This window comes from Nuphar pumila, chromosome 13 (genome assembly GCF_984573655.1).
Source record: "Nuphar pumila chromosome 13, dmNupPumi1.hap1.1, whole genome shotgun sequence".
Classification (NCBI taxonomy): Eukaryota; Viridiplantae; Streptophyta; class Magnoliopsida; order Nymphaeales; family Nymphaeaceae; genus Nuphar; species Nuphar pumila.
Window position 1 is genome coordinate 7,385,544 of NC_143261.1, and position 126,012 is coordinate 7,511,555.

The following is a 126,012-nucleotide window of genomic DNA, read 5'->3' on the forward strand; positions in this document are numbered from 1 at the left end:
CCTTCTTTAGAACCATCAATCTTTTCTCCAAGGTGAGGTCTATTCCTTGTGTACCCATTTGGATTCTGTGGGTATTCTTTCGTGGGTAGTCAATTTTTTTTTTTTGCTTTTTTCATATATTTCGCCCGTTTTCTTCATGGTAGTGCTAGTGAAAGTTTGTAGGGAGAGTTTTTGGCGTTTCAGTTTTGTGGGTATCCCTTTGTCGGTGATTGGGTTGTGGAGTTTCCTCTCTTCTTTTGTTTTCCTTTTTTTCTGTTTTATATTTGTTCATCTTTTTTTTTTAATGGTGGACTGGGTGAAAATTCACAATAGTTAACTTGGTTTTATAGTTTGGGGCATTTCCGGTCTTCGTTGTCGATGGGGATCCCTCTCCCATGAAGGCAAAGGCTAGGATCGAACGGTTCTTTCGGATGAGCGGTCTCGATTCGTCTGATTTACCGGAGGCTGATGGTATTTCTGTTGCCCGGAATGGGAAATTCACCAAATGCGTCCGAGAATGTGTGGTTAGTTTTACTTCCTTTTCACATATGATTGTTAGTGCTGTAGCTGTTGTTTTTGTTTTGGTTATCAAATAACTGTCTTTTTGGCCTTTTAGGAATTCCATCTTTGGTGATTGTCGATATTTTGAACTTGTGTTGCTTGTTGCTTTGTGCTTCTGTATGGGTTATTCTAGTTTCAGCTTGACATTTACACTTTGTTATGATGACCAAATGAGCTTTCTCCGAGAGTCATAGTCCCCATGCATGTTTCCTTGTTTACTGAACTCCCCATGTTTTGTGCTATAATGGAAGCTACGTGGTTGGCAAATGAACCATTGGTTCCATTTCTTGTTCTGGCACACTGTTGGGTGGACATAAGTGCACCAATCAGTTAAAAATTGGCAGCTATTTGTGTGTTGATGCACATGGCATTGGCAAAATGCAAGATGAACAAGAATGCTTATTTGTTGAAGCTTATTGTAATATGTTGTTGACTTACCTTTAAGAGAAAACAGTCATTTTCTATTTTCATTCATCAAAGAAAGACTAAGGCTATGTTTGGGAGTGTTGAATTGGAGGTTGTGTTGTGGTTTCTGCCATGCTTTCATACTCTCTTCCTGTTTGGGAGCAGTGGCATTGCTGAAACAATGTGTTGGGACTGGTGTTGGCAGGCCCAACACCACATTTCAACACCTTCCACGAGAGGATGTTTTTGGCAACTCCATCTCTCAACATCACACGTTGGCAAAACGATATTTTGGCAACATGCTGAAACTGTGTTTCCATCCCATTGCATGGCTCCCAAACATATCCTAAGTTGCAATTGAAACTTAACTTGCAATTTTGTATACTCAACACCATCTTTTTCAATTTGGTGGATCAGCTTGCATGATTTTCTATGTCAACTCATAGCATGTTGGTGTTATGCACTTTTTCATGTTCCTGTGCAATGTTCTGTTCTTAAGCCATATATTTGCATTCTTTTCTTTGTGAGTAAACTATGTCGATCTCCAGATAGCAGGAAACATAAATACGTGGTTTTAGCAGAAGTAAATGAGATGATTATACGAACTATCACACATAGCAAAACAGAATGTGGAACATGAAGCACAATGGATTGTGTTCAGGAAGCAAACTTCCAGGGCAGAATGTTTCCACCTGGAGAAGCTAGTTGTTTATAGTTATGAATGACACTTTCAGTAACTCCAGATGAAACCATTTCCAAGTTCCAAGCCAAGCTGCCTATTATAACATGATGTTATTTGGTATGATATCAGCAAGCCAAAGGTTTGGCATTGATGAAAAAAAAGATGATAAGGTACGTTTGGAGAATTCATCAGTTTGCTTAGATTGAAGAAACAAGACTCTGCTCACCTGTTTTGTTTGGTTGTGGATTTTTTTGGGTCATGGCATTTCTGTTGCTTCATCTACTTGAGCTGCATCTTGTTGTGTTGTTATTATGATATGATAGTTATGGTCAAGGGTAATATGCTGATTTGAAAGTCAGCATAGTTTTAACATTCTTAGATTTGCATGTGGTTTCAGTTTAATATAATTGTGGCATTTGCAACCACAGGAGCTGCTTGAACTATTGGGAATGCCTGTTCTACAAGCAAGATCTGAGGCAGAAGCTCTTTGTGCACAGTTGAATGGTGATGGACATGTTCATGCTTGCATAACTGCTGACAGTGATGCATTTCTGTTTGGAGCTAAGTGTGTAATAAAGGATCTTAAGCCTAACTGCAAAGTGAGTTTGAAATTATCTCTTTTAAAGTTTTTTTTTTTTACCATAATTTTTTTGTCCTTTTTAGCATTCCTAAGAAAAGGGATTTGTATTCAATGCTAATCTATTCTTGGCTATTTCTCGCGATAATATCGGTTTGGTGATAAATCTCAGGACTTAAAAAATAACAAAAATAAGTAAGAAAAATTCATGGTTAGACAAAAAAGTACATAAATAATAAAAGAAATAAGTAAAATATGTAAAAGAAAGAAGAAAAACATATTAAAAATGTAAAAAATAAATAAAAAGTAAAACTAATTGATAATATTGTGATAATATTGCGATAATATTGTGATAATATCATGATATATATAAATTTCCAATATTTTGAAAATATCACGATATTTTACCTTTAATATTGTTTTTCCATCATATTGCAATACTATCGCAATATTTTCAAAATATCGCTGATATCCATGACTATGGTTGAAACAGAACTTTTATGATTAACTTTTTTTTTCTTAATTACAGGGTAAAATTACCAGAATCTCAATTTTTTATAGTTTTGTAATCATATCTTCATCATCTTATGCAAAACATGAAGCAATTAATCATGGAATAAAATGCTGACTTTTGTATGGCTTTTAGTATTCTTTGAATTTACTAGTCTGACATCCTCATTCTTTGCAGTTCGTGCACACACACACGATCATCTTCTCATCAAGCCTTATCCCAGTTGCATAGGTCGGCTAAAAGTTTACAAAAAGTCATGGCAGAGAAATTGCTACTTTTTTGCTTTTCTTATTGTGTTTTTCCACTATGCTTTGTTAAAATAGGTGCTAGGATCATTCTTGTTTTTATTATGTTGCTATTATTAAGCTATAGCCCATGAAAGATGTTTATCTCTTATTTTTCTGGTGCAGGGATCATTTATTGAGTGTTACCATATGTCAGATATTGAAGCTAGACTTGGATTGAAGAGAAAACAATTGATTGCTATTGCCCTTTTGGTTGGAAATGACTATGATCTAAGTGGAGTGCAAGGAATTGGTTTCAGCAATGCTGTCCGCTTTGTTAAGTTATTTCACGAAGATGATATCCTGAAACGGTACGTAATGTTATAGACCATTGCAGTTCTTATTCATGTTGGTTACACTAGTGCCTTTGTCCTGATGAAAGTAGTAGCTATTTGTCTTTTGATATGTGTCATTTTGGTACTCAGATTGCATGAAGTGGGGAAGAAAGACCCCAGATTACTCTTTCATGGTTTGAAAAATGTGGGGGGTAATGATGCTGCAGATACAGACCCCTCGACAAAGCGTAGGCTTAGCCACTGTTCATATTGTGGTCATCCTGGTACAAAAGGAGCTCATTCAAAGCTTGCCTGTGAATATTGCAATGTTAATGGTGATGAAGGTTGCACCCGGAAGCCTATGGGCTTCAAATGTGCATGCACTAGCTGCTGTGAGGTAATTTATTTTGCTTGCCTATTAGACACATCCTCATCTAGTTTCTAGGTTCTTTAATGCGCCTGTTTTATGGTGGTGTTGCTACTTTTAGACCAGAACTACATTACTTTTATGGCTTTTGTGCTGTCACAAATATCACTGGTTCTCTGGTAAATTTTATAAAGTGTGAAATTCAAGATAAAACCACAACAGATTCATTTTTAGTATTTTATTAGTTTATGTCAAGTTTGTAGCCAAAAGTGCCAGGTGAAATCAAGGGATTGACCCTCCAGGCACCCATGCATCACATAGAAATTAACCAATGTGCATTGTCTCCATGCCTAGCATCAGTAGGGGCCCTTAAAAACTGTTTATTTTTTATTTATAAGTTTTTAAAACATTTATAGACCTAAGTAACTTCTTACAAATGTTTCAATAATGTTTCTAAAAACCTAAGCATCTATTTTATTTATAATTTTAGCAACATATTAATTCTAATATACTAAGTTGTTATAAATGTTTTTAATTTTTTAAGTTTACCATCCATATTTTTAGGTTAGCCACTTGGAACATAGGGTCTTTAACCGGTAAGTTGGTAGAGTTAGTAGATGTTATATGTAGGAGGAAGATTGATATTTTATGTCTACAAGAGACCAAATGGGTAGGTGAGAAAGCAAAAGTGATAGAACCTTGGGTATATAAGATTTGGTATACAGGAAGGAATAAATAGGAATAGGAATAGGAATGGAGTAGGGATTGTTGAGTCGTGAGTTTATATATAATGTAGTTGAGGTCTGTAGGAAGGGTGATAGGATTTTATTTATTAAATTAGTATTAGGTACGAATATTATTAATATTATTAGTGTTTATGCACCTCAAGTAGGTTTAGATGATTCCATTAAGCGTCAATTTTGGGAAAATTTAGATGGAGTAGTACAAGGGATATCTTATGGAGAAGGCTTTTCATCGACGGTGACCTTAATGGGCATGTAGGCATTAGTAGGGATGAATTTGAGAGTATCCATGAAGGTTATGGTATAGGAGAAAGAAACGAAAGTGGAGAAAGGCTTTTAGATTTTGGTTTGTCCTATGATATGATCTTAGCAAACACTTGGTTTAGGAAGAAAGAGTCTCATCTAATAACATTTAAAAGTGGGGTTAATACGAATCAGATAGATTTTTTCCTACTTAGAAAGAGAGGTAGGGGTTGTTGCATCGATTGTAAGGTTATATCGGGAGAAAGTGTAGCTACACAACATAGAGTCTTAATTTTAGAGCTTAGAATTAGACAATGTCACAAAAAGGATAGACATAGGATAGATCCTAGAATTAAGTGGTGGGCACTGAAAGGAGCTAAACAAGGAATGTTTGTAGAGCAGGTAGTTAAGAAAGTTGATTGGTGTCTCGAGGAGGATTCAGAATCAATGTGGAATAAGATAGCGGGTGGCATGAGAAAGGTGGCTAAGGAGGTATTAGGTGAGTCTAAAGGCGGTGCACTGCTAGGTAAGGATACATCGTGGTGGAACGAAGATGTCAAATTAGCTATTAAGGTTAAAAGAGAGTGTTATAGAAATCTAAGTAAGAGTCGTGATAATGAGAATTTGGAGAAGTATATGATAGCAAAGAAGGAAGCAAAAAAAGTAGTTCGGAACGCGAGGGATAAGGTATATAAGGAGGTTTATGACAAGTTGGATACCAAAGAGGGCGAGAAGGATATATGTATAGGCTTGCAAAGATGAGATATAGGAAATCGAGGGATCTAGGTATGGTTAGATGTATGAAAGATGAAACGCAAAGGGTTTTAGTCAAAGATGAGGAGATGAAAGAGAGATGAAAAGATTATTTTGATAAGCTATTTAATGAAAGTCATGCTTAGGATCTTGGAGACTTGTCTATTCTTTTTCATGAGATGAATCATGACTTTATGCGCAAGATTCAAAAGAAAGAAATTGCAGAGGCTTTGAAGAAAATGAAATCAAGAAGGGCAGTTGGCCCGGATGGTATACCTATCAAGGCTTGGAAATGCTTGGGAGAGAAAGGTTTAGAACGGTTGACAAATCTGTTTAACAAGATTTGGCGGACAAATAAGATGCCTAATGAGTGGAGGAAGAGTACTTTGGTGCCTCTATACAAGAATAAGGGTGATATACAAGATTGCACAAACTATCGTGGTATAAAACTCATGAGTCATACTATAAAACTTTGGGAGAGGGTGATTGAGTCTAGGTTGAGGAAGGTTGTCATGATATCGGAGAATCAATTTGGTTTTATTCTTGGAAGATCAACTATGGAAGCTATACATCTTCTTAGACAACTTATTGAGAGAAATAGAGAGAGGAACAAAGATTTGCATATGGTTATTGATTTGGAGAAGTCATACGATAGAGTACCTAGGGACATTCTCTGGTGGACAATGATGAAGAAAGGTGTTTCTCTCAAGTATATTAGTATAATTAAAGATATGTATGAAGGAGTAGTAACCAATGTCCGCACTTGTGGAGACAACCAATTTTCCTATAAGAGTTGGGTTACATCAAGGATCTGCTTTAAGCCCTTTCCTATTTGCTATAGTGATGGATGAGCTTACGAGATCAATTTAAGAAAATGTGTCGTGGTGTATGTTGTTTGATGATGATATTGTTTTGATTGATGAGTCTAGAGCTGGGGTTAATGCTAAGTTAAAATTATGGAGACAGACATTGGAAGCAATAGGTTTTAAGTTGAGTAAGAGTAAGACAGAATATATGGAATGTTGGTTTAGTAAGCAACGAAGTAGTGATGGGAGTGTAGTGAAGCTTGGTGAGCAAGAAATACCGATGGATGATTGTTTCAAATATTTGGGATCTATCATTCAAAAGTATGGAGAAATTGATGGAGATGTAAATCATAGGATAAAGGTTGGGTGGATGAAATGGAAGAGTGCAACTGGAGTGTTATGCGATCGTAGAATGCCATTGCGGTTGAAGGGAAAGTTTTATAGGACGACTATTAGGCCCGCTTTACTATATGGTACGGAATGTTGGGCTGCCAAGAGACATCATATTCAAAAAATGACTGTAGCTGAGATGCGTATGCTGAGATGGATGTGTGGAAATACTATAAAAGATAAGATTCGGAACGAGGAGATACATAAGAAGGTAGGCGTTGCACCCATTGAAAATAAGATGAGAGAGAATCGTTTACGGTGGTTTGGACATATTCGGCGAAGGCCTGATGATGCTCCAGTTAGAAGGATGGAGAAATGAGAAAATATATTAGTTAAAAGAGGTCGGGGTAGGCCTAGGAAGACATGGATGGAGGTGATAGGAAAGGATATGAATGCTTTGAACCTCACCGAGGACATGGCATTGGATAGAAATTATTGGAGGAGAAGGATTCATGTGGAAGACCCATAATGATTTTCTTTTTTGGTTCATATCGCTGACCCCAATTGTTTTGGGATGAAGGTGTAGTTGTTGTTGTTGTTGACCATCCATATTTTTCAAGAAAAATCATTTTAAAGTATTCCAAGATTTTCTCATAGAGTAAATCCTGAGAACAACATTTGTGACAATGCTTTGGATGAAGGATTGTCTTTATTATTTACCCATGAAAATTTATTACTTTTGGGGGGTGCATCCTATATTGCATATATTTTCTTGTACGGATCTATGCATCATAATTGCTGTGAAATTTTGAATAGACCAAAGTAGATGTCTTTTGAATCATCTCAATTTAAAACAATTAATCAGCAAGAAATGTATGTCATTCTTTAGAACAAGGGTATCAACAAGAAATATGTTATTGTTAATTGCCATGAATTTAGGTTGGGTATTGGAAGATGGAAAAGTGTCCATGTATAGGCTGCAGTATAAACACAAATATAGATCAGGCATCATACATGCACATATTCCTAGCCAACATTATTGGACCAATATTGGGGTCACAAGCTGTAATGGAATGAAAAATACACATTAAGGTGCCTCATATGGGCTTACATTCATACAAAGAGAGCACAAGCAAAGACGACTTATGGGTCAATACAAATCACAAGCACAATAGCCTCTTATGGGCTTGAAACACAACACAAAAATATAAGATTTTATATATTCAAATGTGTTTGAGAACAAGCATACATAATAGAGGGAGAGACACCCTTTATATAGACAAAGGAGACCACTTATAGCTATTAGGATGCTCCCACCGGCTATAAATATTGCTCTTAAGTCCTAATATATATAATTTAACACTTCCCCTTGAACTTACAGTATAATCACCGAAAGTTTGTCAAGTAAGAAACGAAACCGGGGAAAAGGAAGTTCCTTGGTGAAGAAGACTGCTAACTAAAACTTAGATTCTACGTAGGGCAAGATGATAGTTCTCTTGAGATACTCTTCACGAACGTAATGACAATCCATCTTAATATGCTTGGTCCGTTCATGGAATGTATGGATGTCAGCCATGTAGATGGTGCTTTTATTATCACAACATAGTCTTGATGGTGATTGCATATACACCCTCATGTCTTCTAATAATCTCCCCAACCATACGATTTTAGAAGTTGTGGTGGCCATAACATGATACTTAGTTTCAGTCAACGACAGAGATACTTTTTGTTGCTTCCTGCATTTTCAGGACACCAACGAGTCACCTATAAACACACAAAAACCAATGGTTGAGCATCTATCATTGGGATCTCTCATCAATCAAAATCAATATAAGTAATTAATTCAAGTGGAGAGGAATAGGATAACAATAACAGTCTTGAAAAGGAGGTTTGCAAATATCTAATAATGTGTATAAAAACGCTCATGTGCACAATCATAGGAAAATGTTGAAACTGGCTTGTTGTGTGCACGACATGAGAGATGTCAGGTCGGGTGATAGTCAAATATATAAGAACTCCAATTATTGTTGATAAGGAGTAGGGTTGTCTAAAGGGACGCCATCATCGATTTTTATTTTAGCATAACAACGCTCGTATGCACAGTCATAGGGAAATATTGAAACTGGCTTGCTGTGTGCACGACATGAGAGATGTCAGGTCGAGTGATAGTCAAATATGTAAGAGCTCCAATTATCCTTGATAAGGAGTAAGGTTGTCTAAAGGGGCGCCATTATCAATTTTTATCTTAGCATTGATAACTTCAGGCGTATCAACCCTCTTCTCATCTGTAATGTCAGATATGTCAATAATCTCAGAAGCAAACTTGGATTGAGTTAGCAAATAACTACTCACAAAGTAATCTACCTCAATCCCCAAAAAATATTGAAAAAAGCCTAAATCGATCATTTTAAAAATTTGTTTTAATTTTTTTAATATAACTCCCTATTTATCTCGTCTAGTGATATCATGTCATCAACACAGAGAAGAAGAATAACCATATTTGCAATAAATTTCTTAATAAACATAGCAGTGTCAGTATAACATGATTTAAAACCAAGTTTAAGCATAACCGAATTGAATCTATCATACTGGGCTTTAGGAGTTTATTTTAAGCCATACGAAGCTTTACAAAGATGAAGAACCTTTCCTACGAGAATTTCATATCCTGGTGGGGGATCCATATATACTTCTTCTTTTAGTTCACCATTCAAAAAGACTTTTTTAACATCCATTTGATAAATATATCAATTCTTACTAGCAGCTATAATAATGAGAGTCCTAACTGAAGTCATCCTAGCCACAATTACGAAAGTCTCATCATAGTTTATACCGTATTCTTGTGAATAGCCTTTGTCGACTAACCTAGCCTTGTACTGTTATAGAGAGCCATCACTCTTAGTTTTAATCTTGTAAACCAACCTAGAACCTATGAACTTTTTTCCTTGTGCTAGATCTCTTATTTGCCAAGTGTTAGATTTTTTATAAGGCTTCAAACTCATGGTTCATGGCTTCTATCCATTCGGGATGACTTTTGGCTTGTTTGTAGCAAGTGGGTTCAAAATGAGAAAAGATTTTAGCTACACATGCACGGTACTTAGTAGAAAATGAGTCATAGGAGACGAATCTATCTGGGGGTCTAGATTCCCTAGTAGATCTCCTAATACTTTATTGCTCAAGGTAAGAGTATTAATCTAAGGTATTAGGTTGACTATCGTTGCCTCTTCTTCTATATTAAATTTTAGGAGGTTCACTTCTATCTATATCATGATCTACTATCACCAGGGGTATGCATAATAAGTTCTTCTTCATCAATATTCAAAGAATATTTCTTAGGAAATAATTCAAATAAAAAGGAATAATTGTTACCTTTCTTAGACACATCATGATCTAAAAAACTTTCTCTAAAAAGGTAACATTTTTAGAAATATATAATTTATTATTTTTTAGATCATAACACTTAAAACCTTTTTGGGTTTTACCATATCCAAGAAACACACTGAGAATAGCTCGAGGAGATAATTTATCAGTTTTGTTAGTGAGAACAAAACATTTACATCCAAAAGTTCTTAATATAGTGTAATCAGGAGAGATTTTGCAAAGTTTTTCAATAGGTGTAATGTTTTGAAGTTTGACAAAAGAGATTCTATTTATAAGATAAATAGTGGTAAGGCAACTTCAGCCCAAAACTCTTTTGGAACATTTTTTGAGATTAGTAAGGTACGGATAGTTTCAACAATACGCCTATGTTTTCTTTCTGCGAAATCATTTTGTTGAGTATGAGCACAAGATCTTTGGTGAACAATTCTATTTAGTTCTAAATGTTTTTTAAACTTTAAGTTGTGAAAAGATTTAAAGTTATCAAAACTTCACTTTTGTGCTTAAGAAAGTAAATCTATGTATAACGAGAATAATCATCAACAAAATCACATAATAAGCAAAACCACCCTTAGATATAAGGGGTGCCGGACCCCATACATCCGAGTGAATTAACACAAGTGGTTTAGAGGCAAAAAAGGTCCTTTCTTGAAAGGGAATGACCTTTTTTTTTTCAAGAATACAATCATAACAATCAAAATTTTTAGAGGTACATTGGATAATTTAGATATGCTAGGATGACCTAGCCTTTGATGCCACAAAACAATATCTAAATCTTGTACATTATAAAAAAAGGGTTTTTGGAAGAATCAATGGATCCGTGTAGTAGAGGTTTCCTTCTCTATAGCCTTCCCCAATATGCATCCCGGATTGAAGATCCTATACCAAACTTTGATTCGATGAGAATGAGATTTTGCAACCATGATCGACAATTTGAGAGACAAAAAGAAGATTTAAATTTAGTTTTTGAACGAATTTAATTTTTGGTATGAAAAATTTTGAAGATTTTTTGAAATTTTCAATAGCTTTTATATCAAGAGAAGAGCCATCTACGGTAAAAACATTGAGTTTTTCATATATTCGGAAAGCAAGACATTATTAGGTGTCATATTAAACTATGCACCAAAGTCCAGGAATTTTACCAGGAGGAGATGATAATGAAACTGCGACACCTGTGATAGAAGAGGAAGATCCCTTGAGAAGTGGTTGTAGAGCCTCTACCAGTTGAGACAGACATAGTTTCAATAGATTTGGAATCTCCATTATCTCCACTCTTGTCTTCATGTGATGATTTTACGCCCTTCGCTCTTTGCTCATCTCTTCCTTTGAACTTAGGGCAATAAGCAGGGTTACCGGAAGCGCCTAGCTAAAAGGGGAAGCACGCTTCCCCGAAGCGTGCTTCGGAAGCGCGGAACGTCGCGCTTCCGAAGCGTGGGGGGAAGCGTCCCCCTTTTTTGGGAAGCGCGTCCCCCTTTTTTGGGAAGCACGCTTCCCTTTAATGGGGGACGCGTTTCCCTTTAATGGGGGACGCGCTTCCCTTTAATGGGAAGCGCGCTTCCCCCTCGCTTCCCCCACGCTTCCCCCTCGCTTCCCCCACGCTTCCCCTGTTTTTTTCAATTTTTTTGTATTTTGTATTTTTTATTTTTTTCGCTTCCCCCTCGCTTCCGAGACGCTTCCTATGTCGCTTCCGAGACGCTTCCTAGGTCGCTTCCGAGACACTTCCCGAATCGCTCCTAAGTGGTCCCACGCTTCCCCGCTTCCTAAAATTTTGAAAGTACCTCGCTTCCCGCTCCCGCTTCCTCAACTGACAACCATGGCAATAAGGCTTTATGTGCTCCGATTCTCCATTATCTCCACTCTTGTCTTCATGTGATGATTCTACGCCCTTCGCTCTTTGCTCATCTCTTCCTTTGAACTTAGGGCAATAAGGCTTTATGTGCTCCGATTCTCCACAATTTTGACATGTACATTTTTTTCCTCCCCTCATCGCTATGTTGCCTTCAAAAGTTTGATTTAGTGAAATGAGGAGGCATGTAGGTATTAGTGTTGGCTCCAGGTGGAGTCTTGAGACGACCAACACATTATCCTTGACTTCCTTGGGCTTGGACATGGTTTTCAACCTCGTCTCTTTCATGCAAACTTCAGCCAAGACTTCATGTAGAGGTGGTGACTCATCTTTGTTACGGTGAGTAATTGTGACCCTTGCATAAATTAGAAGAATTGCTCTTCTAAGATTTGTTTCTTCCTTAGACGAGCATCATTAGACGTATCCCAAATAGGCTCAAACTGTCCCAAATTCTTTTCAAAGATACACAGTATTCTCTCACACTCTTTTCACCTTGTTTACAATTATGGATCTTGTTGCGAATTTTTCATTTATAAGCACTATCCTTTTGAGTGTAGGTTTGTTTGATAAATCTCCAAGCCTCATCTGCTCTCTCAAATTCAAGAATGTTCTCATATAGTTCTTTACACATGCTTTCCATAAATAGAGATTTTTTTTTTGGCATTCCCTACATCTCATTTCTTATATTCATTTTTTTAATTTGAGAGAGCCTTTTCTCTCTCTTTTCCTTTAAGAGATTCCTCTTTAGTCTCACCATTTTCTTCCACAATATTTTTAGTAAAAATAGGTAGAGGTTTCGGTGTGGAACCATCAATTAAGTGCCATAGTTCTTTTCTCACTAGGACTCTTTTTACCACGGTGCTGCACATGATGTAGTGTTGGTCCCATCAAATTTGATGGGAACAACGGTTACAACTTCTTTGTCAGCCATGGAGGTAGAGAGAGAGAGAAGAAGAAGAAGAAGAAGAAGAAAAGATGAAGAAACTTGATGGCATGCTTCCTGAAGCAACGAACCTACTCTTCCGATCTTTACGGTCCACCACACAATCTTCAAGGACACAATACAATGATAGAGCACCAAGGCTCTAATATCATGTAATGAAATGAAAAATACACAATAAGGTGCCTCTTATGGGCTTACAATCATACAAAGAGAGCACAAGCAAAGACCACTTATGAATCAATACAAATCACAAGAGCCTCTTATGGGCTTGAAACACAGCATAAAAATATAAGATTTTATATCATCAAATTTGATGGGAACAACGGTTACAACTTCTTTGTCGGCCATGGACATAAAGAGAAAGAGAGAGAAAAGAGAGAATACAAGGAGACAAGAAGAAAAGATGAAATGCTTCTCGAAGCAACGAACCAACGCTCTTTCGATCATCACGGTCCACCACAGAATCTTCAAGATCACAATACAATGATAGAGTACCAAGGCTCTTATTACCATGTAATGAAATGGAAAATACACAATAAGGTGCCTCTTATGGGCTTACAATCATACAAAGAGTGCACAAGCAAAGACCACTTATGGGTCAATACAAATCACAAGCACATTAGCCTCTTATGGGCTTGGAACACAACATAAAAATATAAGATTTTATATATTCAAATGTGCTTGAGAACAAGTATACGTAATAAAGGAAGAGGCACCATTTATATAGACGAAGGAGACCACTTATAGCTTTTGAGAGCTCCCAACAGCTATAATGGTCAATGACCATTAAGTCCTTACAAGGAAAATAAAAGACAAAAATAAAGAAAATAAAAATAAGAACATACAAAGGACTAAAGTGCTTCTAGTGAACACAACCTATTACATGGACTAAAAGACCAAAATACCCCTAATGAGTATAGCCTATTACAATAACAGAATATATATATATATATATATATATATACAATTTAACACAAGCATGTCTACACTACCCGGCTAGCCTACTTGGGCTCTACATTAGGCGACATGTTATGTCTTTTAATTTCTACTTGCAATTAGGTCATTTTGTATTCACTTGAGGTTGAGATAGCATGAATGTAATATCAACATGTAATGAGGGTAGATAGGCGGGGCGTGACCTATATAAGGTTCAACCAGGTTTACTGGAAGCACCATAGAACCTGGAGAAATGTGTTTCCCTGAAGCGCATTTCGAAAGCGCGAAACGTGGCGCTTCTAAAACATGCTGAGAAGTGCCAAAAAAATTGGGAAGTGTGCTTCCCCATTAATGGGAAGCTCACTTTCTCCTCTTTTTTCCCTTCTTGTTTTTCTTTCTTTTTTTCTTTCCCTTCACTTCCACCTTGTTTTCGTTCGCTTCTCAGGTCGCTTCTGGTTTGCTTCTCTTCTCGCTTCCGAAATGATTCCTTGTTCGCTTCTAAGTCGTCCCGCGCTTCTCGCTTCTTAAAATTTTGGAAGTGCCTCGCTTTCCGCTTCTGCTTCCCGAATCGCTTCCTGCTCACGCTTCCCCAACTGGCAACTCTGGGTTCAACCCAAGCCATTTGGGTCATTCATTCTCATGTATCTTGATTTCTTAATGCAATTTGGAGAGCATTCTCTTGTGAATTCTCTTTGGGAGTGTGCCCTACCCTAAAAGGGTTAGGCTTAGATGGTTAGCATCCCTAACCTCTTAAGATTCTCACTTATCCATGCCCAACCTCTCAAACCACTCAACCGACCAACCCAACTAGCCCAACCTCTCCCTTCTTTCTCCCCAAATTAGCCAACCCCCCTATTATTTCTCCCTTGTTTCCCAAGCACCCAACCCACATCTTCCCCATTTCCCTTGTGCTACCTATACCTCCATTACATTCTTGAGGGAATGTAACAAGGCTGTTACACACAAAGTAGTAATTCACTTAATACAAACAGATGTTAATGGTTTTATTGATAAAAAGTGAGATGCATGGGTTGATATTCTTCAAAACAAGAGATGTCATTGGTTGATTCATATACTGTCATATGCCTTGAGTCATTTGGATGTGAAGATCTACTGGACCACCAATCTGTTAGGTTTCTTAAAAAGTCATTGTACAATCTAGGTCGCAGAATCCTTTTTTTTTGTCAATTATTTGATGACAACACAACCTTGTTGGCCTTATTCCTGCCCCCACTCTGGCTCCTGTTCTCATTCTTTTGCCAGTTATTCTTTAATAAGTGTGATCATCAGTTGTTAATGGCCGGTCAAAGGCCAGATGTTAACATTACTTTTTTTCAGAAGTTTTTTTAGCATTTATGATTTTTCTTTGCTATTCAGTTTGTTGATCTTGTTCTGTAGATGTTGAGAAATAAGGAAAATAAGAAGGAAGAAAATTGGCAAATCAGGGTTTGTAAGTTGATTGGAGCAGAAAAGAGTTTCCCAAACAAGGAGATTATGGAAACGTTTCTAAGCAACTGCCATGGTTATTTTTGTGGTAAGTTAAAGAGCAGTTTCACTGCTTTTATGTATTGGGTCCTGAATGAGGAAATGACCATGCATACTTGTTCATGTTTTAAAACTGTTTATTTGAGCTACTAATATTCTTGACTATATACTTTTTCAATTGGATGTCAAGTATGAGAGCCATGCTCACATGGACAGCTGATTAACTCAGGGCCATGATCCAGTTGACTTGCATTCAGTTGTCTTTAGTCTGTATGTGAGACGATCCGACTTATATTAGATTTGGAGCCATCAATCTGACCATTATTTCTGTGAAAATTCATGCTATCGCATTGTCATCTTAAATCCGTTTTTTGTAGATTAGGGACTGAATGATTTGGTACTGAACATGATTGTATGCAGAAAATGTTGGTCCAGCTATATCATGGAGAAAACCTCAAACTGAAGTTCTGATAGATTTCTTATCATATTATCAGAATTGGAAACCTTCGTATATTCGTGAAAAGATGCACCCATTGTTGACTACCATCTTTTTAAGAGACATGGCATCAGACCATTCAGATGATCTCCTTTTGTGTGACCAGTACAAGTTTGATTCTATTCAGCGGGTGAAAATCCGGAACGGTGTCCAATTCTACATGGTAAAGTGGAAAAGAGCTTGGCCCGATCCGAGGCATCAGATTGGTGTGGCACAAATAAGAACAGAGCCTGATAGTCAAGAGAAAGAATCACTGGAAACCGATGAAATTTGTGAGCTAGATAGTTCAGTCACCCCTCAGACTGATTTGGATCCAGTAACTGGAGAACTGGATGATCAAAAGAAAGACTCATTGAAAACTAACAAAGTTTCCGATCTGCTAGATGATGGTCCAGACATTCAGAAGGTTGTCGCAGGAGATGGATCATGCTACATAACAACTGATGAAAATATGGGACTTGTGAGGGCTGCATTCCCTGAGAAAGTTGATAACTTCCTGCGGGAGCAGGTAGCATCTCTCTCTCTCTCTCACACACACACAGTGATCATCCTGCCCTCTTTTTGGTTAGGTCATTGTTAGTACCCTTCAAAAAATCATAGTTTTAAGTCTTTTATGTTTGTTCTGAACCGTTGGATGTGTTTATCATTACCTTTGTTTCAAATTGATTTGAAGTAAAAATATGAATATTTTATCATGAAATTTGAGTATACAATAATGAACACATCCAACGGTTCATATCGAGCTTAAAACACCTAAAACCATAAAATTTAGAGGGTCCTAACAGTGACCTAATGAAAAAGGAGTCAGGTTAATCCCATTATATATGGGGTAGTGAAAACCTACTTAATAGAAAACCTCTCAAACCTACCCACTAAGAAACATTTATCATATTTTCGATGTTTTTTCGAAATTCTGACCTTACAGATGTGATCTATATGCTTGTTTTTATAGGAATCAGTTCTTGGAGCATTTGATTCCGATGCATGGATATGTTTTTATAAGGTTTCAAAAATCAACTGCTACAATTTCACAAATTTTTGAGTCTCCAATTATCATTTTTTTCATCCAAAAATGCATGATCCAAATGTCTATTTCTAGTAAATCCTGAACACATCCGTAAGGTCAGAATTTCGAAAAAACACCAAAAAATCCGATAAATATTTCTTAATGAGAAGGTTTTCATTCCCCTATATTACCCTGGTGGGTGAAACCTTCTAGCGAAAATATGTAACAATTTGTTTTTTCTGTTTTTTTACACATCTGACCCTTCAGATGTTATCTACATATTAAGTTTAGTAGAAGCTGACCTTTGGATCAGATCAGATTTTATGAGGGTTGAAAAATCAAAGGCCTAGGATACAATAAAGTTTCAAACCTCAAAAAACATTTTTTCGTCAAAAAACTATGATCTAAGGGTTGATTCCTATTATTTTGACCATGTTATTCATGAGGTCAGATTTGGTAAAAAACAACCTCCCCTTATGAGTTCTAACAAAGGAGTTCCTTACCCACAAGGTAGAGTATATATATGTATATTAGGGGTGCTGGGAGCTTTAAATTTTCAAGGGAGTTCCCTACTCCCACCTAATAGAAGCTTTAAATTTTTAAAATTTTTGATTTTTTTCATTTTGTATATGACCAGAGCCTATATATATATATATATATATATATATATATATATATATATATATATATATATATATGATCTACATGCATTTTTTAATTGAAAACAAGTTTCGGATCTTGTGATTATGGCATACATGTAGGTTTTTCAAGATCTTTAAATATCAACATCTCTCAATGTACCAAAATTTCATGACTTAAAATATCTTATTTTTATATCTAAAAAATTTGATCCAAAACATAATTTTGTATCAAATAAACTATGCTGAATACATCTATAAGGTCATATACAGTTTAATTACGAATCAAATGCTGTTTTCCTTGGGAAAACCATTGATTACCTCATGTCATGTTTCAAACTGGATTGACCTTTTTCCCAACCAAACCGACTAATCCCGTAGGTTGGCCGGTTCTGCAATTCGAATTGGGCACTTGAATCATTGAGTGGATAGGATGGTCGATTTCCAAGTGAGAGAATGTTACTTCAGTTTTCCCCTGAATCCAAGCCTGCCCTTCTGCAGGAAGCCAAGAGATCCAAATCCAGGTGCCGGAAATCCCCAGCCGATCCAGGCATGCAGCGCAGCATCACTGAGTTCTTCAGGTCAACGAAGAGGCCGAGCCAGGCAGTGCCGGAGCCAATCAAAGCCACACCGGCTACAGGCATCACCTCTCCTGCTCAGAATCCCGTTGAGCTCACTGCTTCGGTCGCTAAATTTTCCAAAGCCGTCCGGAGGAAACTTCTCTTCGATTAGCCTTTGTGATACTAATTTCCTCTTTTTCCCTTTTGCTATTTTGTTTATTATGTAAATTATAAAAAAGAGGAGGAATTACCACAACATTTACAATATGTATATACACAAATTTGCATACACTCTTTTTTATTTGACTGTCTTCACAGTTCACACTAAAAAACTAGCGATCATGCAAACTCTGACTATTCCCAAAACCGTTCAGAGTAAGGATGCCAAATCCTACGCTGCCGCGACGTCTCGTCCTCTGGTGGCCGAGTATTGACTGACCCAGGATGTCTTGCCGAGCGATTCAGATGGAATAGCTCCACAGCTGCATGTCAGCATGGTCGTCATCCTCGTCATCAAAATGGGACCCACACTCAACTACCGAGGGAGGCGAGAGGAGCATCCCCTCGGCCATGCTGTCCAGCAGGCTGGGCATGTCGAACAACTCCTCTTCGTCCATGAAGAGCATGCTCTCCCGTCCTGCTGACACCACAGGTGTCTGCTCCAGCTGGTCGGCCTTGGCGGCTGCTGCCTCACTCTTCTTCGGCCGGAACCTCTCGGCGGCCTCCATGGCCGTCCACCGGATGTCCTTGGCAGAAGTCGACGAAGGAGTTGGGAGAAGCCACGCTGAATCAGTGAAGTTCAGGCAGGCAGACTGTCCGCGCAGAGCCAGTGCCGCGACATCGTGTGCCCTCGCTGCCATCTCCGGGGTCGGGTATGTCCCGAGCCATATCCTTGACTTCTTGTTCGGCTCGCGGACCTCACACACCCACTTGTTGCCGTTCCGGCACCTGACACCACGGTAAATAGGGTGCCTGGTCTCCTGGAACTTCTTGCGTCCAGCTCTGCGTTTCGGAGGCAGGGTGCCAGGGTCGGAAACAGAGGACGTTTCTGGGCTGTCGTAATGGAGGTTGTCGCCGCCACAGCTGCTGCTGCTGCTGAGGAATGAGAATTCTGGTGCCGGGAAATTGTAGTAGTAGTTGGGAGTATTCATCATCACAGAGGACTGCGTGTGTACGTGGAGAGTGGTTTGTTTCAGTTGAAGGAAAGATTTTGGTGTGTGGCAATAAGGGAATGGTTGGGGTCTCTTTATAAATGGGTTGGGGGTGGGGTGTTTGGTTCCAGATCGCGGACACGGTTATATCCTGTAATGAGCCAGGCTGGATATGCCAACGGGTGAATCCGACCTGGTGATTCAGCTCCAGCTGTTTTCACACGTCAACTCAATCGCTGACGTGGAGAAGCAAGATCCCATGTTGGCCCCGCGTTGTTGGAAAAAAAAAAAAAAAACTGGCCTCACTGACTGCGACGTAGACGGTGACGTGTCTGCACGAAGTAGATCAGTGGTTCGGAGTTTTACTCATCCGCGGAAAGTCTCCTCGGCGAGTTTATTTCCTCCCAACTCCCTAAAGTCAAATGACAGAGAGAGTTCCGCAAAACTGTATCTTGGTCATTAAAGTCAAATGGTGAAAAGGTCATTGACCTGGTCTGATCGGTTTGGAAAATGGCTCGGTTGTGGTTCTCTCGGGGACAGAGGGAGACAATAGGTGTGAACCCAGAGTCGATAACTGTATCCTTTGACTTGGTTCGGCGGGCGGCAGAGATTGTTCGGTTGACTTGGCTCTTTGAGTGGGGACGTTCCAGTGGCTCAACGTAGTCAAACAGTTGGTGGTGCATTGAATGAGTGCTGGACCAACCCTTGTGAATTGAATGAGCTTTACTCTCTCTCTCTCTCTCTCTCTCTCTCTCTCTCTCTCTCCGTGTGCCTCTTCGACTAGAGGAACACTGCTTGGAAAGAGACGTACTCAAGTCTGACCGGTCCATTACGTTCATGGAGATGGACCCATTTGAATATGTGACCACTTGGGTCTCTTGATACAATCAATTGACTTTTTTTCTTTGACCATGACCAGGTTCCAGCCCTAATTTTTTTCACCCTATAGCGGAAAACTCCAGCAGAGTGGACCCGACCCGCCACAGTCCAGTCTCTCGGGGTTTACCAGTGTAGGGTGTAAGGATGTAAACAGTTCGGGTTCAGATGTTCAGATAGGATGTGGCCAATACTGTATCTGACTAATCAGATGTTGGCTAAACGGATTTGAACTCAGATTCAGATGATGAAAAGCTCATACCAAATTTGCCTTTTTCAAATGTAAATTGATTCGAATATCCAGTAACAAAAGAATCGAAACCATATCTGCATCCGCTTATAATCGGATATGGTTTTGGCTTACCACATCCTACTGAATGAAATTGGATTCAGTTGGATATAGGATAAAATGTGATCCATTGACATCCCTAATAGGGTGTGCCCTGTTTGACCATGCTCCGGCCCTACATCTTTTTCTAACTTACAAAGGATAGCAGACATCAACGTAAATTCAAAAAAGTTTCATTAAAAAAAAAACATACCATGGCATTTCGGAAATGTTTTGCATTTTAAAATTTGTCCAAATAAAATCACGATATTTTAGAAAAAATCGCGATATTTGATTTGAGCATGTAAAACCGGTCCGGTCGTGCCAAACGGTGGGCAAAGCGCGAGTAATTGCCGAGGAGTGGGAGCAAAAGGGAAGAAAAAGCGACCCCACTAGATGATGATGATGTGGATATTGTGGTGGGACCCATGTACCTTCCAGTAGTGTTGGGGGGTACGAAATGCGCACACGGTTAGACAGGTAAGCCGGTTTGGTTGGCCTCCTTAAGAATCCGCGTCTCACGTGCCGATCAGCCTCGCACGTGAGGGACACAAGGCACTCTTATTTACACTCAAAAGGCACGACGAAAAAACCCTTTTCACGATGCCTCATAAAGCAGACCTGACCTGGTATCTTTTATCCTTCCCACCAACCATGTGTTCAACGAGTCTGAGCTAACTTGTAAAATGGCTCGAGTCAATTTGGGCAGCTTCAATATGGTCATAGATGGGCTGAATTTCACCTAGTTTTGACCAAATGTTTTTAAATAGTGTCATCCTGCTGTATAAGCAACAGATTTTCTAAGTGCTACAAAACTCAACGGCAACAAAATTTCGTTATTAAAAAAAAAAAATTTGTAGTTTTACATCGAAACCAGCTTAATTAAAGTGTATTTGGTAGGGATGGCAGTGGGGCGGGGCGGGGGACAAGGTCTCCACCCCCGCCCTGCCTCAAGATTTTATCCTCCACCCCCGCCTCGCCTCCTTGGCGGGGATGGATTTTATCCTCCACCCCGCCTTCATCTCCGTTTCATGTCCTCCATCCCCGGTTCAAACGGGATGAGGCGGGGCGGGGCAGGGATATTGCGGGGAAAAGTGGTCGGGGAAGGGTTGGGGCGGGGATGAGGCGGGGATCGTGGCGGGGCGGGGAAAAGTGCACGTCTATCCCCGCCTCCACCCCCGGACAGGGATGGATTTTAACCTTCATCCCCGCCTCCATCCCCGTTTCTTACCCTTCATCCCCGGTCCAAACGGGGCGAGGCGGGGCGGGGCCCCGCTTTCCCCTGCTCCACTGCCATCCCTAGTATTTCGTAATGAATGGATCGTGCTGTTCGAGAGTACCATACTCTATAGTGTAACCAGTATTCTTTCAGTCTTCCATGGTGGGCTTAGCTTAGACCAGTGATACTAGATCTTGATTCCCACAAAAATGGTAAGAGTGGAGACAAAAGTAGGTTCGGTCATGTGTTAGTACAAGGTAGGGAGAGACAAGGGATTAATCTCAATAGTTGAGCTTTTTTTTTTTTGATATTTACTCCAAGAAACTACTCACAGGACCAGAGACCTAACCACACTGGTTCTGCCTGCCGTTATGATTGCTATCCTTAGGGATGCACACGGGCCGGGCTTGGCATGTACAAGTTGTGCCCAAAAAATACTTACAGGCTTGGCTCGAGCTCGTCCCGAGCTTGAATTGAGCTGAGCCTTAACTGAGCCGAGCTCGGGTCAGTGTTTTGCATTGCTGCTGCACAACGAACCAAGTTATTCCCAGCTCAGTAGGCAAAGAGAGAGAGAGAGAGAGAGAGAGAGAGAGAGAGAGTCTTCCTCTCTCTAAGCTCTCTCCCCTCAATTGGGAAAAACGAGAAAGAGAGAGGGGAAAGAAGAGCACTCTCTTTTTTCCTGCTTACATGCAGGGGCGTAGCTAGGATTCATGTGGGGGGGGGGGCAAACAGGGGTGTAGCAAAAAAAAATGTATTTGTGTGATAGTCGGGGGGTTCGGGGGCAGCGGCCCGAATTTTTTTTTTTAGATAAAATAAAAATGGCTACAATTATTAATAAAAATCTATTTCATATGGACAAATCAAACTATTTGCTGCAGTCAGGGCTGGGCTAGGACTGGGATGGGCTACAAAAATGGATAAAAATCTATTTCATATGGAATCAGGGCTGGGCTAGGACTGGGCTTTTAAAAAAAAAAAAAAAAAATTAAACTGTTTCGGGAGGTAGGACTGGGCTACAGCCCAGTCCTGCCCCCCCCTAGCTACGCCCCTGCTTACATGGAGAAAGTTGAGTATGGAGATGAACTCCCATAGGGAGCGGAGGGAGCCACTCTAGTCCTTTGACAACAAGAGTGAATGAGCGATCGTCTGGCATTGGGGCTCCTCCTTAATAGCCGTCGATAGAGGAACAAGGGTTGAGGAGGGGAGGGGGGCGACTGGCGAGGGCCGACCGAGGGGCGAGGAGCATCGAAGGGGTGAGGTACATTGGAGGGGCATCGACGTAATTTCTTGGTGAGAGAGAGAGAGAGGGATAGGGCTCGAGAAGGTGCGGGCAATATTTTTATAATTAATATATATTATATAAAATATAAATATGCACCAAGCCTTATTCAACCTACCGAGCCTTATCGAGCTTGACTCGTTTGCTCGGTCGAGCTTCAGAGCTTAGTTCAAGCTTGGCTTATATATTTACTGGATGAGCCAAGCCCAAGCCCAAGCCCAAGCCAAGTTTAACTGAGTCAATCTCAAGCTGAGTTGGTTCGTTGTGTATCCCTAGACAACATAAAAATCGGTGGGCTTAGTCCTTGCCTCAAAAAAGTCATTGTTAAAAGTATGAAACACCCTCAAGGATTCATATGCTTCTCAATCTCATTTTTAAAATACCGTAGTTAAAGAAACAACTGCTGAAGAAAAGACCTAAGAGTATTAATGAATACTTTCAGAGAGCAAAGTTGCTCTCACCAACTTGATATGGCATCTTGTATTTTACATCTATTGGGAATTCTTCCTCGAGAATATGCATAGTTTAAAATTTTTATTTCCACAAGAGAAGAACCTGTCACCATCAATGAACTTCCTAGTCTCCTTCTGATTGAAGAAGCACAATTTATGGATCCTGATCATGATTCTACACTTCACTCATATGTAAATTTTGCTCACCATCAACCTTTTGGTGGTCATTTCAGGCAGAATCAAAACAACAATAGAGGTGGATATCAAAGAGGCAAAGGAAGGAACAGAGGAAGAAATCAAGGACCGATAGAATGACCAAAATCCTGGCACTATAGTGTGTCAATACTATAAATACCAATAATGGTCACACAGCTAAACGCTGCTTCCAAATTACCAGGAACATACCAAAGAATACCAATAATGGTCGAGAGTCTCATCCTCAAGTATATCAAGTAGGGGTGGCAATCGGGTCGGGTTGGTGGGTCGTGTCGGCGGGTTAGCGGGTCAGCATACCTCAACATGAACCCGACCCGTTTATTAAACGGGTCGGCTGTGGCAAACACGAACCTGACCCATTTATTAAACGGGTAACCCGACACGACATGGTTAACCCATTTAATAAACGGGTCGGGTCGGATAAACTGGTTAGCGGGTTGGCGGGTTGGGTTCAGGGTTTTACATTGAAAAGTTTACGGATTAGGCGGGCGGAACCCGTTTAATAAATGGGTTAGGCAGGTCGACCCGTTTACGACACGAACCCGTTTAAGCCAAACCCGAACCCGGCTAAGAAGCGGGTTGGTGGGTCGTGTCAGAAATTGCCACCCCTAATATCAAGCAACAACTCATGGTATAGACAAAGGCGACTGGTACCCGAACTCTGGGGGCATCTCATCATGCACGTCATACATGATTTAAACTCTCTATCTCTTCATGCTTCATATGAAGGGAGTAACACAGTCAAAATAGGTGATGAAACATGTTGGCTCTTCTCAGTCAACTGTTTGTGATTCTAAGTTTAGTCTTAAAGATGTTAATCATGTCCCTCATATCACTAGGAATTTACTTTCAGTAAATAAGTTTACCTGTGATAATGATGTTATGTTTAAATTTCACACTGAATATTGTTGTGTTAAGGATCCTGTGTGAGGGAAATAGATTATCCGAGAGAAGAGCGGTGAAAGACTCTACCAAATATTTTTTTCTAAGACTAAAGAAGCCAATAAAAGCCGAGTTGCTGCCTTGGTATGTGAAAGAGTATTCATGAATCAGTGGCATCAGAGATTGGGGCATTCTACAATGTGTGTGGTAGAAAATGTGGTGCATCAGTTTGGCCTACCTTATTATTATGATCACATGAATTTTATATGTAGTGCGTGCGAACATGGGAAAAGCCATTCACTTCCTTTTACTACATCTTTACACAAAATTTTTGAACTAATAATTAGTTTGAACCGATATCAGTTCTGTGCATTTTGTTTATGCTTTTTTAAGATTCACTTGGATTTAAAAGATGGCTCACAAATCAGACATTGCTAATGTTTTTTGAACCTTTAAAGCAAAAGTAAAAAATTTATTTGGGAGAAAAATAAAGTCTTTACAAACTGAGGGTGGTGGAGAGTATAAAATTTTAGATCCCTTTCTACGTGAATGTGAGATCTCACATAGAGTCTCATGTCCTCACACACATATGAACAAAATGATGCTACTGAAAGAAAGCATCGATACATAGTTGATACAAGACTAAGCCTTATGAGTCAATTCGGTGTTCCTGTGAAATATTGGACATAATACCTTTAGCACTGCAGTATATCTGATAAACTATCTTCCACCATCATCTGGAATTGAAAATACATTCCCGTTTGTGAGATTACTTAAACAACCTCCTGATTATAAGTTTTTGAAGTTGTTCTGATGTGCTTGCTACCCATGTTCAAGACTATTTCGCTCCCATAAATTGGACTACAAATCAAACACACATTTTTCTAGGCTACAATAATAGTCAATAGGGATATCAATGTCTCAATTTCACTATGGGTAAAATCATTATTTCTCATGTGATTTTGATGAAAGATAGTTCCCTTTTAGTAGTCTAGTTAAGTCAGGCCCATCAATAACATCACAACCAAATCATTTCTCTCTACTAGCTAATATGTTAAACCTAGTTTGGAATCTGCTAATACGTGACTCACCAAGTCCAAATCCCATATCACATAGTCCAAATCCTGAACCTAGTCAATCCAATCCACTAAGTCCCAATCTTATACCACATTTAGAACCAAAAACCTCTCCAACTAATTTAACCATTCCTGAGCCAGTTATGCCTATAAAACCCTTACACACTCATAGTATGGTCACACATTCATAGGATGGAACCCATATTTCTAAAGTGTTCTTGTCCACGTCATACCCTCTACCTATTGTCTTGTTGACCCAGTTTGTTTAGGATCTTGAACCCAAGACTTTTCGACAAGCCAATCAACATGAATATTGTAGAGATGCTATGATCAAGGAATTTGATGCCTTGATGCATAATGAACCTTGGGTTTTGGGTGCAAATGGGTGTTTAAAATCAAACACAAGGCAAATGAAACCTTAAAATGTCATAAAGCCTGCTTAATTGTCAAAGGATATGATAAAAAAAAAGTGATTGATTATTTTGAGGTTTTTAGCCCTGTGGTCAAGCCCACAATAATTCATAATGTTCTTACTCTTGATATAAGTTGTCAGTGGCTAGTCAAGTAGTTAGACGTCCAAAATGCCTTCTTACATGAGAATATTCATGAAACCATTTTTATGGAGCAACCTTCTGATTTTAGGGATTCGCGGCATCCCAATTATGTGTGTAAACTTCAAAGAGCTATTTATGGTTAAAAACAAGCTCCTAAAGCCTGATACCAATGGTTAAGTAATGCTCTATTGAGTATGAGATTTGTCAACTCCCACGTAGATACATCTTTATTGATACTAAAGAAAGACAATATTAATGTTTTTCTTTTAGTTTATATGGATGATATATTGGTGACAAGAAATTCTCCTTCTTTTATTAACATCTTAGTCTCCTGTCAAAGATCTAGGACCTCTTTATTTCTTTTTAAGAATCGAGGCAATTCTCACTTCTCAAAGTCTTTTGCTCTCCCAAAGAAAGTATATTGTTGATCTACTAAGCCGTGTAGACATGGCTAGGACAAAACCCATTCACACTCCTTTGTCTGTAGATTCTGGATCTACCTTTCATGATCCAACATTATACAGGAGCATTGTTGGAGCACTACAAGACTTGACGTTATCACGGCCAGACTTAGCCTATGCAGTAAACAAAGTTTGTTAGTTCATGGCACTACCTATTGTAGATCACTAGGCAGCAGTTCAACGAATCCTGAGATATGTTAAACACAAGATCCAGTATGACCTTCTCATCCGTCCCTCTACTAATTTCTCCTTGTCTGCTTTGTCTGATGCAGACTGGGTCGGGTGTCCTGATATTCGAAAATTTGCTGGAGGACATGCAGTCTAACTTGGGACAAATTTGCTTTCCTGGAGCTCTAAGAAGCAACCAACGGTTGCCCGATCCAACACTGAAGTAGAATATCGTGTCATTGCTAATACCGTTGTCGAGCTCATTTGGGTCCCGCTCCTGCTTCTGCTTCAAGAACTGGTATATCTTTCAAAATTGTTCCGATTTTGTGGTGTGACAATGTCAGTGCTACCTACATGGCTGCTCATACCGCTTTTTATCAGTGAAGCAAGCGTGAAGAAATTGATGCTCATTTTGTTCGAGATCGGATTTACAAAAAGCAGCTGGTTGTCCGACATATTCCCTCTAGTAAGCATATTGTTGGGTATTCTTACCAAGCCATTACTAATTGAGCATTTCAATGTGATTCGATCCAAACTCAATGTTTATCCTGCCCCGTTGAGTTTGCAGGGAGATGTTAAAGTCATGGATCTCGATCTGGTTTCGGGTCCACAGCCCTCATCAAGTGTGAATGTGAATGTCGAGAAGATAATCTCAAATGTACCGGCTGAGAAGATGATCTCAAATGTAACATGGTCGTGTTGGGTTTCCGGCGAGGATATTCCGGCGAGGAGGCAATACCTACGGCGTCACTGTAGCAGTAACCCTGCAAAAAACAAAAAAAGAAAAAGCAGTAGACAGCGTACCTGATGCTGTCATTTACGGAGGTCGGAGGTCGCCGGAGTTAGTCGCCGGAATTTTCTGCTCAGCCGGACTGCAGCCCTTCACGAGCCCAAGCTTCCGTATGCAATCGGTGAGCAGACCTTCAATCTCCCTTTTTCACACACTCTCAGGGTCGCTCATGATACCCTGTATATATATATGCATAAGGTGGGAACGGTTACGCACCGTTCCCCTTTATCTCATGCTGATTTATCGGCATGATCACCCCTCAATGGGGATGTGTCCACATTGTGGATAACCACCACGTTAATCATGGTGGTTAATCCAACATTCTCCCACTTGATCCGACGATAAATCTTTAACCAGAAAAAACCTTATGGAAATAACTTGATGAATAGAATGGCCTTTATATTCTATTCTAAAGGTCCTTAGTTGAATCTCTAATCCTTATGAGATTAACAACAACCATAATGAGAATCAAAAGACTGAAAGTGATCACTTTATTTACATGCATATGTCAAAAAGAGTTTAACAATCCCATCCTCATTACATGTTCGGAATATAATCCCGGTGCTAGCCCTTTAGTAAGAGGATCAGCGATCATCTCTTTGGTACCAATATTGACAATATGCACTAAATGATTCTTTGTCCTTTCTTTAACAACAAAATACTTCAATTCCATATGCTTGCATGACGTAGTACTTTTGTTGTTGTTCGAAAAAGACACTGCAACTTCATTATCACAGTAGACCTTCAGTGGCTTCCCAATGGAATCGACCACCATTAACTGTGATATGAAGTTCTTTAACCATATAGCCTGCGAAGTAGTCTCGTACAATGCAATGAATTCTGCCTCCATGGTGTGGGCAGCAGTGGTCGTCTGCTTTCCACTCCTCCAAGAGATCGCTCCCCCAGCTAGTAAGAAGACATACCCAGTAGTAGACTTTCTACTATCAAGGCATCCTCCTAAATCCGCATCTGAGTAGCCAATGACCTCGAGGTGGTCAACCTTATGATACGTTAACATATAGTCTTTTGTCCCTTGCAAATACCGCAAGACTTTCTTGGCAGCCTTCCAATGAGGTAAACCTGGATTAGACTGAAATCTACCAAGTACCCCTACTGCAAAAGAAATATCTGGTCGAGAACATGTTTGCGCGTACTGCAAGCTGCCAACAACTGATGCATATGGATAAGCACTCATCTGTGCTTTGTCAATATCGTTCTGTGGACAATCCTTTAGGCTCAGCTTGTCACCTTTTGATATGGGTGTAGAAGTAGGAGAACAATTCTCCATCCCATATCTCTTTAACACCTTTTCTATATAGGATCTTTGGGAGAGGCCTAAAAACCCTTTTGCTCGGTCTCGACGAATCTCAATGCCAAGAACATAAGCAGCCTCACCCATATCTTTTATATCAAAATGTGATGCAAGAAACTGTTTTGTCTCTGAAAGTAACTTAATATCGTTAGTTGCAAGTAAGATGTCATCCACATACAACATCAATATAATGAACTTACTCCCACTTTTCTTAAGGTATATACATTGATCAATAATGTTTTCTGTAAACCCGAAAGTCACAATGACTTGGGAAAATTTAATATACCATTGTCGGGAGGCCTGTTTAAGTCCATATATTGATTTGTTAAGCTTACAAACCAAACGATCATTTTCAGAGAAACCAAGAGGTTGTTCCATGTATACCTCTTCATTCAGATCCCCGTTGAGGAACACTGTTTTCACATCCATCTGATGTAGCTCTAAGTCATAATGAGCTACGAGGGCCAGAATAATCCTCATTGACTCCTTAGTTGAGACAGGAGAAAATGTCTCATTATAGTCAATGCCCTCCATCTGGGTGAATCCTTTAGTAACCAATCTTGCTTTATGTCTCTCTATGTTACCTTTGGAGTCTTTCTTGGTCTTAAAGACCCATTTACACCCTACGGGCTTTACTCCTTTAGGTAACGTGACAAGATCCCACACTTGATTTTTAGCCATAGAGTCTAACTCTTCTTTCATGGCTTCAATCTAGTGCGAAGATTGTTTGCTCTCAACAGCTTCCATAAAATTCAACGGGTCATCATCCATATCTATGAAATCACTAGGCTCCTGAAGGTACACCACATAATCAGGATGTATGGCAGATCTCCTAATCCTTGTGGATCTCCAAACAGGTCGTTCCTCAGGCTCAGATGAAACCTGATCATCTTGCTCGTGTTCTTCCGCATTGTCCACAATAGGTTCACTTTGGATTTGTGCATTAACAATCGAATGATCAACCACACTATCATTAGGAATAACAATATGGTATCTTTCGATGTTTTCCTTAACAGGTGATAAAACTGGATCCTGTATTTCCTCAAAACCAATGCTTTGAAGTACACTTAATCCTACTGAACCATCTTCTAGGAATTTAGCCTTATCCGTTTCAATAATCTGTGGTGAGTGAGATGGGCAATAAAACATGTACCCTTTTGATCTTTCTGGATAACCAATGAAATATCCACTGGTTGTTCTTGGATCAAAGGCTTTAATGTGGGGGTTATATAGTTTAGCCTCTGCAGGACATCCCCATATGTGCATATAAGACAGTGATGGTTTCCTACCTGTCCACAACTCGTAAGGAGTTTTAGGCACAGATTTCGTAGGAACCTTATTCAAAATATGCACAGCTGTCCTTAAGGCTTCACCCCACAACTTTATGGGAAGTGTTGAATAATTCAACATAGCCCTGACCATTTCTTTAAGCGTATGATTTCTCCTTTCAGCTACATCATTCTGATAGGCACTACCAGGCATGGTATATTGAGGCACAATGCCTTCCTCTTTAAGAAATCGCGCTAATGGTCCTTCCCTTTGCCCCATCTCAGTAAACCTACCATAATATTCGCCACCTCTATCAGACCTGACTATTTTAATAACCTTATCGGTTTGTTTCTCCACTTCTTTCTTAAATTCTTTAAACATCTGAAAAACATCAGATTTTTCAAAAATCAAGTAGAGATACATATACCGAGAATAGTCATCAATAAAGGTGACGAAATATTTTTCGCCTGTGTAACATGGGGAAAACGGTCCACATACATCCGTATGGACTATTTCTAATATCTCACTACTGCGTTTGGCACCCTCTTTATATGTGTTTGTATGCTTAGCCTTTATGCAATCAACACCTGGGTCATTGTCAGTAAAATCTAGAGATTGCAAGATTCCTTCATTTACCAGTCTCTTTATTCTCTTTTCAGAGATATGACCCAACCTTCGATGCCAAAGCATGTAAGATTTATCATTCATCATGCTACGTTTATTTCCAACTAATGCGTATTCAGAAGTCAAAGACTCCTGAGTTTGGATCTTCACATTCAATCTATATAAACCATCATAAACAGATGCAGAACCAATTTCAATTGAATTTCTGAATATGAACAATTTGGAATTTTCAAACTTAAAACAATATCCAAATTTATCCAACTTTGAAATTGAAATTAAGTTTCTACTATACGATGGAATATAAAAGACATCATGAAGATCTAAAACTACGCCTGTATCCATAGTAATCCTGCAAGTTCCAACACCCTTCACATGTGAACGCATCTTGTTTCCCGAATAGATGCTTTTCTCATGCATTGTTGGTTCCCTTCTGCTCAGGAACAGCTGTAGACAGTTGGAAATATGAACAGTAGCACCAGAATCAATCCACCAGCTATTTTCAGGAATTTGTAATAAATTACATTCATGAGAAACAAATGACAAATTACCTCTCTTTTCCAACCACTTCTTGTACTTTATGCAATCTGCCTTTATGTGTCCCTTCTTCTTGCAAAAGAAGCACTTTATGGGAGCAGAGTTTGATTGCTTATCTTGGGATGACTTATCTCCAGTTGGCTTCTTCCTAGCATTTCTCTTAAATGCATTCTTCCTTGGTCCTACCTTGGACGTATGAGAAGCCATATGTGCACTTTGCACCTTCTCACCTTTCATCCTCTCTTCTTCTTCAACACACTTGGACATAAGTTCATTAAATGTCCATTCATCATTATGTGTGTTGTACGAGATTTTGAAAGGTCCGTATTCCAAGGGTAAAGACGTTAGAACTAAATGCACTAGGAAAGAATCAGAGATAGTGAGCTTCATGTCATTCAGCTGAGACGCTATGTTTCTCATCTCCAAAATGTGCTGGCGAATGTTTCCCCCTCCAGTATATTTCATAGATATCAATTTTGACATCAGGGTACTGGCTCTGGCCTTGTTTGAACTCACAAATTGTGCCTCAATGGCATTCATGAATTCCCTCACTGTTCTGCATTGTGGGATAGCACTCCGAATGTTATTAGCTACTTTAGATTGCAAAAGCAACAAGCTAAGTCTATTCGAGCGCTCCCACTTCTCAAAAGCAATCTTTTGATCAGCAGTACTCTGATCAGTGAGGGCAGCGGGTTCATCTATCCTTAGGGCCAGATCTAAATCCATATACCCTAATGCAAATAAAACAGTTTCTTTCCAATCACTAAAATTGGATCCATCTAGAAAAGGTATGGAGCTAGAGCCATCTAAAATCACAGAACTAGAAACTGCATGACAAAAGACATGTATTAGGAAACATTCATACGAGACTAAAACTTTAGTGGAAAAAGCAAAATAATAAAGGCCCTTGATATGCTTCTTTCCAGGCGAGTGAAGGGGGTCATCGGAGTCCTACTTTGGTAAGAGCTCCGACACGCGAAACCACTTCGCCTACCAACCATATTCGGTAAAACTAAGGTTCTTGTGAAGATAGACCATCAACACAAGGTACCTTTGGATACTCATGTGTGATGTATCTCGACACATTTACCTTATTCTACCCTACTTAAATTCCAAACACGATAAAACTACCTTTGGGTCGTCTATCGTTTCATGAATATAAGTACAATGTGCATATCGGCTTAGGAACTGTATGATATTATAAAATTCATTTATGACTCACGTGTATTCAGTCACTTTGGTGACATGAAAACACTGATTCATTTAACTATCCTTAATGCTAATATGCAAAATTATATCTTAAAATAGTCCGTAAACAGAATGGACTAGACATATGACCCTCGAAATGGTTCTTAAACTAAATGAACCAGTCATATGTATCACGAACTGGTCTTAAAGCACTCTGAACCGGTCTGAAACAGCCCCGAACCGGTCATCCAAAGGTCCGAACCGGTTTTGAACCTTATGAACCGGGTCAAATATGAACAAAAGTTCATTAAAACCCTATAACCGTATGCCAAAACCTCTATATTTTCTTATATTTAAGGAAACAGAGTCTTAGCATCTCGAAACCGGTGAGAAACTGGAAGGAACCGGCCAAAAACGGCTCTGAACCGGTCCCGGAAGGGGACTGAGTCAGTCCCTGATCCGGTTCAGGCCAAATAGTGCATGGACCCTTCTGGATCCGGATCAAACCCGACTGCTAACTGGATCCAGATCAGACCCGGGGTTATCCGGATCCGGGTCGGACCCGGTACAGTCCTTATCCGGCTCGGACCCGGTTACAACTGGATCCGGGTCGGACCCGATACTAACCGGATCCTGGTCAGACCCGGGATCCGGGTCAGACCCGGTACTAACCGGATCCGGGTCAGACCCGGTACTAACCGGATCCGGGTCAGACCCGGTACTAACCAGATCCGGGTCAGACCCGGTATTATTGGATCCAGGGCCAGACCCGGTACATACCGGATCCGGGTCTGACCCGGGGTTTTCCTTATCCGGGTCGGACCCGAGCAGGTCCCCACCCGAATCCCTGATCCGATCCGAATCACTTTATGGATCGATTTCAGGTGGGCGGGTCCGGTTCAAAAATGAACCCGACCCGAAAAACAAAAACGATAAGAGTCGAAATTAGGGTTTTCCAAAACCCTATTTCGCCCTTTTCATTTTGTTGCAGGGTTTTGCCGCCGCCTGCCGGCAGCCAACGCCGGCGCTGCCGGCGATCAATGCCGCCGTCCGCCGGCGACCAACGCCGCCATCTGATGGCGCCCTTCTCCGACGAAAGCATCCATCCGCCGGCCAAAAATGATGCTGCATAAAATTTCAGAAATCCGGCGACTTAAAAAATCGCCGGCGACAACTCCCGCAGCCTCCTGATGGCGGATGAAGATGAAGACGCCAGCGGGATCCTCGACGACAGGAAAACCCCCATGAACAGAGGTAAGATCTTTTTTTTTATTATTATTATACTGTCGCCCAACGGCGACAGGCGCCGGTGACCAGCAGCAGGGTCACCCCACGGTGACCTGCGTTTTTGGTCAAAACTGGAGCACACCCCACAGCGGAAGCGGGGTGTGGGCCCATAACCCAATGTTGGGTTTCCGGCGAGGAGGTAATACCTACGGCGTCACTGTAGCAGTAACCCTGCAAAAAACAAAAAAAGAAAAAGCAGTAGACAGTGTACCTGATGCTGCCATTTACGGAGGTCGGAGGTCGCCGGAGTTAGTCGCCGGAATTTTCTGCTCAGCCGGACTGCAGCCCTTCACGAGCCCAGGCTTCCGTATGCAATCGGTGAGCAGACCTTCGATCTCCCTTTTTCACACACTTTCAGGGTCGCTCATGATACCCTGTATATATATATATATGCATAAGGTGGGAACGGTTACGCACCGTTCTCCTTTATCTCATGCTGATTTATCGGCATGATCACCCCTCAATGGGGATGTATCCACATTGTGGATAACCACCACGTTAATCGTGGTGGTTAATCCAACAGGTCGTCCTTAACTGATACGATTACACCAAAGGTGTTGTTATCCCCTTATCAAACGGAGATAGCTGATCCTGATGACGTCAAACCTTAGTTATGAGTCCTTCTCAAAACAGTCATCAAGGTAGAATACGTTGTCAGTAAAGGGTTCTGATAAACGCAAGTTGTAATCCTCCTTATTTATAGTGACAACCTCTCACACAGAAGTTGTCGAGTGTTGAGAGAGACTTCACGGTGGACGTAGGTCTTTTCACTCTCTGTCTTTAGGTTTTGTGTTTGCTTATTCCTTTCAGCTCTTTTAGTGTGCGAAGCAGGTGCTATAGACAATAGCGCGTTTTTTCTTTTTTTATCAAAATGAAAGCGAGGCAATCATTCTCCATTATTTTAAGGGTTCTCCATATAACTTTTAGATATTGAAATAATTAACGTGTGTTGTGAGCGCGTGTATGTGTCTGTGGGTGTACCGTGTTGATAAGTGGTGGGGCTATTAATTGTTTAACGATACAATCTCTGTCATCAGACCGTACTGTCTCGTCTGTTTGACGTTTGTTGTGGCCCACTTATCTTCTGCATTATTATAAAACTATTTGTCCTCTTTAAAATATCCTACTTATAATATTTTATTATTATTATTGTTCCTGAGTTTTGAGTTGATTAAGTCAGTATGGTTAATGGACTCTGGGGTCCAGTGGGTCCATGTAGTTCTCAGATGTACCAGTTCGGCTAGAGCCTACCGATTTGCAGTGGCCCAATCAAACAGCATCCCCTGGTGTCAATTGCGTGTGTGAGTTGTCACAGAGGATTGATTCTCTCGTTGCACGCACAGACCACCGGCTCTTTTATTTATTTATTTTTTGTTTTTATTCGGGACACAAATGGTTTGGATTAGAAACGTCTAAATATATGACGAATCAGAATCTGACCCGAAACAGTTACAAATTGCAATACACAAACGCTAAGTATGACCAACTTGTGCTTGTTAACACGTACCTTTTTTTTTTTTTTTGGATAGACAAGCTGGGGTTAGTCAGACCCTCACCAGTCATACAATGGTACTATTGGGTTTTGAGCTTGCAACGTTCCAACACAAGGTGATATGCAGCAGTAACAGCTTCTACCAAACAAGCAGAGCCCCCGAATAGATAAAAAAAGCCGAGCTTGTACAAGAGCTCAAGCTCGTTTAACGTGGTTTGATAGTTAAGCCTCCATCCAAGTAGGTATGGAAGTGGACCGAGGTGAGAGCGGGGGGATAAGGTCTCCACCCCCGTCCAGTCTCAAAATCCTGCCCTTCATCCTTGTTTCATATCCTTCATCCCTGGTCCAAACAGAGTGAGGTGGGGCAGGGCTCCATTTCTCCTCGGTCCACTGCCATCTCTAAAGAAAGATCGGGTGTGGGACGGGGCGGAAAAAAAGCATAAGTCCATCCCCCCCACGGGTTTTAATTTTAACCTCCATCCCCCCTTTCATCGCCATTTCATGTCTTTCAACCCTGGTCCAAACGGGGCGAGGCGGGGCAGAGCCCTGTTTCCCCGTATCCACTGCCATCCCTACATTCAAGACATATCTCTCTCTTTCTCTCTCAACACACGGCCTTGAGAGAGGTTTTCCTTATAGTAATTATAACGATTACATGAGATAAGACATTTTTCATTGTTATGTTTACATTTAGGGTACGTTCTGCTGCTCCTTTCAAAAAAACATGATTTAGAATCACTTTTTAATTTCCTTGAGATTCAAAATCAGGGTCTCATGTGATTTTGAATCTCAAGCAAATTAAAAAGTGACTCTCATTTCGACTGCTTATACAAATCAGATTAACTTTTCCATTCAAATGAGAAAGTAAAGCAGAATGATCCAACCGAACGTTAGAGACAATTCTCTCTACTTTAGGAAGAAGAGTTCCAGCATTAGATGATTCCTGATTTCTTTCTACTGTCCTTGATTTAATAGAATTCTTTCTCTTATCACCATTTGATTCTATCTTGGACTGCTTGGACATAACTTCCGATCCATCTATTACTTTAACATTTATTTCTTTATTTTTTTATGATTTTATAAATTAAAACATAAAATTAACCAATTCAGCTAGCTAGATTCAAAGTGAGCTTGAAACCCCCATTCTCTAAATTGTTTTGAAAATTGATTAAGGGCTAAAATCAATTGCCTGAGAACATTGGTGAGTGCACTATCCAAGGTTTAATTTGTAGGGAGGGAGGCCCATTAAGTGACCCGCATCTATAGGTGGGTTCGTCATTGAAAAATAAGACACGTTAATCCTTAATTTTTAATCAATAAAGGCTATTTTTGACATTTTAATATATTAAATTATATTTTTATTAAAATATTATAAATAATTTTAAAATTTTATTTAACACATTTAAAATAATTTCTGTACATGTCAAAGTTATGTCAGTGTACCTGTTTCATGTCATCCATGACACGCAAAATAAGTGTAGTTAAGGGTGCGCAACAGCCCAGCCTGGCCTGGCTCGCTAATAGACCGGGCTGGCCCATTAAGAAAACTCCGGCTCATGGGCCTAAGTGGGCAGGGCCCGGGCAAATATATATATATATATATATATATTATTCGTAAATATCAGATTAGATTTGAATTTTAATGTGAATTAGGTTTAATATAAAACACTGATCTAATCTTGTTTGTTAATTCACACTGACACAAAAATCATTATTAGAAACACCAATCCAATAATTGAAATGAAGATGACCTCTCCTATGAAAACGGACGCATATCCTCTTCTAGAAGTAGCTAACGGGATATTATATTGGTAGACCAAAAAGAGAGAAATAAAAAAGCTAATTAGGAAAACTTTCTAATGCTTTGTTTGGGATCCACAACTGATGGCAAATATGGAAAGATGAGGTGAGATGGGAAATCCCCAAAATCCCACTGTTTGGTATTCGTATTTGGGAGATGGAAGTGTAAATGGTCTCCTACACTACAAAAAAGTCCACTTTTAGTGGGGGTGGCGAAGCGTCAGTAAGTGCGCCAGAGTTGCCCGTGTTGGTATAGCTTTTATTGGTGCAAAAATTTTTGCGCTAGTAAGATGATATTTTTTTAATTTAAAATATGAGAAAATATCTTTACTGATGCAAAATTTGTGTCAATGAAGATCTCTTTATTGGCTCTTCTCATATTTTTAATAAAAAAGCTCTCATCTTTACTGGCACAAATTTTTTTTGTTCTAGTAAAGATATTTTCCCATAATTTACTTTAAAATTATATATTTCATCTTTATTGGCGCAAAAAATTATTCGCGCCAGTAGAGATTTCTTTGTTGGCACTAATATGATGGCAGTAAAGATATTTTTCCATAATTTAATTTAAAAAAATATTACATCTTTACGGGCTCTAATATAGTGCCAGTAAAGATAATTTTCTCAAATTTTAATTAAAAAAAATCATCGTTACTAGCACCATATTAGTGCCAGTAAGGAGATTTTTCATAATTAAATTAAAAAAATTGTATCATCGTTACTGGCATGAAAAATTTTTGCACATAAAGATCACTTTTTTTTATCATTTTCTCATTATCAATTTGTTAAATTATTCATTTATTCATGAACCGGCTTATACAGTCAAATACTATATACATATTCATTCATTCTTTTATTTATGAACCTGCTTATACAGTCAATACTATATATATGTCCATTCATTCATTTATGAACCAGCTTATACATTGAATCACAAACCTGATTATACATTTAATATTAAATATTTATTCATTCACTCATTTATGAACCTGCTTATACATTCAGTAATATATACATGTTCATTCATGAATAATTGAGTTCATTCATTCATTAATGGACCTGCTTATACATTGATGTCATTCATTTATGAACCTGTTCATACATTCATTTATTTATTCTTTAGTTCATCTATGAACCTACTTATATATTCATTGAATATAAATACTACTATATTTGGTTCATTCATGAACCTTCGTACACACACTACTCTATCTCTTACTTTAACTCTTTATAACTTAAACATTTATGATTGAAACCTTGCGCAAAATACATGTGAAGCATTCATACATATACTAATATATCTCTTCCTTCAACCCTCTATAACTTCAACATTCACAATTGAAACTATGCGAGAAATGCAACATGCAAAGCATTCATACACACACTACTGTATCTTTTCTTTCAACCCTTTATAACTCCAACATTCACAATTGAAACCATGCAAAAAATACAATATACAAAGCATTCATATATACAATACTATATCTTTTCCTTCAACCTTCCATAAGTCTAACATTCACAATTGAAACCATGTAAAAAATATAATATACAAAATATTTATACACACTACTTGTACAAAGCATTCAAACATATACACAGTATCTCAATTCATAAATTACATGGAGGATAGACAATCTTAGTGTAATATCACGTATTTTCACACTTAGTTAAATTTGAGATTTTCGAAAATTTGGTTAAGTCTGGGAGAAAAATTGTTTGAAACTTGATTTTAGACCCATGTTTTTGAATTTGAGCTTGACTCAGGTCTCATTGACAAGGTCGAGACGAACCAATCGAAGTGTGAGAAAGAATTTTATTTTTTACTTTTAAATTCAAGCAAAATTTGAACAAAATTTAAGTTATTTTTGGGCAAAATTCGAAATCTGGTATTCGTGTAATATGTCGTTGGTTGCGTCTCAGAATTCTGAGCGCAACAATATTTTTATTTTATTTTATTCAGGCTCAAAAAATACATTTTTTAAAAAATTGAGCAGTTTGTTGGTTCAGATCTGGACTTGGATCAGACAAAATCTGATGGATTTGATCCAAATTAATATGGATTTGGATTCTATCCAAGACCCATATTAATCTAGTATTGATCCAGCCTATGACCCATTTGGATTTTTGAGATGACTTTAGATCTTGGATCCGGATCCAAATCCACGCCCAACGATTTTTTAACTTTAAATTCATTAGAAACTTTTAAATCGAAGTTAATTAATGTTAAGAAACCCAAGTTAATTTGATAATTTTTGGAAGCTTCTGAAAATTGATTTATTATTTAATATTAATTAATTAATTAATGTAACTCCAAAATTTTAATTTGACAATTGTTTAGGACTCTAAGTAGAGCTCTTAAACCCATAAAAATTACTTTAGAAGTGTTCTAGTTCGATAATATGATTTTTGAAAGCTTCTAGGTATTTATTTATTAATAAATAATAAATAAATAAATAATTTTAATTAATCCTGAGATTTATTTTTAGAGAGTTTAGGACTCTTTATGGATCCCTTGTTCATAACTTAGAAGCTTTAAGAAAGATCTTTTTAAAAAAAAAATACTCAAATTTGAAAAGTCAACACTTGGAGAGTTTTCAAATTTTCGAAACTCTAAGAGAGAAGAGAGTTCCAGCTGGGGCTGCACTCTCTTCTCCAGTCCATCTAGAGCTTTATAAATAGATACAAAAAAATAGAGAAGGAAAGAGAGAGAAAGAGAGAGGAAAAGGGAGGAGGAAGAAGAAGAAGAAGAAGAAGAAGAAGACTTCTTCGATTATCCGTTGTTTTCCACCATTGATCTTGTTTTTTTTTTCAATCTACGGTAAAGGTACGGATTCCTCTCTTATTTCGGATGAGAAAATGAGCATGGATTTGTATTCCATGCAATGTTTTAGTGAAAATCCATGGGAATAAAGTAAATCTAAATATTTACTCTAAGATCTATAGCTAAGATTTATGTATTTTTCTCATTTTCAAGATTTATTTTGAGGATATATATATATATATGTATAATTGATGAATCATCGATCTAGTGTGTTATTATTTTAAAATAGAAATCGGGTTTTGCATGTACGTTAAGAAACTCATGTGTTAAGACTGCTTGTTCAGCTTATTACTTTAGACCCACAAGAAACTCTGTTTCAAAAAGACAATATCGACATATGGTTGTTTCTTGATGGCGGAATTGTAATGCATGTAACAGTGAGTGGGTAGGTGTGTTCCCATGAGTGTCTAAATGTTTAAGTTGCATATACATGCTTATTTCAGTTTGAATACACATATGTTAAGTACAGACCAGCATCTACCTGCTAAACTAACTGAGGATATGCACATGCATACAAGTTTGAAAGAGAAAATAAATAAATAAATCTATATGTGCTAGTGCTAGACCAACTGGAAGCCCAGTCGAGTTGGGCTCGGCTGGGCAATACCCAATACCTGTGAATCTGGCAGCACTTGCCAAGTGCTGACAAATTCCATCTATAACAAAAAATATACATATAAAAAAAGTTCTTTTTTTTTCTTTAAAAGTAAAATGATGCAACCGACTGTCAGTCAGTTGGGCATTCTTTTAGCCAAAGGTCCTAGCCGACTGACAGTCGGTTGGGCACTACTTTGCTTCAATCCCAGTCGACTGTCAGTCGGTTGGGCATCATTGGCCTTAGCCCCAGCTGACTACATGTCGGTTGGACACTTGTTTTGGGCCTGGTGTGAGCCCACTTGGTTTGGGTATTCAAAGAAAAAAATATAATATACTTAGCATGTTATTTTTAAAAGCCATTACACATACAGACTTGATATGTGATTGAATTCTTGTAGTTCATGCAACATTACTTGGCCTATTGCAGCTTGCACAAAAAAATTTAGTTATGCATGTTAATCCCTAGATTCGTTATTTTCCAATTCGGGTTTGGCTGTATGCATGTAGAAAAATGAAGATTTGTGCATGCTTGCACGTTAGTGAATCATGCTTAATTAAGGTGTGAATGCACAATAGCTCTTATGTGCATGTGTACTCTTAAAATCGACGTGTTTTGCATATAAATACTCGTATGAATGTTCACATGCTTAGACTAGACATTCTATGCTAAGTTGAGTCCTAATGCAAGGTGGTTTTTCTTATGCATGAGCATACGTGAATTCGACATGTTGATATATGTAAATATCATGTGGGTGTTCCCATGTCTTACTTGAAAGAGATCATGACTTAAAGCATGCATTTAACATGAATACATGTATTAAATGAAATCATGCATTTGACATGAATATGTGAATCAAATGAAAGCATGCAATGAATATGAAGTTGTGAATCCATGCACATGTACATGCATATGCATATTATTGTTTTATGCACATCTTTAAATGGCATATATGAATGTGCATTGTGAAACATTCAAAAGTAATGCATTGTGGTATGTTATTCATGATTTTTGCATATGATGCATCAATGGTCGAAATGAGTCATCGCAGGCTTAGAGAGCCTTGAACATTTGTTTGCTCATCCTTTATTTATTTTAAATACATCATAAAAATCACATTAATGTTGTTGCATTGTATTACACTATTATATGCTTTTTCGCGAGCGGTGGTCCTGTGATGGTTCTCGTAGAAGAATATATGAGCTTGTGACTTAGTTTGCATGCTGAATTGCAAATTAAAGAATTGGTTAATAATAATTAAATAATGATAAAAGAACATTATAATATACGTTCTGAGATCTCTCATCGTTAGAATAAGAATCTTAGAGTTTCGGTTTTAGAGAACCACGAAGATACAAAAAATATTTGTGCATTATTGATTACCCCTGAACCCGATATTAAAGTTCTTTCTTCTGGTCACGATTTTAGAAAGAGTCTGCCACTTTACCTGGGGGTGGTGTGTAGACACAACTATTATTTTGGTATACCAAGAAAGTGACATTATTGGATGTGTAGGTCCTTAGTACCACGACATTAGATGTGGAGGTCTAATGTTTTAAAGATGATTCAGTCGAGGGCTAAGTTTGAAACCTAGTAATAAAATACAACTTGTGCTAAGTTACCCTGACAAACCTACTTGACCTCAGAAAATTTTAACTGTTTGATGTATCCACGAGCAACAATAATAAAAAGATGAACTTAAATTATGTGCATTCTAATAGGGGCATGCATATAATAAGAGAACTTGATACAAGATAATAAAGTATTCATGCATGTGCACAAATGTCATGCATTTTTCTGTTATGCATTAGATCATACATATTTACTTGCTTCTCTACTTGCCCTGTATGATTGAATGCATGATTTTATATCTTGTTGCATGCTGAATATTTTAAATACTTATTTGAATCATGTTCTTATTGCGATAGTATTCCTCTAAATTATTTCATGAATTCTTATTTGTATTTTTTATACTTATTTATTTCATTAGAGGGATTCATATACAAAATTCTTTGGATTTCTAATACTCTACTTTTGATATTTTTTGCAGCTGCAAGGAATCAGTGAAGTGACTCACTTCTGTGAGAGCTATGAGTGCTACAAGTTTGCTAGTCAGCTTCACAGATGGACAATGTGACTCTGCTTTTCTTTCTTTTCTTTGCATTAAATTGTTCACGCACTTTGATTTTTCTTATGCAATTGTCTCATAATCATTATTTCTTAATTAATAAAATTTAGTTTGTTATGGTTTTGATGATAAGTGTAGGATCATTTATGGTTGGTTGAGTTAGCCAATTGTGAGTGAAACTATAAAGGCTCCGGGTCTTTGAGAATATTTCTGTAATATTTTTAAAAAAAATCTGCATTTTTTCTTGGGTATGAGTTGGGATCGTTACAGGTTTTGTATCAGAGCCACCACAAGTCGCTTTAGCATTAAATTTTTAATTTTGGTAAGTGAGTCATATCCTGAAGTATCAGCAAGTCGTATCTCATACTCCAGAGCAGCCTCCTTCACAGGTAATGCTATTTAATATTTTTATTTAAGCATGTAAATTTTTGTGCTTGATTGCATTCATAGTTTAATTCCCTTTTTGGTGTGAATTAAAAATCTTAGTATGACTATATGAATGTATTTGTTTGAGATCAATCCTAAGAGGGTAGGATCGATCATGGTATAACTCTCTAAAAGTTTTTATATTTTAGATGTATACCCACATCTTTTTGGTATGATCTAATTTCATGGATAAAATTCTTTTAAGGGTAGGGATGTAATATCGTGTATTTTCACAATTAGTTAATTTTGAGATTTTTGAAAATTTAGTTGTCTGGGAGAAAAATCATTTAAAACTTAACTTTAGACCGATGTTTTTGAATCTGGGCTTGGCCCAGGTTTCATCAACAAGGTCGAGATGAACCAATCGAAGCGTGAGAAAGAGTTTTATTTTTGACCTTTAAATTCAAGCAAAATTCATAAAAAAATCAAGTTATTTTTAGGTAAAATTTAGAATATGATATTCGTATAATATGTTGTTAGATGCGTCTTAGAATTCTGAGTGCAACGATATTTTATTTTTCTTGATTCGGGCTATAATTGGCTCAAAAAATGTTTTTTTTTTAAATTGAGCAGTTTGTCAGTTCGGATTCAGACTTGGATCAGACTGGATCTGATAGATTTGATGGAAATTAATATAGATTTGGACTCTATCCAAGAACCATATTAATCTGGTATTAATCTAGCCCAAGACCTGTTTGGATTTTTTAGATGGATTTGGATCTGAATCCATATCCAAATCCATGCCTAACAACTTTTTCAACTTTAAATTCATTATAAACTTTTAAATTTAAGTTAATTAATGTTAAGAAACCTCTCAAGTTAATTTGGTAATTTTTGGAAGCTTTTATAAATTTATTTATTATTTAATATTAATTAATTAATTAATTAATGTAATTTTGAAAATTTAATTTAACAATTGTTTAGGACTCTAAGTAGAGCCCTTAAACCCATAAAAAATCACTTTAGAAGCGTTCTAGTTCAATAATATGATTTTTGGAAGCTTCTAGGTATTTATTTATTAATAAATAATTAAATAATTAACTATAATTAATCCTAAGATTTATTTTTAGAGAGTTTAGGACTCCTTATAGAGCCCTTGTTCATAACTTAGAAGCTTTAAGAAAGACTTTTTTTTTAAATACTCAAATTTGAAAAGTCAACACTTGGAGAGTTTTTAAAATTTTGAAACTCTAAGAGAGATGAGAGTTCCAGCTAGGGCTGCACTCTCTTATCCAGCCCATCTAGAGCTCTATAAATAGATAAAAAAAGAGACAGAGAAGGGAAAAGAGAGAGAGAGAGAGAGAGAGAGAGAAAGTGAGAGGAAAAGAGAGGAAAGGAAAGAAAGAAGCTTCTTCGATTATTCGTTGTTTTCCACCATTGATCTTATTCTTTTTTTTATCTACGATAAAGGTATAGGTTCTTCTCTTGTTTCGGATGAGAAAAAGAGCATGGATTTGTATTCCATGCAATATTTTAGTAAAAATTCATGGAAATAAAGTAAATCTGAATATTTACTCTAAGATCTATGGCTAAGATTTATATATTTTCATCTTTTCAAGAATTATTTTGGGGACACACACACACACACACACACACACACACACACACACACACACACACACATATATATATATACAACAACAACTACGCCTTCATCCCAAAACAATTGGGGTCAGCGATATGAACCAAAAAAGAAATTCATTTTGGGTCTTCCACATGAATCCTTTTCCTCCAATCATTTATATCCAACGCCATGTCCTCGGTGAGGTTCAAAGCATTCATATCCTTTCCTATCATCTCCATCCAAGTCTTCCTAGGCCTACCCCGACCTCTTTTAACTAATATATTTTCCCATTTCTCCAACCTTCTAACTGGAGCATCATTAGGCCTTCGCCGAATATGTCCAAACCACCGTAAACGATTCTCTCGCATCTTATTTTCAATGGGTGCAACACCTACCTTCTTACGTATCTCTTCGTTCCGAATCTTATCTTTTATTGTATTTCCACACATCCATCTAAGCATCCGCATCTCAGCTACACTCATTTTTTGAATATGATGTCTCTTGGCAGCCCAACATTCCGTACCATATAGTAAAGCGGGTCTAATAGTCGTCCTATAAAACTTTCCCTTCAACCGCAATGGCATTCTACGATCGCACAGCACTCCAGTAGCACTTTTCCATTTCATCCACCCAACCTTTATCCTATGATTTACATCTCCATCAATTTCTCCATACTTTTGAATGATGGATCCCAAATATTTGAAATAATCATTCACCGGTATATCTTGCTCACCAAGCTTCACTACACTCCCATCACTACTTCGTTGCTTACTAAACCGACATTCCATATATTCAGTCTTACTCTTACTCAACTTAAAACCTCTAGCTTCCAATGTCTGTCTCCATAATTCTAACTTAGCATTAACCCCAGCTCTAGACTCATCAATCAAAACAATATCATCAGCAAACAACATACACCACGGTACATTTTCTTGAATTGATCTCGTAAGCTCATCCATCACTATCGCAAATAGGAAAGGGCTTAAAGCAGATCCTTGATGTAACCCAACCGTTATCGGAAAATTGGTTGTCACCCCTCCACAAGTGCGGACATTGGTTACTACTCCTTCATACATATCTTTAATTATACTAATGTACTTGAGAGAAACACCTTTCTTCATCATTGTCCACCAGAGAACGTCCCTAGGTACTCTATCGTATGTCTTCTCTAAATTAATAAAAACCATATGCAAATCTTTGTTCCTCTCTCTATATCTTTCAATAAGTTGTCTAAGAAGATGTATAGCTTCCATAGTTGATCTTCCAGGCATAAAACCAAATTGATTCTCCGATATCATGACAACCTTCCTCAACCTAGACTCAATCACCCTCTCCCAAAGTTTCATAGTATGACTCATGAGTTTTATACCACGATAGTTTGTGCAATCTTGTATATCACCCTTATTCTTATTTAAAGGCACCAAAGTACTCTTCCTCCACTCATTAGGCATCTTATTTGTTTGCCAAATCAAGTTAAAAAGATTTGTCAACCATTCTAAACCTTTCTCTCCCAAGCATTTCCAAGCCTCGATAGGTATACCATCTGGGCCAACTGCCCTTCTTGATTTCATTTTCTTCAAAGCCTCTGCAATTTCTTTCTTTTGAATCTTGCGCATGAAGTCACGATTTATCTCATGAAAAGGAATGGAGAAGTCTCCAAGATCTTGAGCATGACTATCATTAAATAGCTTATCAAAATAATTTTTCCATCTCTCCTTAATCTCCTCATCTTTGACTAAAACCCTTTGCGTTTCATCTTTGATACATCTAACCATACCCAAATCCTTCGATTTCCTATCTCTCATCTTTGCAAGCCTATAAATATCCTTCTCGCCTTCTTTGCTATCCAACTTGTCATAAACCTCCTTATATACCTTAGCCCTCGCGTTTCGAACAACTTTTTTAGCTTCCTTCTTTGCTATCATATACTTCTCCAAATTCTCATTATCACGACTCTTACTTAGATTTCTATAACACTCTCTTTTAACCTTAATAGCTAATTTGACATCCTCGTTCCACCATGATGTATCCTTACCTAGTGGTGCACCGCCTTTAGACTCACCCAATACCTCCTTAGCTACTTTTCTCATACCACCCGCTATCTTATTCCACATTGATTCTGAATCCTCCTCGAGACACCAATCAACTTCCTTAACTACCTGCTCTACAAACATTCCTTGTTTAGCTCCTTTCAGTGCCCACCACTTAATTCTAGGATCTATCCTATGTCTATCCCTTTTGCGGCATTGTCTAATTCTAAGATCTAAAATTAAGACTCTATGTTGTGTAGCTACACTTTCTCCTGGTATAACCTTACAATCGATGCAACAACCCCTATCTCTCTTTCTAAGTAGGAAAAAATCTATCTGACTCGTATTAACCCCACTTTTAAATGTTACTAGGTGAGACTCCCTCTTTCTAAACCAAGGGTTTGCTAAGATCATATCATAGGACAAACAAAAATCTAAAATCCTTTCTCCACTTTCATTTCTTTCTCCTATACCATAGCCTCCATGGATATTCTCAAATCCATCCCTACTAATGCCTACATGTCCATTAAGGTCACCGCCGATGAAAAGCTTTTCTCCATAAGATGTCTCTTGTACTACTCCATCTAAATCTTCCCAAAATTGATGCTTAATGGAATCATCTAAACCTACTTGAGGTGCATAAACACTAATAATATTAATAATATCCGTACCTAATACTAATTTAATAAGTAAAATTCTATCACCCTTCCTACGGACCTCAACTACATTATCTATAAACTGACGACTCATAACAATCCCTACTCCATTCCTATTCCTATTTATTCCTGTATACCAAATCTTATATCCCCAAGGTTCTATCACTTTAGCTTTCTCACCTACCCATTTGGTCTCTTGAAGACATAAAATATCAATCTTTCTCCTACACATAACATCTACTAACTCTACCAACTTACCAGTTAAAGACCCTATGTTCCAAGTGGCTAACCTAATTTTATGGTCTTGGACTAACTTCTTTACCCCCACCCGTCCAACAAAGTTAAAGACACACACATATATATATATATATATATATATATATATATATATATATATATATATATATATATATATATAATTGATGAATCATCGATCTAGTGTGCTATGGTTTTAAAATAGAAATCGGGTTTTGCATGTATGTTAAGAAACTCGTGTGTTAAGATTGCATGTTGAGCTTATTACTTTAGACCCACAAGAACCTCTGTTTCAAAAAGAAAATATCGATATATGGTTGTTTCTTAATGGCGAAACTGTAATGCATGTAACGTTGAGTGGGTAGGTGTGTTCCCATGAGTGTCTAAATATTTAAGTTGCATATACATGCTTATTTCAGTTTGAATACACATATGGTAAGTATGGACCAGCATCTGCTTGCTAAACTAACTGAGGATATGCACATGCATACACGTTTGAAAGAGAAAATAAAAAAAAATCTATATGTGCTAGTGCTGGACCAACTGGCAGCCCAACCGAGTTGGGCTCGGCTGGGCAATACCTAATTAATACTTGTGAATCTGGCAGCACTTGCCAAGTGTTGGCAGATTTCATCTGTAACAATATATATATATATATATATATATATATAAAGAGGGGTGCTTTTTTTCTTTAAAAAAAATGACCCAACCGACTGTCAGTCGGCTGGGCATCATTGGCCTTAGTCCCAGCCGACTACATGTCAGTTGAACATTTGTTTTGGGCCCGGTATGGCCCCACTTGAGCAGGGTATTTAAAGAAAAAAATATAATATACTTAGCATGTTATTTTTAAATGCCATTACACGTACAAACTTGATATGTGATTGAATTCTTGTAGTTCATGCAATATTACTTTGGCCTATTGCAACTTGCACAAAAAATTCAATTATGCATGTTAATCCCCATATTCGTTGTTTTCCAATTTGGTTTTGGTTGTATGCATGTAGAGAAATGAAGATTTTCGCATGCCTGCACGTTAGTGAATCATGCTTAATTGAGGTGTGAATGCACAATAGCTCTTATGTGTACGTGTACGCTTGAAATCGACGTGTTTTGCATATAAATACTCGCATGAATGTTCACATGTTTGGACTAAACCTTCTATGCTAAGTTGAGTCTTAATGCAAGGTATTTTTTCTTATGCATGAGCATACATGAATTCAACATGTTGATATATGTAAATATCACATGAGTGTTTTCATGTTTTACTTGAAAGGGGTCATGACTTAAAGCATGCATTTGACATGAATACATGTATTAAATAAAATCATGCATTTGACATGAATATGCAAATCAAATGAAAGCATGCAATGAATATGAAGTTGTAAACCCATGTACATTCACATGCACATGCATATGCATATTATTGTTTTATGCACATCTTTAAATGGCACATATGAATGTGCATTGTGAAGCATTCAAAAGTAATGCATTGTGGTGTTATTCAAGATTTTTGCGTATGATGCATCGATAGTCAAAATGAGTCATCGTAGGCCTGGAGAGCCTCGAGCTTTTATTTGCCCATTCTTTATTTATTTTAAATGCATTACAAAAATCATATTAATGTTGTTACACTGTTCTATGCTTTTCTGCGGGCGGTGCTCCCGTGATGGTTCTCACAGGAAAATATGTGAGCTTGTGTCTTAGTTTGCATGCTGAATTATAAATTAAAGAATTGGCTAATAATAATTAAATAATAATAAAAAATAGTGTAATATACGTTCTGAGATCTCCCATCGTCAGAATGAGAATCTTAAAGTTTCGGTTTTAGAGGACCACGAGGATACAAAAACTCTGTGTGCATTATTGATTACCTCTGAACCCGATATTGAGGTTCTTTCTTCTGACCACAATTTTAGAGGGAGTTCGCCACTTTACCTGTGGGTGATGTATAAACACATTTATTATTTTGGTATACCAAAAAAATGACACTATTGAATATAAAGATCCTTAGTATTTCGACATTAGATGTGGAGGTCTAATGTTCCGAAGGTGATTTGGTCAATGGCTAAGTTCGAAACCCAATAATAAAATACAACTTGTGTGCTAAGTTACCGTGGGAACCCTACTTGTCCTCAAAAAATTTTATCCGTTTGGTGTATCCACGGGCAATAGTAATAAAAAGTGGAACTTAAATTGTGTGCATTCTAATAAGGGCATGCATATAATAAGAGAACTTGATCCAAGATAATAAAGTATTCATGCATGTGCATAAACATCATGCATTTTCCTGTTATGCATTAGATCATGCATATTTACTTGCTTCTCTACTTTTCTTGTATGATTGAATGCATGATTTTATATCCTATTGCATGCTGAATATTTTAAATGCTTATCTGAATCATGTTTTTATTGCAATAGTAATCCTCTAAATTATTGCATGAATTTTTATCTATATTCTTTATGTTGATTTGTTTTATTTAAAGAATTCGTACACAAAATTCTTCATATTTTTGACACCCTACTTTTGATATTTTTTGCAGCCGTAGGGGATCAGTGAAGCGACTCGCTTCTGGAGAGCTATGAGTGGTACACATTTGCTAGATAGCTTCAAAGATAGACAATGTGACTCTATTTTTTTTCTTTGCATTAAATTATTCATACACTCTGATTTTTCTTATGCAATTGTCTTATGATCATTATTTATTAATTAATAAAATTTTGTTTGCTATAGTTTGGATGATAAGTGTAAGTTCCCTTATGGTTAGTTGAGTTATCCAATTATGAGTGAAACTGTAAAGGCCCCTGGTCTCTAAAAATATTTTTGTAATGTTTTTAAAACTAATAATAATAATAATAATAATAATAAATTTTTACACTTTTTCTTGGGTATGAGTTAAGGTCGTTACACTCAGAACTGAGGTGCACCACACTTGTACGAAGCTTACAAATAAACATAGGTGAAAGAATTAGAGATACATACATACACACATCATCGGGTCATCGTTGATTATAGATTTTGGACCTTACTTTGGTTGGGCAATCTTCTATATATATAATGCATTCCTTAGGCCCCCTTTTTCATTAGGTCTCGTTAGACCCTCTCGAAAATCGTAGTTTTAAGTATTTTTTCTCACATCTAACGTCGTAGATGTGATCTATAGGTTTTGTTTATTGGGAACTCACTTTTGGATCATCGAAATTTAACTTGTATATAGGTTTTTTCGGTGATCCAAAATCAATGGCTATGAAGGCACCAATTTTTCCCAGCTTATAAAATCATGTTTTTTCATAAAAAATATGATCCAAGAGTCGATTCCCACTAAATCGATCATGCTAAACACATCTAACGGTTCAGATCTATCATAAAACACATATAACCTATAGGGCAGAACGAAGCAGAATGAGAAATGGGGCTTAATATGTTCAGTTCTCATATATATATATATATATATATATATATATATATATATATATATATATATATATATATATATATATAAAATCACTAGAATATGAGAACTACCGTCCACCGTGTTAATTGCCATTTCCAACACTTTTTTTGCAAATTTAACCATGTAGATGTGTTCAACATGGTGAATCTGCTAGGAATAAACTCTTGGATCGTGTATTTTTGATGAAAAATACAACTTTTGGAGCTTGAATATTTATGAAGATTATGAACCATTGATTTTAAAGCCTTAAAAATTCTTGTTTATGCATCATAATCGCATGATTCAAGAGCTGATTTTATAAAACCAAGCATGTATATCACATCGATATGGTTAGATTTAAGAGAAGAATATAAAATCCATGAAATTTTGTGGCTCTCATATTTCCAATTTTCATATTCTACTGACTATATATATATATATATATATATATATATATATATATATATATATATATATATATATATATATATATAAAGGCTAGTGAGGTGATACTGTTTGAAGTTGTCACTCTTAGTTGAAAGGCAGCACACTTAACATTGCACCATAGATACTTTTTGTGTTAAAAAAAGTATGATAATATGGGAAGACTTTATATTTTTACTTCAAACCTTGCATGGGCTTATCGAGCATTATGAGCCTAAGCTGAAGCATCATCAACTCGAAATCAAGCTCTTGCTTGGATAATTTAGTAAATGAGCAAGCTTGAGCCGTTCTTTTCTTCATCCTCTTGCTACCTATCTCACCTACAACTTCTGAAATTTGTTTTTCAAAAAAAATATTCTGAGTTTATGCTTTCTCAAGCTGAGCCTGAGCTTTTAGGTATGATCATTTAAGATATGAGGTTATGATATTTTGCTTAGTTATATGCTAAGTAGTCAGAGCTCTATGACAAGCTTAGGCAACATCACCTTGGTAATAAAAATTGAATTTTCTAAATATAAAAAAGAAAGTAACAGAAAGAAGAAGAATATGAGATAGGGGATGAAAAGGGAGAAGAATGACATGAAGAAGAAGATTATTATTATTATTATTATTATTATTATTATGATGATGATGATGATGAAAGGTTGGGTGTGGCTGGGAGAGTGGGGGTGAGGAGGGAACGTATTGTTGTTTAGGAGAAGGCACCTAGTTAGGCTATGGATGAGTAGCTAGGCCCCTTGGTTGCCTATACAGGTTATATCTCCTTGAACAGCAGCAAGTTCTTTATTTATTTATTCTTTAAAGTACAATAGAAGGAATAATTAAATCCTCAAACTCATGCAGTTAAATGTGTACATTTGACATTATGAATGGCTATGCATTTTTCTTTTTGTAGTTGCCACACTATATAACCGGGACACGGCACTCAGGGTGCCTTACCCATGTCGACACGGGTACTGGTACCTGGACAATCCGTGTCCTATATTATATTATATTATATATTTGTAATATATAATATATATTTTAGATATATAATATATATTTTTTACTATATATTTAGCCGTGTCCTCATACCCACATTTTTTGGAATTGTTGTGTCATACCCTCCGTACCTGTACCCACACTCATACCCGTACCCAGGTGACATAGTTGCTGCATATTGGTTAGCTGTTCAACATTTTGTTGCATTTTTAGTTCAACCAGATTTTCCTTTTAAAATTTTGTTTTTTGATGCAGGATGTCGAAGCACCTGATAGTCCATCTCAACTTTACAAAAAATTAAGCTTATCTTTCCCTTCGCACTTGCAGCCCCTGTTGTGCACGAGCGTGATGTTGTAAGTTCAAAACTAGTGTCATCATATCCTCCAATTTCGGTTGCAGCCATCACACTTTTCCAAGTTCTATATTGTTCAAATGATACAGCCCTACTCTATCAGGTAGGGCTGGGTGATGGGCCAAGCTGCCTTCTGGCCAGCCCAAGTGGCTGGGCATGGGGTATGTTTTTGAGCCCTAGGCTGACGCGTGCGCAACCAGTCACCTCTATAATCCAAACTGGATTTGTAGTTTGTGCTTGAGTATACTTAATTGTTTATTTCAGTATCTTGCATGGTCACTGGATGTGTGGAAATACAATAAAAGATAAGATTCAGAACGAGAAGATACTTAAGAAGGTAGGCATTGCACCAATTGAAAATAAGATGAGAGAGAATCGTTTGCGGTGGTTTGGACATATTCGGCGAAGGCCTAATGATGCTCCAGTTAGAAGAATGGAGAAATGGGAAAATATATTAGTTAAAAGAGGTTGGGTAGGCTTAGGAAGACTTGGATGGAGATGATAGGAAAGGATATGAATGCTTTGAACCTCACCGAGGACATGGCATTGGATAAAAATGATTGGAGGAGAAGGATTCATGTGGAAGACCTAGAATGATTTTCTTTTTTGGTTCATATTGCCGACCCCAATTGTTTTGGGATGAAGGCGTAGTTGTTGTTGTTGCATGGTCACTGAAGCGGAGCAAAGCTGTGAAAAACTGTAAACAGGTAATTGGGGAGAGCCATATGAATGGAGTGATCTATGATTTGCTAAATGATCAGGGGCAATTACGGTTCCATGATCTTGTTGGCAGAAGGTGGCCTCCCAATAGTGAGAAGTGGTTTGGTGCACTTTTGAAAGGTTTGGTTCGACACCGTTATTGGGGTTGTGATATGGGCTCTGATTGAACAATTAAATGCTGGAGGATGAGCTGTTTCTGCACTGAGATGACATTGACTTCACATGAAGATTGAACAAATTGTTTAATGTGAGATAAAAACGTGATATTTTTCTTAGCAGATGTATCATAATTATTCATCAATTGAAGGTTAATGTTTACTCTTGTTCTTTGAAACTTGTGCCATTCCTGTCAAAACATTGCTAGATCATAAACCTGCTCAGAGCTTGTAATTTTTTCAATTTGTATGCTGGGATCAGCTTTGCTGGTTTCTGTTAGATCCTGCATCTTGCCCATGTTGCAAGTTTAGTAAAGCTTGTCAGCTGATTACACTTCATTGTCACATTAAATTATCGTTACATGTCGATTGAATTTGATAGCTGGAGCAGTAATGTTGCATTGTTTGAATCCTGTCGGGTTCTTCCCCTGCTTGCCTATCAAACAGTGACATCCGCAGCAACAAGAGCATGCTTTTTCTTCACAGTTGTGAGAATTTTATATTTTTACTAATTTTTTCTGTATCTCAATTAAAGTATGTGAATTCGTGTTGAAGAATAATAAACTCCAACCTGGATCTAATAATATTGGAAGGCCTCTGATGAATCTGATCCTATTAGTGTGATGCCCCTGTCTAATATAAGCTTATAAAGAAGTGGGTTTGCTCATGGTCATCTTCATAGGATTTGGTCATCTTTCTTTTTTTTTTTTTTTTTTGTGGCTTGGCCAAGGGAAAACCCCTCCATCACTGACCGCACATTGGCGGTTGATAAAACTCTTCAAAATAATTATAGACGCAGGTTTTTTGTTTATTTTAGAGTTTGAATATGTAGATTGTTTATTTATTAAAAAAATTCTTGAATTTAAATAGTTTAAAATAAAAAAGAAAACTTGAATCTTTTATCACCAAGATATTTTTTTTAAAGGCAAGCTGGGGTTAGATTCACCCCCCCACCAGTTATTGTTCAATAGTACCACTGGGGTTTTAAAACTGCAACATCCCACCACAGTGAGACCTCTGATAGCTCCTACCAACCATGCCAAGCTCCAGTTGGTTTTATCACCAAGATTTAGTATAATATGAGCTGCTGATTTTTTCTCTCTCTAAAAAGCACACCAAAACAATTGAAGAAACCTAATTAAATGCATATTTTTTTGCTAAAAAATTATCCACTACCCTATAAGTTCAAACTCATAGGGAAGGTTGTTTTAACCAAATATAACCGTATAATGGTGTTCAGCACAATCAAAATAGTAAGATTTTTATTTTTTTTTAAAGGCAAGCTGGGGTTAGGCAGACCCCTTACCAGTTATACAACTATATCATTGGGTTTTGAACCTGCAACCTCCCAACACAAGGTAACGTGCACTAGCTTCTTACCAGACAAGCGAGCTACGGTTGGTCAAAATAGTAAGAATTGACATGGTGCATAATCGGCTTTGATTTTTCAACTCTAAAAAAATCTAACATACATGTCAGAAAACCATGATCTAAGTGCCACTTTTCAATAAACCAAAGATATGGATCACATCTGGAGGATTAGATTTAGATGTGCAAAAAAAAATTAAGAAAACAAAAAAAATTAAAGTTTACCGTTAGGAGGTATTGAAGCCACTAGGCTAGCCCACCTACCTTTTCTCCTTAGCTAAGTATACATAGAACAGCAGTGGACCCGGGCGGGGGCAAGGTCTTGATCCCCCGACGTCTCAAAATCTTACCCTCCACCCCCGCCTTCATTTCTGCATGGATTTTGATTTTGACCTCTATCCCTGTCTCCATCCTTGTTTTATATCCTTCATTCTCGGTCCAAATGGAGCGAGGCAGGATGAGCCCCATTTACCCTTGGTCCTTTGTCATCCTTAAAGAAGGATTGGAGATGCGATGGGGGCGGGGTGAGGTAAAGCTTAATTTCATCCCCGCCTCCATCTCCGTTTCATGTCTTCCATCCCTGGTCCAAACGAAGCCAGGCGGGGCAGGCCCGTTTTCCCCGGTCACTGCCATCTATGATGCGGCTTCTTGGTGTAAAAATAAAAATAAAAATAAAAAAAAAATCAAATTTTCTTCCTTTACTTGACATGACGAAAATGGGGTTCATAGGACTCGTGAAACGTTACATATCGAAGGGATAGTTAGGTCTTTTCCTCGTAATATAGGAATATGTTAAAGGATCACCCCCTTATCGAAATGCTCTTCGCTCTTCAGCCTTGTTTCCGAAGAAAAAAGTGTCTGAAGGTTGAATCGTTGCGCCCATCTATGCTGAACAATTCGATCTTGTTATCGGAGATATCTTGAGACCAAAACCAGATGCTTTCTCTTGTTCACTCAGCACCATCTTCTATTCTCAGAGGGGATTCATGTAGACTGCCTTGTAAGGCGAGGAGGAGGGGAAGCTTTTACGTGGTGGGCGATGGCAGGCAGGACGACTACTACGCCACTCTCAGAGCTCTCAAGTCTAGAGGTCGTACCCCAAGAAAGTCTTTTGGGCAGGTTTGTTACAGCTTCCTCTGCTTTGTCTTTGAGTTCTTTGTTCGTTTTGTTTTCTTTGAGGACTTGGGTTCCTCTCATTCATATGTTTTCTTGCGTTTTTACGTCCTTCTGATGTCCAAGTTTATCAGAGAAAAGAAAAATATTTTGTTGGGTAGTTTGAAAAGCCACATAATTGTGTAAGGAAAGAGGGACCAAGTTTGCGCTCTACCATTTTAGGAAATTTTTAGCTGCCAATCATGGTTCCCGTTAAACCCACTTTTTTTTTTCTTTTTGCTAATTTTGTGGGGTTTGGGATATTTTTTTTCTATTGGAGGTTGCTAACCGTCTACTCTCAATGTCATTTTCTTGTTCTCTGTCCTTTCTATTTGGTGGAGCATTGACTTCGTTTTTGAAAACTTTAATTCGGTGGGAGCATATTTTTCGTTAAAGCCTTCTAGAGCTTAGTTGTCAAGTGGAGCCTAGGCGGTGAGCTCCTAAAAAGACTAGTCGGTATCTCAATTTAAAAAATTAAAAATACATAAAATATGTAAACAAACTGCTAAAATTAATAACAAACATGTATACAACATAAAATCAATCAACAATAAGCAATAGACAAAACAAAACATGTCGCTGAACACTCTAAAATAATTATATTAAATAACCTGCTCAAAAATATTAAAAATAAATGAATAATTGAATAAAAAAACCATGCAACTAACAATATGAATAAACAATATACTAAAACATTAACAACAGTAGTTATAAATATATTATAAAACTCAGAAACAGTCAACCAGATTATATATGAATTATACACACACACAAATATATATAAAACACATAATATATAATATACATATTATAATAACTAAAATACAGAATATATATATATATATATATATATATATATTGAAACACAAAATTATCAGTTATATATATATATATATATATATATATATATATAACTGAAAAACATAAACTATAGAAAAAAGAAAAAACTAAGAAAAAACATGAAGGAGAAGAAGAAAAAGAAAGGAAAAAGGAAAAACAAGAAGAAGAAGAAAAAAGAGAGTAAGGAAAAAAGGGGGGGAGAGAGAGAGAGAGAAATACCTCTCTTTTGGCATGGTTGACCAAGTTAAAAAAATGGACAAACATATGCTTTAAGCCTAGGTGGACTCAGCCTAGGTGGTAAATAAGGCCCACTGCCCAAACCCAAAAGCTCTGGCAGTGGAGCTGTGCCTAGGCTCCCGCCTTTGACAACTAAGATGAAAACCAATTACTTGTTTATGATGATTATATGCATCAGTCTACTGGTTCTTAGCGAACCATTATAAATTTCTTCTGGCATTTTGATTTTAATGGAAGAAGGTTTTGAGGTAATTATTGTACACTTTCTACATAGCAAGCTTGATTTTTTTTTTTTATTATCTTGATTCTTGAATAACAATTTAGCATGTATTGTTTGGAAGGGAAGCTAGTTTTGCTGTATTATCATTTTACGAGCTTATAGCTGCTTAGAGATGTTTCTCTTCCAAGCCCAAGTTTTCAATTCAGATATGATTGGCACATTAGCGTGAAACAGTTTTAAAAAAAGGTATTTAGCAAGAGGGGATAGTTAACAGGTGGCATTGACAAGGACAGTCTAATTTTCATTAATTTTAAAGTAAATGGATGTTGTCAGTTAACTTACTATATGAAGCATAGCTTATATGATCAGGTCTTCATGTGCCTAACCAAAGTGAAGTAGAATATGGATCTTTCTAAAGTCTATAGTGACACTAACAAGTGGATCCGGATACTGAATCAGGTTGATACTTGATACCCTACTCAACTTTTCTTGATGAACTGAAAATTAATAGAAAACAGATCTTTGTGGAACCTCAAACACGTTAACCAAGAAAAGAAGAGGGGAGAAGAAAAGTTAGGGCTGCAGCTTTCCCACGTTGAATTACTTTTCATTACTCGGGTTTCCATTGGTTACAAATACTTATAGTACATCTAATTTTACATTAAGACAATAATACCCTTAAACAAATAAAACATACAAGAGAGGAAAAGGGTAATATGGTCCAGCACATATAGAAAGGAAAATACAAATATCGGATCAGATCTGGTCCAAAATTATCTAGTTCCAACAGCCTCCCTCAAGTTATACATGTCTATCACCATGGACAACTTGGATTTGAGTAACCAAAACCTGCGTTTTGATAATCCTTTTGTAAATAGATTTGCAATCTGAAACTCAGTGTTAACGAATTTTGCTTCTAGTTTCCCATCCTCAATTTTGCTTCTGATGAAATGTTGATCAACCTCAATATGTTTTGTGCAACCATGATAGATAGAATTTAAAGATATCTTTATTGCACTCTGATTGTCGCAAAATATGGTGAACTGATCCAAGCCAATTCTCTCACATCATTCAACAAATATCTGATCCAAGCCAATTCTTATGCAGCTGCTGCCATGGATCTATATTCTGCCTCTGTGCTTGACCTAGCCACAACCTTTTGTTTTTTATTGGACCAAGAAACAAGACTACCATTAATGTATATACAATAACCAGAAACCGACCTGCGCGTGTCTGGATCTCCTGCCCAATCAGCATCAAAAAAGGCCTTTAACAACTAACATACCTTTATCCTCATGTTTTTGGTATTTTAAACCATCACCTAAGGTTCCTTTAAGATATCTCAGAATTCGCTTTACAACTTGCATATGGACATTTTTAGGCTCATGCATGAATTGTGATACTTGATTCACAACATAAACATCTGGTCTAGTGAAAGTCAAATATCGTAAACTACCAACAATGCTTCTGAGTTCAACAGGATTTTGTTATGGCTCACCGTCAAACATGCTAAGTTTCTGATGAATTAGACAAGGAGTTATCAATGGTTTACATTCTGCCATACCTGTTTTCTTCAACAAATCAATAGTGTACTTATGCTGAGTCATAATTAATTCATTCTCCTTTTTGTCAATTTCAACACCAAGAAAATATTTCAGCACCCCTAAATCTTTCATTTTAAACCTTTTGTTTAAGAGGTCTTTCACCGATTGGATATGTGAATTTGAATTACCTGTGACAATTATGTCATCCACATATATGAGAAGAATAGTAATGAAGTCCTTACCTTTGTAAATGAACAAAGAATGATCCAAATGTGACCGATAGAAACCATATTTTTGAATCTCTGAAGAAAAACATTTAAACCAAGAACGATATGCTTGTTTGAGCCCATAAATCGCTCTCTTCAATTTATATACGTATTTCTTAGCATTATTTTTAGCATACCCTGATGGTTGCCCCATATATACTTCTTCCTTGAGCTCTTCATGTAGAAAGACATTCTTGACATCGAATTGACTTAGGGACAATCCATGATTTACAGCTACGGATTGTCCCCATTTTAACAACGAGGTTGAATGTTTCTTCATAATCAAGACCATGTTCTTGTGTAAAACCTTTTGCCACTAAGCGAGCCTTGTATCTGCCAATGATGCCATCTGGTTTATGCTCTAGAATCAATATACCAAACTCCTTGATCATTCTGCTTCAAATTTAGCCCAAAAAGTGCTGCCAGAAGTAAATTCAGATCAAGTTTTGATTGTGAGGACTGACCTTCCAGTCCTTGACTCACTCCTTGTCCTTTATTGTTTTGAATTCTGTTTTGACCAGGAGAATGATTATTTTGATTGTTGTAGTCCAAGCCTTTTACAGAGAAAATAGGTGGGTGAACCACGTCCCTGAGAAAATGAGCTGCGACTACTCTAGGATCCTGCAAAAGATGAAACGTTAAGAAGAGGTAACAAACCGCAACCTCTATTACCTCCCTGGTTCCCTGTACGACCACAACCTCTATTTCCTATCCATCTTCCCTGTCCTCTTCCACGGTTGACATTAGTAGAAAGGACTTCATAAGATTTTGTATTACCATTCTCATCCATCATCATCTTTAGAGTATTCTCATATCCAGAAAGCTTTGCTTTCGTAACATCCAACTTGGGTAACTCATCATGCCTTTGCAGAGTAGTGGAGATGATATAATATTATGGTCCAAGACTCCAAGGCCAATAAGAAGTTGTTCCATAATCTCTTTTTCAGGTATGTCTGCACCCACTAACATAAGCTGGTCTGTAATATGTTTAATCTTGTTGAAGTATTCCATGATGCTCATTGTTCCTTTTGTCAGGCCATGAAACTGGTTTCTCAGATTCATGGAAATTTGAGAATACGTATGGGCAAGATGTGCCCATAACTGTCCAGCAGTGCAGTCATCTGGAATTCCCAAAGGTACCTCCTGCGACAATGTTGATGTAATGTATGCGACAAGGGCTTGATTCCTTTTCATCCACAGAATATATTCTGTATTCTGAATAGTAGTGGTAGACACCACAACCCCTTTCTCATCTTTTTGTTCCTGGATCACGTTTTGAGGTGGGATCAAAATTAATCCATCAATGTAACCTAAAAGATCATGACTCCGAATGAAAGGAGTTATGGAAAATTTGAATTTGTTAACTTTTCAGATACAAGTTGCCCAAAGGAATTGGCAGATAAAAGATTGGAAGTGGAATCCATGAGTGAAGAATGCAGGGAAATAAAACAAGATCAAAGAATGCAACATGAATTTCAATATGTTGATGTTTTTTTTAAGTCGGATCTGATCGAAAATAAGGGATGATTCCTGAATCTAATTCAGATCTCATTGTCGACAGTTCTAAATTAGTTTTCTTCAACAAAAATCACAAATTTTAATTTAGATATGATTGATGCCAGATATGATCAACAACGAATACCGATCTTGAATCTTGGTTCAGATCTGATCGTTGTCAGATCTGATCAATAACAAATGTCGATCTTTGAAGAAAGAGGATGAAGAAGGAACCAAGAAAGGAAGAGATAAGATCTGAGAAGGAATAAAAAAGAAGAGAAACCGTCAGGAAGAAATATAAGAAGATAGAGAGAGAAATCAGATATGAGAGTGATCGATTTAGTCACCTTTGATGAAGCAATAGTGATCCCGATCAAGAACGTTCTGATACCATAATAGAAATCAGATCTTGGTGGAGCCTCAGACACGTTAACCAAGAAAAGAAGAGGAGAGAAGAAAAGTTAGGGCTGCAGCTTTCCCACGTTGAATCACTTTTCATTACTTGGGTTTCCATTGGTTACAAATACTTATAGTACATCCAATTTTATATTAAGACAATAACACCCTTAAACAAATAAAACATACAAGAGAGAGGAAAAGGGTAATACGGTCCAGCACATATAGAAAGGAAAATACAAATATCGGACCAGATCTGGTCCAGAATTATCATGTTCCAACAAAAATGTACCTTCATTTACTCTCTTCTGGTTCTAGATTGATATCTCTATTGAAAGTACATTATTTTGAAATATGAGAATCTGATTTACTTTCATCAGTATGACATGATGCTTATAATATGTTAATGCAGCATTATATGTTGAACTCCTCCATTAATGAACAACTTGTGGATCTAGCTGAAGTAAAAGATGGAGATGTGGTGTTAGAGATAGGACCTGGAACAGGTTCTTTAACCAATATTCTTGTAAATGCAGGTGCAAATGTTATTGCAATTGAAAAGGTACTGGTTTCATTTAACATGGAGCACTGCTTGATATTTTTTGATAAAGCACTAATTTTGTGCATATAAAAGCCTGAATTTCATCTTTACTGATTTTCATGGGGTTTGTTTTGAGAGTCTGCTACTGTTCTAATGAGTATTCTTACAATATGTAGAGAGCATGATTGTATAACAGGACACATAGGGGAATTGCTATATTTTAGACCTAGCATATATGTGCTTGCGGTCTATCTTCTTTCTCTTTTCAGAGAAATACTTGGGCTCTATCTTATTGTGTTTTGCAATGGTAGCCACCTTTTGTGGATTGCCTGTTTATCAGGCTCTGCTTATAACGTTTCTCCTTGATATTGGAGGTTTGATTTCATTAAATTGTTCAGCTAGGGCTCCTTGAAAGATGCATCTGGGCATCGAAAATCTTGTCTACAACGAACAAAATGATTTGTTGAGTAAAAAGCAGTCTTTTTTTTGGTAGTAATAGAGGCTGGACACTTGAAAAATTTCAGAGGTTTCCCTTCCATTGTTTCAATTCTCAAATTTTCAGAGCTAAGATGTTGCCTTGTTAGTTGTTACATTCCTCTATGTAATTCCAAGGAATTGTTTTTGTACTTCTGGGTCAGTTCAGTCAACATTTTTTATTATGTATAACTTTGCATCTTAACTTGAAATACACCACTTCAGTCAACATTTTCTAATTCTTAATCCAGCGTATTTATAGAATTCTTGGCAAACTTTTATTGAAATGCAGGATCCGCATATGGCCATGCATGTCAGAGAAAGGTTTTGTGCTCTGGATCATGTTATGGTAAACTGGTCTATATATATTCAATTTTCTTTTAAATTCATATTTTGTAAAATTATTTTTTAATGATTAATGACTTGTCTCTAACTTTAGATGAACTATTAATCAAAAGATATATTGAATTCCAATTTAAATCTGATTTTATTCCATTGCTTGTGGAGTCCATTTCATTTTTCTTAGTGTGCGTGGAACAGGTTTCTGGACCATGGAGATCATCAGCAAATTTGATCATGTGGATTTAATGCTTTAAGGCTCAAGTTATTTCTCCCAATTAGGATAAATTTGAAAATTTTAACAACTAATGCAAAAAATTAAATTTGAATTTGAATTTATATTTTGTGAAGGAAAATCATGAAATAATGTAATGAAAAGAATGCATTTGTATTTGACATTTAAATGGTAACTTTTGATATTTTTTTCTGTTCAGCGAACAAAGAGCATGAGAATGTAAGAAATGTTATTCTAGGACACTATCATTTAAACTTGTGACGCAGTTGAGGACTCAGACATTTGCATTCAGCTTATTAACTGTCTTTATAATCTTAAGGAGTCTATGAAAGCTCTGCCTTTTTGCGCTTATTTTGGAATGCTTCTCATCTGTAATTGTAAAGCATTTCCTGGTTTCTCGTGAATTGAAAAGAGCCAGTGAACAAGCTTGCACTTCTGATTGATTGTAAAATATTTTGTCTGCAATGCTTTATCTTGGTAATGAGGTTGCCTATCTTCCAAGTTTGGACTTTAAGATTGAAATTAACATGTATTTCTCTATCAAATTCCCTAGAACCATTGAACCTTATGTCCTACATTGTCCCCTGTAATTGATCTCTATTGTTGCTAACCTTTTAGGGTTAATGGGTAATCTTCTCTCTGTCACTTTTGACCTTCTATCCTTGTGAATAATTTGGTGAGCTCACTACATCATAAACACTTCACCAGTCACAGGGAATTGCTTCAAGAAACTCAGGGGTTTCAGTGTACCAATGGTCTTGAATAGGCAATGTGAGCTCTAAGAAGAATGAAGACAAGGATAAAATAGAAAACTAGGGAGGTTTGAGGACTAAGGGTTTTGATATATATGAGGCACTCTAGCAAGCTATATGGCACAACAAAGATGGTCTTTTGTCTGTGTGCATAGTATAGTGGCTTTCAACTGTCAGGTGAGATTCATATGAACATATATTACAAGCGACAATCAGTCAAATATTTTTTACATGCTAACTTTTTATGAAATCTACTGATGCAAATGTTGCACATAAATTCTCACACGGTTTCATATTTTATGGATACTGAGTACACAAAACAAAAGTTCATGGTTTACATGGTCCAAATTTGTGCAAGCTGACAAACTCAGCACAACTAGGATCTGTGAGAATCTGAGTGGACTGTCAAATGACTTGGACTTGTTAGGTAAACCAGGTTGATCAAAATCACCTTCTCAGCACTACAGGTTAAGTGGAGGTTAGAGTATTGGCTGTATGATGTAGAATGCTTGGCTTTATCTCGTATAGAATTTGCAAATCCGACCCTGCAGAAGCGTTCAGCATGGTCCATTAGATAGGAACCGACTGTTGGATCATGTTTTTTCAACAAAAAAAATATGATATTGGATGCTTGAATATTTACAAAAATTCTTAGTTGTCGATTTTCAAGTCTTAAAAAATCCTGTTTATGCATCATAATCAGTGTTTATGCACCTCAAGTAGGTTTAGATGATTTCATTAAGCATCAATTTTGGGAAGATTTAGATGGAGTAGTACAAGGGATATTTTATGGAGAAAAACTTTTTATCGGCGGTGACCTTAATGGACATGTAGGCATTAGTAGGGATGAATTTGAGAGTATCCATGGAGGCTATGATATAGGAAAAAGAAACGAAAGTGGAGAAAGGATTTTAGATTTTGGTGTCCTATGATATGATCTTAGCCAACACTTGGTTTAGGAAGAGGGAATCTCACCTAGTAACATTTAAAAGTGGGGTTAATACGAGTCAGATAGATTTTTTCCTACTTAGAAAGAGAGATAGGGGTTGTCGCATCGATTGTAAGGTTATACCGGGAGAAAGTGTAGCTACACAACATAAAGTCTTAATTTTAGATATTAGATTTAGAAAATGCCGCAAAAGGGATAGACATAGAATATATCTTAGAATTAAGTGGGGGCACTGAAAGGAGCTAAACAAGGAATGTTTGTAGAGCAGGTAGTTAAGGAAGTTGATTGGTGTTTCGAGGAGGATTCAGAATCAATGTGGAATAAGATAGCGGGTTGCATGAGAAATGTGGCTAAGGAGGTATTGGGTGAGTCTAAAGGCGGTGCACCGCTAGGTAAGGATACATCATGGTGGAACGAGGATGTCAAATTAGTTATTAAGGTTAAAAGAGAGTGTTATAGAAATCTAAGTAAGAGTCGTGATAATGAGAATTTGGAGAAGTATATGATAGCAAAGAAGGAAGCTAAAAAAGTAGTTCGAAACGCGAGGGATAAGGTATATAAGGAGGTTTATGACAAGTTGGATACCAAAGAGGGCGAGAAGGATATTTATAGGCTTGCAAAGATGAGAGATAGGAAATCGAGAGATCTGGGTATGGTTAGATGTATCAAAGATGAAACACAAAGGGTTTTAGTCAAAGATGAGGAGATTAAGGAGAGATAGAAAGATTATTTTGATAAGCTATTTAATGGAAGTCATGCTCAGGATCTTGGAGACTTCTCCATTCCTTTTCATGAGATGAATCGTGACTTCATGCACAAGATTCAAAAGAAAAAAAATGCAGAGGCTTTGAAGAAAATGAAATCAAGAAAGGCAGTTGGCCCAGATGGTATACCTATCGAGGCTTGAAAATGCTTGGGTGAGAAAGGTTTAGAATGGTTGACAAATCTTTTTAACAATATTTGGCGGACAAATAAGATGCCTAATGAGTGAAGGAAGAGTACTTTGGTGCCTCTATATAAGAATAAGGGTGATATATAAGATTGCACAAACTATCGTGGTATAAAACTCATGAGTCATACTATGAAACTTTGGGAGAGGGTGATTGAGTATAGGTTGGGGAAGGTTGTCATGATATCGGAGAATCAATTTGGTTTTATGCCTGGAAGATCAACTATGAAAGCTATACATCTTCTTAAACAACTTATTGAGAGATATATAGAGAGGAACAAAGATTTGCATATGGTTTTTATTGATTTGGAGAAGGCATACGATAGAGTACCTAGGGATGTTCTCTGGTGGACAATGATGAAAAAAGGTGTTTCTCTTAAGTACATTAGTATAATTAAAGATATGTACGAAGGAGTAGTAACCAATGTCCGCACTTGTGGAGGGGTGACAACCAATTTTCCTATAACGGTTGGGTTTCATCAGGGATCTGCTTTAAGCCCTTTCCTATTTGCTATAGTGATGGATGAGCTTACGAGATCAATTCAAGAAAATGTGTCGTGGTGTATGTTGTTTGCTGATGATATTGTTTTGATTGATCAGTTTAGAGCTGGGGTTAATGCTAAGTTAGAATTATGGAGACAAACATTGGAAGCAAGAGGTTTTAAGTTGAGTAAGAGTAAGACAAAATATATGGAATGTCGGTTTAGTAAGCAAAGAAGTAGTGATGGGAGTGTAGTGAAGCTTGGTGAGCAAGAAATACCGGTGGATGACTGTTTCAAATATTTGGGATCTATCATTCAAAAGAATAAAGAAATTGATAGAGATGTAAATCATATGATAAAGGTTGGATGGATGAAATGAAAAAGTGCAACTGGAGTGTTGTGCGATCGTATAATGCCATTGCGGTTGAAGGAAAAGTTTTATAAGACGACAATTAGGCCCGCTTTACTATATGGTACGTAATGTTGGGCTGCCAAGAGACATCATATTCAAAAAATGAGTGTAGCTGAGATGCGTATGCTTCGATGGATGTGTGGAAATACAATAAAAGATGAGATTCGAAACGAGGAGATACGTAAGAAGGTAGGTGTTGCATCCATTAAAAATAAGATGAGAGAGAATCATTTACTGTGGTTTTGACATATTCGGCGAAGGCCTATTGATGCTCCAGTTAGAAGGATGGAGAAATGGGAAAATATATTAGTTAAAAGAGGTCGGGGTAGGCCTAAGAAGACTTGGGTGGAGATGATAGGAAATGATATGAATGCTTTGAACCTCAGCGACGACATGACATTGGATAGAAATGATTGGAGGAAAAGGATTCATGTGGAAGACCCAGAATGATTTTCTTATTTGGTTCATATCGCCGACCCCAATTATTTTGGGATGAAGGCGTAGTTGTTGTTGTATGCATCATAATCAGATGATTCAAGAGCCGGTCCCTTTATAACTAATCTTGTAGATCACATCCATATGGTCAGATTTAAGAAAAAAAAACAAAAACCCCATGAAAATCTCGGTTCACACTCTAGTTCTCATCTATGTCACACAGACTCGGCTAAGGAGGTGCCGCACCCGAGTCGACACGCCCCAACACGGGTGTGGACTCGGGTGCGGTTTCGGACTCGGCCCGGACTCGGTCAACGCCGAGTCGGACTCGGTCAACGAGTCCAGGCCGAGTCCGTCCACATTTTGGACTCGGTCAACTTTGACCGAGTCCAAAAATGTCCCTAAAAAACCAAATTTTTATATTTTTTATTTAAAAATATATATAAAAAAAGGCACAGTGCAGACTGTGACTGTGCTGCGTGACTGTGACTGTGCACAGTCTGTGCAGTGTGCACAGTCACAGACTGTGCACAGTGCTGTGCCTGTGCACAGTGCAGTGCACAGTGCTGTGCCTGTGCACAGTGCACAGTGCTGTGCCTGTGCACAGTGCACAGTGCTGTGCCTGTGCACAGACACACAGACTGTGCTATCAGCTGTGGCATTTTAAAAATAAAATTATATATATATATATATATATATATATATATATATATATATATATATATATATATATATATATATTTTTGCCGAGTCCCCGTGTCCAAAAATTTTAAAATTGTGCCGCACCCGTGTCGCACCCGCACCCGCTCCCGCACCCATGTGACATAGGTTCTCATATTCTAGTGGCTATATATATATATATATATATATATATATATATATATATATATATATATATATATATATATATATATGGGTGCTTCTATGGCGGTACACATTTGATTTACATGGATTTAAGCTCCAAAAGCAAATCTAACCGCTGAATCATGTTTAGCATATTCTATTTATTATTTTCATGTGTTAAAGTTGACTCAAATATGATGTTTTATACCATTTTTAAACCACCCTTATTTTCATGAATTGTGAGCTCTTGATTTTCACCATCTCAAAAATAAAATCTTATGGTGTATTAAACATGATAAAACCTTCTAACATACTAAATAAATCATGCTAAACACATCTGCATGGTTAGATTAACCATTTGGCGGCTAGATCTATGCAAATGAGTGTGTACCACCATATGGTATCATGGCATAGAACCACCATATGTTTTCCCTATATATAACATAGAAACACACTGACTAGGCTGAGTCATGGCTTAACTGGCCGAATGCGGACAATCTCTGGATCTGTTCACTAGGTTGACCCAACAAACTGCTGATTTGGGTTGACTTGGCTGAGATTTGACTTCCCGGTTTTTAAACATTGGTTTTGTGTCAATAGGTATCACAATAAAGAAACTATAGATAAGTAGCCTAGTGCTTGGTCTGATTGGCTTACAACCTTTAATCAACTTGGCTGCTGATAACTTCTTGAGATGGTAATGTTCACTAGTTCACTCTACTATATGTTTTGACTTATTTTCCTATTTTTTTCTTTGATATGATACTTTTGGACTTGAGTGTGCATGATGATGCATTTGTAAGAGTGGATTCCTGTCAATTTCTCCTTCTGAGAAAGTTCTGCATGTTAATCTTTGTTGTAGGTTTTACAAGAGGACTTTACCAGGTGTCATATTCGTTCTCATGTCAAATCTTTTATGGAGAAAACATCTGGAGAAAGTTCCAAATATGCAAAAGTGAGACTTCTCCTGTAAGTTTGCTTTCTAGAGTAGCTTCCTTTTCCTCCTTTGTACCTCCAACTTGCAGACACCTTTATTTGTTGTTCTAGTGATTGTATAATGAGCCAGTGCACAGTTGTGCCTTTCCTTGTGTGGATGTGGATTGTGCGGAGAGTAGTTGTGATGTTCTCTTTTTCATAAAAAACTAAAAAAGAAGAATGGATGACAGTAACATGCAGCGAGACCCATATTTAGTTATACAAAATGCAAGAATTGTAACCCAAATATCATCATAAAAGTTGCATTCTTCATGTTCAAGCCTAGTTTATTGCAAGAAATCAAATCTCGTTACGAGGACTAAAGATTCCTTTTCAATTTGGTTTGGAAATTAGAGCCTTAAGATAAAAAGAGTTTCAGATTTGAAGGACTATGATTTGAATGATATATATCGTTTACAAAAGCATTCCTTTTTCTATGGAAGATCAAACTCACGACTTTCCAAATTTGGAAGCTTTCTTTGAGATATCTCTGTTTACTAAGACCCTCCCCCGCTTTTCACAACTGTATCCAAAACCCTAAAAGGAAAATCACCATCAGATATTCATGGAATAATGAATATGGTATAGGCGAAGCTAAACATGACTGTACCAGATGCAAAAAAAATCTTCGTGTTGATGTGGTTACATGGTGTTAACATTGCCAACATGGATGCCACTAGGTAAAATCCATAAAATCTCTTAGCTAAACCTTGTTCTCAGTGCTAATATTGAGAAATTTCAGTCAATATGTTGATTTCTTGGCAAACCTCGTTGTTTTCTTCACAGCCCTCACCCAGCTTTTAAAAATTCGCAAATGAATCCTCTAAAATCATTTATTTTACACATCCACATACACACCCCAAGGTTGCCCAAGAGGGAAGGCCAATCGAGAAGCAAGAAATGGGGGGTTTATAGGTGCATGTGAAGTGGGAAGCGAGAAGTTAATTATAAACATTTAGGAAGTGAACTAAGAAGTTTTTTTATAATTGCACATCATTTTAAGAAATTATAGAAAATACATGTCATTTAAGATTTATTCTTCCCTCTAATTTAAAAAGCTAGTGAAATTCATTTTCCTTAGAAGTGTGTTTCTCATCATAACAGCATGGATTCTAAGGCACTTAACTTCCAGCTTTCGAAGTAACTTCCTAAGAACCAAACTTCCCAAGATAGGTAGAAACTTGAGGTAACCATGATATATGTTCACTATAAGGCTTAATGATTAAGACACTTTCTCCACCTTTTTGCCTTTAGACCTTTTAAAACCATGGTACCTAGTTCACCTGGTTGGTCATAGATGGTTGACTTTTCCTTCAGTTATTATCTCATGGTTGATTATATTCCTAGCTGTCAGGTTAGAAGATTTTCTTTGACCTGTGGTATATTTCTTCAAAACAACATCCCACATCAGATAGAGATTACCTATTCATGTGTCGAGTTCAAACATGGAACAAGTGAATGAACTGGCAATTCTATACATGTGAATTATAACAGTGGAGATTAATAGCTGATGATTGAATATCTGAAGGTTCCTCTCTTTAATCAATCCAGAACAATTTTGTGCACTTTTTTAGCATTTCTTTTTGTGCTTCTTGTTACATTCATTCATTTACAGATGCCCAGTTTCTGTTTTATAGACTCATAGTTGCCAGAAATGAAAAGATTGTGAAATGATCTGTTATCTGCTTGTTATTTGCTCTAACGTTAATGATCAAATTATCTATTCCCATTCTAACCTTTTGGGACTTCAATTGTCTTTCCGTGAGGACTTATGTTTTCTTAGGTTTTCCTGCATCAACTTGATTAGAGCATTTGGCTTCTCATGGAAGAATTGTTTTATTGTCTGTTCTGATAAATGCTACTGACTGAAAATTATGCATGTTTGCTTTGCAGGTTGTTTCCAATATTCCTTTTAATATAAGCACCGAAGTGATCAAACAACTTCTTCCCCTGGGTGATGTATTTTCACTAGTTGTTCTTTTACTCCAGGTTAGATTTCTTATAAACTATTTTTCATCTTATGAAAAGTTTTAAAATGTAGGCATAGTCTTATGATGCTTTAATGTTAGAAGTTTTAAAAATGTAGGCATAGTCTTGTGATGCTTTAAGGTTAGAAGTTCTTCGTTGCCTATCTCCATTTCATTGACTGGTCACTATCAGCTTCTTTTCTTCTTAAGCACCCTCTTTCTTGGGCTAAGAGCTTGACCTGAGCTCATGGAATCGTGTCCTAGCTTGAGATGTTTGAAGATGTTGCTTAAATTTGTTGTTTTATAAGTGTGTGCGTCTAAAATTTTGATTTTGTTTCAGTATTGAAAAGGATACACGAGAGAGAGAGAGAGAGAGAGAGAGAGAGAGAGAGAGAGAGAGAGAGAGAGAGAGAGAATCTGTCACAGGGATTCTTCAATTTACAATCTTGTCGTATATCCCGTAATATACTCCTAATGCGAAACTGCATAAAGATGGTTTGCCATGTATCTTTTTGGGCATGTCCATGTGACAGCTGAGCATCAACTCGTTCAAGATTGGTGGGTGAGACTCTTTCTCTAGTTTGAGCTAGCTTGCGAAAAATCCGAGTCCAAGTGCATTCTCAAACTGAACTAAGCATGGGCTTGCTCAAGCTTGGTGCACAATCCTGTTTCTCAAGCTTGAACTGAACTGTAAAACATCTGAGTCCAAGGTGCTATCAAGCAACTCAGCTTGTCTACCAGCTCCTAAAGTTATTCCAAGGCCTTATAATGGCAGTTGATCATTGGTGGAGATCATATTAGCGAACCTGATTGCACAAAATGTGCACTATAGTCTTTAGAAATTTGGGGTCTATGTGCCTCTTATGGCAAGAACAACATACACAAATGGAGACCACTCATGGGTCAAGATACAATCACAAACATAATGGCACTTATGGGCATGAAAAACAACGTAAAAAATATAAGGATTTTATTAAGACAATGCTTGAGAAGAAGCTTAACATACAAGAGGAGTTACACCCCCTATTTATATACAAAAGGAAGCAAGGAAGAGCCATTGGAAAGTGCTCCCAACAACTAGAAATATCTGTTGGGAGTACTCTCAACAACTTTATTTCAAGAGCATTATAAGGACTGTAATGCCCTTGATAAAAAAATTAAATTACAAAAATAATAAAAACCTAAAGTGCCCCTAATGAAGACAACTAATTATATAAAGGAAAATGACTAAAATACCCTTAATGGGTTTTACTTATATATATATATATATATATATATATATATATATATATATATATATATATATATATATATATATATATATATATATATATATATGCAAAACAATAAGTATATGTATATATTTTAACACCCCCCTTAGACTTACAATGTAATTCTTGAAAGTTTGTCAAGCAAAAACTGAAACTTGAAAGAAGGAAGAGCTTTCGTAAAGAAGTCGTCCAACTAAAAATTTTGATGTTACTAAGGCAAGATGATGGTTTTCTTCAGGTATTCTTCATAAACATAGTGACAATCCATTTCAATATGTTTGGTGCACTCATTAAATGTATGATTATCCGCTTTTCTGGAGGCCTCGAGACTCGGGATGATTGTCTAGTTGGAATGTTAGAATATTTTTCAAGTGCACATGAAGGATTAGACTCTTGTCGCCTGGAATATTGTATACTAGTATCCCTATGAACTTCTTCATTTTCAACACTATGATCAAGATCAATAATTCTTTGATCATTATCAAAGTTACAATCAAGGTCATATTCATCAGATGTTGATGTTAGATCTAACAAAAAGGAGTACTCAGTGACATCCTTTGATTTTTTAAAATCAAAGAAGCTCTCCTTTTCAAGAAAGGAAACATTTCTAGACACATATAGTCTATCATTTTTTAAGTCAAAACATCTATAACTTTTCTGATTTTCAGCATATCCTAAAAAGGCACAGGGAATCACATGAGGGGAAAGTTTATCATTTTTGTCGGTAAATATGAAACATTTGCACCCAAATATTCTTAGTCTAGAGTAGTCTGGAGAAATTTTCATAAGTTTTTCAACGGGAGTGATATTTTGTAAAGAGGAGGATGACATCCTATTAATGAGATAGGTGACAGTTAAGGCAGCTTCTGCCCAAAAGTGTTTCGGGACTTGATTTACTACTAATAAAGTCCTAGTGGTTTTCATAATATGACAATGTTTTCGTTCTACCAGCCCATTTTGTTGAGGTGTATAAGGACAAGATCTTTGATGTGTGATGCCATGCAATTTAAGATAATTTTTAAAATCTGTGGATAAAAACTCTCCCCCTGAATCTGTGCGAAAAATAGTAATATCATTTTGAAACTTGTTTTTAACCATATTATGAAAAGTTTGAAAGTATGAAAATACTTCAGACTTATGTTTAAGAAAGTAATGTATGTCGGGAGAAATCATCGACAAAAATAACATAGTAAGCAAATTCTTCTTTAGAAATTATTGGTGCAGGACCCCAAACATCCGAGTGTACTAATTCAAGTGGTCTTGAAGAGAAAGAAGTTCTGTTCTGAAATGGTAATCTTTTCATTTTGCCAAGAATACAATCTTTACAATCAAATGATTCAGAGTTACAAAATTTTCCTAGATTTGAAAAAAGTTGGATTTTGGCTATATATGGGTGACCAAGTCTCTTATGCCACAGTTCCAACTCAATTTTCTGAATATTATAGCAAAAAACATTCTTCGGCATTTTCAAAAAATCCATGTAATAGAGTCCTCCTTCTCTATGGCCTTCCCCAATCAACTTGCCTAACTGGCGATCCTGTACTCAATAACCATGAGAAAAAAAAGAAATATTACACCCATAAGAAATTTGAGATACAGATAAAAGATTTAAATTCAATTTGGGAACATGTCTAATTTCTGGAATAGAAAATTTCTTTGTTTTATAAATCCTTTCAAAAATTTTTATTCCTTCTATTTCAAGAGAAGTCTCATCAGCTGTAAAGACCTTTGACACACTTGTTTTATTTTTAACACATTCGGATAGACTTTGATTATTTGGGGTCATATGAAAAGATGCACCAGAGTCAAGGAGCCAAGAAATTTTACCTGGATCGGAAAAAGATGCGTCGGTTGAAGCTTCAGATGAAGAAGATGCACCTTTGATGAGAGGTTGAAGAATCTCCATTAGTTGGGCCATGAAAATTGGTGCATCTTGATTTTTAGGCTCCGATCCAGCAATTGCAGCTCTTTTCTCTCTCAGTTCCTTGAGTTTGGGACATTGTGTCCTGTAGTGTCCCGGTTCATGACAGTGATGCCAAATAACTTTTTTCTTGTCAATAGTCACCATTTTGCCGGTTAAAGTGAGAAGGTCTATATGATCGAACATGATTCCCTAGTCTAGACACGGCTAGAACGGAATCATCTTCAGTTTTTTAAGAACCTTTCCGGAGACGATTTTCTTCCATTATTAATTCTTCAATAGTTTCAACAATAGAAGGTATTTTTCCCCGATGAAGAAGGGCCGATTTCAAATTTCGGCCTTAATCCAGTTATAAACTGGTAAAAATGTTCAGCATTGAGTTGTTTCTGATGAAGCTCAATGTCTTCGGCACAATGCTACTTTGGTTCTAAAAGGGAAAGTTCTTCTCAAAGTTCGGACAACCCATTGTAATATTAATGAATAGTTTTGTCTCCTTGGGTCATCATTCAAACATTTTCTTAGAGATTGCACATGTGTGCAATATCTTTTAGGGAATACGTATTTTTAAGGTATTCTCATGCCTTATCGGCATGATCAAACTTGGCAAGACTTGAACATTTTTTAATGTCAACGCTATTGATAAGCCATGCCATTATCTTCGCATGAGATATTCTCTATTCTTTTCATTTCTTCTCGTAAGAGGCAAGAGCTTTGATTTTCTCTTCTTTCGATAGAGGAACCTCTTTATCTCCCTTCTTTTTAGTAAGAGATAGCTTAGGTTCCGAATCGGAACCATCCACAATCCCCCATAGGCCTTTTTCCCATATATGGTGCTTCATGATTGAAGCCCATGTTACATAGTTCGTATCGCTTAATTTCATAGGCATGATGGTGACTTTATCATTGTTATCCATCGATTACAAGGAGAGAGAAAGAATAGGGATAGAAGAGAAACAAGAAGAGAAGTGAGAAAAAAAAGAGATACAATACAACAAGATGTGAAATCTTCCTCAATGAAGTGATGAAGCACTTCTCTTCAAGTGGCGAACACTTTTGCAAATGGGCATGAAAATCGAGGCAGCTATTCTTCAAGATCTAATATTTTCGCGCCTCTGATACCATGAAATAAGATGACGATCTTCCAAACACGAATTGAGATCCACAATAGATGATGTCTTAACAAGACATTTAGGCAGAACCCTTAAGAAGGGTATAAAAGGAAACAAACAAAAAGAAATAAAATATTCCTTTTATTGAACAATAGAAAGGCAATGCTTAAAAAGCATTGAACTATTTTTACAAGAGGGGCTGCAACCCTATATATACACAATAGGAGAGGAGGGAGGAGAGGACTCAATAGAGTCGTTGGACACAGTCCAACGGCTCTAAATAGAGTCATTAGACTAGAGTCCAATGACTCTGTTGCTAGTCAAGTCTGGACAGGACTTGACTAGCAATTGTCAGTCTAGTTCAAACTGAACTAGATGACAGAAAAACAAAAAATAAAAGTGACAATATATATATATATATATATATATATATATATATATATATTTACAATTTTACATTTTAACACTTACAACAAAATGAGATGACTATTCGGGAATACTTTGCCGAATTGTCTTCCATTTGGGATGAGCTTGCTATGCTTGAACCCAAATGGAGTGGTAAAACTATCGAGCTTAGACACAAACAACTAGAGGAAGATCGCTTTTTTAACTTTCTTAATGGTCTTAGACCCGAATTTTAACAAATTCGGTCTTCCCTTCTTTCTTCTTTCTTCTTTCACATCTTCCGCCATTGAAGATGTTATTACTAAATTGAGTGAAGAAGAAACCCGTATGGGCATTAGTAAAAGCAATCCTAGCATCCTTGCAACCTCCTCTATTCAAGAAGAAAGTGAAGGGGTGAATGTCGTTTCAAGACCGGGTAACAATGTGAGGACTTACAAACCTCCTCATTTTAAAAATCAAAATTAAGGAGGAAATTGGCAAAATGGAAAGAGAGACTAGCAAATTAAATTGTCATTTTTGTAAAGAACCAGAGCATATCAAACCAATTTGCCCAAAATGGAAGAAATTGCTTGCAATGGCCACCACCACTCAACCGGAAGAACGACCATCCTCTTTCAATGGGTCTCTCTCTCTACAACAAATTATGGAAGCTCTTCAACCTCTTCTCAAGGGAAGAATTTCTGGAGCCGCTATGTCAACCTCTTCCCCTTCCGGTAAGACATCTTGGCTCTTAGATTTCGGTGTAACATTTCATATGACCCCAAGTGCCTGTTCTCTTTCCGAATACTCTAAAAATTCTTTTTCATCTTTTGTCTCAACGGCGGATGGAACATCCCTTGAAATTAAAGGAATAGGCAATTTCGAAAAACAAGATTTTTTTATTCCAAAAATTAGATTCATACCAAAACTAAATTTGAATTTGCTTTCGGTTTCTCAACTCTCGGACCATGGTTGCGATATAAAATTCTCTTCTAATAAATGTTGGATACAGGATCGCCGGTTCGGGAGGTTAATTGGGGAAGGCTCTAGGAAATGAGATCTCTACTATGTCGACTTTCTCCAAGTTCCCAAGAATCAATTTTGTAATGTTGTCCAAAATAAAGATATTCATGTGTAGCATAAGAAACTTAGACATCCCAATATTGTTAAAATTTCATATTTACTTTTTGTTAAACATCTTTGTAAAGGAGATTTTACATGTAATGAATGTATTCTTGGGAAAATGAAAAGTTTACCCTTTTATCAAAGATCCATGTTTACAACAAAATCTTTTAAAATTGTTTATTCCGATGTATGGGGTCCGGCTCCTATGATATCTAAAAGAGAATTTTTATATTATGTGATTTTTGTTGATGATTACACTAGGTATTGTTGGATATACTTTCTCAAACATAAGCATGAAATTTTTTCGACTTTTAAAACTTTTCATATAATGATCTTAAATCAATTCAATGGGAACTTAAAAAATCCTTAGATCAGACTCTGGAGGAGAATACCTATCAAATGAATTCAAGAGTTATCTTGAAAGTTATGGTATTCTCCATAAAAAATCTTGTCCAAAACCCCCTCAACAAAATGGATTAGCTGAACGAAAGCATAGGCATATTATTGAAATAACTCGAACTTTGCTTATTTCGCAAAATATTCCAAAAAACTCTGGGCTAAGGCAGCACTTACATCGGTCTATCTCATAAATAGACTTCCATAAAAAAATTTGAACAAAATTTTTCCTTTTGAAAAATTATACGAGAAGGAACCTGACTACAACAGGTTAAGGGTGTTTGGATGTAAATGTTTTGTCCTTACGGATAAAAATGATAAGCTTTCTCCAAAGGCCATTCCTTGCGCCTTTCTTGGTTATTCAGAAACCCAAAAGGGTTTTCAGTGTTATGATATTAAAAATGATAAATTATGTCTCCAAAAATGTGAGTTTTTTCGAAAATCTTAGTAGTTTCGAAAGTCTTGTATCTCATGATGAGAATGTGGATTATTCATTTTTATTTGAAATGTTAGCTAAAGATGACGATACAAGTGATGATGAGTCAACTAAGAATAACTCAAGCGATAATGAAGCCGAGGAAACTATCACCTCTCTGCTCTCTCCTCCTCATCAACATATCGATGAGGGATTATCTAGAGAGCCCATCACCTATGTCCATAGAGATAAAAACACCTTTAAAAGTGCTCTTGAAAGATATGATGACACCAATAGGAATGTTTCTCCAAGAGAGGAGAACCTGCGAAGGACCGAAAGACATAGGAAAGTTCTCTCTAGGTTTATCTCATATGACTCTTTTTCACCTAAATATAGGGTCTGTCTTAGTGCCATTCATTCTTACATAGAACCTAGAAATTTTGAGGAAGCACGAAAATGTTCTGAATGGGTAGAAGCTATGGAGAATGAACTCGGTGCTCTGAGAAGAGCCAAGACTTGAGAATTTCAAGATCTTCCTAAGAGTAAGAAAACAATAGGATGTAGATGAGTATTTAAAGTAAAAATTAAGAGCGATGGATCTCTTTTGAGATATAAGGCGAGATTAGTTGCAAAGGGATATAGTTAAGAATATAGAATTGACTATGAAGAAACTTTTGCCCCTGTGGCCCGAATGATCACTATCCAATGTCTTATCACCGTTGCCTCAATCAACAAATGGAACATCTATAAAATGGATGTTAAAAACACCTTCCTAAATGATGATCTAAATGAAGATGTATATATGGATGCTCTACCAGGAATGGAGACTCCCAAAGGGAAAGTGTTTCGCCTTTACAAAGCACTTTATGGTTTAAAACAAGCCCCCAAGGCTTGGTATGATAGGTTTAACTCCATAATGTTAGAAAAATGGTTTTTTATCCTGTTTCATTGACACTGCCTTGTTTGTAAGAAAAAACAATGCAGGGATTGTCATTCTGCTTTTATATGTGGATGATATGCTTATAACCGGAAGTGATTCTAAAGGGATTAAAAGTATAAAATCACTTTTGAAAGATAGATTTGAAATGTCTGATTTAGGTTTTCTAACTTATTTTTTGGGTATTGAAGTAGCATACTCTCATAGAGGGTATTTTTTATCTCAAACTAAACTTGCCTCTGAGATTATTGACAGGTCAGGTATTACAGATGATAAGGTTTGTGAAACTCCTGCTATAGTGGGAGACAAAATGAAGATTGATGATGGTATTCCTCTCTCTGATCCCACCCCCTACAGACAGCTTGTGGGATCATTGATGTATCTGAGTATTACTAGACCAGATATTTCTCATGCAGTTCATACTGCAAGTCAGTTTCAACATGTACCAACATCGGTTCACATGAGTGCAATCCTGCAGGTCGTAAGATACATAAAGGGTACACTAAATAAGGGAGTATTTTTATTCTCTTCTTTTGAATTAAAATTAATTGCTTATATTGACTCTGACTTGGGAGATGACCCAAATAATCGTCACTCGACCACCGGTTTTTGTGTGTTTTTAGGAGATTTACTGATCTCATGGAGATGCAAGAAGCAACAAAAAGTGTCTTTATCCTCAACTGAAGCTGAATATTGAGCCATGACTACTACTACCATAGAAATTGTAGGGATTCATCAGTTATTAGAAGATATGGGGATCAATGTTGAAGGGCCCACCAAGCTATGTTGTAATAACAAGAGTGCAATTTATATTGCCAAAAATCATACTTTTCATGAGCGGACTAAACACATTGAGATGGATTATCATTATGTTCAAGAAGCATATCTCAAAGGAGTCATAGATCTTCCGTATGTAACTTCAGAATATCAGTTGACAGATTTCTTCACCAAAGTTCTGTGTTCTCCATGTTTCCAATTCCTTCTTGGCAAACTTTCAGTCATCATGCCTTAAGTTTGAGGGGGGGTGTTAAATTGTAATGTCCGTATATATTTTATATATAAAGAAAGATACATATATATATATATATATAAGCCATAAGGGTATTTTAGTCTTTTCCTCTTTTGCGCATATTCCCTTTTGAATGTGCATGTAATTCTCCTTTTCTTTTTATTTCTTTTTACCTTTTTCTTTTTCCTTTTTTTACTTTTCTTTTTTATCTTTTTTGAATTGTAATTGGAGGGACCCAATATGATCGTTGGGCCCATCCAACGGTCACATTTGTGACCGTTGGAGGGGCTCCAACGATCACATTGGGGCCTCTCCAAGGCCCCCTTTTTGTGTATTATATATAGGGGTCTCCCCCCTTTTTGTATTCATTCTTGGAGCTTATGCTCTCCAAATTCTTCAATACAAATCTCTTATATTTTTATGTGTGTACATTTGTGGGATTTAGTGAGTTGTGCCTTTGTACACAAGTGTTCTAAAGTGTCCTTATTGTGCATATATGCACGCGTTTATCATCAAGAATATTAAGGTCTTGATCATAGTATCTTGTTTAAGATACTTTCACAAGATGTGATCTATGTACTTGGTTTTATAGGGATCAGCTCTTGAAGTGTTCGATTCTGACACATGGGTGGGTTTTTATAAGGTTCGAAAAATCAATGGTTCGAAATCTTTGTAAATTTTCGAGGCTCCAAATATCATTTTTTTCATCGAACACACATGATCTAGGTGTGGATTCCTCGTAAATCGGTCATGCTCAACACATTTATGGGGTCAGAACGGCAGAAAAAACCATTTAGCACATATCAATTTCGCACTTACCATTTCTCTCTCTCTCTCTCTCTATATATATATATATATATATACATATTAATGTATATAGATATATACATATGCAAAACAATAAGTATATATATGTATATATAAACAATAAACAATATGATGATCAATACAGTCTGGTGGGCCAAGCAATCCAGATTGTTGTGAATGCACCTTGAGTTTGTGGTTTATCTTTAGGTCCAAAAGGTTGGAATGGGCATTTTTTTTATACCATATTTATTAAATGTCTAAGTTTGATAGAGCTTCAGTCAGTACACAGAGTGCCATTTATACTCGCTGTGTAGACTTTGAGTTAGTACCTACAACAGAACACTGTTGTGATTTATGATTATGCCTATATCTTATATAGAATTGTACCACGTTCCTGAAAACAAATTACATGGAAGAGTTTATGACATTGATGTCAACTTTTTTGCCTTTAGGATGAAACTGCTTTGCGCTTGGTTGATGCTTCTTTGCGAACATCTGAGTACCGCCCAGTCAATATTTTAGTAAACTTTTATTCAGGTATGGCATTTGATAAACTTCACTATGGGTAATAATTTTTTTTAAATCCCATGAAGTTGCTTCAAATTTTTGGATGATAAATGAGTACTGCTTTAAACCAAGTTTATTGTTTTTAAGTCTCATGGAAAACACACGCGCACACACACACACACACACACTGAAATTGACAAACAAACGTTCTTAGAGGACCACATGATCTGCTTGCTGGAGAAGCACTATTTTTCACAAAAGTTGCCAAACATATGTGGGTGGGTGGGGGGGGGGGGGGCAGTGGTGAAAAAAAAAGAAAAGAGCTTTTAGCATCTTAATTTTCTCCTAAATTTCTAATAAAATAAAATTGAGGTCACTTTTTCTTCTTAACTTTTAAGAAAGCAATTGCTCTTTTGACAAAGGTCTCTTGAGTTCAAATCCCACTGATGGATGCCATCTGGGCTATTTACCAACAGAAAAATAATTCTTACAGTTCTTGTAGGCAGGGATTTAATGTCAGTGCTTCAAGCTAAATTCCTTAGTTTATATTTTATGCAAAAGTTTTTCTTTTCATTCTCTTGTATATTAGACAGCAAAATAGGACCACAAGATTCCAATAGATCTTCAGGAATGGTGTATCTTTAGTGGATCTCATTTTGCTGAGAATCTATGGTAGAAAATGAAAGCACCCAATCCATATTTCTAAATTTGCTGATCTCCAACACTTTCCATGTTTTTGGAGGCTAATTTAAGTTCTTTTTTGTTAATTTATTTCTAAGGCAGACCAGAAATTCCAATAGATGAAGTTGTTGTGTGAGGCTTTATGATGGAATATCCACATTTTTGTTGCATCTTAACATTTGGGTTATTTATTATTCTTAAGTGTTCTATTAATTAGTCAATTATAGGGGTCTTATGCAATGGAGTTTTCTCTTCTACTGATTGGACACATTCTTTTGTTATTTCTTCAGAACCTGAATACAAGTTTAAAGTCCCGAGGACCAATTTTTTCCCACAACCAAATGTAAGTTTTTTATTGTGAGTTACACATCTTAGGGACGCCAGTTATATGTGAAGCATCAGGCTGTTAAATGGAGCTTATTAAATTACTTTATGTTTTGAAATAAAAAACTAAAAAGAAAGAAAGAAGATTGAAAGTTTTGGTTCATATTTGTTCTTTGGTTCGTTGTTTGTTGAATGTGATGTTATTAAAAGCCCATGCCTTCACTGAGATCTGCATACACGTGAGAGAGGAAGAAGACAAGGTGTGCAGCCAAGAATTCCATGATTTTTCCTTGTGGGTTCTGTTTTCATTAATCAGCATATAAACATTGTATTAGGGTATGACAAAATACTGATTTACCCTTAATACATTCAGCATATTACATTACAATACAAAACACAGCATCTGACCACTTTACCCTTACATACAAACACAGTATTTCTAACAGCCTCCCTCAAGTTGTACATGTCTTCTTGATCATGGACAGCTTTCCTTTAAGAAACCAAAATCGCGCCTTCGATAATCATTTCGTGAATATATTAACTACCTGATTTTCAGAACCAGCTGTAATGAAACAAGTGGAAAGCAAAAATACAATGTGCACAAACACATACACTAGTGCACTAAGGGACAATACAAAGGCACTATACAAGCACAAAATGCATACAAGAGCTTCAAAGAGCTTAACAAGAACACAAGAAATAAAAAAAATATTGTATTAATCTCAAATATGCTTAGCAAAAGCATGAGCTACAAGGTGGAGCAAACAACCCCATTATATACAAGTAATGGGCATTTTGGAGCTCCCGACTCTATGGTCTTTTGACCAAAAAGCCCTTACACAATATAAAAAAGGACAAAAAATAAGGAAAAAAATAAAGATACAAAAGACAAAACTGTCCCTAATAGACAATACCTATTATAAGAGTAAAATGAGCAAAATGACCTTGATAGGCAATATAAATTACATAACATATATATAGTTATATATATATATAACTATATAGATATATATTTTAACACTCCCCCTCAAACTTACGGTGGGATCACCGAAAGTTTATTGAGAAGAAAAATGAACCGTGGTGTAGGAAGAGCTTTGGTGAAGAAATTCACAAGCTGGTACTCGAAGGTGACATACGACAATTCAATAGTTCCTCTTAAATATTAATCATGTACATAATGTCAGTCCATTTCTATATGCTTTGTACGCTCATGGAATATGTGATTGCTTGCAACGTAGATCACACTTTTATTATCACAACACATTTTCTGTGGTTTTGAGATAACAATTCCCATATCTTTGAGAAAGTTCCTCAGCCATACAAGTTTCATTGTTGTCATAGTCATTGCCCGATATTCAGCTTCAGTAGAAGATAATGAGACCTGTTGTTTCTTGCACCTCCAAGAGATCAGAGAGTTACCTAAAAACACACAGAAACCAGTGGTTGAGATCTTATCATTAGGATTTCCTCCCAGTTGACATCAATATAAGCAAGTAAATCTAGAGAGGAGGATGAGGATGAGAAAAGTCATTTTCTTATTGAATTTTTAATATATCTAATGATCCTTAGTACTGTACTCATCTGCAACTGACTGCATGAACTGTCAGGTCTAGTAATGGATAAGTATGTAAGAGATTTTGTCAGTTGTCGATATGGTGTAGGATCTTCTAGTAGTGTCCTATATTCAAGCCTTAACTTTGCATTGACACCTTCTTATCATCTAAAATTTCTTACTTAGTACAAATGTCAGCAACCAGTTTCATTTGTGATAGGATATAACGTCTGGGAGATTATGCGACCTTAATACCTAGAAAATATCTCAAGAAACCCAAATCAGACATATCAATTTTTTTTAAAACATTTTTAATTTTACTAACTCTATTTTTATCACTTCCTTTAATTATCATATCATCTATATATAACAACAATGTTATGATATTTGTACCTGTATTCCTAACAAAGAGAGTAGTGTCATAATAACAAGACCGAAAACCCAAACTTATCATAACAACACTAAATCGATCGTACCAAGCCTTAGGGCTCATTTAAGACCATATAACGCCTTTCTCAATTTTAATTTTTTCTCTTTTTCAATATTAAATCCCGGTGGAGGATCCATATATACTTCTTCACTAAGATCACCATTAAAAAAAAAAAATTTACATCTAATTGGTAAATAAGCCATTTTTTAATAGATGTAACAACTATGAGAGTTCTAACACTAGTGATCCTAGCTATAGGTGCAAAGGGTTTTTCGTAATCAATTTCATATTCTTGTGAGTAACCTTTGACAACTAATTTAGTTTCGCATCTTTCTAGAGTTTCATCACTTTTAGTTTTAACCTTAAATACCCACCTGCATCCTATAGGTTTCTTTCCTGAAGGTAAATTCACTATTTCCCAAGTATGGGCCTTTCAAAGGGCTTCTAATTCTTCATTCATAGCTTCAATCTAATGAGGATTATCTTTGGCTTCATTATAATGAGAGGGTTTGTAATAGGAATGAATAGCTAGTAGGCATGCCCTATAGTTTAGTGAGAAAGTCTCATAGGATACAAACCAATTTGATGGATTGAAAGTTCTATGAGATTTCCTAAGTGTGGTGTTTTCTAGAGTCAAATCTTGACTAGGTGTTTCATCTATTGGAAGGTCTTGAGAATATTTTTCATAAGTCTCCTTGTATCCGCTGGGTATAAACTTGAACATTTTGAGAGGAGTTTTTAATTAAGTTGTCATTAACAGGAGATAACTCTAAAGAACCATTGTCATGATTTTCATCAAGAACATCATTATCTAGAGCATGTTCACAAACATTATCATCATCACAATTTATCTCACAATCATTTGATTCACAAGAATCAATTTCTTGCCTTAGAAAGAGATCAAACAAGAATGCATAGTCTAATTCTTTTTTAATATTTTCTTTATCGAATTCATTTTCATTTTTCAAGAAGGTTACATCTTTGGACACAAAGTTTATTGTTTTTAGAGTCAAAACATGAATACCCTTTTTTATTGTTACCATATCCCATGAAGACACATTCAAAGGACTTTAGTGATAACTTATCACTTTTATGGGAAAGCATAAAGCATTTATAATAAAAAATACATAATCTTTTGAAATCAGGTGACATTTTAAACAAATTTTCAAATGAAAAATATTTTTTAAAGAATAGGGCTGTCACGGGCCTATTTCCTTCAATGGGCCAGCGCGGCGCGACGGTCCTTCCTTACAGCCGCAAGCCTACTCGTCAGCTCGCTTGCCGGTCGCGGAAGCTTGTAATCAGAGTGCAAGAGAGCAAGAGAGAATAGAGGGAGAGGAATTGCAATCACAAGAAGCAATCATAACGAGGGTGAACAAAAGAAAGCTCAACGCATTTACTTCATTCACAATTTTGCCCGTAGGCTATTACAGTTCAAGTATACGGGCTGCCCCTTCGGGGTATTGATTCACCTGAACCGGGCAGCTTACATCAGACTCAACAAAAGCAAAACAGACTCTAAGCGCAACTGTACACTGTAAGTCGCAAGGGAACATGCTCCCCCCTTCAAATCATGCGCCGTCCTCGGCGCCATCTGTTTCGTGGTAAGCCCTGACTTCAGCCGGGTAGCGGTTGTTCATTCGAAATGCAGGCTCCCACGTTGGTTCCGCTGTTTCCTTCCACTGCACCAAGTATTTCTTCGTTTGCCCCAAGTAGTTGACCTTATGGCGAAGGATCTGACTGAGGTGCTTCTCGGCCCGTTGTGCTGCCGGGGCCCTCTGCATGATGGGAGCGCGTTGTGGCACACTGCGTTCCGGGTCTCCATCATCTGAATGGAACTGCTTGAGGTTGCACACGTGGAACACCGGGTGCACCTTGAAGTCTGGGGGCAACTCCAGCTTGTATGCCAACTTGCCCACCTTCTTCGTGATGGTGAAGGGTCCCTCATACTTTCTGAGTAGTCCGCGGTGCCGCCCACGGAAGATGCCTATGCGACTAGGATATAACTTCACCAACACTTGGTCCCCAACTTGGAACCCTGCGGGCCGACGGTGCTTGTCCGCCCACTTTTCATTCTCTTTGCCGCTTTGTGTAAGAATGCCTTCGCCAACTCATTTTGCTCGTGCCAGTCGCGAACAAATGACCTTCCCTTTTCTTGTGTGGCAAGAGTGTGAGGGGTCAGTGGCTGCTGCCCCGTGGCTATCTCGAACGGACTGTGGCCTGAAGACTCGCTCTTCTGCAGATTATAACAAAACTGTGCCACATCAAGGAGCTTCACCCAATTTTTCTGATTGGCACTAACAAAATGCCTCAGGTACTGCTCCAGTATCCCGTTGATACGCTCTGTCTGCCCATCTGTCTGCGGATGGAAGCTAGTTGAAAACAACAACTCAGAGCCAAGTAGCCGAAATACTTCACACCAGAACTTGCCCGTGAAGCGAGCATCGCGATCACTCACAATGCTCTTTGGTATGCCCCAGTGCTTCACCACATGCTTTACGAACAACTCTACAGTCTTCTCTGCAGGGCACTCCTTGGAAGCTGGGATGAAGGTGGCATACTTTGAGAAACGATCCACCACAACCAAAATAGAATTGAGGCCCTCTACCTTCGGCAGACTAACAATAAAGTCCATGGAGATGCTATCCCAAGGACGTTCTGGAATTGGTAGAGGCTCAAGGAGACCGGCAACCTTCTGGTTTGTTCCCTTATCTTGCTGGCAGATGAGGCATGTCCGCACATACCCCTCAACGTCGTCTCTCATCTACGACCAATAGTAGCCGCGCTCAAGGAGTGCTAAGGTCCGCTCCTGACCAGGATGGCCAGCCCATAGTGTATCATGGCACTCCTTGAGTAGCTCTCGGCGAAGGCTTCCCCACCGTGGTACAAAGATGCGTCCCCCTTTTGTTACGAGGAGGTCATCTTGTAGCCAAAATCGTCGAGTCTTCCCTGCCTGTGCCAGATAAACAAGGTGTTGTGCGGTCGGATCCTGCTGCGTACCCTCGCGGATGCGGCTCAGCAATGCGCCCTCCAAATGCACTTCAGAAGGCTCTGCGCGCGCAACAGCCAATTCAGCCCTACGGCTCAGGGCATCCGCCACAACATTGGTCTTTCCAACCTTGTACTCTAAGGCAAAGTCGAACTCAGCCAAAAACATCTGGCATCGAGCTTGCTTGGGCGTTAACTTCTTTTGCGTCTGAAAATAGCTCGTGGCCACATTGTCCGTCTTGATGACGAACTCGGCACCCAAAAGGTAGTGCCGCCAGGTCCTGAGGCAATACACAATGGCGGTCATCTCACGTTCGTGCACTGTGTAACACCTCTCTGCATCCTTCAGTTTGCGACTCTCATATGCGATCAGATGACCATCTTGCATAATAACTCCGCCAATGGCAAAGTCTGAGGCATCAGTGTGGACTTCAAAGGGTCTCGAATGATCAGGCAGTCGCAGCACTGACTCCCTCACTAAGGCTTTCTTCAAGCCATCGAAGGCATCTTGGCACGCTCTAGTCCAGAGTCATACCCGATTCTTCTTTAACAAATCTGTGAGGAGTGCAGCAATGAGGGAATAACCTTCGATGAAACGCCGATAATAGTTTGCCAAACCGAGGAATGACCGCAATTCTGACACTTTGCTTGGCGGAACCCATTCCTGGATGGCCCTTATCTTCTGCCCATCCATACACAGCACACCACGCCCCACAACGTGACCAAGGAAGCTGATCTCCTCCTGCTCGAAGAGACACTTCTCTCGTTTGACATAGAGGTCATTCTCCTTCAACACCTGAAATACTGTTCACAAGTGCAAGGCATGTTCCTCCATGTTGTTGCTGTAGATCACGATATCATCCAGGTAGACTACCACAAACTTGTCTAAGTAAGGGTAGAAGATCTGGTTCATTAAAGTCGTGAACGTGGCTGGAGCATTTGTCAACCCGAATGACATTACTAGAAATTCGTAAGCAACATAGCGGGTGACGCAAGTTGTTTTCGGCTCATCACCTTCGGCAATCCTCACTTGCCAGTAACCCGATCGCAGATCTAGCTTGGAAAAGATACGGGCACTGCCTAGCTGATCGAACAAGTCCGCTATCAATGGCAATGGGTACTTGTTCTTCACCGTGATCTTATTCAAGGCACGGTAATCCACACATAACCGTTTAGAGCCATCATGTTTCATCTGGAAAAGGATCGGGGCACCAAATAAGGCTTTTGATGGGCGAACAATGCCTGCGTCCAATATCTCGTCTAACTGCCTGCGCAGTTCCTTCAGCTCAGCTGGCCCCATACGGTATGGAACCATTACAGGAGGCTTCGCTCCCGGGGTCAACTCAATCTTGTGGTCGACCTCGCGTCTTGGTGGAAGACGCTTTGGCAATTCCGGGGGCATCACCCTCCGAAACTCCTCCAATAGTGGGGCTAGGGTCGGTGGCACTGCTGCTTCCACCTTCTCTTCCTCTGCGCGCACTGCCACTAAGAATGTCTGCTCCCCATGCTTGACACCCTTCTTTAGTTGCATTGCCGACAACACTGAAGACTTGCCTTTCTGCGTAAGGCACTGCACTGTGTGAGACAGGTCTGACTCCATGATCGTCAGCGTGTTGAATTTTGGCAACATCATAACATTCTGGCTTTGCAGAAACTCCATACCCAAAATCATCTTGAAATCGTCCAGGGGCACCACAGAGAAGTTGGCTTTACCGACCCAACTTCCCACTTGAATAGCCACATCCCTTGCTTCACCAAGGATGGGCTTGGCCTTAGAGTTTACCGTTTTAATGGTCCTCTGCTTTGGCCCATGCTTCAAGCCCAATCGCTCTGCCTCTTCCCGCGAGAGAAAGTTGTGTGTGGCCCCGGAGTCTATCATATTGCTGAAGTAGACTTTTCATTCATAATAACTTCAGCGTACATGAGTTCCTTACTAACTTGCATGTTTTTAGCTGCACAACTTTTGGCTGCATTGATCGATCGCATGACGCCGATCCTCGGTTGCATAGTCTCAGTGTCACTGCATTCAGTATCGCTGCATTATTCCTGTGCAGCATTGGCTTGCCCGTCGTCCTTTACAAGGCACTTTGGGCATTGTCGGGCGATATGTCTATCACCACAGAACCAACATGTCACAACCGCACCCTTGTTGCTGTTGTTATGCTTTGTGTAGTTCTGTTTCTTTTCGGATTGATGGTGTGTCGACGCCTCACCTTTATCATTGCGCTGCTCATCCTTCTTGCCTCTGTGGTCAGGCTTCTTCCCAACTTTGGTTGATGGGGTGAAAGGCTTGCGCTGAGTGTCAACTAAGCGCTCAGCCGCCACATATGCATCTTCCAAAATACGGGGGTTGCTCCTTTCTACTTCAGACTGTGCCCATGGTTGAAGTCCCACAATAAACCAGTTGAGCATGTCGTCTTCTGGCATGTTAGGTATCTCCAGCATAAGCTTCTGGAACGTTCTGACATAGTCTTGCAACGAACCAGTGTGTTTGAGCTCACGAACTATCCGGTAAGCCTGTTTCTGCGCATTTCTTGGCATGAAGTAGTTGCGCAACTCTACTTTGAAGTCATCAAAGGTGTCTATCACACATTAACCCCTCTCCATGTCATTGCGCTTCCACTTCCACCAAGCAATAGCATCCCCATCAAGTAAGGCCGCTGCGGCCTTAATCCTTAGATCTTCAAGAGTCACATTCTGGATATCCAAGTAGTCTTCTACTTGGAACAAGAAGTTCTCAATGGCCTTGCTGTCACGAGAACCATTGAATTTTGCGGGTCTTGGCACATTAATCCTTGATAGTCTCTCACCATTTCCGCCATTTAGGGTCACCGTCCGCTGCAACGTACGGTTCCTCAACTCAAGATTGGTCACTGTAGTCGTCAATGAAGTGACCTGCCCCATTAGTAAGTTCACCTGCTCTTGCAGGCTCGCCACCACATCATTCAATCCATTGAATGATTCACATGCGCGTGAAATCGCTTCATCATGCGAAGTCACATCTTCCACCAGCTTGTTAACAGTTGCAACCAACTCTTCTTGGCCCCGAGGTGAACCTATCTTCTCAGCTTCGGCAACTGCCTTGCCTTTGGTGTTGCGCAAGTGTTGATAAGGCGCCACGATGTCTTGCTCACAAATCGCAGCCTGTCGGTATGTCTGTCGACACCGACTCCGGAGTCCCTTCCCCAGCACGAGAACGGGCTCTGGTACCACTTGTCACGGGCCTATTTCCTTCAATGAGCCAGCGCGGTGCGACGGTCCTTCCTTACCGCCGCAAGCCTACTCGTCAGCTTGCTTGCCGGTCGCGGAAGCTTGTAATCAGAGTGCAAGAGAGCAAGAGAGAATAGAGGGAGAGGAATTGCAATCACAAGAAGCAATCACAACGAGGGTGAACAAAAGAAAGCTCAACACATTTACTTCATTCACAATTTTGCCCGCAGGCTATTACAGTTCAAGTATACGGGCTGCCTCTTCGGGGTATTGATTCACCGGGCAGCTTACATCAGACTCAACAAAAGCAAAGCAGACTCTAAGCGCAACTGTACACTGTAAGTCGCAAGGGAACAAGGGCATTCTATTTATTAAGTATGTTGAAGTCAAAATGACTTCGATCCACAATTTCTTAGGAACAATTTTAGAAATAAGTAGGGTTCTAACGGTTTCCATTATATTTTTTTTTTCTGCTAACCCATTTTGTTGAGGGGTTCTAGGACAAGATCTTTGATTACAAATGCCATTTTTTCTCAAATCTTGAAAATTATTTGACATATATTCGCCCCTCAAATCGGATCTAAGAATTGAAATCACTTTGAAATTGATTTTTAATCATCATGTGAAATTCTTTAAAAAAAGAGAATACATCCGATTTTAAATTAAGGAAGTAGACCCATGCATATCTTGTGAAGTCATCAATACATACGACATAATAAGAGTAACCACCTTTTGATATAACCGGAAAGGGTCCCCGTACATCCGAGTGCACCAACTCAAAAGGTCTTTTAGAAACAAAGGTTCTACGAGAAAAATGTATAGATTTTATTTTTCCAAAAATACAATCTTTACAAGTAATGTATTTTTCATTCCAACAAGTCTCCAAAAAAGGAAGGAGATGCATCTTTGAAAGGCTAGGATGCAGAGTTACCAGAAGCTTTTTAGATAGGTGGGAAGCCTGCTTCCTAGAAACTTGCTTCGGAAGCGCGAAACTCCTCGCTTCTGAAACTTGATGAGAATTTCGATTCTCCCACACTTCTATTCTTTGCACACACTTCATCTATTATTCTTATATGTTCTCTCACTCTACTTTTCATGTTTTTTATGTGTTTCCTCTCTTGTATTCTTTGCACACACTTTATCTATTATTCTTATATGTTCTCTCACTCTACTTTTCATGTTTTTTATGTGTTTCCTCTCACACTTCTCGCTCACTTCTATGTGTTTTCTCACAGTCATCATTTTTAGATTTTGTTAAAAATTCAATTCTTATACTAAAAAATCATGAAATTTAAGAAGTCACTTTTATTTTAGTTTTTATTTGCATTCCATTTTGATTCCCATTTTAAAATGTATCACTTCTCGCTTTCGCTTCTGCTTCCCGTATTGTTTTTCGCTTCCGCTTCCCGTATCATTTCTCACTTTCGCTTCCTAGTCTGTCAACCTTGCTAGGTTGTCTAAGTCTCTTATGCCAAATTTTGATATTTTTTTCTTGGACATAATTACAAAATGACTTAGAAGGAATAATCAAAAAAATTATGTAGTAAAGATCTTCTCTCTTATGGCCTTGCTTAATCCGCTTTCCTGACCGGAGTTCCTGCATGGTACAACCTTTTGATGAGAAAGATATTTCACAACCATGGTCGGAAATTTGAGAAACCTAGAAAATATTTAAGTTAAATTTAGGAACTATTCTAACTTTTTGAAACAATTTTTTTAAGGAGTTTTTGAGTATAAAGTCCTAATACTTTTAATTTTTAAAGAAGTCCCATCGGCAGGTGAAACATAAGATAAATTTGAGTTGATGTATATGTCGAAAAGAGAGTTCTCATGAAGTGTCATATGAAAAGAGGCTCTTGAGTCGATGATCCAAGAACACATACCTGGAGGAGAGCAATGGTGGCACCTGATGCAAATGAGGATTTGAGAATTTGTTGAAGTGACTCTGTTAGTTGAGAGAGAGAGAAAGTATTTTTAAGGTCTCCTTTTTTGCTTGTCTACTCCATCTTGAGTGTGGATTCTCCAATTGAGGTCACTTTGTTCTTGAGTTTAGGACAAACCGGTTTGATGTGACCCGGTTTATTGCAAAAGTGACTTGATGATTTTTCTTTCACCATAGTTGTTTTGCCTCCCATAGTGTGGAGGTTTATAGGTCTTTAAATTGTTGTCAGGCTTAGACACCGCGAACACTTCATCTCCAATTTGTCATACTATGACGAGTCTCCTCTTGACAAACTTCAGGAATGACATCCTTAAGAAGTAAAGGAGATGATGTATGAAGAAGTGACAACCTCACTTGTTCAAATTCGAGGCAAAGTCCATATAGAATTTGAAAATGTATTCTTTTTTCATTTGTTCCCTTCTTAGCTCCATGTCTTCACTAGCAATCCATTTGGGTTGAAGAAGTGCCAACTCATCCCATTAGAGGGGATAGTGCATTAAAATAATCGCGGACACTCATGTCCCCTTGTTTGATGGTTCTAATTTTCTCTTACAAGAAAAATTGTCTTGCAAGATCTTTTGAGTATACATTCTTTTTATAAATGACCAAGCATTATTGGCCTTTCTAAACTTTACAATGTTGGCACATATTTTAGTGTCAACATAATCATAAACCATGCAAGAATCTTGGCATAGTTACTCTCTCAATCTTCTATTTTGGTTTGAATTGTTTGATAGTCATGAATGACTTTGGCACGATCATCTCTTTCAAGAGCCTTCTCTTGATCTTCTTCTACTTTTGTGAGTACAAGTTGAGGTTCGAGAATAGTGTCCATCACATGTTTCCAAAGATTCTTTCCTTTAAGGTAATTCTTCATGACAGAGGCCCACATCATATAATTAGATCCATTTAGTTTGAAGGATAGGTCAATCTTGGAATCGTGCTCCATGTGGAAGATTAGAAGAGAGAGAAAAAGAGGAAGATGTTGAGAAACATGTCCTCCTGGGTCACCACAATCACCATGACCTCACGAGCACTTTTGGATGTTTTCTCACAAACACGATCACGTGATGGTTGTGAAAATATCTCAAAAATGAGATAAAGTGTGCGATGAGCACAACACCACCAATGTGCACAAATGCACAAGAACACTTAGAACAAATGTACACAAAGGTACAATAAAGAAACTCAAATGCACAAAGGCATACAAAATATAAAGAATTTTATTGAGAAGATTGGAGAACAAAAGCTCCAAGAAGTGAAGAATACAAAGGGGGAACTCCCCTATTTATAATAAGAGAAGGAGCCTTGGAGGGGCTCCACTAGCTGTTGGAGCCCCTCCAACGGTTAGAATTCTAACCGTTGGAGAGGCTCAACAGCTAGTGTTGAGCCCTTCAAGTTGACTTTGAGTCAACGAAAAATAAGGACAAAAAAAATGAAAAAGAAAAAAGACAAAGAAGAAAAGTGAAAAAGTAAAAAGAATTACAGCATATTCATAATTATGAATATGCACAAAAGAGGAATGACTAAAATACCCTTGCGGGTTTTACAAGAAAAGAAAGAAAAAAAAAGAAACATACATATTTACATATATATATATAAAGATAGATACATATACATATATACATGATATATATATGTATATGTATCTCTCTTTATATATATATATATATATATAAATATTTACATAAAGAGAGATACATTTTAACACCCTCCCTCAAACTTAGGGCACAATGACCGAAAGTTTGCTAAGGAGAAAGTTGAATCTTGGAGAGCAAAACGCCTTGGTGAAGAAATCTGCCAACTGATATTCTGACGTTACATAAGGAAGGTCGATGACTTTTTGTAGATATGCCTCTCGGACATAATGGCAGTCCATCTCAATATGCTTTGTCCGCTCATGAAACGTGTGATTCTTAGCAATATAGATTGCACTCTTATTATCACAACACAACTTTGTAGGTTCTTTAATTGAAATCTCCATGTCTTGCAGCAACTGATGAATCCAGACAATCTCCATAGTTGTAGACGCCATGGCTCGATATTCTGCTTCGGTGGATGATAGAGATACCTTCTGTTGCTTCTTACATCTCCATGAGATCAGGGATTCACCTAAAAAAATGCAAAAGCCTGTAGTGGAGTGACGGTTATTTGGGTCACCTCCCCAATCAGAGTCAGTATATGCAATTAAATTCAACTTAGAAGAAGAGGAAAGGAAAACTCCCTTGTTTAAAGTTCCCTTTAAGTATCTGACAACTCGGAGAACGACACTCATATGAACGGATGTAGGAGTATGCTGAAATTGGCTTGCAGTATGCACGGCATGAGAGATGTCCGGCCTTGTGATGCTAAGATACATTAGAGATCCCACAAGTTGCCGGTAGGGGGTAGGATCCTCCAAAGGTTTCCCATCACCGATCTTCATTTTTGATCCCACAATTTCAGGGGTCTCACAGATTTTATCATCAGTAATACCTGATCTGTCAAGAATCTCACAGGCAAGTTTAGTTTGAGACAAAAAATAGCCTCTATGAGAGTAGGCTACCTCGATACCAAGAAAGTAAGTCAGATACCCCAGGTCTGACATTTCAAGCCTTTCTTTTAAAGTGGTTTTAATGTTTCTGATGCCCTTTATGTCACTACCTGTTATCAACATATCATCAACATACAACAGTAAAATCACAATTCCTGCATCAGACTTTTTGACAAACAGAGCAGTGTCAGTGTAGCATGAGGAAAAACCATTTTGAACCATTACATCATTAAATCGATCATACCAAGCCTTAGGAGCTTGTTTTAAACCATAAAGCGTTTTTTGCAAACGAAGGACTTTCCCCTTTGGTATGTTCATACTAGGAGGAGCATCCATGTAGACTTCTTCATTAAGGTCCCCATTTAGAAATGCATTTTTAACATCCATTTGGTAAATATTCCATTTTTTAATAGATGCAATGGTGATCAAACGCCTTACAATAACCATTCGTGCAACAGGAGCAAAGGTTTCTTCGTAATCGATGTCGTATTCTTGACTATATCCTTTTGCGACAAGACGGGCTTTATACCTTTCAAGAGTGCCATCACTCTTGGTTTTGACTTTAAAAACCCATCTACATCCTATTGTTTTCTTTCATTCTGGAAGACATTGAAAAACCCACGTTTTGGCTTTGTTGAGGGCTCTAAGTTCGTTGTCTATGGCATCCCTCCATTCAATCATTTCCTTAGCTTCTTTAAAATTTCTAGGTTCTTGATATGAGTGAATGGCACTAAGACATGCCCTATGTTTTGGAGAAAAAGACTCATAGGATATAAATCTAGAAGGATTTTTCCTAGATCTTTCGGTTCTTCGAGAGTTGTTGGAAGATTCACTAAGATCACTATATTTCTCTATTGCACTTCTAAAAGTGCTTTTATCTCTATGAGTATAGGTAATTGGTTCATTTATCATTTCTTCTTCATCATGAATGGTTTGAGGAATACTTTCACTTATATCCTCATTCTCTTTTAATTCATCATCGCTAAAAAAATCTTCATTTCTAGATAATAGTTCAAACAAAAAGGAATAATCGGCATTATCTTCATGAGTTTTGTGTTCTTCAAAACCACTTATGTTTTCTAAAAAGGTTACATTTCTTGAAACATATAGTTTATCATTTTTAATATCATAACACCTAAAACCTTTTTGGGTTTCCGAATATCCTAAAAACGCACAAGGAATAGCTTTGGGGGATAATTTATCATTCTTATCGGTGAGAACAAAACATTTACAACAAAAAATTCTTAACCTATTGTAGTCGGGTTCTTTTTTATACAAGATTTCATATGGAGATATTTGATTCAAGTTTTTGGATGAAAGTCGGTTGATGAGATAAACCGATGCAAGAGCCGCTTCGGCCCAAAATCTTTTTGGAATTTTTTGAGAAATTAGCAAAGTTCTTGTAGTTTCAATTATGTGTCTATGTTTTCGTTCGGCCAACCCATTTTGTTGGGGAGTTTTGGGACAAGACCTTTGATGAACAATCCCATTATTTTCAATATAACTTTTGAAATCATTTGAGAGATATTCTCCCCCGGAGTCGGTTCTAAAAATTTGTAATTTACTATTGAATTGATTTTGTATTAACATGTGAAAGATCTTGAAAGTAGAGAAAACCTCATGTTTATGTTTGAGGAAGTATATCCAACTATACCTCGAAAAATCATCCACATAAATAACATAATATGAAAAACCTCCCTTAGACACAACGGGTGCCGGTCCCCATACATCCGAATGCACAATTTCGAAAGGTTTGGTTGAAAACATAGTTCTTTGTCCAAAAGGTAAGCTTCTCATTTTACCAAGAATGCAATCATTACAATTGAAATTGTCTTTACATAAGGTTTTAGCAAAATGTAAATACGAAAGCTTGACAATATTTGGATGCCCAAGGCGTTTATGCCAAACATTTATATCCTTATGTTGGGCAACATTACAAAAAGAGGTTTTTGGAATTTGAAGAAATTCCATGAGATAAAGATCTCCCTTCCTAGAGCCTTCCCCAATCAACTTCCCGGACCGGCGATCCAGTATCCAACATTTATTTGATGAGAATTTGATATCACACTCATGATCCGATAGTTGAGAGACGGAAAACAAGTTTAAATTTAGTTTTGGTATAAATCTAACTTTTGGAATAAAAAAACCTTGTCTTTCAAAATCACCAATTCCTTTTATTTCAAGAGAAGCCCCATCCGCGGTGGAGACAAAAGAGGGTGACAAATTTTTTGAGTATTTAGAAAGTGAAAAAACATTTGGAGTCATATGAAAGGATGCACCCGAGTCTAAGAGCCAAAGAGTCTTACCGGGAGGAGAGAAGGTGGTCATGGCGGCTCCGGAAACGGATCCCTTGAAGAGTGGTTGAAGAGCTTCCATGATTTGATTGAGAGCCAAAGTAGCATGATTAGAAGTAGAAGGATCTTCTTCCTTGGTTGATTGGAAAGTAGTAGACATAGCCACCATCTTCTTCCATTTAGGGCATACCGGTTTAATGTGACCCGGTTCTTTGCAAAAATGGCATATGATCTTACTATAATCTCTCCTTCCATAATGCCCACCATTTTCTCTTCCTCAATTTTTGTTAAAATGAGGGGGTTTATAGGTTTTAACATTATTCCCCGGTCTTGAGACGGCATAAGCACCCTCATCCTCATCTTTAGAGGGAACGGCCAACACACTTAGATTGGTTTTATTCATTCCCAATCTAGTTTCTTCTCCACTTAATTTGGTAAGCACATCTTCCAACGGAGGGGAAGAGAAAGAAGATAAGAGAGAGGATCTAGTTTGTTCAAACTCGGGTCTAAGCCCATTTAAAAAATTAAAGAAATGATCTTCTTCTAATTGTTTGGCTCTCAATTCAATAGCCTCACCGCTCCATTTAGGTTCTTGGAGGGCAAGCTCATCCCAAATAGTGGATAACTCGGCGAAATACTCTCTAACGGACATTTCTCCTTGTTGAAGGGTTAAGGCCTTCTTTTGGAGATAGTATTTATGGGACAAATCTCTTGAAGTATACATTCTTTCAAGATATTCCCATACTTGACATGCCTTTTTGAACTTAAGAATATTTGCATTAATTTTGGTCTCAACTGAAGAGAAGAACCATGAGAGTATTTTCTAGTTTTTCATTTTCCATTCTTCATGCTTCTTATTGTAATCTTCAAAGGCATTTTCTCTTTCTTCTCCCTCAAGAACCTTGATCTCCCCTTTGTCAAGGGTAGTAATTTTTTGTACGGGTTCGGGAATAGTTCCTTGAACATATCCCCAAAGACCCTTTCCTTTTATATGGGCCTCCATATTCCCGGCCCATACATGATAATTCGTTCCATTCAATTTGAAGCCAAGAGAGAAGTGAGAATCCTTTTCGCCCATTAGAGAGGATACAAAGAGAAATAAATGTGTACCACAATGCGAAATAAGTCCCTTCTTGATGTAGGAAGCTTCCAAAATATAGAATGAAGAGCTGAGTCTTCACTTCAACCACCACAACTTAATGGCACGCTTTACGAGGTATTCCAACGAAGAGAAAAAAAGAGCACGATCTTCTTTTCCTTTAAGCCTAGCTCTGATACCATGTGAAAATATCTCAAAAATGAGATAAAGTGTGCGATGAGCACACCACCACCAATGTGCACAAATGCACAAGAACACTTAGAACAAATGTACACAAAGGTACAATAAAAAAACTCAAATGCACAAAGGCATACAAAATATAAAGAATTTTATTGAGAAGATTGGAGAACAAAAGCTCCAAGAAGTGAAGAATACAAAGGGGGAACTCCCCTATTTATAATAAGAGAAGGAGCCTTGGAGGGGCTCCACTAGCTGTTGGAGCCCCTCCAACGGTTAGAATTCTAACCGTTGGAGAGGCTCAACAGCTAGTGTTGAGCCCTCCAAGTTGACTTTGAGTCAACGAAAAATAAGGACAAAAAAAATGAAAAAGAAAAAAGACAAAGAAGAAAAGTGAAAAAGTAAAAAGAATTACAGCATATTCATAATTATGAATATGCGCAAAAGAGGAATGACTAAAATACCCTTGCGGGTTTTACAAGAAAAGAAAGAAACATACATATTTACATATATATATAAAGATAGATACATATACATATATACATGATATATATATGTATATGTATCTCTCTTTATATATATATGTAAATATTTACATAAAGAGAGATACATTTTAACAATGGTCACACTCTAAAGGTCCAAGAGCACTATGGCTTTAATACCATGTAACGAAACAAGCGAAAACCAAAAATACAATGTGCACAAGTACATACACTAGTCCACTAAGGGACAATACAAAGGGCACTAAGGCACTACATAAGCATAAAGTGCATAGAAGAGCTCCTCCCAGCACAAAGATCCCCCCCCCAAAAAAAGGGTCTCATGGCTCCTAGTGTGCGTGGGGAGATCTCTAGTATGTTCTATATGAATGAGGGTTTTGGCCCTCAAACGCCCTTTAAAACCCAAAAGCTTAAAACCTTGGTTTTCCCCTTTTTAAAGTCTGCAAGTACTGTATTATATGGTATGCTACAGTCCTGTATCATATGATACATGTACGATACACACCCATATCGAGATACAGGCATGTATTGTATCATTTTCTTGCATCGATACGATACGTATCGTACGATACACTACAATACAGACAACATTGGCATTATGTGTAATCTGAAGACAGGTGAAAAGATGTAGTCAACGTGGCAGTGTACTGATATTTCTTCAGCATTATCATTTGTGCTACTACTACTGCTTTTCCTAAAGAAAACGTCCTGAAAGGACTAGGAGAGAAAAAAATTAAAGGACATGTTATTTCTAATCATAATATCATGGCAATTTTCCTCCTCAATTGTCTGCATTTTATACACATTTTTACTCAAATACTTTGAGTAGTCTATATGAGGTTTTTATGAAGTTGGCATTATATTAGTGATTATTACTTTACCAGCATGCCTTAAAATAGCAGTATCCACAAATGCAGTGCTGGCAACTTGGAGCCTATCCTATATAAGACATTTTCTTGTGATGTGCAGGTAGATGGGGCTGTTGCTACATTTAAACTGAAGCAACCAGTAGATTATCCACGAGTCACTTCAACAAAAACTTTCTTTTCAATGGTTGATAACTATCTAATCTTTTATGTATATTTTTATATGACTCTGATTGGCAAGTATAACTGCAGTAGAGTATTGATAATTGAGTTAAACAGCTGAGCTATCAGATTTAGTGTCAACTACTTAGCTTCAGCTATTACTATATGAACTTATGAACTGAGTTGAGTGTTTTGGTTTTTAAAATATAGATTATCATGTAATCATCAATTATTGGACTTGTAAGTTGCAAAGGGTAAAGAAAAGCGTACACATGTATAAGGGAGAAAAAAGTGGCATATGTAGCTTCATTGCATTTGCTCCATTTTTTTTTTATTTGTACTAGTCAGTTCATAACTTGTTTTTCCAAATTTGAGTGTTAGAACTCTGCCATATAGATTTCTTAAGAGGAAACCCCATCAGTGTTGTTACAATATTGTTATAATATATTCAATTTTTCACTACAATATTGTCAATAATATTGCCATTCATGTATCTCAATATTTTAAATTTATGGGAGATAATCTACTAGAATTCGTTTATATAATTGTTATATAAAAAATCAAGGGTAAAAGCATGTGGACAGAAGTGGATCATAGAGGTTTTTGAGGACTGATTTCGTCTCTCATGAAGTGACATGAGATAAACGCAGTCACAAGCTTGAGAATATAACCAGGTGGCTTAAACCATTTGACACAGCCTCCCATACTATCAACCAGTGAAGTGAATTACATAAAGTTTAAGATGTCTTCTATTAAGATCAAGGGTTCCCTTTTCTCCATCGAGAGAAAATTTCTACACTCCATCTATAAATAATTCAATCCATCAGCATCCCAGCCTTTGCAGGTGGCAAAGTAATGTTGGGAAATTTGTTTGTGATTGTAACTTTCTTTAATGTTCATTTTAATTATTATGGTTGCCATCTTCAGGTGAATTCTGCATTTAATGGGAAGCGTAAGATGCTACGAAGATCACTTCATCATTTGTCAACATCTACTCAGATAGAAAATGCACTTGAAAATCTGGGCCTTCCTGTAACGGTAAGTCCATACTATGTGTCATCTTTTCCTATTTGATGTGGTGTATTGTTAGCGCTTTATGACGCTTGCTGACTGCAATGCAGTCACGGCCAGAAGAGCTTACACTGAATGATTTTGTGGGGCTGCACAATCTTCTGTTCAAAGAGGAGAATTGATGGGACCTGTTTAAGCATTTGTATCTTGATTGTTAATAATTCGTAAAAGCTGAAGAATGGGGCACCATATTTTGATGATCATTCAGCAAGAGATATACCTCAATCAACAGATATTGAAATGCAAGCCATGCTCGCAGACGAGACCTGACTAAGGTGAAACATCTATATTCAGTGCAAGTATTGTCTTTTTCTTTTTTTCTACCTTAAAAAAAAAGTAGTCTTTTTCTCCTACCAGATTCACATGTTTTTCAGGATACACTTTGGAACGACTGTTGGAGCTATTTGCTGTATCCTGGACAAATCTTTTGGAGATAATGAAAACTTTGAAGAGAAGAGGAGGTTAACCTGCCTTTTTGTTACGACTTATGTATATGACTCTTGGGATGAAAGATAAATGGCTATTCTTCTATTATCCTGATATGCTGTCCTTCGGGTACGGTAGCTTATATTTCCTTTGTTGCATAAATTATGTGGTTAGGAGCCATCCTACTGAGTTCAATGTCACAAATCGTATCCTCAGGAAAATTGTGGCAAAATCCCGCGATATTTTGAAAATTCTAGTTTTTTCTTGGAAATATCTTGGTAAAAGATCAGCATATATAAAATATATATGTAATTGTAAATTATAAATAATATAAAATTTATTACAAAATCATTTTTATATCATGTTAAATCACAATAAACAGGTGATATTTCAAAACAGGAGATATTTTGAATCACATTTTCCACTATTTAATCAGCCTTTAAAAATACCATGATAAAGTTGTGATATTTCCAAAATATGGGTGATATTTGTGACAGAGACTGAGTGAACCCATTTAATGCCTTGTTTTTTTTTTACTCTGAGAAACCGCCCCAATAACAGAGACCTAATCATGCTGGCTCTGCCTGCCTTATCGGTCGCTGTCCTGGCAGCGTAAAAACTCCGAGCGCTTACTCCTCAACCCAAGGAGTCGCCAAGCTTGTTGGATATTCCTGGTGGTTTCCTGTATCAGGCAAGGTAAAGTTTTTGTTTCATTTTCACACTTGTTTGTTCGCCTAATGCATTTGTGGATTCTTGGGGTCTAAATTGTTAGACTGCTTATAATAGGTGTTGTGGCCAGTGAACGCGAGGGACAATGAATTGATTTACAATATAACTAAATGAACAAAAAAAAATGTACTTTTCAAGTGTTAGACTGTTAGATGGGCAACCCTTATTTAGCTAGCCCGTCCAAAATATCATTCCATTCATGGAGGTCGAGGGGTGCGTGCGTGGTCTAGATGGAGTGATGATCTGCTGGGTCTTCTGCATGCCAATGCAGGACAACCATTTTCGCGTTGACATGAAGGAAACTCATCTCTACATCAAGAAATTTCAAGACCTTTTCACCCATAGCGGCTCGTCATCTGTAGATACTTCACCAGAGTTGGTAGTTTAAAATTCTAGACATGACACGGGATCAAACACGAGAAGTTGGCAATGTTCCACTCAATTAGTGTTCTGTGATCACCAAAATTTTGCATTCCCACACAGACTTACCATCTCCCAAAAAGTCCATGCTCACTCAGGTGCACAGACGAACTTAAAATTTTTGGTTTAATGATCACTTGATGGTCCTTCCACACAAAATAAATTGGAACAGTATAGTTTATTGAGGCTTTGTCCATTCATCTTGGGATGAAGGGTCATTGCAGAGTTGCTGTAAACATTGGCTGCTGTATTACCTCTATAGTCTCACTAAAGGATACCATGGGAAATGTCTTCGTTGCTATTTATCATTACTCCTATGGCAAAGCTTTCTCCTTTTTCCTTTCCGAACACTAGATATAGCAACTAGTATTAGCTTGAAGATGGAAAAGGGTAGGCATGTTGATCTTAAACCGGAAAATAAAAATGACATGTTTCCCTGAAAATGTCACAATTTATGATATTTTTCCCATGTCCAAAATCACAATAGCCAACATTGAAATGTCTCTTTTACCTCTCGTATGCACGAAACTGATGAAGTTCAAGCATTATATCACTCCACGGGTCCCGCATTAGGTCTATACATTTGTTTTTGCGGACTTCATGAATGAAATTCGCATAAAATTATATCTGAACTTCCGAAGAAGCCTGCATATATTTTATGTAAACTTGAAGAAATCCTCATATATTTTATGCACACTTAAGAAAATCCACATAAAATATGTGCGGGCTCCCTCAAGTCAGCATAAAATATATGACTTTCTCATTTTTGTTCAAGTTTAACAAAAGGTTAGCATATAATTTTATAAGAACATAATAAAGTTCGCAAAAAAAAAACGTGTGAACCTCATTTTAAGTGGGCATATGCAGTACCCAAAGAGCAGAACGACATATCTCATGGACTTCATCAGTTCCGCGCATGGAAAGGGTAAAAAGGGCATTTCAATGCTGACTATTTATGATTTTGGACATGAAGAAAATATAAAAATTATAGAGATTTTAGATAAACACATCAATTTACTTTTACATTTACATTGATCTTAAATACTGTCGCTAACTGGAAATAATCATAGCACCAATAAAACTTCACATCCCACCAACGGGGGCTCCGCGGGGTTGGTAGGAGCTGTATGTGCACGTCTCCTTGTGGTAGGATGTTGCAGGTTCAAAACCCAATGGTACGTTGAATAATAACTGGTGGGGGTTCGGCCTAACCCCAGTTTGCCTTTCAAAAAAAAAACTTGCACTTCCCAAAAAAAAATAATACAGTTTTTTAATTTAAAACGATTGATCATCATCATCATTTGTGTGTGTGCGTGGGTGTGAACACGTGTGACCTGAACATTTAAATTTAAAGGCCAACAGTGCAGATCATGGGTTCATCCAAGACAAACCCAGAACTGTTCCCAGCATCATTTTTCTGCTAAACAAATACCATGAATGAAAGGACACGGAGGGCATCAGAAAACTCTGCTACTCAGATAACAATACAAGATTTATGCTTTCAACATATGACAGTAATTATCGATTATAGACATGGAGGATGATCGATACCCTGAACCAAAGAGATTGTAGTGGTTAAAGTAATGATACAACATATACAGATCCCTTCTCTCCGTATAGCCTGGCTGTCTTGGCATCACCTGCACAAGAACATTTACCATCCCAGGAAAAGACAAGTCACTGAAAGTGGAACATAAAACCTCACAAACAAATGCTTGTTACCCAAGAAATGATTCTCTAATTTTGGTCTTCAGCAGTAGTTGCTAAATGACCGGCGAATCTATATCGTGAAAATAAACTTCACTCACTCATTGGGAACAAATGCAGCGAGGCACATGTACAGAATTAGTACCTCAAAATAGGCATTGTAGAAGGAACTCCCAAATCCTGCGCACCATGACATTCCAAATTCCTCCTCATTATGGCCATCTACACAACGTACAAATAACACACGTGAACGTGTCAGCACAGGTTTTGATTGAATACTGATGCAAAATTAGAGAGAAATATGTGATGACAAAGGAATAGAGAAGATTGATATAACTAGTGTAATATCTTAGGCAAGCTCTTTTTTTTTTTTTGATATTTACATGGAGAAACCACCCCCAGGATCAGAGACCTAGCCGCGCTAGCTCTGCCTGCCATACTTATGATCACTGTTGTGGCAGCGCAAAACTTAGTGGGCTTCCCCCTTGCCCCCAGGGAGTCGCCACACTTCAGCTTGCGCAAGGGGTGACACCCATAGGATTTGAACCTAGACCGCCTGCCTAGCGGCTTAGGCCCCATCCTACTGTGCCAAACCCCTTTGGGGCAACATCTTAGGCAAGGATGCCCTAAAACTGTTCTGGAAACTGATACTCAGGTAAAATAGTCAAGGAATATTTGGAAGTGGCAATATGAGCAAAGAATAGAGCTCTCTCAGAAACATGAAATCAATTACTAAATACCATGTGCTTCAGCGGCCTTACAATTGAAAATGGGAAATGTCTTGTACCACTGAAATCTTTAAATCTCCAACATTAGTGGTTTGGATGGAAAAAATAAATGGAGAAATAAAACCTTGAATGTTTCAGATATGGTTTATTGAAGAAATAAGTTTCTAAAAACTGATCAAGTATTGAAATTTTGTTATTTAAATGACATTAAATCAATTTTTTGACAAAAAAGAACAAACTATACACTGTAATGGAATTTTTGCAGGAGATGGATCGAGTCCATGATTTTTGACATTGATCTTCTGATCATTAACAGATGATCTCAACATGGTTTTGACCATCAGATATGATGTATTCCTTCCCTCACCAAGGATTATAGAATTCTAGATTATGTTCTACAAGAAACATGAGTTGAGATTTTGTCTAAATACAGGTTTTACTCCCCCTTGCAGATAAGGTAGCTTGCTACTGTTGTCCTGCCTTTCAGATGATTCATTTCAAGGATATAAAAGATGGATTAGGAAAAAAGTCACAAAACAAGGCATTCATCCACAACTTGGGAAAAAAAATACAGATAAGGGCCTTTACATCTGAATTCAGAGACCATCCAACAATTTCTTTGCTAGCTCAACAAGTTTGAGGCAATGAAATCTTTTTATTTTATTTTTTGAGAAAAAAGTAAAATTTTCTTCATCTTTTTAATTGATACCAACTATGTCAGAAGTTTTAACTTTTAACTACAGATGGCAGGCAGGTTATCCAAAGGAGCTATCTGGCTCTCACTGGCCATCTGCAAGTGATTAACAGACTGCTCCTTGATATAAACCACGAGCTATGTCACATGGGTGCGGGTGCGGGTGCGACACGGGTGTGGCGCAATTTTAAAAATTTTGGACACGGGACTCGGTTATATATATATATATATATATATATATATTATTTATTTATTTATTTAAAAAAAATCGTGACTGTGCATACACACAGTCTGTGCACAGCACAGCAGTGACTGTGCATTGTGCACAGTATATATATATATATATATATATATATATATATATATATATATATATATATATATATATATATATATATATATATATATATAATTTTAAAAATATATAAAAAATTCAATTTTTTAAAGTTTTTTCACCCTAAAATAGACGAATATAGACTCGATCAACATTGACCGAGTCCAAAACGAGGACGGACTCGGCCTCAATTCGTTGACCGAGTCCGGGCCGTGTCCTAAGCCGCACCCGTGTCGGGACGTGTCGACTTGGGTGCAGCGCCTCCCTAGCCGAGTCCGTGTGACATAGACCACGAGTGATGACCTAACGTGTCAGTTGAGTGTCCATATTTATCATTTTTTATAGTTACTGCCACATGAATTTGTAAAATGATTCTCCATGAAAAAAATCACCACTGGCAAACGATAATTGATCCACAAGCAATTAGTGTACTTCTTGTAGGTTCAATTATAAAACTGATGATTGAAATCATTTTCTTGGATGTACTTGACATGACTAGGCACATTTAATAGGTTTTATCATTCTAAAGAAGATGGTGTGGTACACTCCCATTCTTTTGTTGTTTGAAAGATGTCATCCTGGAACTTCTTTAGAATGCCATTGCACTCTATTTTCTGTGGGTCATATCAATAACCTGCACATATTAACACACACAAAAAGAAAAACAAAAAAAGAGGAGACAGGTACCTTTTTGTGCTCTATTATTCGACAATAGATTTTCAACTATATCCTCAATTTATTAACACTTTTTATTTCCTTCAAAGTGGAGGTTGTGGTGGTGGCGACAGCAATAAAATTAAAGACAAAAAGGCCCCATATGATATTAATGTATTCTTTTACATAATCACGTAAAAAAATAATCAAGGCAAGATACACACATTGACTTGAGGATCACATCAACCTTTTCCCTTTTTTAGAAAGGTCAATCTCAGGGTCCATTTTCTAAGTGGCTTGGCTTGGTAAAAGATTTAAAACAGAAGAAAGCAGGTTCCACAACAAGAAGAAAGAACAAATGACTTAAACCAGGCAAAATCAAGTTGCACATGAGCGCATTTTGCTGAGGGAAACTGCAAATGCCAAAAGTCAGCACCACCAATTTATTAATAAGAGCCCAAAACACATCTGGTATCACAACACAATGAAGATTCTCATCGCTGTTGAGCGCAATAATTCACATAGGAGGCTCGGAAATTAATTGCAGAATTTCATCAAGTATAATGATTGTTAATGAGAATAACTGAAGAGGAAAAAATCATCACTTACAGTAGCAAGCTGGATCCAGTATAACGGGATCACCATTCTGTTAAAATGTAAACTGTAATATATATATATATATATTATTTAATATTATTATATTTTCTTTTTCTATTTTTCTTTATTTTCTTTTTTAGCATCTAGTTCAATAGAAACTAGATATTTGATCCAGTCAAGTTCCTGTTGGAACTTGACTGTGCAAATAGCTGTTGGACTGCAACTATAATAAATGTTGTTGGACTGTAGTTCAACAGCTATAATAAGAGACGTTGGACTACGTCTCTTTTGGAGAGCTCAAAATGAGCTCTCCTCTCTCTTCCACTTTTTTGTATATATAGGGGTGAACCCCTTCAATGTAAATAACTATGCTTCTTAAGCATTTTGTTTATGAATAAAGTATTATTTATTTTTCAAGTGTTCTTCCTTTTATACCCTTTCAAGGGTCATGCTTGTAGTGTCTCCAATAGACACTTGTTTGTGAGTTATTCGTGCATTTGTTGAAGACCACCATTTCATTACATGGTATCAGAGCTACGAAATCCTTAGATCTTGAAGTGCTTCTGCCTCGATTTCCGTGCCACATTTACAAAAGGTGTTTCATCACCTTGTTCTTGGCTCAAGAAGATTTGTTTGAAGAAAGGCGAACTTGTGCTACAAAAATTTTTGGTTTTATATCCTCTCTTATTCCCTTGTCTACTCTTTTTCTTTTCTTTTTATTTTTCTCTCTCTCTCTCTCTCTCCTCCTATTTATTCCTCTCTTACCCTTGTAAAAGATGGATGACAATGATAAGATCACCATCATTCCTATGAAGCTAAATGATACTAACTATGTAATGTGGGCTTCGATTATGAAGCACCACATTTGGGGAAAAGGTTTATGGGGTATAGTGGATGGTTCCGATTTGGAACCTAAACTATCTCTTACCAAGAAAAAGGGTGATAAAGAGGTTCCTCTAACGGAAGAAGAGAAGAGTAAGGCGTTAGCCACTTATGAAAAGAAATGGAAAGAGTGGAGGATAGGGCATGCAAAAATTATGTCATGGCTCATCAATAGCATAGACATTAAAAAATGCTCTAGTCTAGCTAAGTTTGAGATGCCGATAAGGCTTGGGAATACCTCAAAAACATGTATTCCCTTAAAGATATTGCACATGTATGCAATTTACAAGACAAAGTTCGGACAATGACTCAAAAAGATAAAACTATTCGAGAATATTATAATGAGTTGTCTGAACTTTGGGAAGAGTTGGCTCTTCTTGAGTCCAAATGGCATTGTGCCGAAGATATCGAGCTTCGCCAAAAGCAACTCGATATGGAACATTTCTATCAATTTGTGAATGGTCTAAGGCCGGAGTTTGAATCCACTAAATCGGCCCTATTACATCGTGGAAAAATTCTTTTTATTGTTGATACTATAGAAGAGCTCACTATGGAAGAAAATAGACTTAGAAAAAGTACTCCAAAAGTTGATGATGACTCAGTTTTAGCTGTATCTAGACCGAGGAATCATACTCGTACTTACAAGCCGTCTCATTTTGGAAGGCAAAACGGCGACTTTGATAAAAGAAAAGTTATTTGTCATCATTGTCATGAACCGGGGCACTATAGGCCTCAATGTCCAAAGTTAAAAAGAAGAGAAGAAAAAAGAGTTGCATTTGTTGAATCCGAGTCAAAAGATCAAGATGCACCTATGTCTATGGCTCAACTGATGGAAATCCTTCAACCTCTTCTCAAAGGGGTATCCTCCTCAACCGAAGCCTCAACTGGAGCGGCAGTTGCATCTTTCTCCGGTCCAGGTAACTTTCCTTGGCTTTTAGATTCTGGTGCTTCTTTTCACATGACCCCAAATGTTAATAGTCTATCCGAATGTCTTAAAAATAACTCAAGTGTGTCAAAGGTTTTTACAGCCGATGGCACATCTCTTGAAGTAAAATGAATAGGATGTTTTGAAAATCTTCAAAAATCCAAAAAAAAAGTTATCCCAGAAGTTAGATATATCCCTAAACTTAATTTGAATCTCTTATCTGTCTCGCAAATATCTGATTATGGATGTAATATATCCTTCTTTTCTCATACTTGTTGGGTACAGCATCGCCAGTCAGGGAAGCTGATTGGGAAAGGCCATAGAGAAGGAGGACTCTATTACATGGACTTTTTGGAATTACCCAAGAATGCATTTTGTTATAATATTCAGAAATTAGAATTTGATTTATGGCACAAAAGACTTGGCCATCCTTATATGTCTAAAATTCAATATTTTCCAAGTTTGGAAAAATTTTGTAATTCTGAAAATTTCTCTTGTAAAGACTGCATTCTTGGCAAAATGAAAAGGTTACCATTTCTTAGTAGAACTTTTGTTTCCTCACGACCACTTGAGTTAATACAATTCGGATGTTTGGGGCCCCGCACCAGTTATTTCCAAAGGTGGTTATACATATTATGTCACTTTTGTTGATGACTTTTCTAGACATACTTGGATTTATTTTCTTAAAGATAAATCTGATGTCTTTGCTAACTTCCAAATATTTCATAAAATGGTTAAAAATAAGTTTCAAAATGATATTTCCGTTTTTCGCACTGATTCAGGGGGAGAGATTATGTCCAACGAATTCAAAGACTATCTCAATTTACATGGTATTACACATCAAAGATCATGTCTACACACTCCACATCAGAATGGCCTAGCCGAACGCAAACATCGGCACATTATGGAGACTACTAGGACATTGCTAATTGCAAATCAAGTTCCAAAAAGTTTTTGGGCTGAAACGGTCCTAACTGCCACCTACCTCATTAATAGGATGCCATCTTCCTTATTAAAGAATACAACTCCAATAGAAAAGCTTGTTAATTTAACTCCAGATTATTCTAGATTAAGAGTCTTTGGATGCAAATGTTTTGTTTTCACCAACAAAAATGACAAACTCTCTCCTCGTGCAATAAAAAAGGCTACAGGTGTTTCGATTTTCAAAATGACAAATTATATGTGTCAAGAAATGTATCTTTTTTGGAAAAAGAAAGCTTCTTTGAATTTGAAAAATCCAAGGATGCCACTGAATACTCGTTTTTAATTGATCCAACTTCAAAATCCAATGAATGTGATGTTGGATGTGACCTTGACAATGATCAAAGTCCTATTGTTGTTGAAAATGATGATAATGAAGAGCAAATCCATAGGGATGTTAGTCTACAATATTCAAGACGTAGAGAGCAAAATCTTCCATGTGCATTACAAAAATACTCTGAAGTCTCACCTAGAAGAACGTCTAGAATCGCTAGACCTCCAGAAAAATTTGTGTCGTATGAATCTTTTTCACCCAGGTATAGGGCCGCCATTACATTAATACAATCATATGTTGAACCAGCATCCTATTCTCAAGCCAAAAATCATATAGAATGGATAGAAGCCATGAAAATAGAATTGGATGCACTAGAAAAGGCCAATACTTGGACGATCCAAGATATCCCTCCAGGTAAGAAACCTATAGGCTGTAGGTGGGTATACAAAGTCAAAATCAAAAGTGATGGGACCCTGGAAAGATATAAGGCCCGCTTAGTAGCAAAAGGATATGCCCAAGAGTATGGCATCGATTATGAAGAAACATTTTCTCATGTGGCACGTATGACCACTGTTAGAACTTTAATAGCCTTGGCCTCCATTAGAACATGGCCTATCTTTCAATTAGATGTCAAAAATGCTTTCCTGAATGAGAATCTCGTTGAAGAAGTATACATGGAAGCCCCACCCGGTATTAGTATCCCTAAGGGTAAAGCTCTTCGTCTAGAAAAAGCTCTTTATGGTCTTAAACAGGCTCCAAAAGCCTGGTATGACCGATTTAGTCATGTTATGCTTGATATTGGTTTTCAACCTTATTTAACTGACACTGCTTTGTTTGTTAAGAAATCTGATGCAGGCATCATTATTATTCTTCTCTATGTGGACGATATGATCATCACCGGAGGCGACAAACAGGGAGTTGCAAATATCAAATCTCTTCTTAAAACTCACTTTGAAATGACTGACTTAGGTTTATTAAGATATTTTTTAGGCATTGAAGTTGCTTATTCCCCTCGGGGGTATTTGATATCTCAATCTAAATTTGCTTTTGATATCGTTTCCAGGTCTGGAATTACAGATGATAAGAAAGTAGACACTCCAGAAGTTGTCAATGTTAAAATGAAAATTGATGATGGAGAACTCCTTGATGATCCTACTCCTTATAGACAGCTTGTTGGAGCTCTTTCTTATCTTTCCATTACTAGGCCAGATATAACTCATGTGGTTCATACAACCAGTCAGTTTCAGCATGCTCCCACCTCTGTGCATATGGGAGCAATTTTGCATATTATTAGATACTCAAAATCCTCTCTTTCACGAGGACTCTTCTTGTCTGCTTCATCTTCATTAAATTTAATTGCATATATTGATGCTGACTGGGGAGGTGATCCCAATAATAGACATTCAACTACTGGTTTTTGTGTGTTCCTAGGTGAAGCCTTAATTTCGTGGAGGTGCAAGAAGCAGCAGAAAGTCTCTCTTTCCTCCACCGAAGCTGAATACAGAGCCATGGCAACCACCACTATGGAGGTTGTTTGGCTCAGACGATTGCTAGCGGATATGGGAGCTAAAGTAATGCAAGCTTCAAAGATGTGTTGTGACAACAAAAGTGCGATCTACATTGCAAGCAACCGGACATTCCATGAGCGCACTAAACACATTGAGATGGACTGTCACTATGTCAGAGAGGAATACTTACATGAAACCATTGATCTGCCATATGTTACATCAGAATATCAATTAGCAGACTTCTTCACCAAGCCTCTCGCTGCTCCCAGATTTCACTTCCTCTTAGACAAACTTTCGCTCATTATATCGTAAGTTTGAGGGGGAGTGTTAAAATGTAAACTGTAATATATATATATATATAATTTAATATTATTATATTTTCTTTTATTATTTTCTTTTTCTATTTTTCTTTATTTTCTTTTTTAGCATCTAGTTCAATAGAAACTAGATATTTGATCCAGTCAAGTTCCTGTTGGAACTTGACTGTGCAAATAGTTGTTGGACTGTAGTCCAACAGCTATAATAAATGTTGTTGGACTGTAGTTCAACAACTATAATAAGAGACGTTGGACTACAGTCCAACGTCTCTTTTGGAGAGCACAAAATGAGCTCTCCTCTCTCTTCCACTTTTTTGTATATATAGGGGTGAACCCCTTCAATGTAAATAACTATGCTTCTTAAGCATTTTGTTCATGAATAAAGTATTATTTATTTTTCAAGTGTTCTTCCTTTTATACCCTTTCAAGGGTCATGCTTGTAGTGTCTCCAATAGACACTTGTTTGTGAGTTATTCGTGCATTTGTTGAAGACCACCATTTCATTACACATTCTTGTCAGAGCCGACATTTCCACTCCACAAATCTCCATGAAGCAAACATGGCTCAATTACAACATTTTCAAACAGTTTGTGCATACTCTTTATCAGCCTTTGCCCTGCCATATTGCAAGAGAGTAAATTCACTCCACACATAGGTTGTCTTTCTGTAGAAAAAAATTCATATGAAAAATACATAAACTAGTTTTAAAAGGCATGGATTTCATGTTTGCACCATGTCGAAAAATGAGTTTCAAAAGAAAGTGACCTAACTTAACAGAACTGATGTATTTCTTTCACAATTTGTCTAGAATGTATGTATGTTTGTTTGCAAAGAACTAATGCTACTCAATTATCTCCAATAATGGCTTACCTTTCTCATAGATGGTGGAATCCCCATATTGTTGTTGGGCTAAGTTTAACTGGTAGCCCAACCTAGGCTCAGCAAAAAATTGGACCCAATCTGAGGATCAAGTGTTTATCTGTGGTGTACTGCAGTAAAAACAGATGAATAAATATAAAATACTTTCAGGATAACAATAAAAATTTCCATTAAATGCTAAAGATCACAGGAGCGAATAAAAGTACATTTGTAAGATTTACATCTAGACTTCGTGCATATAAGGGAGAATTTTTCATCTGAACCTTGTGCATAAAATAAAGAATAACAGTCAAGGAATTCTATTTTATAAGTATATAGGAATATAAACATCTGTTTATTTTCTAGAAGACCCCACGAGAATAGCCAATAACTTGAACTGAACCATCTTTATGATCAAAATTAATAGTGTACCTGATTGGAATTGCACCAGACAATGGTATTGTTAACAGAAAATCCAAAACCTTTATCGGATTTTCCAGCTTTATGCATTTCAGCAAGCTTCCTTCCTAGCATTGCCTGAGCACTGAAAAAGGTTAAAATGGGATACATATCAGTGTTCCAAGGATCAAAAGAATATAACCTGATTTCCTATAGATGAGACAAATTCAATAAACTCCATAATGATGTAGGAGCCCCCTTGTGGTAGTGAGCCAACCTTCATAACATCAAAAGAAAATCCAGTCATTAATACCCCGCCTGCAGGCAATTATTAAAATAATACGATTCTGGAATTAGAAATATATATAATGTAACAATTGGTTATAGAATTCCCCACCTTAAAAGGACGAGGCACACAAATAGAGTTCGTGTCGTACATTGCACTAAGACCTAAAGCCTCCCCTTCAAACATTAATGGTCCAATGCTCCTGGTATACATATACAGTAGCAGCAATTTCTGTTTACAGGTAACAACAATTTGAAATAGATACAACTTATGAGAAAATACACGTCTACAAGCATCTACATGTGCTATTCTTCATTGTTAAATATCAATAAATTTTTCATGGAAATATCAATGGACGCTCAGTTGAAAAAAGGGGACAAAAAAGAAGAAAAAAATATAACAACACAGTAAAGTAAACGAAGATTCAGTTGGAATATTCATGACATAGATCCCCAACCTCTTGGTGCTCTTTTTTTGGAGGATATGCTTGCTACACAAAACATAGATAAACAAACAACTAATGACCTTGAAGAGAATAACGGAAATGCGAAAACCAAATTCACAAAGTTGAACTCAGGAGGCATCATGAAAAGGGAGAATATACAACCAAGATGACAAGGGAGCAAGTTCAATGTTACATTGTGCTCCGCAGTGCAATATCTCAACTTATCCCAGTTTTCTGGATAAGTGTGTGCATCCAATGAACACTTAAGGTTCAAATTAGCATCCCATCATCCACCCCAAATGCTGAATTTGCATCTTTTCCTATCAATCACCAGCTCCACCTATTCCTCTCCATGCCCATATCCAAACCTACAACTATTAAGCACCAACCACCCAAACCCTCTTAAAATGATGAAGAAAACCATGTAGATCGGCCCAAACGTTGAATATGATGACGACCCACAAAATGATACCCTAATAAATACTCAAAAAAGCCAAAGAAGCACTTCAACTCCTCAGAACCAAACAACCATCTACACTCAAATATGTAACCATGTCAAGAACTCACCTGTTAGTCTTGACAAAGAAGGACCCAGCGTCGGTATCGTATCGATTAGCAAGATCGATGCACCCCCCACCCACAGAACTGATCCTCGTGATCTTCGTTGCTTTCCCCTCTGTAAGGATCCATTCTCGAATTGGGTCGTTGCTGGAACCCGCCACTGCCATCTCAATAAGTCATAGCATCAATCTGAAAAAGATGGCTCATGAAGATGATGAATGAAAGGGGAAGCTTACTTGCTACTGGTTTGCGGCCAACGGCGGTTGGTCTCGTCCGAACGGAGAGATGAGGGAGAGAGAAGCACGATGAGGAAGAAGAGAGCAGCCCCGCGTGTCCCATCCTCTTCAGTGTCCTCACCGACTCTCGCCTTAACGTCTTATCCCCGCACCCCCAACACTTATCCCCGCACCCCCAACAAAATGGTGACCGTTTGTAAATGTCGTGCATATTCCAAACTACCCACCTCCTAAAAGGCTAAAACCACCAAACCCGGGCAGTACATTTATATGTTTGATAAGTTCGGTTTGTTTGTGCCTTCTGAGAAAAGTCCAGTGTGTTTGTGAAGTAGCCAAGTCTAAACGGTTTGGTGGTATGTATTGTAAGAGATACAAGTAAAGTACATTATGTTTTCGTTTAGGTTAATATAGGCATACTAACGAAGGTACGGAACTAATGAGTAGAAATCACTTTTTACTCAAAAGAAATTTCTAATTCTTTAGACTGTTACAGATGTGATCCACATTGTTTGTTTAGTAAGAAGCAGAACCAAACCATTCAATGTGACGTCGCAATCAAATGGTAATGGAACACTTTGAAGTTTGAACAGCTTCGACTTTTGAGTGTGGTTATCGCACAGAGATAATCGACTTTTATCAGGGAAAAAGAAAAAGAAAAAAACAACATTGCTTTGGCTACCTTGACATCCAAACGGGGCTGCAGAACAAGCATCGCCGCTGGTGAAAAGGTCAAGCTCAGTTAGGTAAAATGCTGACCGAGCATATTTGGTTTGATAAACAAGCTCAACCGGAGTTCACTTGACAACTAGTTTGGGTAGAAAATGGATATTGAGTTTGGAGTCTGATTAAGCATGTTTATTTTTAAGGAAAATGATCATACTATATGACAAAATGACATTTTTTGAAATGCTCTATAATTTTTTAAATCCACCCATGTTCAAATTGGCAAATGTTGGACTTCTTTAGGATCCTTTAACTCTTTGCACAAGCAAACCTTCTAAAGTCCGTATGATATATTGGTACACTCTTCGGGAATCACAAACTCTCATTAAAAGGTAGATTTACACATTTTTTTGTGTACCTCACAATGTTTGCTTGACTAAATTTGTGAACTTTGTATAACTGAAACCTTTTGTAACATTATAATTATTTTATTAAATTGCATGACCAAATTGCAAACTTATTGTAACTGAAACTTGTTATAACATCACAAATATATTATTAAATTTACACATATATTACGAAGTTCAATAACTAAATTTGTGAACTTTTTATAACTAAAATATGTCATAACATCACAAATATTTTACTAAATTTACAAATATGGACTAAGCTCCAAGCGCATGCTTCGAGAAAGAGGTCACAACAACAAACCAAGTCTGATGCCTATGGACAAGTACTATCTTTATTTGTTATTCATTGATTAATTTGTCATATATATTTGAAACATATTTTTAAGATAATTAGTTTGAATATTGTTATTGATTGATTAGTGTGTCATGTATGTGTGAAACATATTTTTATGATAACTATATTGAATCTTGCAATTCAATTTTTAAAATATTATATTCATATGTCTGTAAACATGTTTATAAAATAACTATATTGAGTATTGTAATTCATTAATTATTTTATTATCTATGTTTGAAGCATATTTTTTGAATAACTAGTTTGAATATTGTAATTGATTAATTAATTTATCATATATGTGTGAAGAATGCTTCTAGGACAACTAGATTGAATCTTGCAATTTAATTTTTAAAATGTTACTTTTGTGTATAAGCATGTTTATAAGACAAGTTCTTTGAATATGATAATTCAATGATTAATTTATCATATATAATTATGATTTAAGATTGAATCCTATATTCAATAATTAATTTGTGATATTTGACTGAATCCAACCAAATTATGACTATAGGATCCACATGGACAAGATTCATTGGATCCAACAAGCCTCATGCATTGATTTTATTAGTTTCAAGCACACGAATGGATTCTAAAACTAATAGAGAAAGCGATAAAGTGGTTTGATCAGATACATTTTAATTGTTTTTTTAAGATTACACCATGAAACATCGGTCACGGTCTCCTAAAGTTCATTATGTAGTTCTGAAATCCGTCAACAAATACATTTCTGTTTTATTGAGATAACCATTACATTGAAGGACATGACACAAATCACTAAATTTAAGGGTCATGAGAAGCTAGTTAGTACACATCGGTAAAAAGATTTCAAGTGCTTCAATCTTCTTTATCTAGCAGCGAAGGAAGATGTATTCGAAGGTGAAAGGCTCAAGTTATTATAGTTGAGGAATCATTGTGATCCCAACAAGGGGAGGATAATGAAGGGGAAGCTACCACATCTTAGAAGGAAGGATGGTCATAGGGTGAACAATGATGAGAGAGCATTCTTACTCTACTTTTTTTGACATATGCTTATTCATCAACACTGGTAAGAATATGATCCATGAATTATACTTGAAATTGTTGCATGACCTATATTACATTAATGAATACACGTGGAGAACAACCACACTTGCACACCTATATGCTAGTTTAAGCAATGTGAGGCATGAAAGACTTAACATCTCCATCATGTTGGTGTTGTTAGAGGTATTTATTCATTCATTGTACCTAAACTTTTTATTTATACTCAAACATTATTTAACATTATTGATGTACTATATTATATATTAATCTGTATTAATCCTTGTATTGATCTTTGCAGGTTTGAACATAAGCGCACATATCCATTAGAAGGCCCCTGAGACATGAATATCTCACTGAATTTCTATGTCTTGCAACATAGAGTCGATCATGCAACAAAGAGAAGGAAAATGATTGAAGAGCATTGGCTTCTCATATGCAAAGGGCCCAATGCACTGCAATGTTGCCCCTGTTGACCATGGCATATATAAGTATTCTTCAAACAATTCCTTATATTTTTATAAATAATCTGATATATGATTAATCATGAATGAAACTTTGTTCTGTAGGTAACGTGGTGCCCCTACGAAAGACATCATCAGGAGGGACATTTGGTTGAACAACATAAATGAAGTTGAGCGTTGAATGGGGATTCGAGTGGTCTGACAGTTTGGGTTTGTTCAACAACCACCCCATTGCCTTCACATAGTTAGTAGAATCATCTTAAGCACAATGAAGGATTAGACAAATGATTACCTCATGATGCTTTTGTTTGAACCTAAAGACTGGATCGATGGTGACAAAACATCAGTTTGTCATCCATGGTTCTAACTGTTGACAAGAAGGATGAGGATGTAGCTGCTGACGAGGATGACAATCTGTAGTTTGCAAGCAGTCTGTAACGCCCCGGATTTCCAAAACAAAGCTAGGATAAAATTTTCATGAATTTCTTTTTTTTTTCTTTGCAGCGAAACTTAAAAAGTGTTTTAGCAGCGGAATCAGACGATAATGAGTCGTCGGTTTTAGAAAACTCTGAGCACGTTGCAGGTATGTGGCCAAGCCACTCATTAACCACCGAAGTGTTCCATTTTATTGAAAACCACATGTTTATTACAACATCACTGCTTGAAAAAGCAATATAGGTTTAATAAAAGGAAACAGTACAACTCTGTCTAGAGAAACCCTAGAACTCGATGCCGTCTTGTTCCGCATATCACCACACAGATCCAACACCTGAAATTCCCATTAAACGGGGTCAGAACCACTGATGGTCTGGTAAGCAAGCAATCATATAACCATTCAACTCAAGCAATACGTTGACCACTCAGGGTCGCAATTCGTAATAACGACGCTCAAGCCTCCATAACTTAGCATATATCGCAAGAGCCTCCTCAGGGCTATGAGTTGAACATCCACTCAAGTCTTCATGACTTAGAGCAAGCCTCTTAAGGGCTGTGATTCGAATAACCACTTAAGTCTCCACGACTTAGCCTTAACCTCTTCTGGGTCTCAAAGGGATGTCTAGCTCAAGTCTTCATACTTGGCACATCCGTATCTCACGCATCTAAGGACAACTCATCGAGCTTCGCTTAGCCGTGCGGATACAACATGGGTCTTTACCCAGTCGGTCCAGTCGTATACCGATCGTGACACATTCACAAAGGTTATGCAGAACTAACTCAACAACGTCCATCCACTCATGCATTCAAGAATCGCTGAACCTGAGCTAATGCATTGTTTTGATATTTAACCTCTTCCACCCTTGGTACGCGGGTGAAGCAATTGTCCAGGCATCAACTCGACGTTCTGGGGGTTGATTATTATATGTATTTTAGATACCCTAGAGGCCTGTTCACCCTATCCATAGTAGGGCAGTGTGTTTCAACTGGGAGAACCCTACTAGGCCCATATTCGGATGCATCCTCTACTTGCAGTAGTTGGGTTCAATCCTTAGATCTTAAGGATAACCACGACCCCAAAACCCATGAGTGATTGAGACCATCGTGGACTCTATCAGGTCCAAAGTAAAATACGTGTCACTCAAGGTTGTACCATCACTGTCATTCCACAGTGAGCATAATTCCTGAAGGGGTCTGCCAGTCTTACAATTACTTGGACAGATATAACCATGCCATTCAGGCAGTCCGTGCCTCAGCACTACGAGAGTATGTACCCGACCTCATTCAGTCTGCCCCAACACAGTCATTAACTGAGGGGATACCCCTAACACGATTTTCAACCGCGAGGTATGTGCGACCTTAAGTCTTATTCATATGCATACAGAACACCGCTCTTGGCACTACGGCCACCACGAGCATCACACCTCTTTGGGTGGAAACAACACACTCTGGCTCTTCGGTCCTTGCGAGTCTGGTTGCGTAACTGTTCTCAATGAGCATGTATATGACTCGATCTAAATAGATCGGTTACTCGACGTATTTTTACGCAACGAGTCCAAACCTAGCCAAGGCGCAACCTCTACTCTGGCTCAGTGGCCCTTACGAGCAAGGTGTCCTTGCAGGCATTTGGGAGACAAGCCGTTCTAGCATCGTTTCATCAACGAACATCATTATGTCGTTCAATTGGTTCTGGCAGCTCTTCTGCCAACCATTTCGTCAGCACCTACCCTGCTCTATCAGCAACGGTGCGACGAACCCTTCTATGTTGTAGAAGGCATTCCATGAACTGAGTAGCACTCTGCTGTATGACAGAGTATCCTGCTACGTTCTTTCTGAGCCATTCTTGGCTTCTTCAGGAATTTCAGCAGCACTTTCTCTCTTTAACGGAAAAAACATGCATTTCTTTTATTCATTTCAGCGGCATCTCCCCTCTTTGGCGGGAAATCCCTACGCTTAACTCAGGAAATGGATGTGCACCGTTGTGCGTACTTTGCATCCATCAAGGTTGCAGGAACCCTGGGCCATAGCTAGGCCATACGTAATTGACTTAGTCTTTACGTAAAGAGCATTTTGCCAAAAAGCGAAGCCTTTCCAATAGAGGCTTCATTCGTCAAGCAGAATCTTTAACGAGGAGCGGTAAGGGAATCACATTGGCGATTTGGAGTTGATCTCCATTTGAACGCTCATTTATGCGTCATATATGTAGTATAAGCAGAAGCTTGTGCTTTATACAGCTGCGGCGTAAAAGAAATACATATACTATTGTTCAGGGTTTGTAACTGAACGAAATATTCTACATATATATTTGCAGAAAGCAGGAGCCTTGGTGTCATTCAACACGATGACGTAAGTAAATGCATAATCGGAAGTGCAGTAATTGGAAATTGCAGAAAGCATGAGCCTTGGCATCATACGACGTGACGGCAAAGGTAAATTACATAGCCTGTGCGATATAGGACGTGTCGGCAGAATCAACAGATATACACCTAGATCCGCATCCAATGATAGTTACGAGGCGAGCGGGTGAACACCGAAGTGTTCTAAATGGCTCAACCAAGAACTAAAGCGAGATACCATTTTTAAGAACGCATATACTGCGTATTTGAGCATATATATCCGACGATAGTTACGAGACGAGCGGGTGAACACCGAAGTGTCCAAAAGGGGCTCAATCAAGAACTAAAGCAAGATACTACTTCAGAAAGTATATGCTATATACAAACAATCAAATACTTGAGAGAGATGGATCAACAAAGCGAACTTACTTCAATTTGAGGAAGAAACGACTACGGTTGCTTCAAATGCTTCGATCCACCCTTCGAGAGGTTCGACTTCAAAAAGGATCAAATCTGAACTTCAGACGAAAAATGACTTGAACTTTGACTTCAAACCTAAGTAGGTTCAAGTCAAGTCAACTGGGTTTAGACTAGGTTAGGTAGGTTCAAACCAGTTCAGGTAAGCTAGGACCAGGTCAGGCAGGCTCAGGTGGGCTAGGCTAGGTAGGGAAGGTTTGGAAAATGAGGAAAGAGAGAGGGCTAGGCGATTTTTCAAAGGAGGGGGTCTCCTCTATTTATAGATTCTGAAACTTGAGCCCCAATTTTCAGAATTTCCATTTTAGTCCATAGCTTTTTCAAAAATTCCCTTTAATCTTATCCAGATGAGTCACTGATCTTATCCATCTGACTGTTTGATCTTATCCAGAAGGAATATTTTATGGAATATTCTCTGGAAGGTGCTGGAAGGTTCTGAAAGGCTCTGGAATATTCTAGAATATTCTAGAATATTTTCTGACAAATATTTCTGTGGGTCCTACCAATATTTTCGTGGGTCCTGCAAAAAAGTCGAGTTTTCAACACTTTTTTCCGAAAAATTCTGAGTAGGCCATTATCTTCGTATTGAGGTAACTAAGAAAGTTGGCTTGTACAAATCTCTTGATTTCGTTTAGGTAGGAAGTTATGGCTTCCAGAGTGTTTGAGCATATATTCGTGACGATACGAATATCCTAAGTATATTTGGGTCGCAGGAATCAGTTTGATTCGCTTTACGGTAAAAACGCTATTTTTCACTAGAGAATGCCTCAAAAATTTATTCAGAGTTTGAACTTAAAAATTGTGGGTCTTACACAGTCCCTCAACAAAAAAATCCATTGAGAAGGAGGAGGTACTTGAGGTGAGGTGTCTGAAATACAAAAGGAATGCAAGTGGATTAGATTCAGAGTTAGATATACTAAGAGTTGAAAACTGCATACTGAAGGATTTGCTTGAAGCAAAAGAGCCCATTATAAAGACTCAAACTGACCTTATCGCAGAGGACGTTGAGATTATTAAGGTGCTATGAGCGCGCCTGATGCATCCACAACAATGACTTCTATTTTTTATTTTTTTGTAAATTATTATAATTAATTAAACAATATTTTATAATTGATTATAAATAAAATTATAATTGAATTTCTGTTTAACAATTTAACTAGTTTGAATGTATACCAAGTTTAAATTGTATATACCCATGTGATTCTTATAACTTAACTTTGAATTACAATAAGATGTATATGCTAAATCATAAATTAGAATGTTATAATATTTTAATGTTGAATGTTACAAGTGAATTGTGTATCTACCGAATTATAAATTTTAATATTATATGTAAATTTGAATATTATATGTGAACATGACCAATATTTACAAGGATGGTGAAGTCTAAAATTTTTATTTGTGAACAATGACCAATATTGTAACATAAACACATTTGTGACTTAATTGCAAGAAAAAATATGGGAACAAAATGTGCATATTTGCTAAACTGGTGGACTATTTGTGAATTTCTGCCTTTAAAGACAGATAACACCGCAACTTAAGGATTTGCAAACAATAAACAATATTTGTGAATGTATATTATTAGTTGCAGAAGTTGTTTTGAACTTAGGTAATTATGCACTTAAAAGAGATTTGCATGAACTAACACATGAGGTTTCTCCCACATATGTGAATTTTGAATTACCTTTGTGAAAACCATCCCATATATATGCAAATTTACTCCTATATGTGATCTTCTTACTCATGCAATTTTCTTTCTAAATATTTGAATTTAGAATTTTCTATGCGAATGTGAATTTTCTTCTCTCTCTCTCTCTCTCTCTCTATATATATATATATATATATATATATATATATATATATATGCAAATTTTCTACTAAATATGTGATTTTTCTCCTAAACATGCAAAATTTATATTTCTTATGCAAATGCAAAATATGCGGAGTTTGATTTTCCTACAAAAGTGTAGCACTTCTGCCTATTTAAAGAACATCCAGAACTTATAAAATATGATTTACAAAACATTGAATCATTAAAGAACATCCAAAATTTACAAAACATACAGAACATCGAAGAACTAAAGAAAATCCAACATGAAATGATCTTAGACAAACAAAATTTAAACACCCATCATCAAATTTATCAAACTTATATTCAAATGTTCGACAATTTTGTTAAATATGCATCCAATGTTTTATAATGTTTTAAAGTCAAGGTATATTTCCCATAATTGTCTACAAAACTTTCAAGACCTTGCCATCCAGCACCTTATTGTCTAATGTTTCCTCATCCTCCACCTTTTGATTGGCCTTTGGCTTTCTGTGTTATGTTATTTTTTTTTTGTTATTTTTCTCTTTTCTAGCATTCTTTTGAGAGCCTCCTAAGTCGTATTCTACCAAATGCTTTTATAGAATTTGATCATACGATTCTTTTAGTTTGTTATATCATTATGAAAAAGAGTTATTAGCAAACAAGTAAAAATATCTTACATCCCCAAAACATGACATATAAATGTGTATATGCATGAAGTTCAATTTCGTGTTTCTACCCAAGTACTACATGAAAAAAATAACAAATATACTGCAATCATACCTATAACAATCATATTCTAAGTCAAGAACATGTGCATGTACGAACTGAGTTAACAAATATATGCAAAGTAATTACCCGCTTTCTTGTTGAGAAATACAATCAAGGGGATATATTATTCAATCAATGTAACATAGTCAAACCACCTTACAAAAAAAGAACCTGCAACACAACATTAAACTTATTGAGTATGAAAGAAAAATAAGCATATTATTGAATAAATAATATTATTGCATTATATCTTTGTTGTTTTTATTTGCATTCGTTGTGAACCTCATAGAATTGTATAATCAAAACTCCTTCACTTTCATATCAATTTCTCAAAGAACCTAGTGTTGGTTGCCTCAGTTGATAAAAATTAATATGTAACATAAATTGAGTTTAAGGTCATTGTTATTATAGGAAAGTCAATGTTTTGTAAGTATACACGTTGAATTTAAGGTTGTTGCCCAACGAATACCTTGTCAGATTCAAAGAAAGGACATGACAATTTACCAGTCTCCAAGCATTTACGAGCCCTAACTTGCATCACTTTAGTTTCGATCATTTGTTGTGAACAATTAATGTTTATCAGTTAGTTTCTATTAATCGATAAAAAAATATCAGAAGCATCGCTTTCAAGACTCAGAGAAATATGTGGTAAGGTAAATGGTCTTTATTATGCTCCTATTGTCATGTCCTGATTGTGTGACTTTTGGAGTCTTTTTATGAATCTTGCTAGATGTTACTTAATCAAAATATATGTGATACATTCATGTTAGATTCAAATGAGTGTACATACAAACATAACAAAGAAACAAAGAAATAAACTTGCAAACCCAATACTTACATCACTTGCCAATAAAGTTTCTTCATAAAATTCATACTCTTTCAACATTTTGGGTTAGGTCTTTTTTTTTGCCTCATTAATCTGTTCCCATCACCAATTGAAATTGAATATAAATATCAATTAAAATTGTATACATACATGACTCGAGACATTCATTATACCTTAAGCACCACAATTGGGTCCTTGCTTCGGGTGGGGGTTTTAACTCTCTTTTTGTTGTCTTATTTTTTTTTATGTGTAGTAGAAGACATCACGAAATACCTAAGATATACAGAAAACACATAAGACATTAGAGCATCTCATTAGAAAACACTAGATAAATACAAAAAAATAATTCATTAAACAACTCCTAATAAATACACATATAGGAGGAAATCATACATACAGTTAATCATGCTTTCGCCTGTTGTGCCTATCCTCATGATATACACTGCACTTGTATGATATAACATCATTTTGTTCTTCGTCTCTTCACCTTAGGTTGCCTTGCTCTACGACCCACTTTTTGTAGATAGGAAATAATAAGTGTATGATGCATTATGTGAGACATTATCCACCATCGAAAGGAATGGATATGCATTATATGCACGTTGATACAATTCAATTTTAAAGGACTTGTTGCAGTAATCCTCTGATAGCTTACCCTCATGCAAAATGCATGTGATTATATGTTTGCATGAAATCTCGCTAACCTGACACTCTTCACAAGGACATTTTTGCTTGTCAAGATTAATATTATAACCATAAAATCAGTCGCAGGCTTCGTACCAATGTTGGTGGTAATGTAATACTTGCACACATACTTGTTATGCCTTTATCTTCAGTCTCTTTATCTTTTTTTTACCATAGACACCATAATACTTGTCATTTGCTCCTTAATTTTTTTTTTCAAAAAGTTTTATCAACATGAGACAAAGCATCTCAATAAGAGAAATTAGCGGCTTGTCACATATGAAGAGAATACGCATTAAAGCTCTCTGTTATATTAGACATTAAACACCCATATCTTCTTGCGGAAAAGTGATTGTTAACCCAATGTTTCTGATCCATGTTGATAGCACTATAATGGTATGTGACTTCATCTTGCTCCTATACTTTTTCAAAAAAATAATTGCATTGTCATCTTATGGTTGCTCGGGTTGTGCTCTACAAAGTGCACAGAGTGGTAAACTAAGTTTTTTAGAAAAGTTTTTCGTCAAGTGCTTCATGCAATATCAAACATAACATGTAAACCATGTGTAGGGGACAACATGCTTTAGCCCTTCATGCTAATCTGAGATAACAATAAATTTTAATCTCTCTTTATATTCATCAAAGATAGTAAATTCTTCCTTTACATGCTAAAAAAACACGAGCATGAATCCTTTTATTCTTTATCTACAAATACAAAATGCTACCAAATTTTTTTTACCACATGGATCAATATTATGATCCGACAACAATATACTCATGTATCTTCCCTTTAGGAGTGTGTCATCTACCATAAGAACTGGAGGGTATCCTTTCAAAAACCCATTGATGCATAGACAAAAGGATAAACATATGTACTTAAATCGATGTCGCCTACCGATTTCAATATACTCTAGTGATCATCGCTTAACCTTCATTAAATAATCCAAATATATGAGAAACATCCTGAAGGGCTCTTTAAATGAATCGTATAGCACCTTCCTTGTCTATTCTCGTCTATATCATGCTTGTTTGTAAATAACCTTCATAGCTTCCTCGCAACCGATGTTATTCATGATTTATCTTGGAGTCAACTTTGGGTTATCATGCATTCGTTTATGAATAAGACCTAAAATATACTTGGAAGACACATTTTCACTACAAGGTTGCCCGATGATCAACACATGTATGCTCACTTTTATTCTTCTTTACTTGAAATAACATTGCTCCACACACTTTTATGCAATGAATCTTCTAGGGGCAATCAACTATAGTCTGCAGGTTCTTTCTCGTGCATATGACAGTGACTCTGCTATTAAAACTTTTTATAAATTTTGGTTTATAGTTATTCTTGATCACATAATCTTTCAAAACCTTGTGACAGTGCTGAAGATCATTAAACCTTTTGCCGAAAGCAATTTTTTGATTATTTGGGCCTCTTGTTTGCCACTAAAAATGTTCACAATCATTTAGGTTTTTGTTATGTATCTCCTTATATAATTGAGATGCTTTCGCTTTAATGGTTTTCAATTGCTTTTTATTGTATGAGAATCCATTGAACGAGAACCTATTTAACCATGTCTCATTAGTGTAAAAACATAAAGTAGTTCTACAAATGTTTATATAGCTTATACAATATACCAAGGGTTCGACTTTTCAATTATCATTTCTGCATCGTTTTTACCTGCCATTATTTGTCTAATGTCATTAGTGTCTTAGTATTCTACTATTGTTTCTGAGTCTGGCTCAGCAGACATGGTATAGACATTATTATCTATATCATCTTAGTCTTCACTATCTACGTCATCGCTACTACCACTAATTGACTGTTCCATAACACATACTAAATCAAAATTTATTGTACCTAGTGATTCCTTTGCTTTTATGCATGCAACATTCTTGTATTTTTAACTTTCAA

At 37.3% G+C, this 126,012-nt stretch overlaps 3 protein-coding genes and 1 pseudogene across 7 annotated transcripts in view; 2 read left to right on the forward strand and 2 right to left on the reverse strand.

Moving 5' to 3' along the window:
- LOC149817647 (5'-3' exonuclease family protein) overlaps positions 1–3,824 on the forward strand; it is a 4,099-nt gene extending 275 nt beyond the window's left edge. Inside the window, exons 1-6 of the mRNA XM_089985480.1 lie at positions 1–32; positions 330–503; positions 2,056–2,226; positions 3,126–3,310; positions 3,425–3,666; positions 3,763–3,824. The exon at positions 1–32 is cut by the window's left edge and continues 275 nt beyond it. Coding sequence (XP_089841606.1) covers positions 1–32; positions 330–503; positions 2,056–2,226; positions 3,126–3,310; positions 3,425–3,666; positions 3,763–3,824 — 866 coding nt within the window. The remainder of the gene's footprint in view (positions 33–329; positions 504–2,055; positions 2,227–3,125; positions 3,311–3,424; positions 3,667–3,762) is intronic.
- Positions 3,825–17,414: 13,590 nt separating this feature from the next.
- Positions 17,415–19,019, reverse strand: LOC149817648 (dehydration-responsive element-binding protein 1A pseudogene; annotated as a pseudogene). Its single transcript, XR_016427401.1, has one exon. The product of XR_016427401.1 is annotated as a dehydration-responsive element-binding protein 1A pseudogene (transcript).
- A 36,491-nt stretch (positions 19,020–55,510) lies between these two features.
- Positions 55,511–100,434, forward strand: PFC1 (Ribosomal RNA adenine dimethylase family protein). Of its 4 annotated transcripts, none has more exons than XM_089985719.1 (11): positions 55,518–55,807; positions 61,253–61,402; positions 62,148–62,204; positions 68,114–68,206; positions 70,120–70,215; positions 80,020–80,104; positions 81,046–81,098; positions 98,774–98,857; positions 99,760–99,870; positions 99,954–100,178; positions 100,261–100,434. In XM_089985719.1, the coding sequence occupies exons 1-10, from the start codon at positions 55,625–55,627 to the stop codon at positions 100,023–100,025; spliced, it is 984 nt and encodes a 327-aa protein (XP_089841845.1). In that variant the 5' UTR covers positions 55,518–55,624; the 3' UTR covers positions 100,026–100,178; positions 100,261–100,434. The 4 variants fall into 4 exon arrangements, with proteins under 4 accessions (XP_089841847.1, XP_089841845.1, XP_089841844.1 ...); XM_089985718.1 differs by having other exon boundaries at positions 100,278–100,434; XM_089985721.1 differs by lacking the exon at positions 98,774–98,857 and having other exon boundaries at positions 55,511–55,807; positions 100,278–100,434.
- Positions 100,435–102,930: 2,496 nt separating this feature from the next.
- Positions 102,931–113,983, reverse strand: LOC149817650 (protein-ribulosamine 3-kinase, chloroplastic-like). Its single transcript, XM_089985724.1, has 8 exons — positions 113,865–113,983; positions 113,635–113,788; positions 112,734–112,824; positions 112,539–112,613; positions 112,370–112,474; positions 111,950–112,068; positions 103,331–103,407; positions 102,931–103,118 (listed from the first exon to the last, which is right to left on the reverse strand). The coding sequence occupies exons 1-6, from the start codon at positions 113,965–113,967 to the stop codon at positions 112,018–112,020; spliced, it is 579 nt and encodes a 192-aa protein (XP_089841850.1). The 5' UTR covers positions 113,968–113,983; the 3' UTR covers positions 102,931–103,118; positions 103,331–103,407; positions 111,950–112,017.
- Between the last annotated feature and the right edge of the window lie 12,029 nt (positions 113,984–126,012).

Excerpts from the sequence above, each read along its gene's own strand:
- PFC1 (XM_089985719.1), top strand. The coding sequence starts at position 55,625 with ATGCTTTCTCTTGTTCACTCAGCACCATCTTCTATTCTCAGAGGGGAT. Across the intron at positions 55,808-61,252 it reads CAAGAAAGTCTTTTGGGCAG|CATTATATGTTGAACTCCTC; the intron begins GTTTGTTACAGC and ends ATGTTAATGCAG. Across the intron at positions 68,207-70,119 it reads AAAGTTCCAAATATGCAAAA|GTTGTTTCCAATATTCCTTT; the intron begins GTGAGACTTCTC and ends TTTGCTTTGCAG.
- LOC149817650 (XM_089985724.1), bottom strand. The coding sequence starts at position 113,967 with ATGGGACACGCGGGGCTGCTCTCTTCTTCCTCATCGTGCTTCTCTCTC. Across the intron at positions 112,825-113,634 it reads TTCTTTGTCAAGACTAACAG|GAGCATTGGACCATTAATGT; the intron begins GTGAGTTCTTGA and ends TATGTATACCAG. Across the intron at positions 112,614-112,733 it reads GTGTGCCTCGTCCTTTTAAG|GTTGGCTCACTACCACAAGG; the intron begins GTGGGGAATTCT and ends GATGTTATGAAG.